General features: G+C 47.4%; 1 protein-coding gene across 1 annotated transcript; it reads right to left on the reverse strand.

The window, feature by feature from the left end:
* Window positions 1–51,619: 51,619 nt before the first annotated feature.
* Window positions 51,620–99,322, reverse strand: LOC147106025 (uncharacterized). The gene is given in 5 exon segments (XM_086009785.1): window positions 51,620–51,869; window positions 51,944–52,269; window positions 52,271–52,530; window positions 52,572–53,784; window positions 99,077–99,322. Coding segments are annotated over 5 exon segments (2,295 nt in total).
* Between the last annotated feature and the right edge of the window lie 44,857 nt (window positions 99,323–144,179).

Genomic DNA, 144,179 nt, shown 5'->3' on the forward strand with positions numbered 1-144,179 from the left:
ATCTGCCGAGGGACAGACCGCTGTGCTGCTGCAGCGTGCCGGGTGCCCTGGCGATGCCTAGCTGACACAGCGAGTGTGGCAGCAGTGAGTGCCCGTGTTGACCTGTTCACTGACCGCATCAGAGCAGCCATTGACTGGACGGCACCACTGATCACCTGGCCAGTCGCTGCCAGAGCTGCCCCGAATTCCGCCCGACTCGCTGCCTGATCTGCCCCGAATTCCGCCCGACTCGCTGCCTGATCTGCCCGAAATTCCGCCCGACTGATGGCCTCTGAGGGCCCGAACTCGGTCACACTCCGAGAGAGGGACTCGATGGCCTCAGGCAACCGTGCCACTGCCGCCATGAGCTCCGTGTGCCGGCGCTCCGAGTCCGCGGACAAGTCCTCGAGGCATTCCATCTCCTCGGCGAAGACCACCTCCGGACTGGGGGCCGGACTCTCCCTCTGGGGAGAAGGCCGCCGAGCTGGCCGACCCTTCCTGCGTTGCTGTTCGCCGCTGGGCCCAGCAATTGGACTCCCCTCCGACGCATCCCCCCTCTGGGGAGAAGGCCGCCGAGCTTCCACCCCCCTCCCGCGTTTCTGCAGGCCGCAGGTCCCATGAGCTCCCCTCCCCTTCGAAACTTCCGCCACGCTCCCCTCCAGGGAAGACGTGTCCCCTACATTGGCCTGGGTGGCCGCGGCTGAGGGTTCCCCTGATGGGCCGCCTTCCTCTTGCTCCTCCTCCTGCTCCTCTTCTGAGGGGCTGTCACTGGCAAGTTCAGGGACCTCCTCCTCACCATCTGAAAGCAGGAAGGCACAAGAGTAGCTTTAGACTGAGGAGAGGGCGTCAGCAAGGGATGCATGAGTGGTGGCATTCAGCGCATTGGTCGGACAGTGGCAAAGGATGTAGATCTGATGCGCAAGTGGGACGAGAGAGGTCCAAACGTGGATGTCCTTACCATTGGTGGCCAGAACAGGGTCGGCATCTCCACATGCAAGAGGGCCAATCACCCGGGCACCCATGATGCGCTCCACGCGATGTTGAAGCTCGGTGAGTGGCTGGATCTGGGGTCGGCCTCCCCCGGTCGCAGTCCGGCTCTTCCGATTATTTGCCAGCTTGGCCTGCAAGAGAAAGGACGGCCTCTAAGTACAGTGTGTCGCCCTGATCTTGTGTGCACTGCCTCCCATGGTGGAATAGCCTGGCCAGTGTGTCGCCCTGATCTTGTGTGCACTGCCTCCCATGGTGGAATAGCCTGGCCAGTGTGTTAAGTGCAGATTGTGCAATTGATGTTCATGCCTGTCCCATTGCTGCTAGATGAGGGCTGGCCATTAGGGCTTTCAGGTCCCTTTGCCCATAATGTGAGGTGCACATGCAAGGATGAGGAGGTCACTGGAAAGGGTACTCACCCTGACAATCCGCGTGAGGTCATTAAACTTTTTGCGGCATTGGACACCGCTCCTGGGGACCTCGCTGTTGGCTGACAGCTTGCTGGCGACATGCCTCCAGGCTCTCCTGTAGACGCGGAACGGCGCCCTCTTGCCATTGTGCGGGTACAAAACATGGCGCCTCTTCTCCACAGCACCAACCAGCACACTCAGATCACGCTCTGAGAAGCGCTGCGCACATTCACGGGCCTTCTCCATGGCTTCAGGCACTATTTGGGTCCAGCAGCAGTGTTCAGGCCTAGCTGCAGTGCTTCACTATCCAGGGCGTGGCAGCAGACACAGTCGACCCTTCCCCCTTAAGAGCTGGCCGGCGCCAGGGTGTCTGCTGTCAATCACGAGATGGCCGCACCTGCGCTGCGCCCGGCCTCGGCGCTATCGATCAGCACCTCCGGCTTAGCGCCCAAACAGAGACTTCCAACACCAGTTTTAGCGCTCGAGCGAACTCTTAGGGCGAAGCTAATGAATATCGGAGAAGTGGCCTCGATTTGGCGGCGGGCGCAAACTTTAGCGGCCGCCCCACTTTACCGCCCCAAAAGTGGCTACAATGAATTTCTAGGCCATCGAGTCCATAAATGGACCAGCAAAATCAATGTGTACCCTTTGCCATGGAGATGAGGGTCACTCCCATGGATGTGGAGGGGCTTGTGGTGGGGCGTTTTGGACCTTCTGGCATCCTGTACAGCTCTTGGTCACCTCTTCGATTTCTCTATCGATTCCCGGCCACCACACAAACGCTCTGGCTAAGTTCTTCATTTTTACTCCTCCCAGATGACCCTCATGAAGCTCATTGAGCACTCTATCCTTCAATTTGGGTGGAATTACTACTCTGGATCCACACATCAAGGTTCCTCTGCACACTGACAGCTGTTCTCTTCTCGGCGAGAATGCTGGCAACAGAGGTTCGCCATGTGCTGGCCATCCCTTCACCGTTAAATCATAGACCCTGGAGAGTGTCGGGTCATTTCGTGTTTCCTTTTCTATGTTTGCATTCATCACAGGTAGACATTCGACTATGGTCGAGTGGAATATCTCCACAGGATCCACTGCAGATGTTTCTTCCACTGTCGGCAACGGTAGGCGCGACAATTCATCAGCATTCCCATGCTGTTTAGTTCCTTTGTGCTCGATGTCATATTGGTGTGCCCCTAGGAAAAGGGACCACCTCTGTAGCCGTTGTGCTGTCATTATCGGGACACCCTTCTGAGGGTTGAAAATGGAGACAAGAGGTTGATGATCAGTTAGTAGAGTAAATTTCTGACCGTGCAGGTAATGATTGAACTTCTTCACCCCCCACACCAGGCTGAGGGCCTCTCTGTCAATCTGGGCGTAGTTACGCTCGGCTGAAGTTAACGAGCGTGACGCAAAAGCTATCGGCCTCTCTGAACCATCAAGGAATTTATGTGACAGTACCGCTCCAATGCCGTAGGGAGACGCATCACACGCCAGTCTTATCGGTAGTGATGGGTTGTAGTGAGCCAATACTTCTCTTGAAGTGATTAGGTCTTTACTCTTCTGAAAGGCCCGCTTACATTCATCGCTCCATTTCCATGCTACTCCAGTTTGTAGTAGGGCGTTCAGTGGGTGCAGAATTGTCGACAAATTCGGCAAAAACTTACGGTAGTAATTCACCAATCCGAGGAATGACCTCAGTTGTGACACATTTTCAGGCGCTGGAGCCTTAACTACCGCTTCAATTTTGTCAGGGGACTTATGTAACCCCTCTTCATCAATCACGTGGTCACAATACGATATCTGTTTCTTAAAAAACTCGCACTTGGGGCGATTGGCTCGTAGCCCATTTTCTCTTAGTCTAGTGAGCACCTGCTCTAGGTTGGCAAGGTGTTCACTGTCATTTTCACCTGTCACTAGGATGTCGTCCAAGTAACACTGAGTCCCCGGAATCCCTTGCAGGACTTGTTCCATCGCTCTTTGCCATATAGCCGGAGCTGATGCAACTCCGAATACCAGTCGATTATACTGGTAAAGACCTTTGTGAGTGTTTATCGTGTGATACTTCCTAGAGGATTCTTCAACCTCCATCTGCAAATATGCTTGTGCTCGGTCAATTTTTGTAAAACGCTTCCCTCCAGATAGTGAGGCGAAGATATCTTCTATCCTCGGGAGAGGATACTGTACTGTGTGAAGGACTGGGTTCACCGTCACCTTGAAGTCCCCACAGATGCGGACCTTCCTTGGCTCCTCAGGCTTATTATTTAACGTTTTCTTCATGACAGGAACGATGGGTGTCGCCCACTCGATCCAGTCTACCTTAAATAACACGCCTGCATTCTCCAGATTCTCCAGCTCTGCCTCGACGGCTGGGCGAATTGCATACGGTACCGGTCTTGCTTTGAAAAACTTGAGAATTGCATTCTCTTCTATTTTTATCGAGGCGGTTATGCCTTTAAGAGTTCCCAGTTCTTGTTGAAATACCTCTTTGGCGTTAGCTAAGATTTTTGCCAATCGACCAGGTGTGACGTCGTCATCCTTTTTACCAGCCACGGTCAGTGCCTGAATGGAGTGCCAGTCTAAACTTATCTTTCTGATCCATTCACGTCCCAATAACGGTGGTCCACCATCTTGCAGTATGTACAGATACAATTTCTGTATTTCCTTGCTGTTGTATTCGACAGGCACCCTTATTTTTCCTCTGGGGTATACTTTCTGCCCCGTATACGTCTTCAAGACAATGGATGTCTCTTTCAAGGGTATGTGTGAGAATAGCCGCTCGTAGTCTCGTTGATTCATGACGGTCAGGGCTGATCCTGTATCCAATTCCATTTTGACTTGGGACCCTGCTATCGTGAGGGTGACGCAAATGGTTCGGTGATCCTCTTTTGCAATTACGTTGTGAAGTTTGAGACAGCTTAGTCTCTTGTTCCCGGATTCACTATCGCTCTTCTGGTCTTCGGAACTACTGTCCGTCATCTTTTGTACTGTCCTGTACTGTTCCTTAGTAGCCTTTTTGTTGTCGTTAGTCTTCTTTCCAGACCTGCAAACTCGTGCAATGTGTCCCATCTTTCCACATTGCCTGCATATTTTGTCCTTGGACCAGCAGTCCTTCTGGTCATGGGTTGTTCTGCCGCAGTGATAACATTTTTCAAATCCCCGTGTCATTTCATGGGTGCCGTATTCTTGTGGCTTTTGCTGTATTTCTGCAGCTCCCCTTGCTGCTGCTTCGTACGATACTGCCACGCTGAAAGCCTTATCTAGCGTCAGCTCTTTCTCTGAGAGTAACCGCTTCTGGGTTCCTTCACTCAGGAGTCCACAGACAAATTTGTCCCGTAGGGTGTCTGCCAGTCCTGCTCCGAACTGGCAGTGCTTTGATAGCTTGAATAGTTCCATAAGGTAATCAGCATAGCTCTCCTCTTTATGCTGATTTCTCTTGTGGGATTTAAATCTTTCTGCTATCAGCAGCGGTGTAGGATTTAGGTGTTCCTGTAGGATATCAACAATTTCGTTAAAACTCTTCGCCATCGGTTTGGCTGGAGTGATCAGGTTCCGCAATAGGTCGTACGTTCTTGCGCCCATTAAGTTTAGTAGTACCGATGCCTTTTTCTCATCGGCTACTTCATTTGCCTTGCAATATACTTCGACTCTTTCCACATACGTGGTCCAGTCTTCTATTGCATTATCGAAGACAGTGATATTGCCAGTCTTCGGCATCTTGGAAATCTAAGATGGCGCCTCCCATGCTTTGCCTTCTTCCCCGATTGAACAAAATGGCGCCTCCCGCGCTTTGCCTTCTTCCCCGCTGGATTAAGATGGCGCCTCCCGCGCTTTCTGTCTTCTCCACTGCTGCTAGCGCTGTTACTGGCGTTTTTATGCCTTGATGGCGACGCCCTATGGTCTTCGCGCACTTCCCCCCCCGCGCTGCTGCTAACGCCGCTCTCCACGGTCCCCGTGGCAAACGGCAGCTCCTCGCGGCTTTCTGCGCTTCTAATTTCTTTTATTTTCCCGTCGTCAGAGCAAACCCTCCGGGACACTTTCCTCCCTCTTCTCGGGTCTGTACGCTGCCCGGCTTCATAGCACCGGCCGCGCCCTGTGTGCTCCACCCTCTCTCTCTCTCTCCTCTTCCCAACAACGCTGCTCGGCCCCGTTGAAAAGCCCCCCGATCAAGCTCTAGCCCGCCGCAGCCCAGGAAGGATCAGTGTACTACCTGCCACCAGCCCGATTAGCTGGAACACCATAGACTGAATAACCGAGCCCCGCTCTCGACAGCCTCTCCTGCAAATCTTCGAATTCGATGTATCAGAGGGCGGTTGCCCACGGTCGACGCCCGTTTCTTCTGTTTGTTTTTTTTTCTTTTTGGATTTCTTCCTTCTGGCCTCGACCTCTAACAACTTCGCTTCAGGGATGGATCCCCGTGAGGTGGTGCAGAACTGTAGGTAAGTTCGGATCTGTTCGTCGCCAATGTAACGTCCGTGTGCAATTGAGACACGGACTGCAGAAGTTGGTTATAACAGGTGTTTACTGAATGGGGACAAAACTGGAACTACTATACAAAGTTACTTCACAGGCTTATATACAGGGGTGGTCACTACTGGTACTGCAGTATACAGGGGCTGCAGAATATAGTTCCTTCTTCAAGGTACATACACTACAGACTGAGTCAGAGCGCAGTGCTTTTATAAAGCTTAGATTGAGTCAAACAGAGCGTGGTGTCATTATAAAACTGACAGAGTTCTCAGAGTCACTAATTCTGAGGCACCAGAAGACTTGCTTTTAGCTTGGAAAGTATTGTTATTCTTGATTATTTTTGCGATGTTTGATTCGGTGAAGAACACAAGTGCTGGGGAGTGAAATGTTTAATAGTTTTGGCACCAATGTCAGAATCAAGAAGCTAATTCATGCACAGAATTTAGAAATAAATTTTGGATCGTTATTTTATCTGCGGCTATAGATCATATCCTGGATATTACGGTCGGAGGCTTGCCGCCCGCGCACGCTCCGAACCGCAAGAAAACTCCGTACTTACCTGGTGTCTCCGGAGCTTCGGACTCTTGTGGTCCTGGGCCTGCAGGCGTGCGCCTGTGTAAAGGCCCACACATCCCAGGGCCCAGGCGGCTCGCAAGCGTCCCTAGGATCACGTGGGCCGGCCCAACCAATAACAAAGGGGGATTCCTATGATGCTTATGGGGATTCCATTTATGTACGGAATCCCCATGAGCGTAATAGAAATCACCTAATAAATAAAATGTCACTTAAATAAAAATAAATGATCAGAAGTTCAAAATTAATTAAAATACCCTTTAATTAAACATTTAAAATAAAAACTTAATTTTTTGAAAATTTACGGGACAAAATTTACCGAAAGTAATTTTAAATGTAAGTGAATATTTTCCCATTATTTTTACACTTACGCTGGTAAAAGAAGGCCTTATGCCTGCTTTTACCAGACGTAAGGGTTTTGTGGGTATTCACTGGGCAGTAGCCCAACTCTGCGCAGTGACAGTGAATTTTTAGCAGATACGGTGGATCTGTCCAAGTGAAACTTGCCAGATCGTACGTTCCAGGTTTTCGCACATGTGTCATCGCACGCGGAAACCCGGAACCTGCGGGGCCTTTCACAGCACTTACGACGGCGTACGCTGTGCATATGTCTTCATCGGCCCCGGAAATTCCGGGCCCATGTATATTTAGTGTGATTCTCAACCCGTCTCTTCATGCTAGCTGGTTTGAAATTCCTCTGAGCATGTGCAGAACAGAAGGACCAAAGTGTTGTTCTTTTCAGCAATGTATAGTAAGCAAGACAAAACATTCTTATTGTGCGTGTTAGAGATAGAGATAGAGAGAAGTGAGTGGGCAGTCTCCCTCCATTTCCTTAGATTGTTTCCAGGTGTGGACTCACTTTGGGAGGCCGCTGGTTCCCGGTGAGCATGCACCACTAAACAGAATGAGCTCTTTGATTCAGCTCCCAAAAGAATTGCCAGGGTGTGTGTTGGGGAGGGGGGGGGAATGGATTGGGAACTCCAGCCGGTTACAGCTTCAGACTGCTGCTGACCTGCCACTGCAGCCAGCATTCTTGTCTGTCATTGAGTCGGTGACCTGCTCTCCAGCTCCACTTTCCAGGTAAACTCATTGTCTGGTATGTCCGGAATGTTTGACAAGGGGTGACAGCATAAACACGTGCCACAAAATTTATGGGCCGTGAACGTTAGGTTTAAAAGTTCAAGCTTATTTTTGGTTTGGTATTTCTGTGCTGATCAAAGACACTTTGAATCTGCACAGATTTTTAAAAAATGAAATACAGACAACATGGTCTCCCTTCTCTGCAAGAGGAAAGGAATATATTTATTTAAAAAAACAGATTCAACGCTGACATAATCAATTTGGTCTTGATTTTGTTCTGAGAGTTTGTAAAAAAAAATATATAAATAACCTGTGGTACCAAATCTGTTTGTGATTTATTGCCACAGAACACACTTCTGTGGCCAGATTAAGTTTAGCTTACTTTAAAAAAAACCACAACATAGCCAGTGACACAGTCGATTATGTTTTCACATTCATTTCGTTTTGTTTATCAAAACTCTACATGTCTGTCATCTGGAGGAAATTTATTTAATTACAAGTTACTGAAAACTTCTAGAGCATTTAAGGTTAGCAAAATAACCAGTTAGTTATCTGGTGTGGCCTTAAGCAATTAGCTACTTGAGTTAAGCGGCTGACATCTCCGACTGGATTTGCCATGCTCACTGTACAAAGAAAAAAGGTTGGGCCATGATTTGTATGCCCTTTTTTAACTCACGGGCAAAGGGGGCAGTAACACTATGAGGGCAGCCCCACAACATAAACTACGGGCAGGGGCCCGCCAGAGGCAAGTGAGATGCTGCTCACAAGGTTCTTTGCTGGATCCAACCGATGGCCCTCATTGTGGGGCAAATGACTACCTCTGGCGGGCATTTGCCTCAGCTTTGCCATTTTAATTGTGATCTCGGCCCCGTGTTACCGCCATTTTAGCCATTGCTCATGTGTGGGTGTGAACCTTCTCTCATATCGGGGGAGGTCGTGGCCAGAATGACAACGTAGAAAATGCAGTTATTAATCAGCCGTGCCGTTCTCATGTATGTGATGCAGTATTAAAGAAAGAAAGTCTTGCATTTATGTAGCGCCTTTCACGACCACCGGATGTCTCAAAGTGCTTTACAGCCAATGAACTACTTTTGGATTGTAGTCACTGTTGTAATATGGGAAACGCAGCAGCCAATTTACACACAGCAAGCTCCCACAAACAGCAATGTGATAATGACCAGATAAACTGTTTTTGTTATGTTGATTGAGGGATAAATATTGGCCAGGACACCAGGGATAACTCCCCTGCTCTTGCTTCGAAATAGTGCCATGGGATCTTTGATAACCATCTGAGAGAGCAAACGGGGCCTCGGTTTAACATCTCATCTGAAAGACGGCTCCTCCAACAGTGCAGCACTCCCTCAGCACTGCACTGGAGCGTCAGCCTAGATTTATGTGCTCAAGTCCCTGGAGTGGGGCTTGAACCCACGACCTTCTGACTCAGAGACGAGTGTGCTACCCACTTTTTTTTTTAATATTATACTTTATTGAACATTAAGAACATTTACAACATCGTGATCATTACATTGTATGATACAAATCAATTCCACCGCTCTGCACAGCCATTCCGCCACCACATTTTAACATCAAAACCTGAAGTTTAATTTGTCACCTGTAACATATATTAATCGATTGTACTTTAAAAATTGGTTGTAAAATACTGTCCTTAAATTCCTTTCTGAATAAAACATCCACAGAGCCTTATAATGATCTTTTAGCTTATATTTAAAATACTCTTTTAGATTGATTCTCCTCCCCTTAAAAAACAGAGCATTCCTTCTTTGCACAATCACGAATCTAGCCAAACTGAACATTAAATTAGTTGCCGCTCCGCTTAGACTCTGGCAGATTCTCCTGCAATCCCCATCTCAAAATTGAGTCCCATGGGATCCCCATTCTCGCTCTTCGGTCACCACCCTGCAAAAAAGCTTCACACAACTGTCGAACATAGTACAAAGTCATTTAACTGCGGACATAACACCAGTAAATGGGACAGTCTCATCCCGTGTCCCACGCATTGGGCAAGTTGCCGCCGCCACTTGTCCAATCTTGCACAAGACCGTCATGGTAAAAATCCGGTTATGAGCCAATTTGAAATCCAGTTCAATCCATTCTGGGCATTTAAAATTCGCCCACACTCCCTTCCAAATCCTGTTGAAGGCCAGCTGTGGGTATATACTCTGCCAAAACGCCTGACCAGCAGGTGTCTTGAATCTCCATTCGCTGAATACCTCATAGAAATCTTGAGTATTACAGTTGTCAAATTGGACCAACTCTCCCCCTTTCTCCAGTACAAAGCTTGGAAAAGCAGGACGCATTTTACTTCCTTTGGAGATTTCCGCATTTATTTCTTCCATCCAATCCTATGGCATTGCCCTCACAATCTTCTCATACATGATTCCTATTGCTTTTCCTTCTACCTCCTGATCCTCCTCCCACACCATGTCCCTCACTATCGCTTCCGGCAACCAACCTGGAATTACCTCGTATAATACATCATTCACAGATATAATCCCAGCTTTTATAAAAGCTTGATTAAATAAAACCTCTCCTTCGATGTTGACCCACCTGTTCAAAAATAAGGGCTGTTCTAAAAATTCCTCAGCCCCCTTGGGCATAAACTGTGCACTCTTTAAAAATTGGGCCCAAGTCTCTACAACCCCCTTATAAAACCTAGGGAGAAGTTTAATCGATTTCAAAAACATATTATTGCATTCCATATACAATATCCCCTGCCCTCCTATCCCACTTCGTTTAAAAAAAATGCTCAAAACAACTCTTCCAAAAACTTGTATTTGACTTCTGAAGAAATCTCTTCACCCATTTGATTCTAAAGGATTCCTTCTTCAAATCAATATCTGGAAAATTGAGTCCTCCCTGATTTCTCCGTCCAATGATGGTATTGTATGCCACCAAGGCTGGTTTCCCTTCCCATAAAAACCTCACACAAGCCTCTCGGATGGACTTTTCCGCCCACTCAGGAATATCCTCCACCGTCAATAAGTACCATAGCTTAGAAAGCAGGAGAGCAGACACCACTGTCGCTCTTCCTTGCACTTTCAACCACCTTCTTTCCCATCTTCCCAAAATCTTTTTAATTTTCATAACCTTCGGTTCCCAATTTAATCGATCCACTTCATCCCTGTCTTTCTTGCACCCCATATGCACCCCCAGAACTTCCAAAACCTCCACCACCTTAAAGGGACATTCCCCCAACCATTCCCCCCTACCCCTCCCTGCAACCAGGCATTGGGACTTACTATAATTCACTCTGGCTCCTGAAGCTCTACAATATTCCTCCACTACATCCATAGCTTTCCTCACTGGCTCCCCATTTCTGAATGTTAAGGTGGTGTCATCTGCATATTGGTGTATCACCGACACCAGCCCAGAACTGGGGACCACAATCCCAACTACACCTTGTTTCTTTCGCATCATGTAACCTAATGGTTCTGCTACCAATGTGTACAACAATGGGGACAGGGACAACCCTGTCTCACTGATCTCTGTATCGGAAAATACTTGGATAAAAAACCATTACATTTAACGCAGCTAAATGTGTTTGAATAAAAAATCCTTATCCACTGAATGAAATTTTCCTTGAAACCAAATGCTTCTAAAACCTTCAATAAAAACTCATGAGAGACCCTATCAAAGGCTTTCTCTTGATCTATCTTTAATACATAAGCCTTCCTCCCACTCTCTTCCATGAGCTCTATCGCATCTCGGATTGAGACCACAGAGTCTGCGATGTCCCGGCCTATGACTCCATAGGACTGAGAGGGCCAAACTATCTCCGGTAACACCTCCTTCAAACGATTTGCCATAACCCTCGCCAAGATGTTATAATCCACATTTAATAATGTGATGGGCCTCCAATTCTTCAGATCCCGTCTATCCCCTTTATTATTTTTATATAAGCTAAGCTTATGATACCTCTCCTCATAGAGGGGGCCAGGCTTCCCTCAATTTTAATTTCCTTAAAAATTCCTAAGAGCAATGGACTTAAAATCTCCAAAAATTCTTTATAAAATTCTGCACTTAGTCCATCGGACCCTGGGCTTTCCCCCCCTTCAATCCACTTATTGCTACTTTTATTTCCGCTAATCCTACTTCTTTGTCACACATGCTTCTCTCATCCTCCTTTAAACTCTTTTCAATAAAAGCAGTAACCTTCTCCATCGCCAAATTGGAAATGTCTTCTTTTGTATATAACTCTTGATAAAAGCTGCTAGCCGCCTCAAAATCTCCCCACTTTCATGAATGATCTTCTCCCCAACCTTCAACTCTTCAATTAACGATAATCTCTGTCGCAGCTTCTCCTGCTCTAGAAAATATCTAGTGCATCTTTCGCCCTCCAATGCATCTCTAGCCTTTGCATGGAGAATGGCCCCCTTGCATTTTTCAGCTTGCAATAATTCCCACTCTTCCTTTAGCACCCGGAACTTAGTCTCAGCTCCCTTATCCCCTCCGTCAACTGCTTTACAGACATCCGTAAACCTTTTGTTTATATTCTCTTCTCGATGCCGGTTAGCTGCCGCCCTCTTTTTCCCATAACGTACCAAAAAACTTTTACTTCATATTTGAAATTGTCCCACCAAACTCTTCTTTCTTTCAAGAACAAAGGTACCTTCCGAGCATTCTTTATTATATTTATAATCCCTTCTTTATAAGCAATTTCTTTCAGGTATTGATTGTTTAAAATCCACACCCCTGAACCGATCTTAACTCTGCTGTTCCTAATTCTAAGAACCAAAGCCGAGTGATCACTAAAAAATACTTTTTTATAATAAATTTCCATCACCTCTGAACTTAACCCTTCCCGCATTAACACAAAATCTATTCGGCTCTGTTTTAAAACATCACCCACCCAACCTGCTCTGGAGAACTCCCTTTTTATGGGGTTCTGGTCCCTCCATAAGTCTCTCAAATTTAAATTTGCCATCATTTTTACAATCGTCCCTCTGGAGTTATCATCCTTAAAGGTCATCTGGGCTGAAATGTCCATCCGAGATAAAAAAATACATTAAAATCCCCCCCTATACAAGGATTTTCCACCTCTGCCGCTTCAGTGATTAACCCCTGAAAAAACTCGCGACGCTTGCAATGGTTGTTCGGTGCATAGATATTAAAGAGATCGCAATTAAATCCCTCCATTTTTACCCTTAGCTGTAAAAATCTCCCCTCAGTGTCCTTGTCCACCAAGGCAACGTTCTCTTTTATGGACGGACTCACCAAAACAGCCACCCCTCTACGGTTATTGTTTGCACAACTTGCAAACACCTCTCCCTTCCAAACCTTCTGAACTCTTTCTAGAATATCCTCATCCCAAAAGGTTTCTTGCAGACACAACAAGTCCGAACCTTTAAAACCCTGCAACAACTGCTGCAATTTCTTTTCACCCCTCAGTCCGTTCACATTAATCGAGACCAATGTAATCATGGCTCCAAAGAAGGGAAGTATGCTCGATAATCTCCCCATCATTTAATCTCTGGCTCTTCCCTCCTCTCGTGTTCCTTCTCAACTTTTCGGGCAGCTGTTGCTTTTTCCTGCAGCCTCCGGCTCTTTTTCACTTCCTGTTTGACCCCTCCCTGCTGTTTCAGCCTCTTCCTTGCATTAAGTTTGGGCCCAGGAGCTGCCCTTTCTCCCTCCTTCTGCCCCTCACTAACCTTTCCCTTTCCACATGATGCCACCCCACCCCCGACTTCCATGTCTCTGTCCCCCTCTAATTCCTCACACTCAAGCTCTTCTGCAACCCCCTGTGCCTGCTCCCCGTCAGATACATAATCCTGCTCCCCGTCAGATACTTCATCTCCCATAGAGAGTCTTCCTGCTATTGCAGTTTCTCCCACTGTGCCACTCCCTTCGACCACATCTCCACCTCTGACCCTTGCACCTTGTTTCCTCACTCCATGGGACAATGGCGCACCTAAATTGTTCCCTTCTGACGTCTCTATCTCGCCGATCCCATCCTGCTGTCCCTTTAAGGCTCCTGCCTCTTGCACCCTCTCCCCGTCCTGCCCTCTCCTGCTCACCAAGATGTCCGACTCCCCGCCTCTCCCCGGAGCACCCACATCCACCACACACCCCGCTCCCGCCTCCTCTCCCCCCGCAGACACCAGACTCCCCAGGGGGAGCCGAACTGCACTAAGGCTCGAGTCTGCACTCGACCCTCGCTGCCCGCTGCTGTCTTTGTTCCCCTCCACAGCACTCGGCGTGTTTTCCGCCACCTCCATCCCGTCCTCCACTCCGCCATCCTCTGCCTCTTCCTGTGCTCTTTTCTCCTTCATTTTACCGCTGTGTCCTCCGACTGCACCACTCCTCCGGCTGCTCCACACTCATCTCCTGCTCCTTCGCCCATCTCCTCATCACTCATGACACTTTATGACACACCCCACAGCTCTCCGCCTTGCAGCTCCGAGCAATGTGTCCTGACTCACCGCAATTGTAACAATACAGGTCTGGACAGTTTCTTACGTGATGGTCATGTCCAAGACAATAATAGCATACCTTTACTTGGTTATCATGCAGCACACAAAAGTACTGCACTCCTTCCAGTGTCTCGAACTTCATACTTTATGGCAATGACCTCACCCCCTCTGGGAACCGCACCTTTACATACCGGGTTCCGTCTGCTACCCGTGTTCCCGGTTAGTACCTCCTCTTTATTGCAGAACAGATTTTTATGTCCCACGACTCCAACTTCTTGCTTAGCACTTCGTCCTCAATGTAAACTGGCAAGTTTAAAAATGAAACCACCACCTCCTCTGAATATAGCAGAGTCACCTCCAAGAATTTCTCACCAACTTTCAGACTGAGTAACAGTCTTTCCATCTCCTCACGACCACTGACCGTCACCTCGAATCCCACATTTGGCTTTGGTCGGCAGGCAAAGCAGCTTCCCTCGCCACAGTCCTCATGAACCGCCTGGATAATATCCCAAGCTCGAATCTTCTTATCCTCACACTGCACCATCACCGTGTTTTCTTTACCAAACCTCCTGGGGTCCCGGCCCAAGTCTTTCGGCCTTTTTTTTCCTTTTCCACCACAGTTTCTTCCCTAATTAAATTCCTCTCGGGAACATTGTTCTCTGAGGGGCCTGGCACTCCGGATCCCTCAGCAGCCATCTGGCTGTTTTTGTGGGCCAAAAAGGCCCTAAAACACCTGAAAACAGAACCCCAAAACCCACCACCAACTTTTTACAAAACTCCCTCCAACTCCCAGCTGCAATCAGGCAACCAGTAACACCTGGCTCACTCCTAGCCCCTCCCACCTAGAGAGTGCTACCACTGAGCCACAGCTGACACTATTGCAGTAAGGGACCCAGCACAGACTGGAACAGTTGGAAGCAGTTCCATAATATTAAGGTGGTTAAGCTCACTGCCTCGTGGGAGTACTCTCTGTGTTGCAGTTTCACTGATGCGCACATCAAAGCGGCTCAGATTAAACCATGAAAGCAATCAGTTACTGGGTTTAGTATCTTGTTTAAAATAAGGATAGGGTTTTGCATGGATCTCACAGATGGCAAACAATGAAAGTCCTCTAGTGGGTGTGAAAGAAGTGGGTGTGCACAGTATCAGTAAGTTGTGGCAATCTTTCATATGACGGCCAGGTGCCCACAGTCGGCTTGTCCCACTGATGCTACTTCTGCAGTGTCTTCTGTATTTAGTGACTTGAGTGGTAATTAATTCCCTACAGTCAACGTGTTTCTTCCATTTAATAGGAAGATAGCAGTAGGCCATTGAGCCCCTCGAGCCTGTTCCGCAATTTGATTGCTTCGTGGCAGATCTGAACCTCATTTCCCATCTTTTGTGTAAGACGTTAAAACGAGGCCCCATCTGCTCTCAGGTAGATGTAAAAGATCCAATGGTACTATTTGAAGAAGAGCAGTGGAGTTTCTCCCCGGTGTCCTGGCCAATATTAATCCCACCAACACCACTAGAAAACAGATTATCCGGTAATGATCACACTGCTATTTGTGCACAAATTAGTTGCTGCGTTTCCTACATTACAACAGTGACTGCACTTCAAAAAAACGACTTAATTGACAGTAAAGCATGTTGGAACGTCCTGAGGTTCTGAAAAGGGCTACACAAATGGAAGTTATTTGGACGTGATCTTGCCAGCCCTGGGGAGGGGGGTATGGAGGCGGGACTGCCAGGAAAATGGCAGAATCTGGGGGTGGCAGAATCTGGGGGCGGGCGCCCATCCCGCCCCCAACCCGCCTCCGTGCCATCTTCCCAGGAGGCGGGTAGCCGACCCGCGCTGGGTCCCGTCTCCTGGAGGCGGGAAAGGGATTACAGCCACTTAACTGACTGTTAACAGATAGTTAACAGGCAGTTAAGAAGATTATCCCCATTTTTCCAACAGAGGCGCAGGCTTCCCGATGTCGGGAAACCCCGCCGGGGTCAGTGAGGTGAGCAGTGGGTCTGCGGGGTGCAAAAGTGCGCTGTGAAGGTAAGTGATGGGTGCAAGTGTGCAGAGGTAAGTATGTGAGGTGAGTGGAAAGTGATAACAAATGTTTACTTATTTGTTTCTTCCTGCAGGTTTCAACAGTTGGGGCTGCGGAGAGTCCCACATCTCATCGGCAGAGATGACAGATGGCTGTTGCATTCTCCGATACAACAGCCATGTAAAAGAGGTTTGATGAGTCTCGAATACAAGGACTCATCAAACAACAGAGAATGTCAGTGTTTGACAGCTTCACAGAGCTGTCAAATGATGACAATTCATCTGTCAAAAATTTTTGACAGATGAAATGTCATACGCTGACGTTCTCTGTAACCGGCTTCCTCTTCATTGGCCTGCTAAGCCCGCTGGGTGGGCTTTACAATGTCAATCAAGGGAAAATAGCGTGGGTTGGCCAGAAGTCAATGGAGGCGGGACTGAAACCCGACAAGCAGCAGTCACGACTCCAACGCGCCCCCATTGGCAAAATTGGTCCCTTTATCTCGATTTACCCGCCTTTACTCTGTATCCATTGATACCCTTAACTGAAAAAAATGACTGTGGTGAATTTCCTTAACTTATAAAAGGCCCTTGATTGGTGCACCAATGAGGCTGCACCAATGAGGCTGCACCAATGAGGCTGCATTATTTAAATGTGTGAAAGAGCCATCATTCACAAGCGTTGCTGGAACAAGTGAAACATGAAGGGCTTCTTACACTGTTGCTGCTGAAATATTCCATTTTATGCCTGGCACTTTTTTTAAGTTGGAAAAGAAAGAATTTTCAAAATGTGAAATTGAATTAAACTCTTTTACAGCTGTGATACAACACAATATTGAAAATTGCCAATGTAGTAAGCGAGTAATATTTTCACATGCATAATATCTCCCAATTCCATTGCATCGGTAGGCACTTTGGTCCTAACAGCAACAGGTATGTATTAAAAAATAAGGAATAGAAAATCAGACAGACCCGATCGGCAACGGCCCAGGCATCGTCTCAGGATAAGACTTAGACAGTCTCTGCCCAGTTGACCCTGCAAAATCCTCCGGGGTGAAATTGGATAAAGTCTAAAAACGGGCGCAGGAAGCACAAAACGCGATGTGCCCGCGCCCGTCCAAGTGGTGCAGGCAGCATGTAAAATTCATGCAGCCTGCGCTTTATAATGATTGGAGCGCTGATCTCAGTGCTACAATGTGCTGCTGGATGGCTTAGCGCTGAATGGGGGGGGGGTTGGGGGGCAATATCGGGAGTAGTCTACTGGCCAATAAAATTCGTTCTAGGCTCTCTACACTACTTAAAGGGGAGGTGCTTTGTTGCTGAAGCACCTCATTGTCAGTCTGGGTGAAGCCATAGCCCAACAGGGAAGAGAGAGGGTAAGGAGATTTTCTGATGTGGCACTGGAGGCCTTGCACCTGGGGGTTCACAGACGATGTGAGGCCCTCTACCTGCAGCGGGGCAGGAGGCCTTCCAGGCTGAACGTCAGAAGGCAGTGGGAGGAGATAGCACAAGCTGTCAGTGCCACATGTGTTGCCCCCAGGACCTGGATCCAGTGCTGCAAGAAGTTTAATGACCTCATGCGAGTGGTCAATGTAAAGTCTGTGGGTTATATGGTGAATTAATACACAGACTACAAGAGTAACTTTAACAGGACTTTACTATTCGAAGGTCAGGGCGAATCTGCCCAATAAATCCTTACACAGCACTTATATACCGGTGTGGTCACTCCCGGTATTACAGTATACAGCAGCCAAGATAAAGTAGTGCAACACCTAAAATAGTTCTCTTAAAGGTGGACGGTTACATACACTACAATCCTCCCTTTTTAGCTTACAACATACTTATTCCCCATTAAACATAACATATATCCAACTTCATGTAAAAACAGTTCACAGATGTAGTCTCTGCGGAAACAGTTCACAGATTCAGTCTCTGCGGGAAAACAGTTCACAGATTCAGTCTCGGTGTAGTCGGTTCACGTTGCTGGAGTGACTCATCCAATAGTCCTTCACTGGACTTAATAGCTTGAACTTCCGTCACTTCTGAACCAGCATTGTTGACTTCTAAAAGCTTGAGTACCTTGGGAAGTTTTTCTACTTCCAAACTGATTTGGCTCCGTACGGAGAGACCACGTGCGTGACCTGGTAGAGGTGATAATGGTTCAGATGGTCATCATCTTCTGCTTCGTCTTTTCCTTTTCTGCTTCTTGGAGACTCTCTGGGCTCCACTGTCAGCTGCCAGCTGCATGCACCGTTCCTCCTTCTCGTCCTCCTTTTTCCGTAGTAGCGCCACCATCTCCCGATGTTCCTTAGACTTTTTGTGATTCTTCATGGTTTCTGCACTTTGGGAGTTTTCATCACAAGCTGGGCAGAGCAGGTCATCGTAATATTCGGTGTCGTCCAACAGGTCATGGTAATATTCGGTGTCGTCCTGAGCTAGGCCAGCGAGAGGGTCTTCTATTTCCTCCATACCCAGCTGGACGTTAGCCAGCTTTTGTTCCAAATCCAGACATCTTTCCTGAAGAGACTTCTTCATGCGTTCAGTTTCATCCAGCTTTTTCTGGGCTTCCTGCAAGTCTTTTACTAATGACCTCATTCGTGATTTCAATACTTCAACTTCATTGGGAGATTGATTGATTGTATTATTCAATCCCTCTACTGGAGCAGCTGTTTCAGCATTCTGTTGTTCAACATTGACGTGAATCAGCGTACTTTTGGCATCCAAGGTTTGCTCTGCTGCCATCTTCTCAGTCTGTGTTGCAACCTCAGCTATTCCAATAACTTTTGGAAGCTCCAAACCCCTCTCCTTTGAAGATTTAGACTCCTGTCCAAATTGTTCCCATTTCAGATTCTTGTCCCTCAGCATATAAAGGAGTTGGCTGACCGTTGACTCTTCTGACCTCATCCGCTTCCCAGAAGCTGCAGGGCTGTTTATAACCTTGCCCTGGGGCTCCTTTGCTGTTTCTACTTCGCCATCATCCGCAGCCTCCACCATTCGAATTTCCACAAATGAATCGTCCGGTGATGCTGCACCCAACTTCAGTAGGAGCTCGGAATTCATGGCGACCAACTCAGCCTTTTCTGCCTGCAATCTGCTAACAAGCGCCTTCAGTTGCTGAACATCTTGCTCCACCAGATTAGAGCACGCACCTTCAGAAACCGAATCAGCTTTGATTCGTTTGGCCTCCTTGCGCAGACGGTTTGTGTGCTCCTGCTCCCTTTTCTCCCTCAGCTGTTTCTGTTGTCTTTCCAGATTCTCCCACTCTGTGTCAAAGAACGTTTTCATTGCTTTTATCTCTTTCTCGAGACGGCAACTCAATTGTTCTAATTGCTGTTGTAATTTGAAATGGAGTTGAGTTCGAGCCCGGTGTTCCTCAGACTTGTGCATGCCTGTAAACTGGACAGACTCAGAATTCTCTGCCAAACTATGTTGTTGTTGTTCAGTGGAATTCTGTTCTGAAACTTTGTTCTCCTTTGAAGCATCAGTATTTATGCACTCCTTCGTTTTTCCAACCTTAGTCAGCAAGTCCATTTTAGACTTGCCTTTCGCACCTGGGCTGGTCTTGTCGTCATCCGTTTCAGAGTCTGAGCTGATTGTCTTCACCGAGTTCTCACTCGTTATTGCTTTTAGGTAGTGCCATTCCATGTTTATTTCCCTGATCCACTCCCGTCCCAGAAGTGGTGGACCTCCCTCAGGTAGTACATATAAGTCCATTCCTTGGTGTTCTTTGCCCCTGTCTCTCACCTTGACTTGTATCTTTCCCATGGGGTATACTTTATGCCCCGTGTATGTCTGCAATACGATCTTGGTATCTCTCAAGGGTATATGTGAGAATAGCCGGTTGTAATCCCTTCGATTTATGACTGATAGGGCTGATCCTGTGTCCAATTCCATTTTCACTTGGACTCCGGCTACTTTTAGTGTGACCCAGATAGTTTGTAGGTCAGCTTCCTTACTCACATTGTAAATTCTCAGACTACCCAGTTCCTGGCCGTTCGGGTCTGAATCCGAATTCTGTTCATCTGAACTCTTCTCAGCCGCCTTGTGTACCTTGCTGTACTTTTCCTGCGGTGACTTTTTTCTGTTGTTGGTCTTCTTTCCTGACCGGCATACTTTAGTTATGTGACCAAGCTTGCCACATTTTCTACATTCCTGGTTTTTAAACCAGCATTGGTTCTGGTCGTGTGTTGTCTTCCCACAACGATAACATTTTGTTGTACCCGAAGTCATTTGATCCACGCTGAGTACCGCTGCCTTCAGCTGCATTTCCGCAGTGCCTCTCGCGGCTGCTTCGTGTGATGCTGCAATAAGGACAGCCTTGTCAAGTGTAAGATCGTTCTCTTCGAGCAGTCGCTTTTGTGTTCCTTCCTTCGACAACCCGCACACGAACTTGTCTCTCAATTCCTCTGTCAGATTTTCCCCAAACTGGCAGTATTTCGCTAGTCTACGCAGTTCGACCAAGTATTCCGCGTTGCTTTCCTCTTTCCGTTGCGTTCTCGCATAAAATTTGAATCGTTCCGCCAACATCAGCAGTGTGGGGTTCAAATGATCCTTCAGGACAGCAACAATATCAGCGAAAGTCTGATCCGCCGGTTTAGCTGGTGATAGAAGATGCTTCAATAGCCTGTATGTCTTCGCCCCCATTGCGTTTAATAAGGTGAGAGCTTTATCATCATCTGCTATTTTATTGGCCTCACAATATATCTCGATGCGTTCTACGTACGTGGCCCAATCTTCCACCTCGGAATCGAAGTTGTTGATGTTACCATGCTTAGGCATCTTCACTATCTTTTTGAGAAACCACAACGAATTTGTTCGTTACTTTTTTTTTCCAAAAATGGCGGTTTCCCGCGCTTGTCTTCTTCCTCGCCCACTTTCAAAATGGCGGTTTCCCGCTTCTGTCTTCTCCCCCGCCTACTGGCGGCTTCCCGCATTTCTTCCCCTGGCGGGAGGGGTAAGCTTTCCTTCGGGCGACGACCGCTGGCTTTCAGAGTTCGCAGCCTGCGCGCCGGCTTCAGTGCGTTCCTTGTTCCCTTTTCTCGGCCGGCAACCGGCGCTGGGGACAACCCGTTGGCGGCGAACAGTTCCAGCCGCTGGGCGGAATCTCGCTCGGTCTCCCTCGCTCGGTCCCGTTCCCCCTTCACTCGGGCTCTGTCTCTCCCTCAGCGGCTTCCAATCGCGCCTCCCAGCCCTCTCGCAGTCCGGTCCTTTCCTCCCCCGGCTGCGGCTGAGTTCTCCGCGGTTTTATTTATTTTTATATCTTCCCGCGCCTTACGATCCCGGTCGCAGCGCCTCGTGGCCTCAGTAGCTGCCCGGCCTTTTTCGCCGGTCGCGGTCTAGCTGTCTCACGACGCTGTTGCGTCTCCCAGCCCGCTTGTCTCTCACACCGGCTGCGTTCCCGCTTGTAGCCCGGTCTCTCACACCGGCTGCGTTCCCGCTTGTACCGCGGCTTCCGTGCCCTACGCTGCCCCAGTCTCAGCGCCTCTGGGCCCGACTTCTGTCTGGCTCCTTTCCCCCGACCGTGGTTGAGTTCACCGCCCTTATCCTCCGTTTCTTTTTATTTTCCCCCTACTCACAGTCAACGTGGCCGACTTGCTTCTCTTGGCTGATCGGCTCACTCACCGCCGTGGCAGAAGGGACAATAACAGCCTGTTGCTGATGGAAGGCTTCGTGTCTGAATCCTTCCTTCTTCCTTGCTCTGCAGACTCGAGTCTTCTCTCAGCAGAACGACAAGGGCGGGTGCCTCTTCTCGACGCTCGTTAACTGCTTCGGGTGTGTCGCTGCCGCAGGGTAAGATCGAACCCGTCGCCACTGTAAAGTCTGTGGGTTATATGGTGAATTAATACACAGACTACAAGAGTAACTTTAACAGGACTTTACTATTCGAAGGTCAGGGCGAATCTGCCCAATAAATCCTTACACAGCACTTATATACCGGTGTGGTCACTCCCGGTATTACAGTATACAGCAGCCAAGATAAAGTAGTGCAACACCTAAAATAGTTCTCTTAAAGGTGGACGGTTACATACAATAGTTCTCTTAAAGGTAGAACGGTTACATACACTACAGTCAAGGTCAGTGAATGCATCTTCAAATGCCATATCCCACCAACTGGACCACTAGCCTCACACACTTCTCAATGCATCACACCCCCATCACTCACCTACCAACAATCTCTAGCAATCACGACGCATACCTCACAATCATAGCTTCACCTTACCCTCACACACTTACCACTGCTTCAAGCCTCACACCCACATCTCACACCTTGCACACACTACCAGCTATTCAACCATGGCAGGTACATCATCCAAACACATTGTACCACACTCACTGACACTTCCTTTTCTCTTGCAGGCTAAGGTGGCCCATAACCACCATGAGCAGCAGCAGACAGTGGCGGGGATGCCCGACTTCACAACCTCATGGAGCTGGAGGACACTTTGCTGGAGATAATGGGAGGGGCCGTCACGGAGGCCGTGGCGAGCGGTGAGGCTGAAACTATTGCTGATGATGGTATGCTCATACCTAATCCTCCTTCTCACATCCCACTTCCCCCTCATCCCACAATCTCTTCTCACTTACAAGCTGCTGATGGGGTAAGCATGCACATCTTGCTTTCCCCCCGCCTCCCCTCACCACAACACGACCCTTGTGCCTTTCTCTTTTCAGATACCTAAGAAGTACCACCAGTCCAGCCCGTCCCCAGTGTTATGGAGGAGGAGAGTGAAGGAGAAGATGAGGCACCGTCACCTGATCTGGCAATCCCAGGCACCAGCTCGGAAAATGGTACTGCGCAGACTTTAGAGGGTAGTATAGAGGCAGTATCTGCACGTGGTGAGTCACACGAGTAGACTGCAGTCAGGCCAGGGAGAAAGGGTAGCTTGGGTGCCAGCTCCCCGGAGGGCGAGTTTGCACGCGAGTTCTGCTGCACAGGACTCAGATGATGACCTTGATGGGGCAGCCTTCAGAAGAAGGGTGATGGACATGCACACAGAAATGCTTGGTGCAATGGCAAGCCTGCCAGAGAGCCTATTGTCAGTGTCAAGGAGCATGGAGGAGTTCAGCTCCAACCTTGCACAAGGCTTTGCGCGGAGCTTGGAGCCCATGATTTCCAGAATAAAAATGAAGGCCAACTCCATTAGGACACTTGTGGACCCAACCATGATGCTGGGTGTGATGAGCGATGTTGCAGCTTCCATTGCAGCACAAGCAGAAGCGACCCAATGTCAGACTGCTGCCATTGTAATTGGGTTTATGAGTGTGGAAAGGTGCTCCAACAGATGGCTAGGAGTGCTGAGGTGCCTCCCTGGGGGAGTGGCAGTGGCTCCATGAAGCAAGAACCTGCTGTCCTCCCTCAGGATGACAGCATTGCTACACCCACCACTGCCACTCTGCCACTGCCCTTGATGTTGCCCGTCAGCCAGCCAGCCCAGACTGCTGGCACCCATGCTGAGGTGGTGCAGTCTACATCTGGGCCATCTAGGCCCAGAGTTGCTCGAGGTCGTCCTGCAAGGCCATCTGCAGTGTCACCCATGGAAAGTCAGCAGCCTTCCACCAGTCATGCTGCTGCCATTGGGGTAGCACTTCACAGGAGTACTAGATTAGCCAAAGGCACATGAAAGCCAGACACTAAAGGAATGCACAATGGGCATTAGTTGACGTCATTGTGTAGTATTGTAATTGATAAATTTATAAATTATATTTGGAATGTTTGTTTTGTAGTGGCTTTCAGTACAGCTTTCTTCCCAAGAGGATGCTGTGATGTTCCGTGACAGAGGGATCGTAAGGTGGGGAAGTGGTGTGCAACGGGGATCTAGGGTTTCATTCAGGGGAACCGGAGTCTGATGAGGCGCTCATGGACAGCCCGTCTGGAACGAGGATCTGCTGCCTGCCTCCTCCCTTTTTCCTGCTCCTCTTCTTCCTCCTCCTCCGCCTTCCTCCTCCTCCTGAGATAGTCCCGGAACCCCTGGTGGCAAGGGCTGTGCCCTCATGATGGCCAAGTTGTGGAGAATGCAATAGACCACCACGAAATGGGACACCCGCTCCGGCATGTACTGGAGGGCTCTTCCCGAGCGGTCAAGGCAGCGGAAGCATTGCTTCAAAATTCCAAAGGTCTGCTTGATGAGGTTCCTTGTGGCATCATGGCTCTCATTATATGAGTGCTGGCCACGAGTGGTGGGGTTGTGGAGTGGAGTCATCAGCCAGGTGTAGAGCGGAGAGCCCTTGCCTCCAAGCAATCACCCTCAGGTTTGACGTGGTGGCTGGAAGATTGCTGGCACACTGGACTGGCACAGGGTGAAGGCATCATGACAGCTGCCAGCAACCCAGGCATTTGCCATCATGATGTGCTGGCCGTGGTCGCACACCAACTGCACATTAATTGAGTGGTAGCCTTGCGGTACATCTCAGGATTGATATGCACGGCCCGCAAAGTCACGTGTATACAGTCGATGGTGCCCTGCACCAGGGGAAAGCCCGATATCCTGGCAAAGCCACATGCATGCACCTCCTGTTTCTCTCTGTTCAGAGAGAAGACAATGAAGTCCCTCCTCCTGGAGTACAGAGACCCTGTGACCTCCAGGATGCAGCGATGAACGGCGCACTGGGAGGTGTTAGCTATGTTTTTTTTTTAATTTGTTTATGGGATGTGGGCGTCGCTGGCAAGGCCAGCATTTATTGCCTATCCCTAATTGCCCTTGAGAAGGTGGTGGTGAGCCGCCTTCTTGAAACACTGCAGTCTGTGTGGTGAAGGTACTCCCACAGTGCTGTTAGGTAGGGAGTTCCAGGATTTTGACCCAGCGACGATGAAGGATCGGCGATATACTTGTAAGTCGGGATTGTGGTGTATGTAACCGTTCCACCTTTAAGAGAACTATTTTAAGAGTTGCACTACTTTATCTTGGCTGCTGTATACTGTAATACCGGTGGTGACCACACCGGTATATAAGTGCTGTGTAATGATTTATTGGGCAGTTCAGCCCGGACCTTCGACTAGTAAAGACCTGTTAAAAGTTACTCTTGTGGTCTGTGTAGTAATTCTCATTATAACACACAGACTTAACAGTGGCGACGAGTACGATCTTACCCTGCGGCAGAGATACATCCAAGGCAGTTTAACGGGCGTCGAGAGGAGGCATCCGCCCTCATCATTCTGCTGAGAAAAGACTCGGGTCTGCAGAGCGAAGGAAGAATTCTGACACGAAGCCTTCCATCAGCAACAGGCAGTGATCATCCCTTCTATCACGGTGGTGGGTAAGCCGATCAGCGACGAGCAGCAAGTCGGCCACGTTGGCGTGAAGTAGGGGAGGGAAAAACGGAGGATATAAGGGCAGAGAACTCGACCACGGCCGGGGAAAAGAGCCGGACAGAAGTCGGGGCCAGAGGCGCTGAGACTGGGGCAGCGTAAGGCACGGGAGCCGCGGTGAATGCAAACGCAGCCGGTGTAAAAGACCGGGCTGCAAGCGGGCTGGGAGACGCAACAGCGTCGAGAGAGAGCTCGACCGCGACCGGTGAAAAAGGCCGGGCAGCTACCGAGGCCACGAGGCGCAGCGACCGGGTCAGCGTAAGGCGCGGGAGAAAATAAAAAAAACGCGGAGAACTCAGCCGCAGCCGGGGGAAAGGACCGGACTGCAAGAGGGGCTGGGAGGCACGATTTGAAAACCGCTGGATGAGGGCGAACGCAGCAATACGGCAATCGCCATTACAGCCAGCGGGGGAGAAAGGCAAACGCGGGAAGCTGCCATTTTCGGAGGCGGGGGAAGAAGACAAGCGCGGGAAACCGCCATTTTGAAAAAAAAAGAAAAATTTCTTTTTTTTGTTTCTCAAGAAGATTGCGAGGATGCCTAAGCGTGGTAACATCAACGATTTCGATCCCGATGTTGAAGATTGGGCCACGTATGTAGAACACATAGAGATATATTGTAAGGCAAATAAAATATCAGAAGATAAAGCACTAACCTTACTAAACTCAATGGGTGCGAAGACATACGGGCTATTGAAGCATCTTCTATCACCAGCTAAACCGGCGGATCAGACTTTCGCTAATATTGTTGCTGTCCTGAAGAATCATTTGAACCCCACACCGCTGATGTTAGCGGAACGATTTAAATTTTATGCGAGAACGCAACTGAAAGAGGAAAGCAACACGGAGTATTTAATTGAACTGCGTAAGCTAGCGAAATACTGTCAGTTTGGGGAAAGCCTGACAGAGGCACTGAGAGACAAATTCGTGTGTGGATTGTCGAAAGAAGGAACACAAAAGCGGCTACTTGAAGAGAATGATTTTACACTTGATAAGGCTGTCACTATTGCAGCATCGCACGAAGCCGCAGCGAGAGGCACTGCGGAAATGCAGCTGAAGGCAGCGGTACTCAGCGTAGATCAAATGGCTTTGGGTACAACGAAATGTTATTGTTGTGGAAAGACAACACACGATCAGAACCAATGCTGGGTTAAAAACCAGGAATGTAGAAAATGTGGCAAGCTTGGTCACATAGCTAAAGTATGCCGGTCAAGAAAGAAGACCAGCAACAAAAAGTCACCACAGGAAAAGTGCAGAAAGGTACATAAGGTGGCTGAGAAGAGTTCGGATGAACAGAATTCGGAGTCAGACTTCAACAGCAAGGAACTGGGTAGTCTGAGAATTCACAATGTGAGTAAGGAAGCTGACCGACAAACTATCTGGGTCACACTGCAGATAGCAGGAGTCCAAGTGAAGATGGAATTGGACACCGGATCGGCGTTGACGGTCATGAATAAGCAAGATTACAAAAGGTTATTCACACATATTCCCCTACGGGATACGGAGATAGTATTGCAGACATATACGGGGCAAAAAGTATACCCCATCGGAAAGATAAAAGTCAAGGTGATACACAAGGGCAAAGAACACCAAGGAATGGACTTATATGTACTACCTGAGGGAGGTCCACCACTTCTGGGACGGGAGTGGATCAGGAAAATAAATATGGACTGGCACTCCCTAAAAGCAATGACGGTAGATTCCGGAAAAAGAAATGTCAAACCTGAACGATTGTCCAGAATATTGGATGAGGCTAAAGAGGTGTTCCAACAGGGACTGGGAACACTAAGAGGAATTAAGGCAAAAATCAAGATTGCAGAACATGCAAACCCCAAATTTTTCAAAGCCAGACCGGTACCTTATGCGATACGACCTGCTGTGGAAGCTGAGCTGGAAGGGCTAGAATGTTCAGGAGTACTGTCTAAGGTGGACTGGAGTGAGTGGGCCATGCCCATTGTTCCCGTCATGAAGCGTTCATCGAGTAACAAGCCAGGGGAACCAGGGAAGGTCCGCATCTGTGGAGACTTCAAGATCACAGTTAATCCGGTGCTTCACACGGTGCAATATCCGCTTCCGTGGATTGAGGATATCTTTGCTTCATTGTCTGGCGGGAAACACTTCACCAAGATAGACCTGGCGCAAGCATACTTACAGATGGAAGTTGAGGAAGAGTCGCGCCAGTATCTCACAATCAACACGCACAGAGGCTTGTATCGATATAATAGACTGGTTTTTGGAGTGGCTTCGGCTCCAGCAATTTGGCAGAGGGCCATGGAGCAGGTATTACAGGGAATTCCAAACACTCAATGTTACTTGGACGATATCCTGATTACAGGAGATGACGATGAGGAACACCTTGCAAATTTGAAACTGGTGCTCACCAGGTTGAAGGAATATGGACTTCGAGTTAATCGCCAGAAATGTGAGTTCTTTCAGAAACGGATCTCGTACTGTGGTCATGTCATTGACCAGGAGGGGCTGCACAAGTCACCTGACAAGATCGAAGCTGTTGTGAAGGCTCCCGCTCCGGAAAATGTATCCCAGTTGAGGTCATTCCTAGGGTTGATTAACTATTACCATAAGTTTCTGCCAAATCTATCCATGGTGCTGCACCCGCTGAATGCTCTTTTGCAGAAAGAAGTACCATGGAAGTGGAGTGAGGACTGTAAGAAGGCCTTTCGCAAAAGCAAGGCATTGATCACCTCAGAGGAAGTGTTGGCTCATTTCAACCCAACACTACCTATTCGTTTAGCTTGTGATGCTTCTCCTTATGGCATTGGAGCAATACTCTCACACAAGTTGCCAAATGGCTTGGAAAGGCCAGTCGCATTTGCATCCAGATCATTGACCTCCGCTGAGCGCAACTATGCTCAGATAGATAGGGAGGCTCTCAGCCTGGTGTGGGGAGTAAAGAAGTTTAATCATTACCTGCAGGGCCAGAAGTTTACACTGCTGACAGACCACCAGCCGCTGGTATCCATATTCAACCCTAAAAAGGGCGTTTCCATTATGACAGCGCAAAGGCTACAGAGGTGGTCCCTTTTCCTAGGGGCACACCAATATGACATAGAATACAAAGGATCAAAACAGCATGGGAATGCTGATGGTTTATCGCGCCTACCGTTGCCAACGGTAGAAGAGGCGCCTACAGTGGACCCAGTGGAGATGTTCCACTCAACCATAGTGGAATGTCTACCAGTAACAAATTCTACCATCGAAAAGGAAACGAGAAATGACCCGACTCTTTCACGAGTCTACGATTTAACGGTGAAGGGATGGCCAGCACATGGCGAACCACTGTTGCCAGCATTCTCGCAAAGAAGAGAACAGCTGTCAGTGTGCCGAGGAACTTTGATGTGTGGATCCAGAGCGGTGATTCCACCCAAACTCCAGCATAAAGTGCTAAAGGAGCTTCACGAGGGGCATCTGGGTGGAGTGAAAATGAAGAACCTAGCTAGAGCGTTTGTGTGGTGGCCAGGTATCGATGGAGACATCGAAGAAATGACCAAGAGCTGTCTAGGATGCCAGAAGGTCCAAAACGCCCCACCACAAGCTCCTCTACATCCATGGGAGTGGCCCTCATCTCCATGGCAAAGGGTACATATTGACTTTGCTGGTCCATTTATGGACTCAATGTTCTTAATCGCGGTGGATGCACACTCCAAGTGGCCGGAGGTAATAAAGATGTCCTCCACCACCACGGAAAAAACCATCACAGTATTAAGGACCATATTTGCCAGGAATGGGCTGCCGGAACAGATCTGTTCTGATAATGGACCGCAATTTGTGTCCGAAGAATTCAGGAAGTTCTTAAAAAACAATGGGGTTAAGCACTACACGTCCGCCCCATACCATCCCGCCACCAATGGATTAGCTGAAAGGTTTGTCCAGACCTTCCAGAAGGCCATAAAGGCCATGGGTAATGAAGACATAAATCTACAACATAAGGTAGATAACTTCTTGTTGGCGTACAGGAATGCAACACATGCGGTTACAAACCAAACTCCCGCCATGATGTTTTTCAATAGAAGACTAAGATGCCGGCTGGATTTGATCAAGCCAAACATCAGAAGGGACGTAGAGAACCGGCAATTTCAAGGCATGAATGAAAGGCCAACTAGAACCTTCCAGATAGGTCAACAAGCTTTGGCCCGGGACTACCGTACCGAGAAATGGCAGCCTGGAACTATTTGCACACAACTAGGACCGCTGATGTATACCGTGGACATTGGTGAAAGCATAATAAGGCGCCATGTTGACCAGATCATAGAGTCATCCGAAAAGGGACAACCTACTCCACAACTCTATACGCCTAATGATGAAGCAGAGATACCCATAGTATCTACCTCCGATCCAGTGATACTGGAATCAGATGAACCCGACACTGGCATTCAAGCCGAATCGACCTTGCCAAAAGAACCTACTACACCACCGAAAACTACTACACCACCAAGGCGTTATCCGGACCGAGTCAGGAAGCCTCCAGAGAGACTGAATCTGTGAACTGTTTTTACATGAAGTTGTGTATATATGTTATTATGTTATGTTAATGGGGAATATATACTGTTAAGCTAAAAAGGGAGAATTGTGGTGTATGTAACCGTTCCACCTTTAAGAGAACTATTTTAAGAGTTGCACTACTTTATCTTGGCTGCTGTATACTGTAATACCGGTGGTGACCACACCGGTATATAAGTGCTGTGTAATGATTTATTGGGCAGTTCAGCCCGGACCTTCGACTAGTAAAGACCTGTTAAAAGTTACTCTTGTGGTCTGTGTAGTAATTCTCATTATAACACACAGACTTAACAGGGATGGTGTGTGACTTGGAGGGGAAATTGGAGGTGGTGGTGTTCCCATGTGCCTGCTGCCCTTGTCCTTCTAGGTGGAAGAAGTTGTGGGTTTGGGAGGAGCTGCCGAAGAAGCCTTGGTGAGTTGATGTAATTCATCTTGTAGATGGTACACATTGCAGCCACAGTACGCCGGTGGTGGAGGGAATGAATGTTTAAGGTGGTGGATGGGGTGCCAATCAAGCGGGCTGCTTTGTCCTGGATAGTGTCGAGCTTCTTGAATGTTGGAGCTGCACTCATCCAGGTAAGTGGAGTGTATTTCATCACACTCCTGACTTGTGCCTTGTAGATGGTGGAATCAGAGGAAGAGCAGCTGCGGCAGCAGCAGAACCAGGCACAGCAGCAGCACCAACAACAGGAGCGCCAACCTTCTCCTCAGCCAGCTGGTGCTGCACAGGGCAGAGGCTGTCAGCGCAGGGCTGCACCACGCCGTAGGAGATACCCCCAACACAGGTTTTACAGGACAGGCAGAGGATGAGCTTCCTGAACATGAGTGAGCAGCAGTGCCAAAGGAGGCTGAGACTTCCGCGAGACGTAATTGCTGTCATCTGCGCAATGCTGCACCGAGACCTGGAGCCCAGAGGAGCGGGTGGACACTCCTTACCAGTGGCTGTCAAAGTCACCACCGCACTCAACTTCTTTACTTCAGGCTCCTTCTAGGGATCAGCAACAGACATCAGCGGCATCTCCCAGTCGGCCACACACGCCTGCATCACGCAGGTTACCGATGCCCTCTTTGCAGAGGCGCAGAATTACATCCACTTCTCCACGGATGAAGCAAGTGTAACTGCGCATGTGGTTGGCTTTGCAAATATGGCAGGCTTCCCAAGGGTGCAGGGCATCGTGGACTGCACACATCTGGCCATTAGAGCACCCCATCACAACCCAACTGTATTTGTGAACCGCAAGGGATTCCACTCCCTTAACGTCCAGCTGGTGTGTAACCACAGGAAGAACATTATGCATGTTTGCATCAAGTTCCCTGGCAGTTGCCATGACTCCTTCATCCTGTGGCAGTCTACTCTGCCTCAGCTCTTCAATCTGCCAATACAACATTCCGGTTGGCTACTTGGCGACTAGGGCTATCCCCTGAAAAAGTGGCTCAAGAAACCGATGAGGAGGCTATCAAACAAGGCTGAGGAGTGGTACAATGTGAGCCACATTTCCACCAGAAGCATCATAGAGCAAACCATCAGCTTGCTCAAAATGCGACTCCGATGCCTCGACAGATCTGGTGGAGCAGTGCAGTATGCACCAGTCAGGGTCTCCAGAATCATCATCATCAGCTGTGCCCTGCACAACATCGCACAGCAGCGTGGCTTAGCGCTGCCTGAGGAACAAGTGGCTCAGCGCAGAGCATCCTCGCAAGAATAGGGGAGGGCAAGGAGGAGGAGGAGGACGAGGACGAGGACGAGGCCGAGGAGGTGGAGGACAAGGACGAGGAGGCACACCTTGCGGGGCTAGATGTGGCCAATGCAGCAGCACTCAACCACATTGCTGGCCGTCACGTAAGGAATGCACTCATCCATGCCAGATTCGCGTAAGCTTACGCTTCAACCACAGGTGGCTGGCATATGGCTATGAATGTGTGGATGACCTTCTTAACACGACATACATCATCTCTCCAATAAATGGTGTTTTCCTATCACTCTCAGCACCATCATTACAAATGCAAGTCACCCTGAGCCCTCAATGTACAACTTCCATTTCCCAGAACACATAGGCCAGAACTTCAATTCTTTGCCATCACTTTTGTTTAATCACATCACAAAAGGATGACAATCAAAACTTTACAACAGAACAAAACACCCAAGTGGCTACCCTTGTGACTATTTGTGTGTTAACTTCCTCTTACATGTGCTTCTACGTGGTACTTCCCCTGTGGCTTCAGCAGATGTAGAGGCATCTTGCTCACTTTGATGCTGTGCCTGCTTAGACGCCTTTGGCTGGCATCCTCTGGGTTTGGGAGCCTGGGAGGACTCCTCCATAGTCTTGGAGATGTCCGGTGGTTGTGAAAGGTGCTATATAAATGTAAGTCTTTCTTTCTTTTAGGCATTCCTGAGGTACTGTGTACTAGTGAAAGCTGCAGAATTGTATACTACCACAATCTGTAACGTCATGGTTCAGCACATCCCTCACTTCTCTATCAGCATCAAGCTGGGAGACCAACCCTGGTTCAATGTGAAGTGTAGAAGGGTGTGTTAGAAGCAGAACAGGAATAACTTATAGAGGTACCAACCTAGTAAAACAACAAGCTACAGGCAGATACAAGTGGTTCCACAACCAATGGATCAGAGCAAGGGTCTGTAGCCCTACTACATTCATTCAAGAATGGTCATAGACAGCCAGGCGGCTAACAGGATGAGGAGGCTCCATGAACATTCCTTATCTATGATGGTGCTCATCACATGAGTACAAGACACAAGTGTCTTCAGCCAGAAGTGCCAGGTGGATAATCCTACTCGGCCTCTTTCTCCACCATAATAAATGTCAGTGTCCGCCAATTTGGTTCACTCCACACAACTTTAAGGAGGGGCTGAATGCATTGGACACAGGGAATGCTATAGGCCTTGACAATTTTTCAGCTGTAGTGTTGAGGACATACGCACCAGAACTAACTAGTTCACCAGTTGTTCCAGTGCAGCTATGACACTGTCATCTACCTGACAATGTGGAAGTTTGTTCAGGTATGTCCTATCCACAGAAATCAGAATAAATCAAACCCAGCCAATTAGTGCCCAATCAACCTCCTCCCAATCATTTTTAAAGTGATGGAAGGAGTCATCAATAGTGCCATGAAGCAACAGCTCACCACCAATAACCTGCTCATAATACTTGCTTGGGTTCCACCAGAACATAGAAACATAGAAAAATAGGAGCAGAAGTAGGCCGTTTGGCCCTTCGAGCCTGCTCCGCCATTGAATGTGATCATGGTGGATCCTCTATCTCAATACCATATTCCTGCTCTCTCCCCATACCCCTTGATGCCTTTTGTGTCTAGAAATCTATCTATCTCCTTCTTAAATATATTCAGTGACTTGGCCTCCAGAGCCTTCTGTGGTAGAGAATTCCACAGGTTCACCACCCCTGAGTGTCCTACCCCGTATCCTGAGACTGTGACCCCTCGTTCTAGACCCCCCAGTCAGGGGAAAACAGCTTCCCTGCATCCAGTCTGTCTAGCCCTGTCAGAGTTTTATACGTTCCAATGAGATCCCCTCTCATTCTTCTAAACTCTAGTGAATACAGGCCTAGTCGACCCAATCTCTCCTCATACGACAGTCCTGCCATCCCAGGAATCAGTCTGGTGAACCTTCGCTGCACTCCCTCTATGGCAAGTGTATGCTTTCTTAGGTAAGGAGACTAAAACTGCACACAGTACTCCAGGTGTGGTCTCACCAAGGCCCTGTATAACTGTAGTAAGACATCCTTCCTCCTGTACTCAAATCCTCTTGCAATGAAGGCCAACATACCATTTGCCTTCCTAACTGCTTGCTGCACCTGCATGCTTGCTTTTAGTGACTGGTGTATAAGGACACCCAGGTCCCTCTGTACATCAATATTTCCCAATCTATCACCATTTAAATAATACTCTGCCTTTCCGTTTTTCCTACCGAAGTGGATAACTTCACATTTATCCACGTTATACTGCATCTGCCATGTATTTGTCCACTCACTCAACTTGTCTAAATCGCCTTGAAGCCTCTTTGCATCCTCCTCACAACTCACAATCCCACCTAGTTTTGTGTCGTCAGCAAACTTGGAAATATTACATTTGGTTCCCTCATCCAAATCATTGATATATATTGTGAATAGCTGGGGCCCAAGCACTGATCCTTGCGGTACCCTACTAATCACCGCCTACCACCCCGAAAAAGACCCATTTATTCCTATTCTCTGTTTCCTGTCTGTTAACCAATTTTCAATCCATGCCAGTATATTACCCCCAATCCCATGTGCTTTAAATTTGCACACTAACCTCTTATAGAGTCATAGAGTTATACAGCACAGAAAGAGGCCCTTCGGCCCATCGTGTCTGCGCCGGCCATCAAGTCCCGTCTATTCTAATCCCATTTTCCAGCACTTGGTCCGCAGCCTTGTATGCTATGGCATTTCAAGTGCTCATCTAAATGCTTCTTGAATGTTGTGAGGGTTCCTGCCTCTACCACTCTTTCAGGCTGTGAGTCCCAGATTCCAACCACCCTCTGGGTCAAAAAGTTTTTTCTCAAATCCCCTCTAAACCTCCTGCCCCTTATCTTGAAACTATGCCCCCTGGTTATTGACCCTTCTACTAAGGGGAAAAGTTCCTTTCTATCTACCCTATCTATGCCCCTCATAATTTTGTACACCTCAATCAGGTCCCCCCTCAGCTTTCTCTGATCTAAGGAAAACAACCCCAGCCTGTCCAGTCTCTCTTCATAGCTGAAGCGCTCCAGCCCAGGTAACATCCTGGTGAATCTCCTCTGCATCCTCTCCAATGCAATTACATCCTTCCTATAGTGTGGCAACCAGAACTGCACACAGTATTCCAGCTGTGGCCTAACTAGCGTTTTGTACAGCTCCATCATAACCTCCCTGCTATTATATTCTATGCCTCGGCTAATGAAGGCAAGTATCCCATATGCCTTTTAACCACCTTATCTACCTGTCCTGCTGCCTTCAGGGATCTATGTACATGCACACCAAGGTCCCTCTGATCCTCTGTCCTTCCTAGGGTCCTACCATTCATTGTGTATTCCCTTGCCTTATTAGTCCTCATAAAATGCATCACCTCACACTTTTCAGGGTTAAATTCCATTTGCCACTGTTCTGCCCATCTAACCAACCCATCTATATTGTCCTGTAGCCTGAGGCTTCCCTCCTCGCTATTTACCACTCCACCAATTTTCGTGTCATATGCGAACTTACTGATCATACCTCCTACATTCATATCTAAATCATTAATGTACACTACAAACAGCAAAGGACCCAGCACCGATCCCTGTGGTACACCACTGGACACAGGCTTCCAGTCACAAAAACAACCTTCGACCATCACCCTCTGCCTCCTGCCACTAAGCCAATTTTGGATCCAATGTGCCAAATTGCCCTGGATCCCATGGGCTCTTACCTTCTTGACCAGTCTCCCATGTGAGACTTTGTCAAAAGCCTTACTGAAGTCCATGTAGACTACATCAACTGCACTACCCTCATCCACACACCTAGTCACCCCCTCGCAAAATTCAATCAAATTGGTTAGACATGATCTCCCCCTGACAAAGCCATGCTGACTATTCTTGATTAATCCTTGCCTCTCCAAGTGGAGACTAATTCTGTCCCTCAGAATTTTTTCCAATAATTTCCCTACCACTGATGTTAGGCTCACTGGCCTGTAATTCCCTGGCTTATCCCTACTACCCTTCTTGAATAATGGTACTATGTTAGCTGTCCTCCAGTCCTCTGGTACCTCCCCTGTGGCCAGAGAGGTTCTGAAAATTTGTGTCAGAGCCCCTGCAATCTCCTCCCTTGCCTCACACAGCAGCCTGGGATACATCTCGTCTGGGCCTGGGGATTTATCCATTTTTAAGCCCACTAAAACCGTTAGTACCTCCTCCCTCTCACTACTAATTTGTTCAAGTATATCACAATTCCCCTGCCTGATTTCTATGCCTACATCGTCCTTCTCCATAGTGAACAGAGATGCAAAATATTCATTTAAAACCTCACCTACATCTTCCGGCTCTACACAAAGATTGCCACTTTGGTCCCTAATAGGCCCTACTCTTTCCCTGGTTATCCTCTTGCCCTTAATATACTTATAAAACACCTTGGGATTTTCCTTTATTTTGCCTGCCAGTGTTTTTTCATGCCCCCTCTTCGCTCTCCTAATTTCTTTTTTAAGTACCCCACTGCACTTTCTATACTCCTCTAGGGCTTCCACTGTCTTTAGTGCTTTGTATCTGCCAAAAGACTCCCTTTTTTTCCTAATCCATTCTTGTATATCCCTTGACATCCAGCGTTCCCTGGGCTTATTGGTCCCACCCTTGACCTTTACAAGAACATGTTGGCGTTGTACTCTCTCTATTTCCTTTCTGAAAGACTCCCACTGCTCTGATGTGGATTTTCCTACAAGCATCTGATCCCAGTCCACTTTGGCCAGATCCTGCCTTATCATATTAAAATCGGCCTTCCCCCAATTTTGAACCTTTATTTCCGGTCCATCTTTGTCCTTTTCCATGACGACCTTAAATCTCACCGAATTATGGTCACTGTCACCAAAATGCTCTCCTACTGATACTTCTACCACTTGCCCGGCTACATTCCCTAGAATTAGGTCCAGTACCGCCCCCTCTCTTGTAGGACTTTCTACATGCTGGCTCAAAAAGCTCTCCTGGATGCACTTTAAGAATTCCGCACCCTCTAAACATTTCACACTCTGACTATCCCAGTTAATATTGGGGAAGTTGAAATCCCCTACTATTATTACCCTATTATTTCTACACTTCTGAGATTTGCCTACATACAGTATCTGTTCCTCTATCTCCTCCTGACTGTTTGGGGGCCTATAGTACACTCCCAGCAAAGTGCTTGCCCCCTTTTTGTTTTTAAGTTCTACCCATATGGCCTCATTAGAGGAACCTGCTATGATATAATTCCTCCTTACAGCAGTAATTGACTCCTTGATTAATATTACGACACCCCCTCGTCTTTTACAACCCCCTCTGTCTTGCCTGAAGATTCTATACCCCAGAATATTGAGCTGCCATTCCTGCCCCTCCCTCAACCATGTCTCTGTGATAGCAACAATATCATACTCCCATGTGTTCATCAACACCTTCAATTCATTCACCTTACTCGCAAGACTCCTTCAATTAAAATAAATGCCATCCAGCCTTGCCATACTCCCTTGTGCCGTTACATATTTGCTCTGCCTTCCAGGTTGACTTGTTTTTTCCTCTATATTTGGCTGTGGATCACCCCCTACTATAGCTCCATCCATATCCCATCCCCCTGCCAAGTTAGTTTAAATCCCCCCCAACAGTACTAGCAAACCTCCCCGCAAGGATGTTGGTCCCGTTCCGGTTCAGGTGCAACCTGTCTGACTTGTTCCACCTTCCCCAGAAGCAGACCCAGCGACCCAGGAAACTAAAACCCTCCCTCCTGCACCAACTCTTTAGCCACGCATTCATCTGCTCTATCTTCCTATTCCTATACTCACTAGCACGTGGCACCGGGAGTAATCCAGAGATTACAACCTTTGAGGTCCTGCTTTTTAATCTGCTACCTAGCTCCCTAAATTCTTGTTGCAGGACCTCATCCCTCTTTCTACCCATGTTGTTGGTACCAATGTGAACCACAACCTCTGACTGTTTGCCCTCCCCCTTCAGAATGCCCTGCAGCCGTTCAGTGACATCCTTGACCCTGGTACCAGGGAGGCAACATACCATCCTGGAGTCACGTCTGCAGCCACAGAAACGTCTATCTGTTTCCCTTACGATAGAATCCCCTATCACTATTGCTCTCCCACTCTTTTTCCTCCCCTCCTGTGCAGCTGAGCCACTTGTAGTGCCACGGACTTGGCTGTTGCTGCATTCCCCTGAGAAACCATCTCCCCCAGCAGTATCCAAAATGGAAGATCTGTCGGAGAGGGAGATGGACCCAGGGGACTCCTGCACTACTTTCCTAGTCCTTTTACTCTGTCTGGTGGTCACCCATTTCCTGTCTGCCTGTGCACTCTTTACCTGCGGTGTGACCACTTCATTAAACGTGCTATCCACAAAGATCTCAGCCTCGCGGATGCTCCACAGTGACTCCAGCCGCAGCTCCAGCTCCGAAACGCGGACTTCGAGTAGCTGCAGCTGGAGACACTTCCTACACATGTGTTTGCCCTGGACACTGAAAATGTCCCTGACTTCCCACATAGCACAGGAGGAGCACTCCATGGTGCCGAGCTGCCCTGCCATGTCCTACCCTTAATGTACTCCCTTTACTTCCTTTAAATTAAAGAATATTAAATACACTAGGGACCTTACTTCCCTTTAAACACTACTTACTATAAACTAGAGACCTTACTTTCACTTTAATGACTGGACTGTAGAAATACTCACCAGGTCTTACTTACCAGTCAGCTCCTTCCCTGGTTGTGACGTCACTTTAGCGGTTTCACAGTTGCTGTTGTTTGACTGCTCCCGCTCTCGGACTCTTTCCTTGGTGTAAAGTGAGAACCAATTCCTACAGGGTGAAAAGTTAGGAAAAACAAAGGCGAAGCAAGGGAGCTCCTCCTTCCACTCCTCACCTGACTCCCTGACTCACCCAACTCGCAGCACTCTGTTCAAACTGCACTCAGTGCAAAATCACACTTCAAAGCCTGTTTTATAGGCCCTGAAACAAAGGAGACTTGCTGAGCCCAGCTACAGGAGAACCAGTTTAATCTAGTTTCCCTAATTAACTGCCTTCAGCTGCTCTGAATTGTAGGCCTTGTATATCCCTTTATAACCCTGCTTAAAGCTGGGAAATTCAGATTTTAAACAGTAGACAGTCACAGTAAATGTGGAGAGAGACACACAGGCTGCGAGATTCTCAGCAGCTCAGCTCTGCTCGGTGCTATGTGAACGGGCTGCTCCACACCCCGGCTGCTCGTGGGGAATGCCAGTGCGGAGGGCCCAGTGCAGAAGGCCCAGGGTGGAAGACCCAGAGGAGAGTGTCCTAGGCGGGAGGCCCAACATGGAGGACCCTAGGCGGGGGGCCCAGGGCGGTGCAGCTGGTCGACAGAAGCGGAGTCGGGAGATGTTGTGGGTGAGTATGCTGCACGGTTTCTAAAGTTGAAGAATAGTCTCTGGCCTGAATGAGTTCTAGCGGACCCGTCTGTGCTCTGTTTGGTGGCAGCTGTGAGGCTTTTTCTCGGTGCCGGGTGCCGGTTTGTGCGCTGCCATTTTGGTGGAGGAAAAACAGACTCTTTCCATCTATAGTATGGTGCTTGAGCGGCCATATGATGGGAAAAGAGAACGGAATAAAAGTGAAAAAGGAAAATAAAAGGAAGATAAAAGGCAAAACAAAGTAATATCGGCACGGAATAATGAATGTCTTGATGGCTGGGTCCTGTGAGTGATAACAGCAAGAAGAAGGAAATTTGAGTAGTCGTTTTCTTCTTTTACGGAACTTGAGAAAGTGTTCGGCTTCTTTTCTGTGGAAAAGTTGAAGACTGTGGACAAGGATCATGACATTATATGGTTAGATAACATCAAGTGAAAACAAGGAGTTATTAGAGTGCCAATAGGACTGGTGTAGAACTGGTATTTACTTGTTTTGTTGAAGAAGTTTTGGGTTTCTGGTTAAAAGTAGTTTACTTGAAGTTTAAATTGATTTCTGATATGGTTATGGGACTTTGTGTATTGTGGTGTTATTTAGTGTTAAAGCCTTCCTCAATGTACGGACGAACGAACGAATGCTCAAGTGAACGCACGCATGCGGACACAAATAATATGCATGCACACACGCACACACAATGGAACTTACGTTCGACCGAATGAAGGGCCCTCGTTCCCCAGGATGGAAGCTGGCATCCTATTGGGTGCGCGTGAGGCCTGCCAGGACGGATGAACGAACGCACGCATGCACGCAGGTAGACAAATGACACGCACGCACGCAGACATGCACAATGGAATTTACGCTTGAGCAAACGAACGAACGAACGGATGAATGACTGAATGATTGAGCGATGCCAGTAGGACTGGCGTATACGGGTTCTTTCGTTTCTTGGTTTATTAAATAGTGGCAGTTTGTACTGTAAATATTATTGATTTACCTGTAAAAATTTATTATTGTATTTATATTGTTGACCATAAAGCTGTTTTTGAGGCTTTATTTTTTTTTGTGGTCAATGAATGTAATGGATTTACTATGTAATTGATGAGTTGTGTAAGTACTGTTGTACTTGAATGTTAAAATTAAAAAAAAAGGACAACAGGTAATACCAAGCAAAAATGAAGAGTCACTAGATTGCCAATAGGACTGGCGTAAAATTGTTTTTCACTATGGGTACCTGTACTGTTAATATTGTTGATTTGTCTGTAAAATTTACCACTGCATTTGTACTGTTAATCCTAAAGCTGTTTTTAAGGCTTTGTTTTATTGCGGCTAATGAATGTAATGGATTTATTATGTAATTGATGAGTTGTAACAAGTACTACCATATTTAAATAAATATGTTTGACTCAAAAAAAACAATAAATGTGGGAATTTATCAAAGGCCTTCTGAAAATCCAAATACACCACATCCACTGGTTCTTCCTTATCTATTCTATCAGTTACATCCTCAAAAAACTCCAGTAGGTTTGTCAAACACGATTTCCTTTTCATAAATCCATGTTGACTTTGTCTAATCCTGTTGATATTTTCTAAGTGTCCTGTTTTCACATCCTTTATAATAGACTCTAGCATTTTCCCTACTACTAATGTTAGGCTAACCGGTTTGTAGTTCCCTGTTTCCTCTCTCCCTCCTTTTTTAAATAGTGGGGTTACATTTGCCACCTTCCAATCTGTAGGAACTGTTCCATAATCTATAGAATTTTGGAAGATGACAACCAATGCATCCACTATTTCCATGGCTACCTCTTTTAGTGCTCTGGGATGCAGATTATCAGGCCCTGGGGATTTATCAGATTTCAGTCCCATTAATTTCTCCAGCACTATTTTATTACTAATACTAATTTCCTTTAACTCCTCCTTCTCACTAGACCCTTGGTTCCCTAGCATTTCTGGGAAGTTATTTGTGTCCTCTTCTGTGAAGTATTTGTTTAATTGCTCTGCCATTTCCTTGTTCCCCATTATAAATTCTCCCATTTCTGACTGTAAGGTACCTACATTTGTCTTCACTAATCTTTTTCTTTTTACATACTTGTAGAAGCTTTTACAATCCACTTTTATGTTCCTTGCAAGTTTATTCTCATACTCTATTTTCCCTTCTTAATCAATCTCTTGGCCCTTTTTTGCTGAACTCTAAACTCCCAATCCTCAGGCTTGCTACTTTTTCTGGCAACTTTATATGACTCCTATTTGGATTTAATACTATCCTTAATTTCTTTTGTTAGCAATGGTTGGGCCGCTTTTCCTTTTGTATTTTTGCGCCAGAAAGGAATGTATAACTGTTGCAATTCGTGTATTAATTCCTTAAATGTTAGCCATTGCCTATTCACCGTCATGCCTTTTGATGAAGTTCCCCAATCTATCACAGCCAACTCACTCCTCATACCTTCGTAGTTTCTTTTGTTTAGATTTAGGACCCTAGTTTCGAATAGTGCTATGAAGCAACAGCTCATCACCAGTAACCTGCTCACCAATGCTCAGTTTGAGTTCCACCAGAACCACTATGCTCTAGACCTCATCATAATCTTAAACCAGACATGGACACAAGCTGACCGCCAGAGGAGAGGTGAAATGCGTTGAATATCAAGACAGTATTTGACTGAGTATGGAACCAAGGAGCCCTAGCAAAACTGAGGTCACTGGATGTTAAAGGGAAAACCTCCAGTGGTTGGAGTTATACTAAACACATTGGAAGATGGTCATGGTTCTCAGAGGCCCAGGACATTATTTCAGAAGTTCTTCAGTGAAGTGTCCTTGACCCAACCATTTCTAGCTTCTCTATCAATGATTTTCTCTCTCAGGAGTGGAGCTGTTCAGTGTTCAGCTCCATTCACAACACTCCCGATAATAAGGCAGCTTATACCAGCCTGCAGCAGGATCCAGACTGACAAGTGGCAAGTAACATTTGCACCACATAATTGCTATGTAATAATCGTCATGAAGATGAGAAAGCCCAGCCATCACCCCCGACTTTCAATTGCATCGCCTTTGTTGAGACTCTCGGTATCAACATCTTGGGCGTCACCACTGACCAGAAACCCCACGAGATACCTGCGTTCCTCTAATTCTGCCCTCTTGAGCATCCCTGATTTTAATCGCTCAATCATTGGTGGCCGTGCCTTCTGTTGCCTAGGCCCTAAGCTCTGGAATTCCCTACCTAAACCTCTCCGCCTCGCTACCTCTCTTTCCTCCTTTAAGATGCTCCTTAAAACCTACCTCTTTGACCAAGCTTTTGGTCACCTGCCCTGATTTCTCCTTATGTGGCTCAGTGTCAAATTTTTTGTTTTATAATACTCCTGTGAAGCACCTTGGGACGTTTTAGTACGTTAATGGTGCTATATAAATACAAGTTGTTGTTGTTATTGGTTATTTTCAAATATCCTTAATAAACCTGAAGCCACAAGACTTCATGGGGCTCAAAGCCAATGTTAAGGATTTCCAGATCCAAGCCCAGCTGAGCTATACCACTGTGCCCCTACTTCTGGTGGGTCTATGCTGCCGGTGTGACAGGGCAGGACAGGATGGTAATGGAGGAGTCTGGGTTGTTGACTGGTAGATAGTATGACTATATCAGGCTGTTGCTTGACTAGTCTGTGGGACAGCTTGGGCACCAATCCCCAGTTGTTAGTGAGGAGGACTTTGTAGGGCCGACCGGGCAGAGAGGTCTAAGTCTTGTCCTTAGAAATTTATGTTCTTTCTTTGCCCACTTATGATTGGTATGCTCCCTGCCTGTTCAGATGTCACCTGTTATTGTTTTAACTACATGCCGGCACAGGCACGATGGGCCAAATGGCCTCCTTTTGTGCTGTATCATTCTGTAAATCTATGACATTTCAGTCAATGAAGTGTGAATGTGATACAGAACTTTGGATGAATTACAGTCTGACACAGAAGTGTGATGGATGAAATGCTCGCTAAATGCAAGATATGGAGATATATAAAAAGATGCATTTTGTACCTACCTCCCCATACGTCTCCCTTGGCATGCATGTTCCTTTCATTGAGTGGCTCCTAGGCCCCTGTCAATGCTGCTCTTAAGATCTTCACTAAGAGTAATCTAGGCTTTTGATTTTGTTTATTTTTGTCTCTCACTTTCTGGGAGGTAGCATCCAACCTTTTTGGCCTCCTCTCATGGCATGGCTCAGACCTATAATTCAGTGACTGGGTAATCTTCAAAGGCACATTTCATCATGCGACCTTACATGCTTGCCATCAGATATTATAACAAATTATTTTCCCTCGCTCGTTTATAATTGAATGCCCTGAAGTAGATTCAGAGAAATGTTCAAGGAGTCTTCTTCACTCATTACATTCTGTAAATGGAGTCTATACTGTAAATCGTCCAGATCTTAAAGGGACAATGCGTTAACCTAAATGTTGTCTTCAGGAAAAAAAATTGTATGCTGAAGCATGAAAATTTTTTTATGAAGTTAAGAAAACTATGAGGAAGTCAAGTGCTTAACCTCCCCCACAAAGTTGTTGAATGTTCAATTATTCTTGCTTGGGCCAGTGAAAGCAGTAAACGACCCCATGCAGAGTAATCTGCCATGCCGTCTCTCCCTCCAGGACTGCTGTCTTCTGTCACCTTGACCTTTACAAGCTTAGGCGTTCAGCTGCAAGAAAACAAGTACAAGAATTCTTAAGCTAAAGTTGAGAAAAAAAAAGGCATTTATCAGTGAGACAGTCATCTGGTTGTTAGTTAACATGCAATGCCAAAGAGGCAAACTCCTCCATTCAAAAGAAGAATGCAGTGTTTGCAGCAGTTCTGACTTTATTTTTGAATTTATTCAGTTTGGTTTTGGGTGACACAAATTTGTAATTTGACTCCTCCCCCCTCCTTTATCGACAGCAAAATGCAGGTCCTGCCAATGTGTCCAGGTCAGATATTTCAGTTTTACACCCGTCTGTTCCCCCACCCCAACCCCATGCCCCACACGAGCTAAGTGAAGTCACTCCATGTGGCTCTGTGTTTATCTAAAGTGTTTCCAGGAGCCTGTTTCCGTGGCGACAACCTGGATTCACTCCAGAGGCAGATCATCACCAGGGGTTCTGGGAATTTCTAAACAAGCCTCCTAGAAACCTTTGGACACATTTGTTTTCAGCCCATTTGAGATTGTTTATGTCATCCTTTTAAATGTTGGGCACTTACAAAATAGGTGGCTTTGATAATAGCCTCATAAACAAAGACCAGAACTACTAAACCAGTTTGTACATAAACCAAAAAAACTTAAAGAACAATTTTCAGAGTAAGGTTATAGTAAGAAAAACATAATCATTGTTGGAGGCTGGTCTAAATCATTTCAATAACAAAAAAAAATGATAGCAGATGTGTTTCTGAACCTATGCCCAGGAGATGATGGGAATTTTTATTCAAGTTGGGTCTGCACTTAATTCAGGTTTTTAAATACTGTTGGAAATCTGCTAGGTACCTCAGTTCTATGACTGTTACAGCAATAATTGGTGGAGCAGGAAGTGTTGAGCATTGATTCTGATTATAATGGTTATTAGTTTAATTTTTTTTCCAATTTCCTTCTTCCTAAAGTAATTGGGCCGATTTTCACTGCCTTCGTTAATGGGGCGAGTAACGGCCTCAAAATGGGGTCAGTAGCCTTACTGCCCCGTTAATACCGGCGATGCAGCTGGCACCATTTTGAAAGGGGCCTACCACCGGGTGTCCAAAGTGCCTGCCTGTTTCAGGCGATGGGCCCCTTGGAATATTGGAATCAGGGTCCTATGACATAAAGAGGACCCTAATTGCCATTTTAGGTAGGAACTGGTCATAGTCTGCACAGTGCAGGCTTCCACCAGTTCACAGGCAATGGAAGAGAAGGGGCCCAGCAAAGGTAAGTCTTAAATTATTTTTGTGGGCCTCGGAGAAGCAGGAGTGCACCCCGGGACCCACAAGAATAATTTGGGCTGCTGTCGCCTGGGACCCACATCCTCTGTGATCATGAACCTGCCCCGCAACTTACAGGGGGGTAGCTGAGGTTCATTTTGCTTTGCTGAATCTGGCGAGCTGCGTCAGGAAGCCTGTTTGGTGACACGCAGTTCGCCTGGCAAATCTAAATGAGGCCGGAGCCTCAAAGTCACGGTGGCCCACTTCACCGCCGGGATGGGCGGCCAACCAGCGCCTCTGCTGGTGCACTGCCTGAAGGTCAAAATAGACCCCATTGACTCTTCACGGGACTCATTTCCATGGGTGCAAGTAGACCTCATGTACCTGACAAACATGGCCATTCTTTGGGCTCGATTTTCCCAGCCCCGAGGAGGCAGGTTTGGAGGCGTGCGAGTTGTTAAAATCGCCAAAACTGGCAGGCGGGCCCATTCCCGCCTCCATCCCGCCTCCGAGCAATTTTCCCAAGTTCGTGTTTTCTGACCCACTTTCCCTTAAGGCCCTTAACAACCACTTAATTGCCTCTATAATCCCATTTTGAGAGGCCTTTCCGATTTTAACACATTTCCCCCATCCTACATGCCTCCTCTGGAACACGCCAGGTAATCCTGGCGGCCTCACTAGTGGATTGCTTACGAACAGCTGCAGCTCCGCCATTACAAAGGAGTTTTCACCGATGATCATTTGCAGATGGCAGAACTTTGTTGTGTCAGGTCTGGGGGAACTTTTAGCAGGCATACTTAGTGTTGTGGAAGTTTGGAGCCTGATACCCATCTCCAGAGTGACCTCCTTGGAAACCCCTCTCCCCAACTTGACTAAGCACTTCCTCAACTGAGGCATATACCAGAAGCATGCCAACCATTTAATTCCTTTCCTCCTGAACATCAGATTCGGATGAAGACCAGCCGCGGCAGCAGCAGAACCATGAGCAACAGCAGCACCAACGGCAGGAACATCAACAGGAGCGCCAAGCTGCTAGTCACCAGCCTGAAGATGCACAGGCCAGAAGGTGCCAGAGCACCACCATATTGCTGCCTGGGATGCGAAGGATGCACTCATGTTGGTCACATTTGCTTAGCCTGCACAATCAAACAGTTTAGCCTCGCACCTTCTTACCAGAGCATCGACAATGGACAAGAACATGCGGATTCCTCGCACTCTAACCACCATACTGACAATTGCAAGTTGCCCTAAGCCCTCAATGTGGAAGTCCCATTAGCGAAATGACACACGCCACAACTGCAACAGTTTGCCATCAGAAATTTTGATGACAATAAGCAACTGATGGCTTCTCAAAATTAAACACAACATTACACCCAAGTGACAACCCTTGTGACTACTTGTGCATTATCTTCCTTACTCGTGCTCCTTCGTGGTGTTTCCTCTGTGGCTTCAGCAGATTTGGAGGCCCCTTGCTCACTTTCTTGCTGCTCCTGTCTCGACACCTTTGGTGGGTGTCCTCTGGGGTGGCGAACCTGTGCGGGCTAGCCAACAGTCTGCTGCTCCTACGGCTGTGCAAGGGCTGAGACGCCCATCTGATTTGGGTGAGGACACTGGTGGGGCTCTGACCGAGGGCTTTGCTGTGGCATGGTCATGTGAGCGCTTGGAGAGGAGCCCCCACTTCCTTGTTGTCTGCCACCAACATCCCTCTCATGGGTCAGCCCCACTTCAAAGGTAGCAAGTTTCTTGACAGCACCTTGCTGCACTGCAGGGGGGCCATTTCTGCACTGGAAGTCCTACTCCAGAGGACTTGCATGAAGGTCTGCTTTGTTTGCTCAATAGCTGACCATCGCTCCTCAAGAGATGTCATTCTATTCTGAACAATGACCATGTTTTCAATACCCTTACGACTAAGCTCCTCCATGGACCATGGAAGGAGTGAGTGTAGTGAATGCATAACATAGATGCTTAGAAGGATACAAAGGACCCTCCCTGTGTGTTGTAAGTAGTTGTTGTCATGGCATCACAATGATATGAAGTGTGAGGGCTGCATGATTGAATAGTTAAGTGAATGTGACCATAGAGAGAGAGGGAATGGGTAAGGGTGCAGGGATGTAAGTGTCAAGTGGGATGTGGAGGAAGGGGTTGGCAAAGCAGAGTGCTGGTGAGGAGAGGCGATGGGGATCAGATTGGGGGTGATGGGAAAGCCATACTCACTTTTCCGGTGCGGAGAAGGTCATGAAACCTCTTCCAGGTTCTGCGGCTCATTGAAATTGAGTTGACAACCTGGGCCACTTGTAGCCACACAGCTTTCGTCTGCTAGGGTGGCTTTTTTCTCCCTGAGGAAGGGAACAGCACTTCCTTATTACAGCTGGCTCCGTACACCAGAGCTTGGAGGGAGGGCTCATCAAACCGAGGAGCACACTTTTGCTTGATCGTTGACATTTTCCACAATTCAACTCCTTCATATAAATTGCAGAGCCTTTGGCTTTGCAGTCTCCAGAAGAATCATTGCTGCTTGCAGGCCTTAAATCCAACAGCATTGATGACGTCATCGGAGGCAGCTTTCTGTATGAAAAGACTAATTGGGCCAGTGGTTCCCACATGCAGGAAATCAATTGGCCAATTAGGGGAAAATCGCACTTTTTCAACACTTCACTTAGGAATTGGGGTCCTGACACGATTTCCAGCTGACATGCCCCAGCCCGCCCACACTGACAAAATCCAGCCCCAAGTGTCTGAGCTAGGTCAGTCACAGCAAGTGTCACAAGCATTTCAACCGTGGATGGCATCGCTGCCCAACCCAATCCTGTGCTCTCATCTGCCATCTACCTGTGTATCTGTCCGAGCAGGGGCCACTCGATAGCGACCAGGAGAGGGGACCCAGGTTGACTTTCTTTCCCCTCACTCGCCTAGGGACACTGAGGTCAATTGCTTCCCCAGCTGAGATCAGCTAACCAGGCACAAACTGAAAATGAAACTGGGGTTGTTCAGCTCTTTATGGTTTACATCGGGCAGTGCCTTTATCTACTAGGCCATTAGGGGCGCTGATGTTGATTTATTAGTCCAAATAAGCCTTTTTTTAAATCTTGTTAAGGATATTCCAGTGTCCTGGGGTGTTTGCCAGACTTTTCAATGTTTTACTTTCTCTCTCACTCTCTTAATAACTTAACAAGGTGAGCAACATCAGTACTGGGGAATGGAACACTTTTTCCACTTTTGATACTTAGCATTATGCACTTTCAGGTCAGGTAAGAGCATGGACAGATGTTAAGTAAAACACCCTCTATTCTCCAACACTGTGTACCAGAAGATCACTCCCTACTGCATCAGTCTGACAACACCAATTCCCACACCAAACATTAGAATAACTTTGCTGAATAAAATTGTGTTTTTTTTTCCAAATTAAGGACAGTTGCGTGCTCTGTAACCATGCCGCCTTAGAAAAGGGTTGAAAGTTATTTAACCGTGGACATAACCAGCAAGGAGAGGAGACTTTCAACCTGGTTTGAATTTAAAACCAGATCCCACAGCTGAAAAGACAGCCACTAAATCCTTTTGATACTCGATCCCAATTATTCCGACATCTTGAAGAAATTCTTCAAATTCTGCTAAAATGCTCCACATTGTCTTCCTGTACATGAACGGGTAGCCAAGTAAAACACGCTAAAAAGCAACGATGCAATGATGTGTTGGAATGTATCCATAATGTCACTTGAATGTGACCTACCATCACATCTCACCTTCAGGCCATCGTCATTTTTCACTTGAATGAAAGATTGTGGAAACACTCTGGTGCTATATCTTGTGAAGATATTTTATTTTAAACTTGTATAGATCACCAAAATGAATAGCTAGTTAGAGGACCACATCAAAGCAATATTCCTGTCTTGCAAAATATCTTGAGGGATACATGATATTGGCCCAGAAATTCGGGTCTCCACGGGTGAGTACGCACGGGGTACTCACCCGTAGGCCCAATGGAAGTGCCGGTTTCGTGCATGCACTGCGCATGCGCGGGAAATCGGAACTTCCGTTCCCTTAAAGGAAGGGGTTCAGAGGTCGAACGCTTGCACCGGAGAGGCTGCGCGTGCGCATGGAACTTATGTTTTTTTCCAGGTTTCTCCGGGAGGGTAAGTCTCCAGGAGTTACACTTTTAAAAAGCAGGCGCAAGGCCTGCTTTTAACAAGGTAAGTGGTGAATTAATTAAAATTAAAACATTTTTTCCACAGGTTTATTATTTTTAAATACTTTAAAGAAAGGTAAGTTTATTTTTAGCCCCGTTAGAAAATGTAATTAATTTTTGAAAAAATTTAAATTATTGTTTAAAATAGTTATTTTATGTAATTATTAGTTATTTTAAAAATGTGATGTTTTCTAAAAAATGTATTTGAAGTTTTAGTGATGTTTTGGGGCTTATAGTATTTATAGTTTTGACAGCGCTTCCTGTCAATTTTATGAATGGGCATTTCCCTGCTACCATTGGCTCTCCATGGCCCACGTGATCCCAGGGGACGCATCGAACTAACTGCGCCCCTGGGATACGCAAGCACTGCGCACCGGCAGTTGGAGGAGGCCCAGGATCGGAATCCCACGCGGGCCCACAGCACAACGGCAGGCGCGCTAGGTAAGTGCAGGTCGGAGGCTTGCACCCGCGGGAAGTCTCCGACCCGAATTTCTGGGCCAATATTTATAAACCAGTGTGCACAATATGGATTGTTGATCAGTGACATGACATCATGATAATAATCATCGGGTGACCAATTGGAGTTGCCCAAAATTTTACGTGTGCATTCAAATGAAGAAGAGCACCCACCTGCCCTGATGGCTCATTAGACATGGTAAGTGCGCAGACATTAAAGTTCCAAGCTGAACCCTTGCTAGGATAGTGATAGGGGTCATTATGGCTGGGGAGGGGAACGGGGAATTGGCCAAGATTCCCACTCCTTGGATGAAATACTTGCTGATGTTCACCTTTCAGGTTCGCCATAAAGTATGGAGGGAGAGCTTTCTTCACCGTGAAACCACGCCCCAAACCCAAACCCCCGCCACCCCTCCCCCCACCCTCGATTGAGTCACCATCCCCTGGAAAGTAGCGTTTAGGGGACAACATTGGAGGAGGGGAGGAGGGGGAACAAATCAGGATGTAATGATTAACTGACACCAAGCTTGGGCTTAAAAGCCAGAGAGAGATTATAAGGACAAGCCAAAAGGGGAAGCGGAGGAAGAGAGAGAGAGAAAGTGAAGCAAAGAAAAATCTGGCAACCACCCCAGGACACTGGGATATCCTTGTGGGACTGTGCAGTGTGTATGAGGTATGAGAGATAGTGGTGGTATAATCTAAGGCATTTCAAGAGGATCTACTACCTATAATAAAATCATGAAGCAGTAACATACATCAAAAAGCTTGCATTGGGAACACACTTCCTTTCCACAAACTTGGTCACAATTTTTGGTCACATTTACATAGCAACATTTCCCATTATAAATTCCAAGTCAACTGTCACAATCCTGTTGTAGTCCTCCAATCACTAGTGGTGCTGTAATACTTCCATGTCCTCATGCAAGAAACACAGAAAACTAGCATGCAGGTACAGCAAGCTAAAGGAAGGAAGGCAAATGGCATGTTGGCCTTTATTGCAAGGGAGTGGAGTATAAGAGTAAGAAAGTCTTGCTACAATTGTACAGGGCCTTGGTGAGACCACACCTGGAGTACTGTGCACAGTTTTGGTCTCCTTATCTAAAGAAGGATATACTTGCCTTGGAGGCGGTGCAACGAAGGTTCACTAGATTGATTCCTGGGATGAGAGGGCTGTCCTATGATGAGAGATTGTGTAGAATGGGCCTTTACTCTCTGGAGTTCAGAAGAATGAGAGGTGATCTCATTGAAACATACAAGATTCTGAAGAGGATTGACAGGGTAGATGCTGAGAGGTTGTTTCCCCTGGCTGGAGAGTCTAGAACTAGGGGACATAGTCTCAGAATAAGGGGTCGGCCATTTAAGACCGAGATGAGGAGGAATTTCTTCACTCAGAAGGTTGTGAATCTTTGGAATTCTCTGCCCCAGAGAGTCGTGGATGCTGAGTCTTTGAGTATATTCAAGGCTGGGATAGATAGATTTTTGGACTCTAGGGGAATCAAGCGATATGGGGATCGGGCGGGAAAGTGGAGTTGAGGTCGATGATAAGCCATGATCTTATTGAATGGTGGAGCAGGCTCGAGGGGCCGTATGGCCGACTCCTGCTCCTATTTCTTATGTTCTTAAGTTCTTATGTCCCATCAGCCAGGTCCACCATCACTGATGGCACTGTAATGGTTGGTCTACCGTGTCCAAGGTGTGTAGTAGAAAGAACGAGGAAGTGGATGCACACTGCTGTGCTCCACTATTTTAGTTATAAGTTTTATATTTTAATATATATATAAATATCTTTAGTCTGTAATTAATCAGTGTCCAGAACTTTCAATTACTGCCATTGGAATTTTTGATGTGTTCCCTGATCCACCCTTTACATACCTGCTGAATCCTGGACTGGACCCGACGCTTAAATGGCTGCCACTTCCCTAACAACCCTTCAATGGGTGCCATGTCCCCACCTCAACCCAACCCTTGAATGACTGCCAATCCCACCATGAATCGACCCTTGAATTGCTGTAGAGCTACAGGACTCAACATTTAACTGGCCTTTGAATCTCTGACGAACTCTGACCTGAGCCTTGAATGGCAGCCAAATCCCCGACCCAACCTTTTCTTTCTGTTTGTTCACCTGCCAATCTGACACTTAATAAGCTGCTGAGCTAACCAGCCCCAGGCTTTAAATGGTGGCCGGCCCTGTTTCCTTTTTTTGTGTTATGCTGTCATCGCTGATCCCTTATTTCCTTTGGTGCCCTTCCCTTTATTACCAATGCTGCCCTTCCCTTTATTCCCATTTCTGCCTTTCCCTTTATTCCCAATGCTGCCCATCCCTTTATTCCCAATGCTGCCTTTCCCTTTATCCCCATTGCTGCCCTTCCCTTTATTCCCAATGCTGCCTTTCCCTTTATTCCCGATGCTGCCCTTTCCTTTATCCCCATTGCTGCCCTTTCCTTTATTCCCGATCCTGCCCTTTCCTTTATTCCCAATGCTGCCCTTTCCTTTATTCCCAATGCTGCCCTTTCCCTTTATTCCCAATGCTGCCCTTTCCCTTTATTCCCGATGCTGCCCTTTCCTTTATCCCCATTGCTGCCCTTTCCTTTATTCCCGATCCTGCCCTTTCCTTTATTCCCATTGCTGCCCTTCCCTTTATTCCCATTGCTGCCCTTCCCTTTATTCCCAATGCTGCCTTTCCCTTTATTCCCGATGCTGCCCTTTCCTTTATTCCCGATGCTGCCCTTTCCTTTATTCCCAATGCTGCCTTTCCCTTTATTCCCGATCCTGCCCTTTCCTTTATTCCCAATGCTGCCCTTTCCTTTATTCCCAATGCTGCCCTTCCCTTTATTCCCAATGCTGCCCTTTCCCTTTATCCCCATTGCTGCCCTTCCCTTTATTCCCAATGCTGCCTTTCCCTTTATTCCCGATGCTGCCCTTTCCTTTATCCCCATTGCTGCCCTTTCCTTTATTCCCGATCCTGCCCTTTCCTTTATCCCCAATGCTGCCCTTTCCTTTATTCCCGATGCTGCCCTTTCCTTTATTCCCGTTGCTGCCCTTTCCTTTATTCCCGATGCTGCCCTTTCCTTTATTCCCAATGCTGCCTTTCCCTTTATTCCCGATGCTGCCCTTTCCTTTATTCCCGATGCTGCCCTTTCCCTTTATTCCCCATTGCTGCCCTTTCCTTTATTCCCGATGCTGCCCTTTCCTTTATTCCCAATGCTGCCCTTTCCTTTATTCCCGATGCTGCCCTTTCCTTTATTCCCGATGCTGCCCTTTCCTTTATTCCCGATGCTGCCCTTTCCTTTATTCTCGATGCTGCCTTTCCCTTTATTCCTGATGCTGCCCTTTCCTTTATTCCTGATCCTGCCCTTTCCTTTATTCCCAATGCTGTCTTTCCCTTTATTCCCATTGCTGCCCTTCCCTTTATTCCCAATGCTGCCCTTTCCTTTATTCCCATTGCTGCCCTTCCCTTTATTCCCAATGCTGCCCTTTCCTTTATTCCTGATGCTGCCCTTTCCTTTATTCCCATTGCTGCCCTTCCCTTTATTCCCGATGCTGCCCTTTCCTTTATTCCCGATGCTGCCCTTTCCTTTATTCCTGATGCTGCCCTTTCCTTTATTCCCATTGCTGCCCTTCCCTTTATTCCCAATGCTGCCCTTTCCTTTATTCCCGATGCTGCCCTTTCCTTTATTCCCGATGCTGCCCTTTCCTTTATTCCCGATGCTGCCCTTTCCTTTATTCCCGATGCTGCCCTTTCCTTTATTCCCGATGCTGCCCTTTCCTTTATTCCCGATGCTGCCCTTTCCTTTATTCCCGATGCTGCCCTTCCCTTTATTCCCAATGCTGCCCTTTCCTTTATTCCCGATGCTGCCCTTTCCTTTATTCCCGATGCTGCCCTTTCCTTTATTCCCGATGCTGCCCTTTCCTTCATTCCCGATGCTGCCCTTTCCTTTATTCCCATTGCTGCCCTTCCCTTTATTCCCGATGCTGCCCTTCCCTTTATTCCCGATGCTGCCCTTCCCTTTATTCCCGATGCTGCCCTTTCCTTTATTCCCGATGCTGCCCTTTCCTTTATTCCCGATGCTGCCCTTCCCTTTATTCCCAATGCTGCCCTTCCCTTTATTCCCGATGCTGCCCTTTCCTTTATTCCCGATGCTGCCCTTTCCTTTATTCCCAATGCTGCCCTTCCCTTTGTTCCCAGTGTTGACCTTCCTTTTGCTGACCTTACCTGCGGTCCCATTGTTGACCTCTTTGTTCCCAATGCTGCCATTCCCTTTGTTCCCATTACTGACCTTCCCTTTATTCCCATTGTTGACCTTCCACTTGTTCCCCTTGCTCTCCTTCCCATTGTTCCTTTCTCTGATTTTGCCTTTGTTTCCCTTGCTCTACTCCCACTGTTAATGAAAAATACTTGCACTGTTCCCGCTTCAGGGCCGGGAACCTCGAGGACAGGCTGACTCGGTAGAAGATATAGCTGCCTAGTCTCCTCCTGCCCTCACCCTGATTTTTCCTGGACTTCTGCCAGTCCTCTACTGCCTTTGACACCCCAACTCTTCCTAACCCTTGGATGCATATGAGCAATGCCATGGAAAACGCACAATTTATTTTTCAATTTCACCTTGATATTTTAAATTTCAAACATGGCCTATTTTTCTCCAATGTGCGTTGACTGAGTAGGGACTCTGAGAGTCTTCTTCTCTTCCAATAAAAGCAGCAAAACTATGAGAGGATACTAACCAAACACAGGGTTAGATATAATATATATAATAATATAAAAACAGAAAATGCTGGAGAAACTCAGCCGGTCAGGCAGCATCTGTGAAGAGAGAAACAGAGTTAACGTTTCAGGTCGATGACCATTCATCAGAACTGGAAAAAAGCAGGAAATGGGACAGATTTTTAGGCAAGTGAAGAGGCTGGGAAATGTGGGTGGGGATGAAAGAACAAAAGGGAAGGTCTGTGATAGGATAGAAGGCAGGAGAGATTAAGAGACATTGAGAGACATTAAGAGATATTCAAGGCAAGAGGAGATGGTAACGGGACACGTAAAGAAACAAAGGATGGCTCTAGATGAAGTGTGAGTTGCGCTGGCAGAATGAAAGACAGCTGCCATGTGGGAGAGAAGAACAGAACAACACATGCCCTTATACCTCCCCCCTTCCCACTGTCCAGGGCCCCAAACACCCCTTCCAGGTGAAACAGCGATTTACTTGTACTTCTTGCAATTTAGTATACTTTATTCACTGCTCACGATGTGGTTTCCTCTACATTGGGGAGACCAAATGCAGATTGGGTGATCGCTTTGTGGAACACCTCCGTTCAGTCAATAAGGGGGACCCCGAGCTTCCGGTGGCCTGTCACTTTAATTCACCGCCTCATTCCCACTCAGACCTCACCGTCCTCGACCTCTTGCATTGTTCCACGGAAGCTCAGTGTAAGCTCGAGGAACAGCACCTCATCTTTTGATTAGGCACTCTACAGCCCTCTGGGCTCAACATAGAGTTCAACAATTTCAGATCAGAACCCCGGCCCCTATCATATATATTTTTTACCCACACTTTTTGTCTGTGTCTTTTTTTCTTCTCCCCCGCATGGCAGCTGTCTTTCATTCTGCCAGCGCAATTTACACTTCATCTAGAGCCATCCTTTGTTTCTTAACCTGTCCCATTACCATCTCCTTTTGCCTTGAATATCTCTCAATATCTCTTAATGTCTCTTAATCTCTTCTGCCTTCCATCCTATCACAGGCCTTCCCTTTTGTTCTTTCATCCCCTCCCCCATTTCCCAGCCCCTACACTTGCTTAAAAATCTGTTCCATTGCCTGCTTTTTTCCAGTTCTGACGAAAGGTCATCGACCTGAAACGTTAACTCTGTTTCTCTCTTCACAGATGCTGCCTGACCTGCTGAGTTTCTCCAGCATTTTCTGTTTTTATTTCAGATTTCCAGCATCCGCAGTATTTTGCTTACTTATTCATTACATTGCTTCCATGGTTGATCTCCAAGATAGGTGGCGCTATTGTTCACCTAGCTTGAAAACCAACCTCCAAGCTGCATCTCCAAGATAGATGGCACTGATGTCCACAGCACAAGCCACCTTGGAGCATCATAAATCCAGCGTACTGTGTGCTCGCTCTCCATTGCTGCCCCTTGTGGCTGCTGCTTGCCTCTCCTCCCACCTCATCCCTCTCCCAACAATAACATCATTAATTTTCCCTAAGAGGGTAATATTCACCTTCACTTCTAGAAAATGAAAATCGGGCAGGTTGTACAACAGGTGGGGATCTGCTCCACCAGTTTACTGCCCAAGAGGTGAAAATTACCCCCATAGAATTGTCTTTTGTATCTTTTACTATATTTATTAAAGAAAGGACTTCCATATATAGTGCTTTATCATGCGTCAGTAATGTACCAAAGCGCTTCACCAACAAAAGAATACTTTAAAGTGACTTCATATTATTATCTAGGCAAAGTGCTTACTTCAAGGTCTCAACTTGTCTCAATAGCCTAGGCTTCGATTGGATATGTTTTCCAATCTGAGCATGTGCAGTTTCCAGAATTTCCCAACATGCATCAGTAGTTTCCTGTCTGAATCCCCAAGGGATAATTGCTCCAAAAGTCCTGTTCCCTTCTGTTAGGCCCCGCACACCTATCTACAATCTGCTGCGTATTGTCTACCATCTTCCTGTGTGTCCTGAGCTTTAAAGAAGACGAAATAAAAAGGCGAATAAATGAGTAAGAACATAAAAACATAAGAACAAAGGAAATAGGAGCAGGAGTAGGCCATTCGGCGCCTCGAACCTGCTCCGCCATTCAATAAGATCATGGCTGATCTGATCTTGGCCTCAACTCCACTTTCCCACCCGCTCCCCATAACCCTTGACTCAAATATCTGTCTATCTCAGCCTTGAATATATTCAATGACTCCGCCTCCACAGCTCTCTGGGGTAGAGAATTCCAAAGATTCACAACCGTCTGAGAGAAGAAATTCCTCCTCACCTCCATCTTAAATAGGCGACCCCTTATCCTGAAACCATGCCCCCAGTTCTAGATTCCCCCACGAGGGGAAACATCCTCTCAGCATCAACCCTGTCAAGCCCCCTCAGAATCTTATGTATCAATAAGATCACCTCTCATTCTTCTAAACTCCAATGAATATTGGCCCAACTTGCTCAACCTTTCCTCATAAGACAACTCTTTCATCTCAGTAATCAACCTAATGAACCTTCGCTGAACTGCCTCCAATGCAAGTATATCCCTCCTTAAATAAGGAGACCAAAACTGTACGCAGTACTCCAGGTGCGGTTTCACCAACGTCCTGTACAGTTGTAGCAAGGCTTCCCTACTTTTATACTCCATCCCCCTAGTAAAGGAATATATAATAATAAAAAGGCCCCTCATTGATGGTTTTCTCAGAAAAATGGACAGAATCACAAAATTTGATTTTCCAAGCACTGGTAAAAATCTCAGCGTATCAATTCGATGTATTCAGTTAGTGACTCTAAGAATAGATTGTTGCTTACATGACAGTGCCAGCCCATTGTTATGGAACAGCGTGCTCTGTGACTCACTGTGAGCTGTGCCAAGGACGATCCGCTTTTTCATCTAAATGAATGCTGAGGCTCTACTCAACAAAAGCAGGATGATCAACAAACTTAATAATCAAATGTGGCAATTTGCACGAATCTGACATTTGTTTGAAAACATTCTTTTCAGGCCAGGTTTAATAATACCGCATGGCATTTTCATTGTGATTAGATGTGATTTTAAGAAGAGAGAGCAAGTGGAAAAAGAAATGTAGGTGATTCCACTTGACACTGCCAGTGTATGTGCTGAAAGTCTGGGTGTATAGCACAAAGACCAGTTACTCACAACAGTGTTGAACTGACTGGCAATGGACACGTGTTTTCAATTTACAGGTTTACAAGACAATCCTTTTTCACTGGTCCACATTGGGCTGTTTATACAGTGTGGAATGCTGTTTTTAGGGCACAGGGTAAATAACAATGCCTCGTCAGCAACATTTGCAAAGCCTCTGATAAACAGCGACAGTTCCTCATTCGTGAACTATGTTGGTTTTATTCCAAAACTAGTAAAATAGTGTCATTTGAACATTCGCCAGTTTTCACGAATGGCTCCCTGTGGACTTTTTGTTGTTGTTGAAAAAGTTTGTTTTGAGAGTATAAAATCCTTGGGTCAGAATCATCATGTCAGTGTGCGTTAAGACAATTTGGGTGGTAACTGCATGGCAATTCTGTGCTCCTAAAACAACTTGTATTTATATAGTGTAGGAATTAACGAATTCCTACGAATAACAGAGATCACACAAGAGAACAATTAAACAGGTCTTTACTCAACGGAGATGCCACGAGGACTGCCTGGGCAGCCCCGTGGTTTGCAACGTGACGTCATCGCGTTTGCCCACGTTTTCCTGCGCTCTTAAAGGGGCCATGCCCCGTACATGCAAACTCTATATACAAAACACAGTAATGCCTAACACAATGGTACAGGTTTAGGCTGGTGTTAGGACATCGTTAAAGAGAATTATATACAGTTAGCCAGAGTCATTCAGTGGTTCTGCCACAATAGTACCTTTAACATAGGAATACATCCCAAGGCACTTCACAGGAGCGTAATGGGACAAAAACAGAGCTAAAGAAGGAGATATTAGGAGCTTGGTCAATGAGCTAGTTTTTTAAGGAGAGCCATAAAGGTGGAGAGAGAATTCCAGAGCATAGGGCCTAGGTGATTGAAAGAAACTTGAATTGTACTTAAAAAAAAAGAGGTGCCTGCACTATAATGATTGAAATCAAGTAACTGTGCCGAAGTATTGCATTTGACATTGCTCTTGTTACCAGGGGAGGAGGAATGAAGAAGATTTACCCTGTCCTTCTCCCCCTCCCCTTGCAAGCTCATTGTCCTGAAGTCAGAGTCAGGCAGAGAGTTATTACTGAACCTGCTTTATTCATCCCCTGGTATGATTTGATTGCACAGTGGGATGGTGAATTCCCCATTATCCACTGAGATGACACCCCTGTCTTTGGACCCGTTCTACATCTTGTGCTTTAGCTGGGAAATGTTCAAACTCACCCAAGCAAATTTGAATGATGAGCAGCTTCAGCACTCGACCCTTAAAAGTCTTCCATTCAGTTTCCTGTAGATGATGGATTGGTTGAGGTAGAAATAGTGCAGTGATACTTGAGAGGCCTGAGCCTCCAGGCCTCAAATTTGTCACCACCCTTTTTATTGAAAATCACGTTCTCAACTACTTGAGGGGCTGACTCATCCTGATTTAACCAATCTACACTTAAGTTCCTGTCCATGTTTTTTTACATTGTGATTGCAGTAATGGTACACAATACTTGAGACAAACTTTACTCGGCCAAGACAAAGGTTTTAAAGGGTGCATGCAATATACAAATACCGACCGCATTTGAGGGCAACAGCAATTAACTATTGGTCATAGGAATTTAGACTTTAAATGGATTACACACACAGTTCTACGAGCTAAGGGGGAATTGTTTGGCACTTACAGGCCAAAGGTTGTAGTTAATATTTGTTTTATTGTATCCTTGGGCAAAATGAAATAAAACGGCGTCACAAAGGCAAGATGTTATTGCTCAGTGCCTGTGGAAGTGTAATTGCATCACAGTAAGATGTATTTGGTGACTACACAAATGGATTTTAAACGAACGCACGGAAGGTAAACTGCAGTTTCCACTTTGTAAAGTGAGCAGGCAGGCCGCAGTCTTTGTTCCATTGTCCATTGACGTTAATTGGCAGGCAATAGCAAGATGAATGTGGTTACAACTTCAGCCCGAGGGAACACTAAAATGTTTCATATTGACCTGGTGCAATGTCAAAAAGGGAGCGATTTAGAAAAAAACAAATAGAAAAACACTGGGAGCAGTGCTGGAGCTGAGCCCCTGTTCAAAGCATATCTATTTACTTGTAGGTATTTGCGCAGGGTAACCGAGTGAGGTTGCTCATCCTGTTTATGCTGGATTCCTGGGAGAGCTGGATAATGGGAGGGAGGGTTTTGTAACATGTATACTAAAGACTGTTACCCCAAATATCTGAGACTTCCTTTGCACAATTATTGCTATATACGATCTCCATCATTCAACATGGTAAACAGAGTGGACCAGGCTTTAAAGCTGCATTTCTCCACTGTTTTGTCAGGCGAAATAAAACCGTGGCAATCAGAAATGCATAGAATAAAATTGCAGTTGAAATAATCCTTACATTATTGTTATGGAGCGCATCGTCATGGAAAAGTGTTCATCTTTTTGCTTAAAAAGGGATAAAATACAGAAGAGCCTTATGCCATTTTCATCACAACATCACATACAAATCGCAGTGATTTGTGCCAGACAGGCATCAGATTTGGCTCTTGCGACTGAGTCAGAAGGTCATGGGTTCCAGCCCCACTCCAGAGATTGAGCATAGAACCCAGACTGGCACTTCAGTGCAGTACTGAGGCAGTGTGTCACTATTGGAGGTGCCATCTTTCAGATGAGAAAACAACAACAACTTTTATTTATATAGCGCCTTTAACGTAGTAAAACGTCCCAAGGCGCTTCACAGGAGTATTAAAAGACAAAATAATTTGACAACGAGCCACAAAAAGAGAAATTAGGGCAGATGACCAAAAGCTTGGTCAAAGAGGTAGGTTTTAAGGAGCTCCTTAAAGGAGGAAAGAGAGGTAGCGAGGCGGAGAGGTTTAGGCAGGGAATTCCAGAGCTTAGGGCCTAGGCAACAGAAGGCACGGCCACCAATGGTTGAGTGATTATAATCAGGGATGCTCAAGAGGACAGAATTAGAGGAGTGCCGATATCTCGGGGGGGATATGGAGCTGGAGGAGATTACAGAGATAGGGAGGGGCGAGGCCATGGGGGGATTTGAAAACAAGGACGAGAATTTTGAAATCGAGACATTAAATTGAGGCCCCATCTTCCCTCTCAGGTAGGCATATATACTAGTGACTTATCCTTTGACACTTTTTGAAGAAGATCAGGGGAGTTCTCCTAGTGTCTGGCTAATATTTATCTCTCAGTCAACACCACTAAAACAGATTATTAATCATTATCTCATTGCTGTTTGTGGACCTTGCTGTGCACAAGTTGGCTACATTTCCCTACAGTGACTGCACTTTAGAAATACTGCATTGACTGTAAAGCACTGTGGGATGTCCTGAGGTCGTGAAAGGTGGTGTATAAATGCAAGGTTTTTTCTTTTCTTCCAATCATTATATCTTAAATTTGGGAAACACTTTTCCATTGGTTTACTAGTTCTCTGATTAACATCCAGCCCTACAGGCATAATATAAACAGACAGTGAGGGGGGAATTTTAACGTGAGTGAGCTTGTGGGTTTGGGTGCAGGTGGGGGGTGAAATGCAGGAAAAATGCGAGTGAGTTGGGAAGCCGGCACAACCTGCCAACTTTTTTTTTTCACAGAAGATAGGAGCAGGAGTAGGCCATTTGGCCCCTCGAGCCTGCTCCGCCATTCAATGAGATCATGGCTGATCATCCAATTTCAGTACCCTGTCCCTGCTTTCTCCCCATATCCCTTGATCCCTTTAGCCTTAAGAAATATATCCAACTCCTTCTTGAATATATTTAATGAATTGGCCTCCACTGCCTTCTGTGGTAGAGAATTCCACAGGTTCACCACTCTCTGGGTGAAGAAATTCCTCCTCATCTCTGTCCTAAATGGCTTACTCCTTATCCTTAGACTGTGACCTCTGGTTCTGGACTCCCAGGCCATCGGGAACATCCTTCCTGCATCCAGTCTGTCCAGTCCTGTTAGAATTTTATAAGTTTCAATGAGATCCCCTCTCATTCTTCTAAACTCCAGCGAGTATAAGCCCAATCGACCCAATCTCTCCTCATACGTCATTCCTGCCATCCCAGGTATCAGTCTGGTGAATCTTTGCTGCACTCCCTCCATGGCAAGAACATCCTTCCTCAGATAAGGTGACCAAAACTGCACACAATACTCAAGGTGTGGTCTCACCAAGGCCCTGTACAACTGCAGCAAGACATCCTTGTTCTTGTACTCGAACCCTCTCGTTATGAAGGCCAACATACCATTTGCCTTCTTAACCGCCTGCTGCACCTGCATGCTTACCTTCAGCGACTGGTGCACAAGGACACCCAGGTCTCATTGCACTTCCCCTTCTCCCAATCTATTGCCATTCAGATAATAATCTGCCTTCCTGTTTTTGACACCAAAGTGGATAACCTTGCATTTATCCACATTATACTGCATCTGCCATGCATCTGCCCAATCACCCAACTGTTGTGTATGTACCTTTAAGGGAATAACTGGTCTTAGACTGCAGTACCGGCAGTGACCACCCCTGTATAAAAGGCCCTAGCAGGCTTCTGTAGTTTCAGTTTCAAGCTACCTCTTGTTCAGTAAAGTACCTGTTAAACTGTTCTCCCGAAGTCCGTGTATTATTGAGGCGCGGACTTTACAGTGGCGACGAGTAAGTTCGAACTCACCTGCAGTGTGGCATCATCTCACGGGGATCTCGCCTGAAAGGAAGGTCGTAGTCTGAGCAACGGGCGTCGACCGAGGGAACCTGCCCAAAGAATCCATCGGTGTTTGGAGAATTGCGGGAGAGACTGTGGTTCCAGCGAATCGTGCTGGTAGCAGGTAGCGCGCTGACCCTTCCGGACTGCGGCGGGCTCAAGCTCGATCAAGCGGCTCTACAAATCGGGCCGCGCAGCGTCGCCGGGAAAAGAAAACAAGAGAGAGAGGGTGGTGCGCACAGGGCGCGGTCGGTGCTCGAGAACAGGACAGCGGAGAGAAACTAAACGGGGGGGAAGGAAAGCGAGACGTGCCGAAACAGCGGGTCGCCGCCATTACCCCGTAGAACGCTAGGAGCAGCGTGGCAGTAAGGGGAAGGAGCCATTTTATCCCGTTGGGGAAGAAGCAAAAGCGCGGGAGGCGCCATTTTATTCCATTGGGGAAGAAGCAAAAGCGCGGGAGGCGCCATTTTAAATTGCCCAAGATGCCGAAAAGTGGCAGTATCACTGCTTTCGACAACGAGGTAGAAGACTGGACCACGTATGTGGAAAGAATTGAAGTGTACTGCAAGGCAAATGAGGTGGCTGATGGAAAGAGGGCGTCGGTATTATTAAATCTGATGGGTGCGAGTACGTACGGCCTATTGCGGAATTTAATTACCCCAGCTAAACCAATGGAGAAAAGTTTTGAGGAGATTGTTCATATCTTACAGGAACATCTAAGCCCTACACCACTGCTGATAGCAGAAAGATTCAAGTTCCATAAAAGAAACCAGCACAAAGATGAGAGCAATGCTGACTATCTTACGGAACTACGCAAGTTATCGAAGCACTGCCAGTTCGGAGCAGGACTGGCAGACACCTTACGGGATAAGTTTGTCTGCGGGCTCCAGAGTGAAGGAACCCAGAAACGACTACTTTCAAAAAAGGACCTGACGCTAGAACAGGCTTTCAGCGTGGCAGTATCCTACGAAGCAGCAGCACGGGGAGCTGCAGAAATACAACAGAAACCACAAGAATACAGCGCTAACGAAATGGCGTATAGAGCCGAAAAGTGCTATCGCTGCGGCAGAACAACCCATGAGCAGAAGGACTGCTGGTTTAAAGACAAAATATGCAGGCAATGCGGGAAAATGGGACATATAGCAAGAGTCTGCAGGTCGGGAAAGAAGACCAACACGACAAGAACTACTAAGGAACAGTACAGGAAAGTAAAGAAACTGACAGATAGTAGTTCAGAAGATCAGGAGAGTGATAAGGACTCCGGGAGCAGGCGACTAAGTTGTTTAAAGTTACACAATGTGATCGCAAAAGAAGATCACCGAACCATTTGGGTCACCCTCATGATAGCAGGGTCCCCAGTGAAGATGGAATTGGACACAGGATCAGCCCTAACTGTCATGAATCGATGAGACTATGAGCGGCTATTCTCACACATACCCTTAAAGGACACGTCCATTGTACTGAAGACATACATGGGGCAAAAGGTCTACCCCAGAGGAAAAATAAGGGTGCCAGTTGAAAATAACGGAAAGGAAACACAGAAACTATACATGTATATACTACGAGATGGAGGACCACCATTATTGGGACGCGAATGGATCCGAAGACTACAATTGGATTGGCATTCCATTCTGGCACTAACTGTGACTGACAAAAAAGATGATGACGTCGCACCTGGACGTCTGTCACAAATTCTATCTGACGCGGAAGAGGTGTTCCAACAAAGACTTGGGACTCTAAAAGGAGTAAAGGCAACCATAAAGATTGAGGATAACGCAACCCGAAAATTTTTCAAGGCCAGACCGGTGCCATACGCGATACGCCCAGCTGTGGAAGCTGAACTGGAGAGTCTGGAGTGTTCGGGGGTGCTGTCTAAGGTGGACTGGAGCGAGTGGGCCACACCCATCATTCCTGTAATGAAGAAAGCATTGAGCAGCACGCCTGGGGAGCCAAGGAAGGTTCGCATCTGTGGGGACTTCAAGGTGACTGTGAAACCAGTCCTGCACACAGTACAGTATCCGCTTCCGCGGATAGAAGATATTTTCGCCTCACTATCTGGAGGGAAACGTTTTACAAAGATTGACCTGGCTCAAGCGTATCTACAAATGGAGGTGGAAGAAGCATCTAGGAAATACCTCACGATAAACACTCACAAAGGCCTTTACCAGTACAATCGACTGCTATTTGGGGTAGCATCGGCCCCGGCTATGTGGCAGAGGGCAATGGAACAAGTCCTGCAAGGGATCCCGGGGACCCAGTGTTATTTGGACGACATCCTGGTTACGGGCGAAAATGACAATGAACACCTTGCCAACCTGGAACAGGTGCTCACGAGATTGCAGGAATATGGGCTACGAGCCAACCGTCCCAAATGTGAGTTCTTCAGGAGACAAATCTCGTATTGTGGCCACATGATTGATGAGGAAGGGTTGCATAAGTCGCCGGACAAGATTGAGGCTGTAGTCAAGGCTCCAGCACCAGAAAATGTGTCGCAACTGAGGTCGTTCCTCAGGTTGGTGAACTACTACCATAAGTTCTTGCCGAATTTATCTACAATTCTGCACCCACTGGACGCCCTCCTTCAAACTGGTGTAACATGGAAATGGAGTGATGAGTGTAAGCGTGCCTTTCAGGAATGTAAATGCCAAATCACTTCAAAAGAAGTATTGGCCCACTACAACCCAACACTACCGATTCTGTTGGCATGTGATGCGTCACCTTACGGCATTGGAGTGGTGCTGTCACACAAATTCCGTGACGGTTCAGAGAGGCCAATAGCCTTTGCATCACGCTCACTAACCTCAGCCGAGTGTAACTACGCCCAGATTGACAGGGAGGCCCTCAGCCTGGTGTGGGGGGTGAAGAAGTTCAATCACTATCTGCACGGGCAGAAATTCACCCTACTGACTGATCATCAACCCCTGGTCTCAATTTTTAACCCAAAGAAGGGCGTTCCGGTGATGACGGCGCAACGGCTGCAAAGATGGTCACTTTTTCTAGGGGCACATCAGTATGACATAGAGTACAAAGGTACGAAACAACATGGAAACGCTGATGGGCTGTCGCGCCTACCGTTGCCTATAGCGGAAGAAGCACCTGCAGTGGACCCTGTGGAGATATTCCATGCGACCATAGTCGAATGTTTGCCTGTTACAAACGCAAGTATTGAGAAGGAAACCCGAAATGACCCGACACTCTCTCGGGTCTATGATTTGACGGTGAAGGGATGGCCAGCATATGGCGACACACTGTTGCCAGCATTCTCGCCAAGGAGGGAATAGCTGTCAATGTGCCGGGGAACCTTGATGTGTGGATCCCGAGTGGTAATTCCACCCAAGTTGAGAGATAGATTACTCAATGAGCTTCACGAGGGTCATCTGGGAGGGGTACAAATGAAGAGCCTAGCCAGGGCGTTTGTGTGGTGGCCGGGAGTTGATAAAGAAATTGAGGATATGACCAAGAGATGCACCGGATGCCAGAAGGTCCAAAACGCTCCACCACAGGCCCCGCTACATCCATGGGAGTGGCCCTCATCTCCATGGCAACGGGTACACATTGATTTTGCTGGTCCGTTTATGGGCTCAATGTTTCTAATCGCTGTGGACGCCCATTCAAAATGGCCAGAGGTCATTAAAATGTCCTCCACCACCACGGAGAAAACTATTGCAGTCCTAAGGACCATCTTCGCCAGGAATGGGTTGCCAGAACAGATCTGTTCCGACAATGGTCCACAGTTTGTGTCTGAGGATTTCCGGAGGTTCCTGAAGAATAATGGGGTGAAACATTACACATCTGCCCCATATCATCCAGCCACAAATGGATTGGCTGAGAGGTTTGTTCAGACCTTTAAAAAGGCCATAAAGGCAATGTATAATGACGACATACCACTGCAACACAAGGTGGATAACTTCCGGTTTGCTTACCGGAATGCAACACATGCAGTAACCAACCAAACTCCAGCCGTACTGTTTTTTAACCGGAGACTAAGATGTCGCTTGGATTTGCTCAAACCAAACATAAGACGAGATGTTGAGGATAAGCAGTTCCAACACATAAATGAGAAGCCAACCAGGAGCTTCAAGATAGGGCAACCAGTCTTGGCCCGCGACTACTGAACAGAAAAATGGCAGCCAGGCACGATATGCACACAGAAGGGACCACTAATGTACACAGTGGATGTTGGAGAGAGCATCGTGAGATGCCATGCTGACCAGATTCTAGAGTCACAGGAACAAGCCAAACCTGTACCACAAGCATGTGCACCTGGTAATGAGCCTGAAGTACAGATTGCGTCTACCTCAGAAGCAGGGGTATTGGAAGCTGGCGAACCAACCAATGACAATGAGCCAGAATTGACTCCACCGCCAGAACAGGATACTCGAGAAAGGCGCTATCCAGTCCGGATCAGGAAGCTTCCTCAAAGACTGAACTTATAAATGACTATTTCAGTTGATGTATATATTACTGAGAAAATTGTAATTAGTTATTATTTAATTGTTAAATGAATGTTATGTGCTGTTTATCTAAAAGGGGAGGAATTGTTGTGTATGTACCTTTAAGGGAATAACTGGTCTTAGACTGCAGTACCGGCAGTGACCACCCCTGTATAAAAGGCCCTAGCAGGCTTCTGTAGTTTCAGTTTCAAGCTGCCTCTTGTTCAGTAAAGTACCTGTTAAACTGTTCTCCCGAAGTTCGTGTATTATTGAGGTGCGGACCAACCTGTCCAAATCATACTGGAGTTTCTCAGCCTCCTCCTCACAGCACACACGCCCACCCAGCTTTGTGTCACCTGCAAACTTGGAGATATTACATCTAGTTCCCTCGTCTAGATCATTTATATATATTGTGAATAGCTTGGGTCCTAGGAACGATCCCTGTGGTAGCCCACTAGTCACTGCCTGCCACTCGGAAAAAGACCGGTTTATTCCAACTCTTTGCTTCCTGTCTGCCAACCAGTTCTCTAGCCAAGTCAGTACCTTGCCCCCAATCCCATGTGCCTTAACTTTACACGCTAATCTCTTATGCGGGACCTTATCGAAAGCCTTCTGAAAGTCCAAATACACTACTTCCGCATTTAACTCGAACGCGTTAGGCTGCGTGCACGCAACCCCCTCGGGAGAGGCGGGTTGTCAATTTCCATATGTTAATCGCTCAATTAGAGCGATATTAACGTGGTTTTGCTGTTAACTTTGGCTCCACGGATTTCCTGGGCTTCCTAGAACTCGCCAATGAAGGCAAGGCGAGAAGACAGCGGCTATTGAGGGGGCTGAAGCCCTGACAGGGAAATTTGCCAATAAATACTCAGTACTCACAGCCGCATTCTTACCTGCTTGTATGTAAAGGTTTGTTCACATTACTTGTGCTGAGAGGCTACTCTACACACTTTGGCGGTGCCATCTGCATTTTAGAGGTTCGGAGGTCTGATCTGCACTTTGGAGCTCTGGGTGCCACTTACACTGTGTTACTTTGGACCTCAGATGAGGACCAAGATGACCACCAACAGCAACAGGAGCAGCAGGACCTGCACTAGCAGCAGCCTGCTGCACCCAGACCTGTAGCTCCACAGGAGAGTGGGGATCAGCAGAGAGGTGCAGCTCACAGGAGACCATACCCAGCACACAGGGTCTACAGGCAGAGGATAAGCTTCTTTGGCATGTTGGAGCACCAGTGTCTGAGGAGGCTCAGCGCGTCGCGAACTTAAAATCCAGCCCTGAGTTTCCGTTTCTGCAAACATTGGGAACACTGTATGGGCTAGTAGGTGTGGTTTCACACCTTTTGATTCTTTATATGAGGTGTTCCTGTTCTTTCCTGTGCCATTAGGGGAAGGAACCAAGTGGAGGTGAAGCACCTTCCCAGTGAGTGATGAAATATTAATGATTGAATCAATTCAGGCTCTGCTCCGCTTCGCTCCTGCTGGTGATGGCTGGAGGCCTGGGAGAATAATTCATTTTTAAAATGTCTTGATTTTGTTGCGCTCATCAAGATGAACTAGTCTAGTACTGAGGAAAAAAGCACTTTGGGCTAAAAATTGGATTAGACCCGAAAACAGGCGCGGGGATCGCGATGCACGATTGCTCAGTGCACACTGAAAAGAAGGCAGGCAGCATGCAACCTTCGTGCTGCCTGCTAATTATAATGATTGTGGTTTTCAGCCCAGTGCTGAATGCGCTGCCGAGTGGCTGAACGCACAGCAGGGGGCCCAAGTTTGTGGGAGGGTAGATCCAATTAAAGCTAGCCTGCACTTCTCAAAGGCAGTCTGCACCTCTAAAAGGGGTGGTGCATTCTGCCTGCAGCAGCTGCTGGAACTGATTGCGGAGGCAAGTGTGAGAAAGAAGAAGACTGAATAATGGCTCAACAGACCAGAGAAATGGCTCCAAGGTTCTTGATTGCAGCACTAGAGGCCTTAGTGCAGGAGGTGGAAAGGATGAGACAGGTCTGCTATCCACAGGGGGCCAGGAGGCCCTATAGGCACACGCTGTGAAGGCAGTGGAAGTAGACAGCTGACACTGTCAATGCCAGCAGTTTTGTTCGGAGCACATGAATCCAGTACCGAAAGAAGTTAAACGATCTCACATGAGTGGTCACGGTCAGGGAATGCATCTTCAAATGCCTTATTCTACCAACTGCACCACTAGCCTCACACACTGCTCAATGCACCACACCCCATCACTCACCTACCAACAATCTCTATCAATCATGACTCATACCTCACATTCATATCCTTCACCTCACCCTCACACACTTACCACTGCTGCAAGCCTCACAGCCACATCTCACACCATGCACATACTGCCAGTTATTCAACTATGACAGGCACATCATCCAAAGAAATTGCACCACACTCACTGACACACTTCCCTCTCTCGTGCAGGCCAAGTTGACTCATAACTGCAGGCAGCAGTAGCTAACTGTCAGGGGATGGGCGTGCCTGCTTATCTTTATCCCAGTGAAGGAGACAGTGCTCACCATTATTGGCGGGGCCGTCACTGAGGCCGTGGCGCGCGGCAAGGTTGAAAGCATTGCTGATGGTGACGGTATGCTCATATCTAATCCTCCTTCTCACATCCTACTTCCCCCTCATCCCACAATCTCTTCTCATTTACAAGCTGAAGATGGTGTAAACATGCACCTCTTACTCCCCCTTTTCCCCTCACCACAATCCTACCCTTGTGCCGTACTCATTTCACAGACCCAAGAAATCCAACCTGCCCAGCCAGAACAAGAGGGAGAGGGACAGGAGAGTGATGAAGAAGAAGGAACACCATCGCTCGATCTGACACTCGCAGGCACCAGCTCAGGTACCAGCACTGTGCAGAATTTAGAGGGTAGCTTAGAGGCTACCCTTGTGCCTTTCTCCATTCAGATACCCAAGAACTCCAACCTGGCCAACCAGTGCAGGAAAAGCAAGAGGAGAGTGATGGAGAAGAAAAGACGCTGTCACTTGATCTCACTCTTGCAGGCACCAGCTCAGATACTGGCACTGCAAGTACTTTAGAGGGCAGTGTCGGGGCAGGATCTGCACCTGGTGAGTCACCAGGCTCGAGTGACCTGCAGCCAGGCCAGAGAAAAAGGGTAGCTCGGGTGCCAGCTCCCCAGAGGGCAGGTCGCACACAAGTTCTGCTGCAGAGGACTCAGATGAGGACTTTGATGAGGCGGTCTACAGAAGAAAGGTGATGGGCAATGTTCCCTGTATGCTGTGTGGCCGTGCAGTGCTCCAGGGACCCCGCGCAGCTGGCTTGCCGCGTAGCGCCAAACAAAATTACAGGGAACATTGGTGATGGACATGCACACAGAAATGCTTGGTGCATTGGCAGGATTGCCAGAGAACCTGTTGTCAATGTCAAGGAACAAGGAGGAATCCGGCACCAACCTTTCACAGGGCTTAGCAGAGCTTGGAGCCAATGATTTCCAGGATGGAAGTGATGGCCAACTCCATTAGTGCACTTGTGGACACAACCATGGTGATTAGGGTCTGATGGCCTGATGGTCTGATGGCCGATGTCGCATCTTCCATTGCAGCACAAGCGGAAGTGACCCAACGTCTGAGTGCTGCAATGGAAGCTCAGAATTCTGTCATGCAAGCTCAGATTAGTCTCATGCAGGCTCAGCTTGCTGCCATGCAAGCTCAGACAGCTGCCACCGTGGCTGCGTTTACCAGTGTTGAAAGAGGGTTGCAGGGTGTCACAGCAGTCCAGCAATCTGTCCTCCAACAGATTACTAGGATTGCTGAAGTGCCGCCCCGGAGGAGTGGCAGTGGCTCCGTGGAGCATGAACCTGCTGTCCTCTCTCAGGATGATAGCATTCATCCTCCCACCAATGCTACTCCGTCATTGCCCTTGCTGGTGCCTGTCAGCAAAATAACCCAGACTGCTGCAGCCCATGCTGAGGTGGTGCAGCTTGAAGCTGGGCCTTCTAGGCCCAGAGCTGCTCGAGGCCATCAGGTCATCCTGCAAGACCATCTAAGTCTTGTCCACTGAAAATCAGCAGCCTTCCACCAGCCATGTTGCAGCCACTAGGGTAACGCTACGTAGGAGCACAAGGACAGGCAAAGGCACCTGCAAGACAGGTGCTAAAGTAATGCACAAGGGTGATTAGTTGAGAATTGTATGGGGTATTGGATGTGTTGTTGGATAAAGTTGTTATGGAATGGTTGTTTTGTGGTGTTAATTATTTCAAGATTTTGGCCAAGAGGACGCTGTGATGTTTCATGACAGAGGGATGGTAAGGTGGGGAAGTGTTGAGCAATGGGGATCTGGGGTTTAAGTTAGGGGAACCAAAGTCTGATGATGCGTTCACAGACAGCCCATCAGAACTTCCTCCATCCTCCTCCTCTTCCTCTTCCTCCTCCTTCTCCTCCTCCTGAGGTGGTCGCGGAATGCATGGCGGCAAGAGCTGCACCCTTATGTTGGCCAAGTTGTGGAGGATGCAGCAGACCATCACAAATTGGGACACCCGCTCCGGCGAGTACTAGAGGGCTCCTCCTGAGTGGTCAAGGCAGTGAAACCATTGCTTCAGCACCCCGATGGTCTGCTCAATGATGTTCCTCGTGGCAGCATGCTCACATCACATGAGTGCTGGCCACGAGTGGTGAGGTTGCGGAGGAGAGTCATCAGCCAGGTGTAGAGCGGATAGCCCTTGTTGCCTAGCAGCCATCCTCGGGTTCGACGTGGTGGCCGGAAGGTTGCTGGCACAGTGCACTGGCAGAGGATGAAAGCATCATGACTGTTGCCAGGATAAGGGGCATTAACCAGCATGAAATGCTGGGCGTGGTTGCACACTAACTGCACATTAAGTGAGTGGTAGCCTTGCGGTTGCAGTATATCTCACCATTGAGGTGCGGCGCCCGGAAAGCCACATGTATGCAGTCGATGGCACCCTGCACCATGGGGAAGCCCGCTATCCTCACAAAGCCACCTGCGTGCTCCTCCTGCTTCTCTCTGTTTAGAGAGAAGACAATGATGTCCCTTCTCCTAGCATACAGAGCCTCTGTGACCTCCTGGATGCATACAGCAAACTTCGAGATGTTTGCTATGTCGCCTGTTCCAGCCTGGAAGGATCTGCTGGCAAAAAAAAATTCAGGGCCACGGTGACCTTGAGGGCCACTGGCAGGGCTGCAGGTCTGGTTCCAAGAGGTGGCCGAGTTCTGTGACCACCTCCTTAGTGAAACAGAGCTGCCGAACACTCTGCTCCTGGCGTAGGTGCAGGTGGGATAAGTGCTCCCTGAAAACCCCAGGTGGGTAAGGCCTCCTGGCTGATAGATCTTCCTCCTCCTCCTCCCTCTGTGAGCAGCTTGTTTTCTTTGCTGCCTCCGCTCTATCTCCCTGAGATGCTGCAGCACGAGGGGGACTGCAACTAGAGCCCCCATGACTGGGAGCGAGTGGTGTATTCAGAGGCCTTCCAGTAGCAGCCAACGCCTGCCTAACATCCAGCTGCACTCCCTGCACGCTTTATCAACTTTTCAAAACTCTTCCAGCAACCCAGTACTCCTACAAACTCTGCATGAGCCAATAGATAGCAATAAGCAACTAACCTGCAAGTTGGATGGATCCCTTTAGCGCTGGTGGGGAGGTCATTTATGCAGCTGAATGCACGGTCAGCTGTGTGGGCGTGTGTGATGTGAGGAGGATGCCAAGAAACTCCAGTATGATTTGGACAGGTTGGGTGATTGGGCAGAAGCATGGCAGATGCAATATAACGTGGATAAATGCGAGGTTATCCACTTTGGTGTCAAAAACAGGAAGGCAGATTATTATCTGAATGGCAATAGATTGGAAGAAGGGGAAGTGCAACGAGACCTGGGTGTCCTTGTGCACCAGTCACTGAAGGTAAGCATGCAGGTGCAGCAGGCGGTTAAGAAGGCAAATGGTATGTTGGCCTTTGTAGCGAGAGGGTTCGAGTACAGGAACAAGGATGTCTTGCTGCAGTTGTACAGGGCCTTGGTGAGACCACACCTTGAGTATTGTGTGCAGTTTTGGTCGCCTTATCTGAGGAAGGATGTTCTTGCCATGGAGGGAGTGCAGCGAAGATTCACCAGGCTGATACCTGGGATGGCAGGAATGACGTATGAGGAGAGATTGGGTCGATTGGGCTTATACTCGCTGGAGTTTAGAAGAATGAGAGGGGATCTCATTGAAACTTACAAAATTCTAACAGGACTAGACAGACTAGATGTAGGAAGGATGTTCCCGATGGTCGGGGAGTCCAGAACCAGGGGTCACAGTCTAAGGATAAGGGGTAAGCCATTTAGGACAGAAATGAGGAGGAATTTCTTCACCCAGAGAGTGGTGAACCTGTGGAATTCTCTACCACAGAAGGCAGTGGAGGCCAATACATTAAATATATTCAAGAAGGAGTTGGATATGTTTCTTAAGGTTAAAGGGATCAAGGGATATGGGGAGAAGGCAGGGACAGGGTACTGAATTTGGATGATCAGCCATGATCTCGTTGAATGGCGGAGCAGGCTCGAGGGGCCGAATAGCCTACTCCTGCTCCTACCTTCTATGTATCTATGTATCTACGTGTGTTTAGGAGAGGGCGTTGAATAAATCTGACGTCACAATCTGCGTACTCTGCATACTTCAATGCACACACGTACCGCCGGCGCTATCGTCTGCACCAAGATGGCGGTTAGCGTGGGCCGTGCTGGAAGTGGATGGGAGCGAGGCGGACGCCGTTTTCTGAATGAAACCGGCCAAAACTACCAGTGCTATGGAGCTGAATTTCGCAGCCTTTCCATTTCAGGCACCTAGTGCCAGCATCAAGCACATTTTTCCATTTGCCGTATCAGCCATCCTTAGGCCTGTCTGATTGATGTGACTTTGTGCAGAATTAGGACCAGTTTTGTGTTGTGAGCACATGCCCACTAAGAACTGGATTGAGATTCCCCAAATTCATCTGATTTGGTAGAAAATGTCTAAATTTGACCCCATCACTCTGTTAATAACGCAGCTTGAGATACATTCAAATTAACAGGAGTACTTGTTTCTACTCCATTGCACACCTTGTAGAAAAGACTGGGGCAGCTTTTGAGCTCTCAGGAAAGACTAGGGTGACTTACTTTTCAGACAAGTGTCCATTCAAAAATAAAAACTGTGGAGCCCGAAAGATAAAAAGCAGAAAGTTTAAAAAAACACATCAGTGCATAAACTCTTGACCTGACCTTCATGATCCCCTTAATTTTAGTACTGAATAGTTATGAGGTCAGGTCGTTCATGTCTTTTATTTTTTAGATATGTTCTGCAGGCAGTATTTCAGTGGGAGGACCATCACATAGAGTTAAGAAGTCAACAAAGCAACACTGCTCCTCCTTGCTAAACCTAATACCCTGGAAATCTTGCTGATTTCACTGTTAATTTTAGTGTTAATTTTTTATTGTCCCACCATATGACATGCATGATATTTACTTTCAGACCCCCATGAAAATTGTTTGATGATGCAGTTAAAAAGGGGAAAGGTCAAGGAATTGTGATTGTCCTTATGCTGGTAAAGCATGCTTCTTACACACTGTATCACTCGTTGCACTTTGTGTTCTAATAATGTGAATTCCAAATCGGGTTTATTGGTAGGAGAAGTAATGATACGGTGAAGGTCGATATCGCCATTATCTGAATCTCACAATCGTTACTACAAGTAGTTACTTGATTAATGAAATGAGATTCATTTTTGTGGAGGTTATTAATATTTGTTCGATTATTTTCACTGTTGCCGCCACAGTAATTTAATCAAAATACTGTTGCGTGCTCGTCCAATGTATAGTCTTAAGAAAAAAAAGGGAAAGCGAACCCCAGATTTGCAATTGAATCCTCTTTTATTAAAACGTTTTTCAAAACTGGTTTGATTCAACAACAACTTGCATTTATATAGCGCCTTTAATATTAAAAATGTCCCAAGGAATTTCACAGAGAGTTGCAGAGATCCGCATAGGCCCTGGATATCTCACCCAATGTCCATATGAAACATTTGTACAACTGTCGATTCCAACCATGCCGATTGTGAGCAAAGTTTCTTATGCACATGGTATGGAATTTTAATATCGTGGAATGATGACAGAGCAAGCTAAATGCCAAGTCCTTTCACGTGTTTATGCTCATTATTGGGCAGTGATTAGAATTCTGTTAATGAATTTTAATAATTAGCAGCCCAATCCATACCAAGTCTGTGAATTTTTAATTGATGTTAAACTGAGGTAGTTGCACATTTCTGGCAATGTTTTCTCTCAGATACATGGAAAATGTCTGGTTGCACACTGAGTTAGTGGAATGTACTCAAAGCCAACTTAATGCTCAATAAAGGCAAATGATTTCAGCTTTACCAGAATTTATCATCTCTGATTATTAATAAGTCAGTGCGTGTATATGAAAATAACCTTGGGACATTCTGAGACAATTGAGCTGTAGCAGAAAGGTGAGCTAGCAATTGAATTGGAATTGATTTGAGTTTAAATCAAGGGGATGCATTTGGTCAGTTTGAATTCCTACAGTTTGAATTCTAATTTTGGATTTGACTGCATTTCCATACCTTGAGCACTGTGCCCATACTGGGCTCCAATCTAATTGATCATCTCAGCTTTAAATTTAAAGAGAAAAAAATTAAAAAATGCAAAAGGAGTTTATTGCCTAAAACAGCAGGAGAGAGATGAGCTTCAATGAGGCGAGTGGTCTTGTCTCAACCCTGAATATTCTTATGTTAAAGCAGAGATAACACTTTGGCCAGGAGTTTGTTCGAAGCTGCTTCTGCTCTGCTGCTGTGAGCAGAGTTTCTGCCACACTTGCGGCAAAGTTATGCCAGCGGAGTGGGCACAGATCTGTGGAAATTTCGGGCCTTCGCATCAGATTTCAGGACTTAGGTACCCAGATCCAACTCTGAATCAATATAGATTCCACTTTTCTTGCCGTTATGATTTACTGAAATGATGAACTGACAATGAATGTTAACTGAGAAAGAAGGATACATTTATATAGTGCCTTTCATGATCTCAAGATGTCCCGAAGTGCTCTACAGCCAATGAGGTACTTTTGAAGTGTAGTCACTGTGTAATCATAGAATCATAGAAAGTTACAGCACAGAAGGAGGCCATTTCGGCCCATCATGTCCGCGCTGACCAACAAAGAGCTATCCAGCCTAACCCCACTTCCCAGCTCTTGGTCTGTAGCCCTGCAGGTTAGAGCAACCCAAGTGTACATCCAAGTACTTTTTAAATGTGGTTAGGGTTCCTGCCTCTACCACCCTTTCAGGCAGTGAGTTCCAGACCCCCACAACCCTCTGGGTGAAGACATTTCCTCTCAAATCCCCGCTAAACCTTCCACCAATTACTTTAAATCTGTTCCCCCCTGGTTTTTGACCCCTCTGCTAAGGGAAATAGGTCCTTTCTATCCACTTTATCTATGCCGCTCATAATTTTATACAGCTCAATAAGGTCTCCCCTCAGCCTCCTCCGTTCCAAGGAAAACAGACCCAGCCTATCCAGTCTTTCCTCATAGCTAAGATTCTCTACTCCCGGCAACATCCTTGTAAATCTCCTCTGTACCCTCTCTAGTGCAATCACATCTTTCCTGTAATGTGGTGACCAGAACTGCACGCAGTACTCTAGCTGAGGCCTAACTAGTGTTTTATACAGTTGAAGCATAACCCCCCTGCTCTTGTATTCTATGCCACGGCTAATAAAGGCAAGCATTCCGTATGCCTTCTTAACCACCTTATCTACCTGGCCTGCTACCTTTAGGGATCTGTGGACATGCACTCCAAGGTTCCTTTGTTCCTCTACACTACTCCGTGTCCTACCATTTAATGTGTATTCCCTTTCCTTGTTAGCCCTCCCCAAATGCATTACCTCACACTTCTCCGGATTGAATTCCATTTGCCACTCTTCTGCCCACGTGACCAATTTATTGATATCTTCCTGCAGTCTACAGCTTCCTTCTTCAGTATCAACCACACAGCCGATTTTAGTATCATCTGCAAACTTCTTAATCATACCCCCTACATTCAAGTCTAGATCGTTGATATATACCACAAAAAGCAAGGGACCTAGTACTGAGCCCTGCAGAACCCCACTGGAAACAGCCTTCCAGTCACAAAAACACCCATCAACCATTACCATCTGCTTCCTGCCTCTGAGCCAGTTTTGAATCCAACTTGACACTTTGCCCTGGATCCCATGGGCTTTTAACTTCGTAACCAGTCTGCCATGTGGAACCTTATCAAAAGCCTTGCTAAAGTCCATATACACTACATCAAACGCACTACCCTCATCTACCCTCCTTGTTACCTCCTCAAAAAATTCAATCAAGTTTGTCAGACACGACCTTCCCTTAACAAATCCGTGCTGACTATCCTTGATTAATCCGTGTCTTTCTAAATGAAGAGTTAGCCTGTCCTTCAGAATTATTTCCAATAATTTTCCCACCACCGAGGTTAGGCTGACTGGCCTATAATTACTCGGTCTATCCTTTTCTCCCTTTTTAAACAAGGGTACCACATTAGCAGTCCTCCGGCACCACACCTGAAGCCAGAGAGGATTGAAAAATGATGGTCAGGGCCTCTGCTATTTCCTCTTTTGCTTCGCTTAACAGCTGGGATACATTTCATCCGGGCCTGGGGATTTCTCCACTTTTAAAGCTGCTAAACCCCTTAATACTTCCTCTCTCATTATGTTTATTTCATCTAATATTTCACACTCCTCCTCCCTGATAGCAATGTCTACTTCGCTCCTCTCCTTTGTGAAAACAGACGCAAAGTATTCATTAAGAACCCTACCGACGTCTCCTGCCTCCACACACAGATTATCCTCATGATCTCTAATAGGCCCTACCCTTTCTTTAGTTATCCTCTTACTCTTAATATATTTATAAAACATCTTTGGGTTTTCCTTGATTTTACTTGCCAAGAATTTTTCATGCTCTCTCTTTGCTTTCCTAATATCCTTTTTAATTGCACCCCTGCACTTTCTGTACTCCTCTAAAGATTCTGAAGTAATGTAGGAAACACAGCAGCCAATTTGCACACAGCAAGCTCCCACAAACAGCAATGTGATAATGACCAGATAAACTACTTTTAGTGATATTGGTTGAGGGATAAATGTTTGCCAGGACACTGGGAAGAATTCCCCATCTCTTCGTTGAATAGTGTCATGGGATCTTTTACATCCACCTTAGAGGCAGACGGGGTCTCACTTTGACGTCTCATCCGAAAACTAATTTTTAAATTCTGATCTTAGTTGATCGACAATAGATTCAGTGGTTATACGAGAACAGCTTGCATTTATATAGCTCCTTTAATGCAGAAAAACATCCCACACCATTTCACAGAGGCATAATTTTATAAAATGGACAGCGAGCCACAGAAAGAGAGAATAGGAGAGGGACAAAAACTTCATCAAAGAGGTGGACTTTATGGAGGGCACTAAAGGAGGAGAGCGAGATGAAGAGGCGGAGAGGTTTAGGGAAGAAATGATATTTGGAAAATGCTCCTATTTCTTTCAGTACTGACAAAGCAGTATATGCAAAACCAGTGACTGTGCACTATTTGCGTGTAAGCGTTTTAAGTAAAGAGGAAAACCTGCTCGTTAAAGGCAGCAAAATGTGTTATCAACACTGGTCCTGTGCGATGCTATTGTATATCGAGGAGGTGGTGCAACCTTTATATATGATTCCTCCAGACTGCACACATGGAAAAGGAGTTTGAAATGAAGAGGTTAATAATTTTAGATGATGGTGATTATCGGGTTTCATGATGTAATATAACCTGAAGTAGGTCATGACCTTGGGAGTCAAAGTGCTATAAACGTTAATGGTCAGTAACTAATACACTGGCGATATTCTCCTAATGAAAATAAATACAGCCTTTGATAACTGATTTATGGCAAGATTTTGTTTGTGTTTAGACTAAAGAAGGTTAAGAGCAATTATAGAGAGAATGAGGACAAAATAATACACTTACAACCTACATTTGCCTTTGTTTTACATTGTGCCTTTCACAATTCATTATTTCTGAATTACCCCCTTATCAATGAAATCCAGAAACACCATTGCCATTTAAGTGAGAGTACATCTCTATTTGCGAGCCAGTATTAAAATAAATATAATATAATCGTCCAAGAGGTCAAACTTCATTATCGGTGCTCCAGCTCCTGTATTAACTCAATGGTCCGGATTTTACGGGGCCTATGCACCCCCTGGGATGTGTGGGTCCTTTATACACAGGCGCACGCCCACAGGCCCAGGAACTGCAAGAGTCCGAAGCTCCGGAGCCGTCGGGTAAGTACAAAGTTTTCTTGCGGTTCGGAGGCGTACGCGGGCGGCAGGCATCCGACCGCAATTTGCAGGCCGATGCATTTTTCGATGGGTTGAAGGGAAGAGGTTCTATTGTAATTGTAACAATCCTGTTATAGACCTATTGTACAGGGGAGAATGGTTGGTAGTGAAGGCCACCTTCAGTCAGATGCTGACAGGTGGTGAATGAATTGGAAAGTTCTGCCTGACTTACTGCTGATTCCACTTCTCAGACAGGTGACTGCAGAGAAATCGGCTGAGGGGTGAGGCTGTGTGCAACAAAAGGGTTGTGCTGCGAAAGAAAAAGGAAAGACTTGCATTTCTATAGTGCCTTTCACGATCTCAGGATGTCTTAAAGCACTTTACAGCCAATGAAGTACTTTTTGAAGTGTAGTCACTGTTGTAATGTCGGAAACATGACAGCCAATCTGGGCACAGCAAGCCCCCGCCAACAGCAATGTGATAATGACGAGATAATCTGTTTTTGTTATGTTGGTTGAGGCATAGATGTTGACCAGGACACCGGGGAGAACTCCCCTGCTCTTCTTTGAAATAGTGCCATGGGATCTTTTATGCCCACATGAGAGGGAAGACAGGGCCTCGGTTTAACATCTCATCCAAATGACGGCACCTCCGACTGTGCAGCGGTCCCTCAGCACTGCACTGGAGCGTCAGCCTAGATTTTGTGCTCAAGTCTCTGAAGTGGGACTTCAATCCGAAACCTTTTGGCATAGAAAGCGAGTACTGAGCCACTAACAACAGGCGGCTCTGACTGTCAGGCAGTAGTAGGACAAAGGATTTGGTGACTTTTACATGTCATCTGCATTTAAAAAATCCTTGGCTTTGTAAATAGTTGCATAGAGTACTAAAGCAAGATGCTAAACTTTTATAAAACACTGGTTAGGCCTCAGCTGGAGTATTGTGTTCAATTCTGGGCACCGCACTTTAGGAACAACGTCAAGGCCTTAACGAGGTTACAGAAGAGATTTACTAGAATGGTACCAGGGATGAGAGACTAGAGAAACTGGGGTTGTTCTCCTTAGAGCAACGAAGATTAAGGGGAGATTTGATAGAGATGTTCCAAATCATGAATAGTTTTATTGAGTAAAAAAGGAGAAACTGTTTCCAGTGGCAGAAAGATTGGTAACCAGAGGGCACAGATTTAAGGTCATTGGCAGAGATGACATGAGGGACAAAAATTACGCAGTGAGTTGTCTTGATCTGGAATGCACTGCCTGAGGTGGAAGCAGATTCAATAGTAACATTCAAAAGGAAATTGGATAAATACTTGAAAAGGAAAAATTTGTAGGGCTATGGACAAAGAGCAGGGGAATAAGATTACTTGACTAGCTCTTTCAAAGCACTGGCACAAGCACGATGGCCTTCTTCTCTGCTATATCATTCTATGATTCCAGGAAGGGCTACTGTGAATAATTTGTGTACTAGGTATGAATACTCTAAATAAATTGTGCACTTGATATAAGTACTGTGAATAATTTGTGTACTAGGCATAAGTACTGTGAATAATTTGTGTACTAGGCATAAGTAATGTGAATAATTTGTGTACTAGGCATGAGTACTCTAAATAATTTGTACACTTGATATAAGTACTTTGAATAACTTGTGTACTGCGAATGAGTAACCTGTCGCCCAGCTGAATGCGGTAACAGCCGATTTTCCTCCCGACGATAATGATGAGCTGTAGTAGGCCCACAGCTCGAGGTGAAAATGTTAAGGAGGTCTGAACCTGAAAGCAGTTTAGGCCACCTGGTGAGCGCCACAGCAACACTGCCGATATCGCGCCCATTCAGAGCCCAACACCAAAGTTACCCTCATAATGTGTGGTTCCAAAACGGAGTGCCAGAGTGTGTCCCAACTGTGGCACTTGAAGCCAATACAGATGTTGCTGTTACTTCCATCATTTCAACTTGCTTTTAACCATGATGCACCATTGAGATGGGTGTGTGTTACAGACACTCCATTTTAGTTCAAGGTAGTAACATTATTAACTCACAGGCAACTGTAGTTTATTGCACAAGAGTAATGCAAAACTATGTTTGCCTCCTGTTGGTAGTAAAACCTCATATAATCCAGCGGACATGCGGAATTGAGGCCAGGTGGTGCTCAGAAGCCAAGTGCCGGGGTCTTACAGAGTAAACTAACGTGAAGAATGACTTTGCATGCACAGCAAGTTCCGTACATGTGGTCAGACACCACATAACGTGCCTCAGAAATACATTAAGTCTGAATTGTGGAATGCAAAATACATTGGCATGCAGGAGAGAAGAATGTTGCTATGACCCTCCAAGCATTAAAAAAACAAGGGAGGCAAAGATCCGCACTGACCTCCCCTCACGCACAAGTCTCACTAAACCAGTTGAAGCATAGCGAACTGCAGTTCAGACAGAACTGGTTAAGCAAGACATTAGTTCCTGTCTATTAGACATAGTTTCTGCTCATATGAGTACCAGCGGTGAGCATATTTTGAACCAAGTACAGCTTGGGACAATGTAAAATGTGGTACGGATAAGTAGTATCTAGCAACTGAGGCCTGAAATTATGCAGTGGTATATTACTGTACGATTGCTCAACATGTTCATCTGTAATTCCTCTTGCGCTACTTAGGCGCTACCCATTTATTTTATGTAAGTTAACTCTGCCACTACAATATCAGCTTCAGAGGACGGTTAAGCATTTGAATGCTAATATGCCACAATATAATTTCAGAACCTCTGCGTCTAATAGGGGGTTTTACCTATTGGCTAATAACTCAACTATTCAAAGACAGCAAGGCTGCTTATGTGTGCTCACACAAGCATTATAACAGCTGAATACCTAAAAAGACAGCTGGATTGGCCAAAGCTGGCTGAGCTGATGGGATCTCCTCAACCAGCAAGCCTCTTCCACACTTCTCTAGGACGTTGTCATCAGACCTCTTTAGAGATATTTGAGGGTCATTCCACAGAGGGCATGGGCCCAACATTCACTTCACTATAGCTGAGGTGACTCCTCCAGTCCCCAGAGAACCATTGTGTGGGACATCTTTTGATAGTGGGCCCAGTCTTTCTGAAATCTGAAAATTACCAGCGAGAAACCATCTGTTCATATCCAATAAGTTCATGCATCCTACGCTCATATGTGGTTATTTCTGTTCCAGTGGCACAATTTATCTTCTGCCAAATTTTAGCACAGATAAGCAGAGTGCAATGACAGATACTGCACCAACATGTATGTTGCCTTCATTGTATCTATTCAGCTGAACAAACTATGTTGTGTCACATTACAGGAGCACAGCTGACGGGGGATATATGGGTCTTCCTCTGTTGGCTGTACTCAGGCTTGAGGAACCTATTGACATTACAGACACGTAAAATGTGCATCTTTGAATGTGTGGGAAAGTTTCAGGAGAGTGAGCACGGGGAGCTGGTGTCCATTGATTTATTAGTTGGTTTTACTTTCCACAGCAGAGCTCAGCACAACTGGTTCTTGACTTAAAGTAAAAATGGAAAAGAAACGCATGGAAGTCACCCTCCCTAGGCGAGAGGGAAGCAAGTGGGCAAGATAAAGTATGGTTATATGTCAGCTTGGCTCAGTTGGTAACACTTTTGCCTCTGAGCTGGAAAGGTTATGGATTCACATTGGGTGATAACATCCAGATTGACAGTTCAGTGCAGTGGCTAGCAAGTATTGCATTGTCAGAAATGATCTCCTTTGGATGAAATGTTAAACCTTTCTGACCCGTGACACTATTTAAGGAAGAGCAGAGAGTCCTGGTATCTTGGACAATACTCTTTCTTCAACCAACAACACCAATTTAGGTTAACTGACCATTCACTTCATTGCTGTTTGTGGGACATTGCTCTGCAAAATGGCTGCAATGGTCACCTACAGAAAGATCAAACTTGCATTTATTGTGTCTGCACAACAAATACTCTTGTTAATGTTGTGTAAGCAAACATGACAGCCAATTGGGGACACCATGGCCCCACAAACAGCAAATGAGATGATTGACCCAGTTAATCTAGGGTTAGTTGAGGGAGGAATGTTGGTCAGGACACTGGGAGGACTCTGCTTTTCAAATAGTGCCAAGGGATCTTGTCTATCCACCCAAACAGGCAAATTGAGCTTTGATTTAACATCTCATGTGAAAGATAGCACCTCTGACAATGCAGCACTCCCCAATACTGCAGCGCAGCCTAGAATATGTGCTCAATTCTGGATGGGGCGAGTATCACAACCTTCCGACTCAGAGGAGGAGATGGTTACCAACTGAGCCAAGTGCTCACATAACGAGCATGACTGCACTTCGGAACAGTTCACTCTACGCAAAGCACATGGAGACATTTCGGAGAGATGTGATACGGTGCTATATAAATGCAAGTTAGCTTTTCCTACAACAATACCGGGAAATCGTAATAAGAATAACTACAGAATATTATTTAATATATCTGGAATATTTTTCTGGGTCTCAGTGAAAGGAGTTTACTCTTCTTGCCTATACCTTCAGATCATTCCCTGCTCATTCTGCGACTACCTTTTTTGGGATGTTCATGCTGATTTTACTCTCTCTTCTCTCCGACAATATTACATTATTTCTGTGGATGGTGTGACCTGCAAGTTGCTAAAGTGTACTTATGTCTTCGACACAAATGGTGTCCCCAAGGATTCAACCTCTTCTTGGGGAAAGAACTGCTCTGGTTACTCTGTGTAGTGCTGCAGTAAATTAATTCCTAAAGACTTCTTCTTGTTGGTATTTGTAGTGAAATGTACTCTTGTTGAACATGTTTGCGTTTTTTCGAGAAATAATAACCAGAGGAAATTATGAATACACGTATAGGCCTAGAAATTCAGTATAGCCACTTTTGGGGCGGTAAAGTCGGGCGGCCGCTAAAGTTTGCGCCCGGCGCAAAGTGAAGGCCACTTCGCCGATATTCAGTAGCTTTGGCCAAGGAGTTTGCTTGAGCGCTAAAACTGGCGATGCACGGCTATCTTTAGGCACTAAGCTGGCGGTGCAGACTGATACCGCCGAGGCCGGGCGCAGCGCAGGTGCGGTCATTTCTTGATTGACAGCAGACACCCTGGCGCCGGCCAGCTCTTAAAGGAGGAAGGGTCGACTTGGTTTGCTGCCACGCCCTGGATACTGCAGCCCTCCAGCTAGGCCTAAACACTGCTGCTGGAGAGAAATAGCGCCAGGAAGGATGCAGAGGGCCCGTGAGCGAGCGCAGCGCTTCTCTGCCCATGATTTAAAGGTGCTGGTTAGGGCTTTGGAGAGGAGACGCCATATCTTGTTCCCGGACAGTGGCAAGAAGCCTGCCACCAGGGTGTACAGGAGAGCCTGGAGGGATATCGCCCAGAGGGTCACAGCCACCTGCGATGTCCCCAGGACTGGTGTCCAATGCCGGAAAAAGTTTAACGACCTCACTCGGATTGTCAGGGTGAGTACCCTTTCCAGTGTCCTCCTCATCCTTGCATGTGCACCTCACATTATGGGCAAAGGGACCTCAAAGCCCTAATGGCCAGCCCTCATCCAGCAGCTATGGCACTGGCATGAACATCAATTGCACTTTCTGCACTTTACACACTGGCCAAGCTATTCGACCATGGGAGGCAGTGCATACAGCAACAGGGCACCACACTGGCCAAGCTATTCGACCATGGGAGGCAGTGCATACAGCAACAGGGCACCACACTGGCCAAGCTATTCTACCATGGGAGGCAGTGCATACAGCAACAGGGCACCACACTGGCCAAGCTATTCGACCATGGGAGGCAGTGCACACAACAACAGGGCACCACACTGTACTTAGAGGCCGTCCTTTCTCTTGCAGGCCAAGCTGGCCCAGAATCTGAGGAGCCGGACTGTCACCGGGGGAGGCCGTCCCCAGTTCCAGCAGCTCAGTGACCTGGAGGAGCGCGTGGGTCGACTCATGGGTGGCCGGCTGATTGGCCCCGTTGCATGTGGAGATGCCGACCCTGTGCTGGGCCCCAATGGTAAGGACATGACCTTTTGGACCTCTCTCGTTCCCCTTGCGCTTCAGATCTACATCCTTTGCCACTGTCCGACCAATGCGCTGAATGCCACCACTCATGCCTCCCTTGCTGACGCCCTGTCCTCACTCTAAAGCTACTCTTGTGCCTTCCTGCTTTCAGCTGGTGAGGAGGAGGTCCCTGAAGCTGCCAGTGACAGTCCCTCGGAAGAGGAGGACGAGGAGGAGCAAGAGGAAGGCGGCCCATCGGGGGAACCCTCATCCACGCCAGGGGATGGCAATGGAGGGGACACGTCTTCCCTGGAGGAGAGCCAGGAGGAAGTGTTGCAGGGGGGTGTAGCTCCTGTGCCCAGTGGCGTCGAGCCACGCGGGAAGGGTCGGGCAGCTCGGCAGCCTTCTCCCCAGAGGGGGGAAGTGTTGCAGGGGAGTGTAGCTCCTGTGCCCAGTGGCGTCCAGCCACGCGGGAAGGGTCGGCCAGCTCGGCTGCCTTCTCCCCAGAGGGGGGAAGTGTTGCAGGGGAGTGTAGCTCCTGTGCCCAGTGGCGTCCAGCCACGCGGGAAGGGTCGGCCAGCTCGGCGGCCTTCTCCCCAGAGGGAGAGTCCGGCCTCCAGTCCGGAGACGGTCCTCGCCCAGGAGGTGCGCCTCCTCGATCAAATGTCCGCGGACTCGGATCGCCGGCACACCGAGTTCATGGGGGTTGTGGCACGGTTGCCTGAGGCCATCGAGTCCCTGGCTCATAGTGTGTCCGATTTCGGGGCCTCACAGGCCAGGGGTTTCGAACAACTCGGGGCAGCACAGGCCAGGGGTCTCGAACAATTCGGGGCAGCACAGGACGCGAGTCGGGCCGAATTGAGGGCAGCACAGGACGCGAGTCGGGCCGAATTCAGGGCAGCACAGGACGCGAGTCGGGACGACTTCAGGGCAGCACAGGCAGCGAGTGGCCAGTTGATCAGTGGTGCCGTGCAGTCACTGGCTGGTCTGATGCGGGCACAGACCAGGGCAGTACGGGCACTCACTGCTGCCACACTCGCTGTGTCAGGCAGGCATCGCCAGGGCACCCGCCGCGCTGCAGCAGCACAGCGGTCTGGCCTTCAGCAGATTGCTGCGCTTGCTGCAGTGCCAGCCCGGCCGAGTGCCAGTGTCTCAGGCGAGCAGCGAGCGCCTGGCATCAGCCAGCTTGCCCCCATTGCTGCAGCCGCCACTGCCACTCCCCCAGCGAAGCTGCCACGAGCTGCTGGAGAGACTGATGCTGCCCAGCCACAGCTGCAGCAGTCAGCAGCCGGCCCCTCGAGGGCCAGAGCTCGTCTAGGCCGACCCCCAAGGGCATCTGCCGTCACGCAATGTGCCCCTCAGGAGCCTTCCCCCAGCCTTGCAGCACCCACAGGGCCCAGGTTGAGGCGGAGCAGCAGGTCGGCCAGGGGCCGGAAAAGGCTGGACAAGGACTCGCCCTCTCGGCACACAAAGTAGAGTGTGTTGCCAAATGTTTTTTTATATGGGGGTGGTTGTGTTGTCTATGGGGGGGGTTGTTTTGGTAAGGCCGAGGATGAAGGCCATTTGGATGGAAAAGTTTTGTTATTCCTCCCCAGGTTGTGGGAGTGAGTCATGTGTTTGACTGTTTTTTGGGGGTGTTGTCTGTTTTTGGGTTTCATGTGGGAAGGGCCCTGAGTTTGTTCAATAAAGCTTTTTCTTTATTCAGCTTGTCCATGTTTGATGTTTGAAGTGGTTGTTGCGTTAACCGGCTGAGGGCTTGCGGAGCGGCTGCATTCATGTCCCTTCATTGCCACAAGCCATTCCCTGACAGGGGGCCTAGAAGTGTCGTTCAATAAGCCGCCGACAGACGGCCCTTGGACCTTGTGGCTCCCTCCTGGGCTGGTACTCCTCCTCCTCCTCCTCCTCCTCCTCATGGTCCTCCTGCTCCTCCTCCTGAGGTGGTGGTCCAACATGAGGTGGCAGTGCCTGAGTCCTGCGGATAGCCAGGTTGTGCAGCATGCAGCAAACGACGACGAACTGGGAGACTCTATCCGGCGAATACTGCAGAGATCTGCCGGAGCGATCCAGGCAGCGGAACCGTTGCTTGAGGATGCCAATCGTTTGCTCTATGATGTTCCTTGTGGCTTGATGGCTTTCGTTGTATGCCTCCTCAGCAGGGGTCCTGGGCATGCGGAGCGGGGTCATGAGCCATGTACACAAAGGATAGCCTTTGTCCCCGATAAGCCATCCTCTTGGGGGAGGCTGTGCCTGGAACATGTCAGCCACAGTAGTCTGGCGCAGGATAAATGCATCGTGGCTGCTGCCTGGAAAGCGGGCATTGACAGCTAGGATGCGCTGCCTGTTGTCACACACCAGCTGTACATTGAGGGAATGGTAGCCCTTCCGGTTGTGGTAATCCTCGGCATTGTCGATAGGTGCCCGCAAAGCCACATGCGTGCAGTCAATGGCGCCCTGCACCATGGGGAAGTCCGCGATCCTCGCAAATCCGACTGCACGCTGCTCCTGCCTCTCCAGGGTCATGGGGAAGGAGGTGAATTGGTGTCTCCTTGTGAAAAGGGCATCGGTGACCTGCCGGATGCAGTGATGCACGGCGAACTGGGATATGTTAGCTATGTCCCCAGCAGTGGCTTGGAAGGAGCCGCTTGCATAAAAGTTCAGAGCCACCGTGACCTTCACTTCCACCGACAGAGACGTCCTGCACATCAGCTGTGGATGCAGATCTCTGTGAAGCAGCTGGCAGATCTCTGCAAACACCTCCCTTCTGAAGCGCAGCCTCTTAACACACTGCGCGGCAGTCATGGTGAGATAGGACACCTGCTGGCGGTATTCTCTGAGTGGGTAAGGCCTACGTTGCCGACGCCTGATGCCCCCTCTGCGTCTAGGCATGGCTGCCCCTCTCACACAGCGTCTGCGAGCCCTTCGCACATAATGCTGGAACTGAGGGTTGGAACCCCATGCAGCCCCCATAATATACTTGCAAACAATGAAATCACAACGAGGCAAATTTCCAAGCTCTGGCCAGAAGCCAAAAATACCTCTCCTATGTTGGGCCAAATCAGTAAGGTCTCTTCCTTGGTCTCTGTCCAGAAATCCGTTGCACAAAAGTCATTGCAGCAAAATGGCTGGCCTTTATAGTTCAGTGTAAGTGCCCTTTAATTAACGCTCCCCGAGGCCCGCAGGGCCTCTGCTGCGTTCCACTTCACAGTTCTTAGCACCGCCACGCCCACATTGGGCGGGCGCGACTGAAGTTCCGGTTTGGGGCGCACAAAGGGCGTTGCACGACGAAATGACGTCATAAGCTGCGCGCGCAGCTGAGCGCGCGCAAACACTTTGCGCCGGCGCTAAATGTCTACTGAAGTTGGGCGTAGGCGCAGATCGCCCTGCGCCCGGCCGCTAAGTGCCTAGCGCTCGAGATCTACTCCTCCTAAGGCGCTAACGGCTGGCGCACGCAACTGAATTTCTAGGCCATAGTGTCAAAACACATACCACTAGAGTGATATCCCTCCCCACCCCCCCAACCCCCGCCCCCCCCCGCGCCACCCCCCCGCACCCCCCCAGCCATGGCTTAATCCTCCGAGAAAGAGAATTCATCAAGCACCAGTGATTCCCAGTATTTATGTCAGTGAGAAAGAGAGAAAATGAATGCTGTTAAAATCAAATTAACATTTTTGGCAGAACTATTTTAGCAGGCGTGTAAAACGAGCGATATTGGATCGTCTGCCCGTTGTGCAGCCCCCTGATTTTCCTTTCCATTGACTTCAATGGAGAGGAAGATTGGGCAGAGCACATAATGGGTGGCTGATCTGATATCGCCTGTTTCACACCCTCACCAAAGTTGAAGGTTACCATGTAGTGCACCGTAATTCTATGGGAATATTCGACACGGCCAAAGTACATGTAGTCAGATATTAGAGGGAGGCCAAATTAAGAAAGAACCATCTTAATCCTTTAAGACTGTAGTTATACTACCACTGCTGTGCTGCAGTGACACAAACTCACACTTGAATTAGGTCTGGCGTTCACTCTGGAGTGGAGCAGAGCAAGATCCTTTTGAGGAGGCTGTTTCACATTCCTTGGGTTGACACTGAAATGCACAGGAGGTCCCTAAGATTTCCTGAATATTACCCCAGTTTGGAAGGACAAGAGTTTCTATTTATGACTTTATAGAGTTGTTTTAAGTGAATCGGGAGTGTGGACACTCCTGCCTGTGCTATCTAAACACTTAAATGTTAACAACCTGGAGTGTATCTCTGTGCATCAGCAGACACGTGCTGAACTGTCTTCTGGTCCTGAGGGTTTGATTCATTGCCAGGTTTAAATCGGGCGCCGCCACAGAATCGATTCTACTGGTCTCAGAACAATAGTCACAGTAAAAATGACACTTAGAGGGGCTTCACCATTCGTGTGATGGATTGGTTTACAGCGCATAAAAAAAGTGTAATAATGCTGAATATTAGCTCAGTTTGGAAGGACGAGAGTTTTGATTTATGACCACCCGAATTTTACTGAGGCTGATGGCTAATTCCAAAGGTGGTTCAAAAATAGAATAAGAATTCTGAATCCTTGCTTCTCGGCCATTCCATGCCAGACCTCAGGAAGTGTAATCATGGTGTTGTAAATCAATTATATAAGTTGTAATGTTTGTGCTTTTTTTGCTCCTTTTGCCAATCTACATTGAAGTCAGTGACCTCTCCCTGAATAAGCACCATTATGAAGGCAAACATTTAAATTCACCATTTAAATATTTGTGTTATAATGAACTGGACCTTAAAGTTCTTCTAAGTTTAAACAATTGTCTAAATGCACATATTGAAATAAAGTGACAATAATTAGGCTTTGTTTAAACACAACTTAATCTTTAATCTAGATAAATGTAGAAATTGCAAATTTTTCATAAATACTGTCAGGGAAGTCCAAATAATTAAACTAGTACTGAAGATGAAACATAAACAAATTTCCCTGAGTGCCAGCAGTGTACTAGTTAGAATGTTTCTGTTAAACAATTGATTTATCTTGTAAAATCAAATAGCACTTTTTTCTCTTAATCTCTCTCACTTTAGAATCATAGAATCACGGCACAGAAGGAGACCATTCGGCCCATCGTGTCTGTGCCGGTTGAAAAAGAGCTATCCCGCCTAATCCCACTTTCCAGCGCTTGGATGGTAGCCTTGCAGGTTACGGCTCTTCAAGTGCATATCAAAGTACTTTTTAAATGTGATGAGGGTTTCTGCCTCTACCACCCTTTCAGGCAGTGAGTTCCAGACCCCCACCACCCTCTGGGTTAAAAAATTTCTCCTCAACTCCCCTCTAAACCTCCGACCAATTACTTTAAATCTATACCCCCTGGTCATTGACCTCTCTGCTCAGGGAAGTAGGTCATTCCTATCCACTCTATCTAGGCCCCTCATAATTTTATACACCTCATTTGAGTCTCCTCTCAACCTCCTCTGTTCCAAAGAAAACAATCCCAGCCTATCCAATCTTTCCTCATAGCTAAAATTCTCTAGTCCTGGCAACACCCTCGTAAATCTCCTCTATACCCTCTCTAGTGCAATCACATCTTTCCTGTAATGTGGTGACCAGAACTGTACGCAGTACAGTTCTCTCTGTTTCTCTCTGTTGAAGAACGTAAGAACATAAGAAATAGGTGCAGGAGTAGGCCATACGACCCCTCGAGCCTGCTCCGCCATTCAATAAGGTCATGGCTGATCTTCAACCTCTTTCTGTCCCCTTTCTGTCTTCAATGCATTGAATGAGCTAGTGATTTTAACATGTCAGTTGTGACATTTCCAAACATTCTTTAAAAAGCAATATTAATTTTCATGAATGTTTTCCAGGATCAATAATACCACAGTTGGCTGACACCTTCAGTTGCAGAAATGAATGGAGCTCTGAAGTACATCGCTAAACTGGTGTAAATCAGATGGAATACCTGGTGAGTTACTGAACCTTTGTAACTACACGATTCTGACTGACTGCTGCAGTTTTTCATCCACTGCCGTGTAATTTATTTTTGGTACCTACAGGCAAGATCACCCAACAGTCCATTGCTCATTGAAGCTTAGGAGTGTTCCGGAGTCCACATGTTCCCCTCCTGCAGTTAATTGAAACTTCATGCTTCCACTTTGCTAACTTCAATGCAGATGGGACTAGGATACCTGTTATAGTGTTCAGCAGGCTTACTGTAAGGATTTATCAGTGGACATTTTATTTTATGAACGATACAAGATATTTAGCCAATTCAAATGTTATACACTCTCTTCTTTTTCCCCTCCCCCAGAAAAATTCTCCACACCTCTCCTGAAGGCAGTGACTCATATTGGGGTACAATTCCATGGGTGTTGGCAATCCTCACGTACCTGCCATATGATTTAAGCCAGGTCAACAGTTGCAACAGAACAATCAGCATAAATGCCCCTTGGCCCAGGGAGGGAAGCCTGGGTTCCCACTCTCTCTTGCTATCCACTGACTCTGGATAGTGCGGATGTGTGAACATTGGGTGAAAGAGAACGAGAACTGCGCTTGGTGTAATGCCATCGATGCCCAAATAGCCTGCCAACACTCAGTGGCTCACAAATGAAGGAGAGGCACTTGGGCGAGAGAATAGAGGCCTGTTGTCACTTGTGAAACCATACCCCAGCAAGTGTTGGCGGTTCCAGGAAAGAAAGTGAGAAAACGGGTAGAAAGATGTGTGCAAAATCATACCCCAAAAATCCAATGGGGCCGATTGTAAGCACCACTGCCTGGGGCATATGGGTCGAAAGCAGCCGGAAAGTGGCGCCGGGTCACTTCCTGCCCCATCTACATTCCAGCCTCCGCCATCTTGGGTGGGGCCCTGAGATGGGCACCTGGAGCACCCACCTGTTTCAGCCAGGAGGCCACTTGTAATATGCGGATTGGGTACTACGACATACACAGGACCTCGATTGCAATTTTGCAGCACCAATGGGCGCCGCACACCCGCTGCACATCTGTAGCGGCATTGAGCGGCCTAACCAGCGATCCTTAAAGAGACTGCTGGAGGCCGCACAGAAAACAGACAACTTTTTTTTTTAATTGCTAAGACTGCTCCTCCTGGACCCACAAAAAATATCTGTGGGCCCAGGAGGAGCAGTCTTAACAATTTAAAAAAAAAAGTTGTCTGTTTTCTGTGCGGCCTCCAGCAGTCCCTTTAAGGATCGCTGGTTAGGCCGCTCAATGCCGCTACAGATGTGCAGCAGGTGTGCGGCGCCCATTTGTGCTGCAAAATGGCAATCAGTCCAGTTGTCAACCCGAGCAAGGCTTACCCCCCCCAGCAATTGCCTCCATCCTCCGCCAGGCTCTGACTGTCCGCCAGCCCGTGTAGGAGCCGACTGATTTCCTGCCCTCCCCAACTGGCGAGCTGCCTTGAGCACCAGTTTTGTGCCTGCAGCTCACCGGCTGCATGTAAGTGAGGCCTGGGCCTAATGGCGGTAACAATGGGTGGGTGGCAGGAGTGCTCTGCCCACTGGCTGCCCATAGTGTGCCTAAAATTAGCCTCAACAAAGTGGTTTATGTGTATGTGACAGATAAAAAATATATAGAAAGCATTGCATTTATGTAGTACCTCATCACAGCTCTGAGAAATCACTTCACACACATTAGTTTTGAAGTGTTATTACGTAAGTAAAGGGATCATCAGAAAAATATAAATCTCAGCAGCTTTCTACAGACAAGCTTAATTTATCTTTTAAATTATAACCTCGCTGGAGGTAGGAAATGAGAGCAAGTCGCTTTAGCCGTACACATTTGGGCGGTATCTTCGCAGGAAAGAATATTTACTAAGGCTTAAAAGGCTTTTAATTCTCTTCTTATGAATTTAATATTGCTTTAATAGGGGGAGGAGAAGGGTGTATGGAAAGTACTTGTGATAACCCACAGTCAGAATCTCCACACAGCAGCTGTGACTAGTGACTGTTCACCTGATTACTCACCACTACTCATCGCCACTTAGCAACCTCAACAGACGGAGCGTTATCCTGCTCCACAGAAGGTCATGGTATGAGCCGGACTGTGAAGCGGATGTGGTTTTGGCAGAAGCACCTGAGGTTCATTTCATAGGAAGGATAATTGAGATTTTCACGCACCATCGTCTATCTGTTAAAGGAGTCTGGAAATCAGGCAAATCCGACCCAGCTGTTTGACTATGGGGAAGGGACAGAACCCCAGGCTGCAGATCTTAGAAGCCAAGACACAACAGCAGCAAGAGTCCTCGTGTGCTTTTTTGTACGGTCGTGAATTTTTTTTAACTGTGATGTGTCAGTGGTGGTGGCATTGAGTTGAGGGGGTGGGGGGAGGGATACAATCGGAGGAGTCGGCCTCTTAACTGCTTCTCGCTTGGACGTGCACAGAGCGCCATTTTGTCGCCAGGTCCTCACGCACGACTATTGTGAGACCTTCAAAAATGATGCAAACCGGTTTGAAGCCATTTCCCACTTTCAGCAGTAAAGTCATTCAGTACCCGTTTAAAACGGATGCTGCCCTGAGGGCCCTTTTGCCCATTTTGAAGACTGTACTCTTAAAAGCGAGCGCCATTGTTAGCTGTAGAATCTTGTTTTGCTGCAGTATCAATCAATCAATCGATCAATCAATCAATCAACTTTATTGTCATTGTTAGTGCACAAGTGCAGTACAACGAAATGTAGGCTTGCGGCTCCCGAGAGTGTACATTTAGATTAAGACAATTAAACATTCAACATACATTTGGCTTGTAATACATTAACATAAACATAACCATAATAAAGTGCATTGGCAGATGTGCAGGCTTTAGAGTTTATTTGTGGAGTTCAGTAGGATGGCAGCCCTGGGAAAGAAGCTGTTCCTAAATCTGGTCGTATGGGTGCGAATGCATCTGTAGCGTCTCCCAGATGGCAGGAGGGCGAACAGACTGTGGCTGGGGTGGGTAGGGTCTTTGATGATGGACTGTGACCTCCGTAGACAGCGTTTCTGGTATATGTGCTCTATGGTCGGTAGCCGGGTGCCGGTAATGCGTTGGGCAGTTTTGACTACCCGCTGCAGGGCTTTCCGGTCATAGTAGCTACAGCTGCCATACCATACTGTGATACAGTTTGTCAGGATGCTCTCTATAGTGCAGCAGTAAAAGTTAGAGAGGATCAGGGGTGACAGGTTACATCCCTTCAGCCTCCTTAGGAAATATAGGCGCTGCTGGGCCTTCTTCACCAGAGAGGAGGTATTGAGTGACCAGGAGAGGTCTTCCGTGATGTGGACTCCGAGGAACTTAAAGCTGTCCACCCTTTCCACCACAGCCCCATTGATGTGGATGGGGGTGTGACTTCCGCCTTTAGACTTCCTGAAGTCCACAATGATTTCTTTGGTTTTCTTGATGTTAAGGGCCAGGTTGTTATCGGCGCACCACTTCACGAGATGCTGGGCCTCCTCCCTGTAGGCTGACTCATCGTTGTTGGTGATCTGGCCTACTACCGTGGTATCATCCGCAAACTTGATGATGGTGTTGGAACCATGAACAGCCACACAGTCGTTCATTAAGATTTTTTCCCCCCATTGTTTTTGTTGTATTTTTCAGTGGCTCCCTATTTTCCATGAGTGACTTTTGGCAGCTCAAATTAAAGTTGCTGCAACCATAATTCTGAGGATTCTGGTCTCAGGTCCATAGCGACAGTACAAATGAAGCCTGAGAATGAGCTATTTGGTGGTTTTGGAAGAAGAACAGGAGGCATAAAGGGAAGTGCACTGACATCTGAGAGGGACTTGCCATATCTATCCTTACACGGCTATACTTGACTAAAGCCAAGATGATCCCCTCGACATGTCTGAGGAGATCTGGCTTCGAACATTTGGCTTCAATCGAGTCAGACCTTCAGACAAGCTACGTGACAATGAGGCCCGCGGCCCAATATCTCGGGAGCCTCGGGCCTCACCATTCTATTGCAAGGGTACTTACCTTTCCTTCCCCCACCCAAAGCGCCCAAAAATGGGCGCTCCCGAATTGTGCATTCTGTCAAGGACCAGTGTATGCTTGTGTGCCAGTCAATGAATGAATAAATGGGTGGAGAATGAATAACAAGAAAAGTATGGTTCTAGCCCTAAGCTTGAGAGAGGCCTTCTCCACTCACCCTCTGGCCTCCCACCTCAGAATTTGAAGGGCCCTCTCCTCAGAGAGTCAATAGTGTTCATTGCAAGGTCTCCCGTCATTCTGCATTGTGACCGGCCTGTTAGGTGTTTAATTTTTCTGTAAGCAGATACAAAATGTTACATTGGAATTTGGAAGAGCGTGTACCATGTTATCCAAGAGCCCAGCCTAGTTGCTATCTTGTGCGAGTCCCTGAGAATCTAGCGTGCAAAATAGCTCGTGTTGGCAGCATGCCTGGTAGACCTCACTTGCAAGATTTATGTGGGACGTTAGAAGCATATTTCTGTGCTAGCGATGAAGTGTGCCCTACAGCAACATGGACATGCATATGTAAGCTAGCTGAAAGGATGCTTGAGAGTTTGCCCTACTGCCTCAGTAAGACAGCAGCAAGGTGCAAGTGAACTATTGCCGGCATCCGTCATCAGGAAGACTATACACTAAAAAGAGGCAAGGTGTTGGCGCTCTTATCTTGGTAATCCCCATGCGTTCAAAAAATTCCGTACACATCTGCAGCTATGAACTATGGATGTGGGAGAGTGGCTTGAAATGGCCACTCAGGTATTTTGAACTGCGCTTCCGATGAGGAGGTGCCCCGCAGCTCCAAAGAACACAGCCCTCCCTTGCAACACTTGCTGGAGTAACTCAGTGGTAACATTCTGGGTAGGAAGTATCTAGCCATGCTGCTCCAGGCATCATGAGTGTGGGACAAGCTTGATGGACCAGCTGATCTTTTCCTGCCTGCCATTTTTGTATGTTTGTATGTAAGATCTGTGATGAAGGCCCTACTGATTGCTCAGTGGATAAATGGCTATCAGACCAGGAAAGTCCCAGGCTTGATCCTTGGCCTGTATTGAATTGGCTCCTCTCGGGTGAGGCAGGGGTAGGCCGGTGCTACAATTGGTTTTGGTGTTCCTGAGCTTAGGTAGGGGGCAGGTCAGGCAGAGTCCCTACTCCTGTTATCTGCCCAATGACCTATGCTGCAAACTGCAGGTTTGGATGTTCATTGAGGACATGGTTGGACACATCTGTGATTTCCCCATCCCAGTCTTCGCCTCCCCCCTTGCAGTCAATTAACTTTTTGCTGCCCACTGTCTAGGCTCACATATAACACATGAAATACTGAATCTGCATAGTATTTTAATGCATTTCAGACTATGATTTAGCACTAAATCATCTTAATATGTATATTTGAGTTTTCTTTTATCACGCAGTCATTTAGACAAGGTAACAGAGGACTGCTCCAGCGGAGCAGGACTAAGGCAAGAGGAGAAAACTGCGTGATAAAAGAAAACTCAAATATACATATTAAGATGATTTAGTGCTAAATCATAGTCTGAAATGCATTAAAATATTATGCAGATTCAGTATTTCATGTCTGTATATATGTCAAAATTCATCAGCCATTGAATGAGTGTAGGTAATAACTTCTTACCTTTTTATATATATTTTTACCAGAGGGGTGAATAATTAGACAGACGAAAAACAAATGGAATTGGTCGCCAATGCACAGCACCACAAGGGACATGAGTTGTCATTAGGATGGGCATCGTAGAGTATGACAGTTGTGGAATGAAGGAATGCAGAGAGAAGTAGCAGTTATAACTGACTTGGATTCCTTTCTCCTCTAGATGGGTAAATATGTATTTAAAAAAAAAATCATTTATGGGATGTGGGCATCGCTGGCAAGGCCAGCATTTATTGCCCACCGCTAGTTGCCCTTGAGAAGGTGGTGGTGAGCCGCCTTCTTGAACCGCTGCAGTCCATGTGGTGAAGGTACTCTCTCAGTGCTGTTAGGGAGGGAGTTCCAGGATTTTGACCCAGCGACGGTGAAGGATCGGCGATATACTTCTAAGTCAGGATGGTGTTTGACTTGGAGGGGAACTTGCCGGTGGTGGTGTTCCCATGCGCCTGCTGCCCTTGTCCTTCTAGGTGGAAGAGGTCGCGGGTTTGGGAGGTGCTGCCGAAGAAGCCTTGGCAAGTTGCTGAAGTGCAACATGTATGCCAAACATTGCGAAATAATCCCGGTTTCAATCAGTGAAACGTTTTAATTAAAGCAGAAAGTTCGGGAAAAACATACAGCAGGCCAATCAGCATCTGAAAGCGAGGTACGAGTTAATGGCTGGGAATTTCCCTGCAGCTGCTCCCGATCCAGTGCCTTAAGTTGATCAGAGGTGTGGCGGGAAGTCCGTTTAGCCACACGCCTGGGCGCAGTTATTGCAACAGAAGCTCAGAGGAATTTCTGGCCAGGTGAGGCTCTTCATCCACAATTGATAATGTTGATTGTGGACTAAATAAATTTACATTTTAAAACCAATTGATAGTTGGAAACTAACATCGTATCTTGTGCCTTTTGAAAAATGCAAGTTATATTTAGGTGGAATATTTTTTACAAGTTGGCTTCGCCTCACCTCACCTCCTCAGAAAGATCTTCCTTTTTAAAAGGCTCATTGGAGCCCTCTCACTGCATGTTGCCCTCTTCAATCTCTAGGTTAAACTAAAAGGTATGTCACATATATAATTTAACAGGAATTTACTAAGTATAGTGCACCTCCTAAAGTGACCTAAAATGTACGATCAGATTGCCAAAGGTCATCTTAATTACCAACCAAATCTGGTTACCCATCCATCAGGTAAATACATGACCTTCAGTCACTCACAGGTCTGTTTTTTCGCCCCTTGTAGAAGAGAATGCAAACCGCAAGGGAGAGGAGAGGACTGGAGGTGGGCCGCCACAAATACTACAGCTCACAGATACAGAGGAGGATGCCATGGAGCTAGTGGCACATCTGTGTCCCTCTGAATCGGAGATGGCGTGACAGGGAACTTGCAGATAGCCGGTGAGTGAATTACAAATATCTTTGACACACATGCTGACTTTATTTCATCAATGACTGAACTATGAGAAGATTGAGTATGGTGGTTGTGAAAATTGTTACTTTTCCACGACTAATTTATATTCCTGTCTATCATCTTCCAGGGCCTTCACATGTACAGCAAGTGTCGCAGAACATGCATGAGAGCGGTTCCTCAGATGACCTCATTCCTTCTAAGGGTGCACCGTCACAGGACGTACAGCCATGTGTCAGATACACACACTTCGGTGGGTCAACTTAGACAGTTAATTGGGTTTTCACCTGGCAATTCACACCTCACAAGTGAACACGAGCAGACACTGGTGGCAGGAACAGCTGTGGAAAGTCCGTGTTGGGAGGTGCAATGCTCCCCAAGCTCCAAGCTTTACTCAGCTGGGCACAGATGCTGAACCCCAGGGGCTATAGTTGAGAAAGACAATGCTAGGGGTGCATCAGCAACTTGTCGAGGTACTGACAGGTGTACCATGCATACTCTCTACAATAGCGGAGAGGATGGAGGAGGCCAACTCGATCTCCCTAATGGACTGGTGGTGCAGGTAATTGTGAGAATGTAGCCATGGAGAGAGAGGTCACCTCCATGGAGCTTCAAGCATGGCTCTCAAATGAGTCCATGCAGGCCATTAGCATGGCACTGCAGACTTTAGATGCCAACATGTCCGCCACCTTCAACAGGATGACAGATACATTATCCGTGACCACAGCCGGCCTGCAGCACAGTGGTAGGAGTGATGTGGCGCTGACCAAGGGGAGGGATGATGGCGAACGGGGACATGGTAGTGGGAACACCACTCAAAGCACTCCCACTTCTCACCCATTGCTCCCCCCTCAGCCAGTACTGACATGCTGCCTTGCCTTCCGATGGCTGAGTCTGCTCCTGCACAGGTGGAGCAGTCTTTGGTGGGGCCTTAGGGGCTCCAAACCCCAGAGGGCGTAGGCCAAGTGTGTCTCAGCAGTCATGGCAGGGCTCTGAGCAGCCTGCCTCTACTTCTGCTGAAGCCACAGGGGATGCACCACGTAGAAGCGGCAGGAAGCGTAAGAGAAAGGTTTGTAATCCACCAAGGGTTTGCACATGGGTGTTTGACAAAATGTTATGTTGTTAAGTTTCCTTTTCTTATAACACATAAAATGTGATGTGCACCACTCCACGTCTTGTCCATTCTTGTGTCCAGAGTGTCAACTCGCCCTTTTACTTGTTTCATGATGACTGTCAATACATGACGGGACCCATTGGGCAGTTGTGCATTGGGTGGATGTGTAGTTGAAGGACTGTTTGGTGCAAAGGTCGGGTGGGGTTGGTGCTGGAGGCGGGAGCGGGCTGGAGGATTTCACTTGTGCTTTTTTCCTGTGTGAGTCACTGGTTGCTAAACTTTTGAGCTAATAGGGCACCCCTGACAGCAATGCACTCGGCTGTTCTGGCAATGGGCACCCCATCCTTATGTTCTGCTTCCTCCTCCTCTTCAATGTTCTCCTCATCTAAAGATGTCTGATGAGCGCCTTTGTCGTCCTTCACCTGCAGTCCTCTCTGCTGCACAATGTTGTGCAGGATGCAGCACACCACTATTATTCTGGACACCCTCACTGGCGAGTCCTGAAGGATGCCTCCAGACCCATATAGACACAAGAAGCGCATCTTCAACATTCCGATGGCTTGCTCTATGGACACACCTGGTGGTCAGGCGTTTCTCGTTGTAGCGCTCCTGCGCCTCATTGGTGGGGTTCCTCATGGGTGTCATGAGCCAAGTTTGAAGTGAGTATCCCTTGTCTCCTACAAGCCAGCCCTTAGGTCTGCTTCCTGGAAGGAAAGGGACTGGAATGTTGGACTGCCGCAGAATGAAAGCATCAGGACAGCTCCCAGGGAATCTGGCGCAGACCTGCATCAACCTTCGCTTGTTGTTGCACACCAGCTGAACATTGATGGATGAATATCCCTTGCGGTTGATCAAAACTTTTGCTTGCTGTGGTGCTTGGATTGCTATGTTTGTGCAATCAATAGCATCCTGTGCCTGTGGGAATCCAGCCAGAGAGGCTCATTCTGGTTATTGTCATCTAAGGGGAAATTTACATAACTCCCAGCCCTGGCAAACAATCCATCCCTCACCTGCCTTATGTATTTATATGCAGTGGACTACTAGACCCTCTGTGTGGAAGGAACCAGGGGCAAAAATATTGAGGGCAGTGGTGACTTTCACAGCCACTGGTAATGAAAGGCCACCAGGTCTTGCAGGGAGCAGGTCTTCTTCTAGGAGGCTGCAGATGTCTGCATGACAACCTCAGCCTATGGAAGCACTGCTCTTCCGAGAATTCAACGAAGCTGAGCCTCTGTCTGTACACCCTGTTACGCGGGTAGAGCCTCCTGCGACCTCGACCCCTCTGTTGGTCTCCTGTACACATGCTGATCCCACCACAGCACGTCGTCGCTGCCATGGATGGTGATGGTCTTTTTCTTCTGATGTAACTGTCAAAAGCATCCAAGGGGTCTGCCATCCTGCTGGTGTCTGTTTGATAGCCTCCAAACTTCTCCAAAACCTGTATGATAACAAGAACTCTCTGCTAAACATCTTGCCAGAGAGAACTGACAAAGCAGCTGTAAGAACTGAGCCTTTATTGAGTTTGGGCAATCTGAAGTTGATAAACCCCCATGAAGCACACCTAAAACTTGCCTCCTTTTTACTGGTCCGTTTCCAGGGCCCTGGGAAACCCACACTGGAGGCGATAAATCCGAAGGAAAGTTAAAATTCCTGTCAAAAAGCCCTAATTTGCATGCAATTATCACCTTAAATGATGTCTTTGTTACCCACCTGCCTGCTTTAATGATTGCACTGACTCCAGTGAGCAGATTACTTGCACGCAGCCAAATGCACCTCAGTGAAACCCGGAAGTTGGCACGTTGGAGCCGGGTTGCGGTCATGATTCTTTTTCTACAAATATTGGGCCAGTAATTCCGGTCCCAACGCGTGAGTACGGACGGGGTACTCACGTGTGGGCCCGTTGGAAGTGCCAGATTTCAGCATGCAGAGCGCATGCGCGGGAAACCGGCATTTCCTCCAAGGGGTTCAGAGGTCCAACGCATGCGCGCAGGACTCTGCGCACACGCGTTGAACTTCCTTCTTTTTGACAGGTTTGCCCGTGTGTAAGGGCCTGAACTTTTTAGACATATAAAAAGGAGGCGTAAGGACTTGATTCTTTAAGGTAAGTGGTCTATTATTTAAAATTATAACATTTTTTCCACAGCTTTATTGTTTTTAAGGACTTTACAGTAAGGTAAGTTTATTTTTAGACCCGATTTCTTAAAAAATTATTTTTTTCAAAAATTTGATTAATTGTTTAAAATAGTTTTTTTAAGTTATTTATAGTTTATTTAATTATTGGGATGTTTTAAAAATTTTTATTTAAAGTTAAACTAGTCTTTTGGGCGCCCGTACTTTTCATGAGTTTGCCAGTTCTTACTATCAAACTCATGAATGAAGTTTCCCCTCCCCTGATTGGCTGCACAGTGCTCACCTGATCCCAGCCGGCACATCGCACTAACTACACCGCTGGATCAGGCAAGCACAGCGCGCCGACATCTGAACCGGGCCAGTGACAGGAATTCCAAGCAGTCCCAGGCTTCAGATGTCGGCGCGCCGGGTGAGTGCACATCGGAGGCTTGCACGCGCGGCAAGCCCCCGAACCTAATTTCTGGGCCATTACTACGCACCCGATCCCAACCCACCCGCTCTTGCCTGTTAAAATCCCCCCCCCGCCACCTCAGTGTGTCTCATTATTGCCTAGAAGTGTTTTAGATATTAACATGTTGATATATTTCTTTGTCCACTTTTTTAACAGAAGTATTAAACCATTTAAAATACGTTCAGCCTTTGCACACAGTCATTTCTCAGCCGTCCGTCATGTCTGTCTGTTTTGCAGGAAATTGGCCTGCCCAGCGGAGGTCAGGAGCACTTTTCATCCTGAGTGGCAAAAAAACCCGCTATACAAAGCAGTGTAAGCCAACCAAACTCAGCAGATCGATTCAAACTATTTGCTAACTACCAAAATCCCTCCTGCTATCCTGCGTGTGCCAAACACACGATTTATATCCATTTGCAAAACTCGATACATTCGGCATTTTTGGAAATGAATATGTGAGAAGTTATTTTAGTGCCAGTGCTTGAAATTGTATGGAGATAGTGACCTTGGCAAACTGGAAGAGACAATGAAACAAGAGTTTGGAATACACTGACTTCTTCAATACTGTTATGCAGATAATACACAATTAATTGACAGTCATAGGACTAGACAGGAATTGCTAGCAGATAACATTGCACGGCATTATTTAAATCTAACCGCGCAGTTGAGAACAACTTGGACAGAATGGAAACATGAGAATAAAATGGATGCAGATAAGAATAAGATACTAGAAATACTAATCCATCTGAGCAACTTGAACAATTGTGCGTGTGGAACATTTGCTGCGTCTGCCCATTGTTACTAATTTTTGGGCACAGCAGCAAAGTATATGTCCTTGTGTGATGTCTTTTCCATGTTCTTCTCCAAGTTTCCTTTTAGTGAACTGGTGCTTGTGGAGCTGTTGATTTCAGCTTTACCGTGGCATATAATCATCTGCCCTCTCAGGTGGATCCCATGACACTATTTCGAAGAAGAGCAGGGGAGTTCTCCCTGGTGTTCTGGCCAATATTTATCCCTCAACCAGCATCACTTGCATTCAGTCCACAAGCGTGACTCTGAGCTTCTGGTCGCTTGCCTTTTTAATTCTCCGTCCCACTCCCATTCTGACCTCGACCTCCTACACTGTTCCAATGAAGCGCAATGGAAGCTCAAAGAACAGCACCTCATCTTTCAAATAGGCACTTAACGTTCCGGACTCAACATCGAGTTCAACAATTTCAGATCATATCCACTGCTCCCATTTTTTTGGACAGCAGATGCTGGTAATGATTCTGCTGTTCTTTTAATCTCTCCTGCCTTCCAGCCTATCACAGACCTTCCCTTTTGTTCTTTCCTCCCCCCGCCCCCCACCATCTCTGCCACTGCACTTGCTTGAAACCTGTTACATCTGTAACATTTTCCAGTTCTGACGAAAGGTCACTGTCCTGTAACGTTAACTCTGTTTCTCACTCCACAGAGGCTGCCTGGCCTGCTGAGTATTTCCTGCATTTTCCATTTATATTTCGCTAAAAAACAGATTATCTGGTCATTGTCACATTGCTGTTTGTGGGAGCTTGCTGTGCATAGAATTGGCTGCCGCATTTCCTACATTACAACGGTGACTACACTTCAAAAAAGTATATAGTTGGCTGTAAAGCGCTTTGGGACATCCTGAGGTCGTGAAAGGCGCTATATACATGCAAGTTTTTCCTTCTTTTCTTTAAGAGAAATAGAAACAGAGAAAGAATAGACCATGACAAATAGTGAAAGAAGGTCAGGATAGAGATGAAGTCAGCTGGACAAACACAAATAGATGGAGGGAAAGAAAGTGAAGGAAGGATTTAAATTCAAAAAGAAAAAAATGCCCATTGCAAAGGTTTACACCCCAAGTTTAGGGAGTTAGGTGGTTACTGTGTGGTTAGAGAGTAGAAGCAAAAGAATGAGACTGAGAAAAAGCAAGACAGAGGGCACAGAGAGAAAATCCAGAAACAAACAATGCAAAGAGCGATAAAATAAAAAGCAACAAGTTAATGGGTGCACAGAAAAAATATCAAAGATAGCGAGAATATAGCCAAGTCATTATTGTAGGAGTCGCTGGAAATAAACAGACTGCGAGACTTTCATAGCAGCAAAGAAAAACGCGTGTTAGCTTTATTAACTCTCCGCATGGACTGAGGGACCCGGCCTCGTCGCAGGGCTATGACGTCATCACACAATCGACAACTCTTAAAGGGACCCTGCCCTGATAACCCAACCAAGTTCCGTACATAACGTGGAGCGATAACAACATTGGCTATACATAGTGAATTGTGTTACTGTCCCTATGTGGTCTCCGCCACATACGTCCCCCCAGAATTCACTAGAACTGGCAATGTCAGTCATTGAGGGGCCCGGATCACACGACCGAAACGGCTCCTTAAGTCCAGGGCGGGGACCGGGGGGGGGTCGCAGGAGGGTCCCCGGGCGCTCGGTGGTGGACTGAGGGTGCAGAAGCTGGAGGGCGACCCCGCCGCGGGGGCTGAGCCAACCCAACGGGTCGGTCCAGATCCAGGTGGGCCGGCTTAAGACGGTCCACGGAAATGTAGTCCGGCTTACCACCGACATCCACCTCGAAGGCCTTGTCCCCGGCTTCCAGGACACGGAATGGTCCGTCGTAGGGTGGGTGAAGAGGTCCCCGGTGGGCGCTGTGGCGAACGAAAACATACTCCGCCGCACGAAGGTCGGGCAGAACGTGGGACTGAGGGAGACCGCGCTGCGACGTGGGCACCGGCGCGAAAACCTTGGTGTTGTCCAGGAGGGCGGACCGCTGACGGGCTGCGGACCAAGGGTCCGTGGCATTGGGGACGAAATCCCCGGGAACCCGCAGCGGCTGCCCGTAGATGAGCTCGGCGGACGAGGACTGGAGGTCCTCCTTGGGGGCGGCCCTGAGTTCCAGCATGACCCACGGGAGTCTGTCGATCCAACTGTCATCCCGGAGGCTGGCTCGGAGCGTGGCCTTCATGGAGCGATGAAACCGTTCGCACAGCCCGTTAGCCTGAGGGTGATATGCGGTGGTGTGGTGGAGTCTCAACCCGAGGCCTTGGGCGACTGCGTTCCAGAGCTCCGACGTGAACTGGGGCCCCCGGTCGGAGGAGATGTCAGATGGGGCGCCGAACCGGGCGACCCAAGTGTTGATGAACGCCCGAGCCACATCGGCGGATGTTGTTAACGACAGCGGGATGGCTTCCGGCCATCGGGTGGTTCTGTCGACCATCGTGAGGAGGTGGGTGAACCCGCGGGAGGGCGGCAGTGGCCCCACCAGGTCCACGTTAACATGGTCGAACCGCCTCTCGGGCACCGCGAAAGGCGCCAACGGGGCCTTAGTATGGCGATGCACTTTCGAGCGTTGGCATACCACGCAGGTATTGGCCCAGTCGCGAACGCCCTTCTTGAGCCCATGCCAGACGAACTTAGCCACCACCAGTTTCTGTGACGGCTTCCTGCCCGGGTGGGAAAGGCTATGGACGGCATCGAAAACCTGCCGTCTCCACCCGTCGGGTACGACGGGGCGTGGCTGCCCAGCGGAGACGCCGCACAGGAGCGTGGTGCCGGCATCGTCAAATGCGACGTCCACTAACTGAAGGCCCGTGACAGCCGTCCTGTAGGCCCGGACGTACGGGTCGGAGGCCTGGTCGGCCGCCATGCGGGTGTAGTCGATGCCGAGGTGTACGGCGCTGGCGATGGCCCGGGAGAGACAGTCGGCGACAGGGTTGTTTTTCCCAGCCACATGCTGGATGTCCGTCGTGAACTCGGAGACGAAGGAAAGCTGGCGCTGCTGAGGGGCCGACCACGGCTCGGAAACTTTGGCCATGGCGAAGGTCAACGGCTTCTGGTCCACGAACGCCGTGAACGGGCGGGCCTCCAGCAGGAAATGGAAGTGTCGGACGGCGAGGTAGAGGCCGAGAAGCTCGCGATCGAAGGTGCTGTACTTCCGCTCGTTGGGGCGGAGCTGCCGGCTGAAGAAGGCGAACGGCTGCCAGGTGCCGTTGACCCACTGTTCGTGGACGGCGCCGACGGCATAGTCCGAAGCGTCAGTGGTGTGAGTGATCAGCGCATCGGGCAACGGATGCGCCAGCATGGTCGCGTTAGCCAGGGCCCTTTTCGTGTCCGTGAAAAAATTGGCCATCTCCTCGGACCAGTCGACGGCGAGCTTGGCGGGCTTGCCTTTGAGGGCCTCATAAAGGGGCAGCATAAGCTGGGCTGCCCGGGGAACGAAGCGATAATAAAAGTTCACCATGCCCAAAAACTCCTGCAGGGCCCTCACGGTGAGGGGTCGCAGAAAATCCTTCACGGCCTCCACTTTCGATGGCAGTGGCACCGCCCCGTCCTTCGTGATGCGGTGCCCGAGAAAGTCGATCGAGGACAGCCCGAACTGGCACTTCACTGGATTGACGATTAGGCCGTGCTGGCTGAGGCGTTCGAAGAGAGTCCGGAGGTGGGACATATGCTCCGTCCTGGAGGCGCTGGCGATGAGAATGTCATCCAGGTAGACGAACAGGAATGGCAGGTCCCGTAACACGGTGTCCATTAGGCGTTGAAAAGCCTGAGCGGCGTTTTTGAGACCGAATGGCATGCGGAGGAATTCGAATAGCCCGAACGGGGTGATCACCGCGGTTTTCGGGACGTCCTGCAGCCGAATGGGGACCCGGTGGTAACCCCGGACGAGGCCCACTTTAGAGAAAACAACTTTCCCGGCCAGGCAGGCGGAAAAGTCCTGGATGTGTGGAATCGGGTAGCGGTCGGGGGTCGTAGCGTCGTTGTGGCGCCGGTAATTGCCGCACGGGCGCCAACCGCCGCCTGGTTTCGGTGCGATGTGGACGGGCGAGGCCCACGGACTGTTCGACCGGCGAATGATGCCGAGGCGCACCATCGTGTCGAACTCGGCTTTAGCGATGGCGAGTTTCCCCGAGTCGAGGCGCCGAGTGCGGGTGTAGACAGGCGAACCGGTGGTCGGGATGTGGTGTTCTACCCCGTGCTTGGTGGCGGCGGACGAGAAAGTGGGCTTCGTGAGGTCCGGGAACTGTAACAAAGTCCCAAGCGAAACGCTGCCCGCCAAAACACAGCGCCACGTTCCGTTTCCCGAAAGTACGGATGGAACTGCCGTTGGCGGCTTCGAGGGCGGGGCCATGGTTCTCCCCCTGTATGCCTACGGTTGACGTGGGCAGGACGCTCACCTGGGCACCCGTGTCGCAGAGGAAACAACGTCCAGAGTCAGTGTCCGTAATGAATAACAGACTACCTGAACGGCCGACAGCCATGGTAGCTAATGAGTGGGCCTTCGCGTTTCCCGACGCGGTAGAGCTGCACGGGGGCCGGCACTTCTTAGCGTTGGGGCCGAACTGCGCGTGGTAGACGCACATGCTTGCCGGCTGCCGCCGTTGGGCTGTGGCGGTGGGGGCAGGGCCCCGCATGGCCGCACAGTACTGTTGCCCGGTGGAGAAAAATTTGTCGGCCTCCTTGGCCAGGTCGCGGAAATCACTAATATGAGAATTGTCTAAAGCCGACCGTACCTGCCCTGGCAGCTGTTGTAGGAACAGTTCTCTGACGAGGAAGCACGGCTTGTGCTTGCCCAGGAGGGTTAACATGTGGTCCATCAGTTCTGAGGGCTTGGAGTCGCCAAGCCTGGGTAGAGAGAGAAGCTGGCGTGCGCGCTCGGGTTCAGTTAGTCCAAAAGCCTCTAGGAGGTGCGTTCTCAACGTTGCAAATTTGTGGTGCTCCGGGGGGTCCTCGAGCTGGCTCACGACTCTGGCCATGGTGGAGCTGCCGAGAGCAGAGACGACATAATAATACTTCGTGTCATCCGCGGTGATGTCCCGGAGTGCAAACTGAGCCTCGGCCTGGGCGAACCAAGCGGCAGCCTGCCGTTCCCAAAACTCCAGTAATTTGAGAGAAACGGCGCTCGTCGGCATCTCGGATAAAGTCTTTGGAAACGTCCAAAAGAGAAACGGGGTCACCAATGTAGGAGTCGCTGGAAATAAACAGACTGCGAGACTTTCGTAGCAGCAAAAAAAAATGCGTGTTAGCTTTATTAACTCTCCGCATGGACTGAGGGACCCGGCCTCGTCGCAGGGCTATGACGTCATCACACAATCGACGACTCTTAAAGGGACCCTGCCCCGATAACCCAACCAAGTTCCGTACATAACGTGGAGCGATAACAACATTGGCTATACATAGTGAATTGTGTTACTGTCCCTATGTGGTCTCCGCCACATTATAATATTTCCTATATAGTCCAGAATTGTGAGCAGTTCTGGGCACCACACCGTAGGAAGGATATATTGGCCTTGGAGGGAGTGCAGCATAGGTTTACCAGAATGATACCCGGACTCCAAGGGTTAAGTTACGAGGAGAGATTACACAAATTAGGGTTGTATTCCCTAGAATTTAGAAGGTTAAGGGGTGATCTGATCGAAGTTTTCAAGATATTAAGGGGAACAGATCGGGTAGATAGAGAGAAACTATTTCCGCTGGTTGGGGTTTCTAGGAATGGGGACATAGTCTAAAAATTAGAGCCAGACCTTTCGGGAGTAAAATTAGGAAACACTTCTACACACAGAGGGTGATAGAAGTTTGGAACTCTCTTCCACAAACAGCAGTGAATGCTCGATCAATTGTTAATTTTAAATTTGAGATTGATAGATTTTTGTTAACCAAAGGTATTAAGGGACATGGGGCAAAGGCGGGTATATGGAGTTAGGTCACAGATCAGCCATGATCTCATTGAATGGCGGAGCAGGCTCGAGGGGCTGAATGGCCTCCTCCTGCCCCTATGTTCCTAATTTTGCTGCACTTAAGTTGTATCCCACTTCAGAAATTTCTAACTCTGTCAGTGATCCAGATTATTTGAGAAGTCTCTCACAGGGATTCATCTCCATCCTTTTTTTCCCCCTGATATTTAAAAAAAAATTAAATTGATCATAGTCAGCAAGAGCCTCTGATCGGGATTTGGCACACAGGCCACATGCTGTATGTGTTTGCCCCAGAGCAGATAACAACTAACTGTATAATACACACTGGGTATTTGGGGAATTGGTTGAATGAAAGGTCACATGACATATATAGGGAAGATATTACAAATGTACATTCCATTGCTTCTGCTTTGATCATTAAAAAAACAGCCATTAGATCTAGTTTTGCAATGGCTGGGCATGATTAAATGTAAATTATACAATACGGAATACATTTTATTGCCTCATGCTTGTTCCACTCACCACTAGCTTTAAGTTAGAAAGTATTTGCTACAGTATGATACATGTTTAATTTATGTATACACAATCATAAAGTGTTCATCAGTATAAATCCTCAGCCCATATCAATGCTGTTTACAAATGCCTGTATATCCATCATCTTGTGTTTATTCCCAAGTTATGAATATAATTTAGCTTCTAGACATCATTGATAAAAATCACAGAGATGCTTTTAACTCATGTGTAATTAATCAACAAGCGTGACAAGACAGCAGATACATAAATTATGTTTTTTTTAAAATGGCTCTCCCCCCCTCCCCGCCATTGTGACTTTGATAAAGGGTTTTGCTGCACCACAAGGTTTAAGGTTTAGCTACACAATGGCACTGTGTGGGCCCAAGGAGCATAACCATCATTAGTGGCTAATTAAAAAAAATGAAATGGAGTTGACACATGTGGCCTAACTAATTATCAATATTTTGGCACTCATGATTTTAGGCTATATTCTTTTGAATCTTCTTTTACTCTGGCCAAAGTAAAGTCTACCATCTGCAGGAATGAATAAAACATCAGACACAGAGCTCTCACACAATTTGTTCGCTGATGAAAAATGCTCCGGGGAGAGACTAAACGGTTGAGGTCCATTATTTCCACTCTATCTCGCCACTAATTAGGTTTTCCATCTAAAGCCCTTGCCATGGTTTTGCTAACAGTAAGTTACAGTACTTTGCTTCTGGGGCTTTGTAGTTTCACATTATCATTTGAGATCTAAAAAAAGGCCTTCTCCTTCTCCTTTTCCTTTCTGCCCTAGCTGGAACGCTTTTCAAAGACTAAATACATGGTTCCAGGAGTGGCTGTGCCCCTGTTAGGATTTTCTCATCGCTGTGCCATTTTGGTGGACTTGGCAGTCTCTTGAAACTGGCTCCCAGTATGGTTGAGATTTTATGTGTGAGGCATTACCAATTGTAATGCTTTACATCATTGCTACAAGGACATTCACCTTTTCTCCACACTCAGTTGTATCACCACCATCTCAGGGCAACTGGAACCTTGCCAGCAATGGTGATATCCCAAGAATGAAAAAAAAGGAATCTAATCCAGCACTAAATTACAACCTCCGATAACAAAATGGATCTTCATGAGTTTCTGTGTATATTTTTGGCAGCAATTTTAGAAAGGAAATGTACTTGGACTCTGTCTTGTCTTTGCCCTCTCATGCTTTGATTTGCACAAAGGTAAACTTTCTCACTAAGAGCCGCACCTTGTTTGAAATCTACATGTGGACTAGTCAATCTCCTGTGTCATTGCACGTGGAGAGTAAAGGGGTAGGAATTGGTATGTGTTGCGCCCATTTTTGTATATCATTTAGCATTTGGATTGCCTGCGCCCAATCTGCGCATGAGTTGGCCCCACCGCTAAATTTGTGGGGCCCTTTTTTTAGGAGTCGCAGTCAGGCGCCCCAAACAGGGATTAGGCCCGATAAATATGTAAATTAGAAGCCTGTTATGGAACACCTTTTCAAAACCTGTGGACAACGATTGGGGCAGGCGTTGGGCCTGCTCTGCTCAAGATTCTTCAGCGGCTAGGTGGGAATTTATTTTCGAATTCCTGTGGAGCCGGAGGAACAGGAGTGCTCCCCCCAACGCCACATGAATCGTGATCGCCACCGCCCCCTCCCCCCGTGGGGCCCATTCCAATCCCCTCCTGGGATTTACCTGAGAGCCGCTGCTAGTGAGGAAGGTGGCCCAACGTTGGCATCTTCGCTCGGGAGAGCTGCCTGCGGAGGCATGACCAGCAGCGGCAGCTCAGGCCAAGTATGCCTTTGAGGCCCGAGGACCAATTTCCATCGATCCTCAAGCCTCTTGCTTCGGACATGCGCTGTTGTTGGGTCTTGGCCCGAAAATGGGCACAGGCCAATATCTACCCCAAAGAGTCTTCAGGTGAAGCACGAGTAAAGGCTGGGGATAATTGAACCAAGGCACACAGACACGCCGTCCCTATTTTAAAGTCATACATTATGTCCTGGGATAGATGGGAATGTATTAAAATGGATTGGCAAATGGTTGGTTAGTTGATAGATAACAATGGCAAATAGTGCATGGGCAGGTATCTGGTTGGCAGCCTAAAGAGTTGGGGCCACTGTTGTTTATAATTTTTATAAACAATTTAGAGGAATTATGTTCGAAGTGTCAAAATTTGCAGACAATACCAAATTGGAAGAAGTGGCAACTGATGAATATCAATGCACACAAATTCAAAAGGATCCAACAGAAGAAAATAGGAAATACGGAAAGAACCTTTTTTACTAAAAGGGTGGTAAATATGTGGAACAGATTACCAGGGAGAACAAGAAGCATTTAATGGGTTTCAAGAAGGAAGGAGAAAGATTCTTATCAACAAATGGGATTCAGGGGTATTAGAAATGAACCACGGGAATGCTGTTGATAAACACCCTAGATAGACCGAAGGTTTTCTCCTGCCTGAAACTATTACTATTTTCATATCTCCATTATAAATTTCCATGTCTGCCTTTGTAATGGAAGCTATGTAAACGTGTCATGTTGTAATTTCATCCTCCTGCTCGTGGTGGAGCTGCAGCGCCTCCAATGCTTGGAGACTGTAATTACAGCATTATAAATTTACATAGGCAGTTTTCATTATATATTTGGACACAGGAATTCATAATTGAAATATAAAAATAAGGACACATTGTAAGTCTTTAAAATGGGGACTGATTTCCATCTGCATGCCCTGGTCCAATTATCCCTCGCCCTCCAGTATACAATTTGCTCAGATTCAAGAAGTTAAAAGAAAACTGAAAAGACCAGTTTTGAATTAAAAACAGGTTCGGCTCATTCAATAGAATGCTATGCTTGGGGGGTTTACCACCGCAGATTTGTTCCCCCCAAACTGCCCGACAAAGTTAAATAAGCAGTCTGTGAGCCAAATGTTTTTTAAAAAAGGGCTGGTCTAACGATTCTTAAGTGGGTGGCTGAATAAATGATTCTACCTTTTAGATGGAAGGATAAAAAGTGTTTATCAGATCCTATCAGTTTATTAAGGTTGCGACTTTAGTGTCAGAGGTGAGGGGAGAGTTCGTGAGGCCTTTGCCTGCTGTCCCAGGGAGAGTTGGGGCTTGTGTCAAATTAGCACCATACCTGCAAGAAGTCACTAATACCTTTCCATGGGTCGAGCTTAAGCGAGCAGATCACTGATACTTTGCTCACATTTCTGGTCTGCATGGTTACCTTCGGACCACAGATTGGTGATATAATTATAGGTGATTGGTACAATTTGTTCTTGCTTTAATTTCCTGTAGTCGGGCAGCCCTTTAAATTTAATATGAACGCCCCCATCTGGTTAATTTGACACCTCACCTCTGATGGCGAGATGTCCTGCCACAGTTAATAGGTGCACACATTTTGAACGGGGCAGCTTAGGATTAGGTCTACGAGCCTTGTGAGAAATATGCTATGCTGCAGATAAGAACTGTTTAAAGGTGGCTATTTTTATCATATTTCCAACTCTTGATTTTTTTTTGCAGAATTTGCCAACTGTGCAAGTATTTTTTTGCATGCACCATCATAAAAGAAATATCCAAACTTTCAAAGCCCTGCTGCCAGTTTAAACACAAAACATCCCTTGAAAGGGGCCCCTCTAATACTAGCTTTAAAGCAACACATCGCCAGGAAGGTCACATGCAAATATTTGTGTGAATATTCAGACCGCAGTTACTCAATTTAAGCAAGGTTGTAAATAATGTTCCAATAGTGGAATAGGACTATCACGTTTCCTTTTGGGCATTTATGAAAAGCCTCAGCTTTCTTTGCTCACCCTACCCGATGCTCGACGTTTTCAATGCCTGGCTGGATATGGAACAGCAGAGAGGAAAGGAATTACAGGAAGGCCTGGATGCCGGTCACACACTGGATCTTGTACACTACACAAGAGCCATTTGGCAGAGTCGAGTAAATGCATAGTTGTGTACAGCTGTAGAGGCAGGAGACATGAAAAATTACGGCCATTCTGCATTGATTACAGTGTTTCCTGCAGTCCTTTTCAAGGGTTGAAATTACTAATCAAAAAGAGCAGGTGTTCCAAATGATGAGCCAAGATGCAATCAAGATTTTCTAAAGATCCTGATGGGTCGCTGTTGATAAATAAGAGCTGTTTTGACATTCATGCAACGCCACTGATGAAAGTATTGCTGACAACTGTCAACTGACTTAAGCAAATATCTCCAGAGTATTCCTTTCTTCCAACAGCAGAGTGGACAAGGACCAAAATACTATTCTGAGGTTAAAAGCTATCAAAGTATGGCTTTTGATGCACAACGATAATTTATTGTTCCAATCTGAAGAGGGCCTATCTGCACTGAATGTTAAACAGGTGACAGAGCTCCTGAAGGCATTCGGAAAAAAAAGGTGATTCAGAGCTTCCTTATGTCACCTTCCTGTTGCTGTGTATGGTTCATAGTTGGTACTTGCAGAAACCCATTAATCATTTGCTTCTACCTCTGCTCTTCTGGATAGCTACAGAACACAAACCCTTCTAATATTTCACAGCTTTAATCACAAATGCCCCTGTAATACTAAACCCCTGAAAGGGCAACATTGCTCAGAGTAGAATTTATTCATGAGAATCATGCTTGCCATTTTTTTGCATTTCTCCTCCCTCTCAGTTTTCATATTAATGTTTAGGAAAATATTTGTAATTTAAAATATATTTCTTCCCCCCCCTCCCCCCCACTCCATGCATCCTACGAGCTATCTCTTCCCTCAGAGAAGAGGGTGGGCACTGGCTTGTAATTATGTGAGCAAAGTCTTGAACATCACTTGATTGGATCGGTACTTATCCAGTGCAAGGGGTTTGTGACATCATCAGGTTGCTGTTCATGTGGGGCCAAGGGTCCCAAGAAAGAGTCAATTCTATATTTTGCTGAATTTTTTGGCCTACTAGATATTATTTCTGTCGCTATGTCTTATGCCAAGTCAGCACTGTTTTCCTTTGGGAAACAAAGCTGGCAATTTAGCAGTTTGTACACTGTTTGACAACTCGTCACCTGAAGGCCGACAGTGTCTCTGGGATATCAGGGTTCCCCAGGAGTGCGCCAATGTTTGCAGAGGGTGTCTGGAGGAAGGGCGGTGCCAGTATTTGCAGGGGGTGTCTGGGAGTATGTTAGTATTTGCAGGGGTGTCTGGGAGTATGTTAGTATTTGCAGGGAGTGTCTGGGAGTATGTTAGTATTTGCAGGGGGTGTCTGGGAGTATGTTAGTATTTGCAGGGGGTGTCTGGGAGTATGTTAGTATTTGCAGGGCGTGTCTGGGAGTAGGTTAGTATTTACAGGGAGTGTCTGGGAGTATGTTAGTATTTGCAGGGAGTGTCTGGGAGTATGTTAGTATTTGCGGGGGGGTGTCTGGGAGTAAGTTAGTATTTGCAGGGAGTGTCTGGGAGTATGTTAGTATTTGCAGGGAGTGTCTGGGAGTATGTTAGTATTTGCGGGGGGTGTCTGGGAGTATGTTAGTATTTGCAGGGGGTGTCTGGGAGTATGTTAGTATTTGCGGGGGGTGTCTGGGAGTATGTTAGTATTTGCAGGGGGTGTCTGGGAGTATGTTAGTATTTGCAGGGAGTGTCTGGGAGTATGTTAGTATTTGCAGGGAGTGTCTGGGAGTATTAGTATTTGCAGGGAGTGTCTGGGAGTATGTTAGTATTTGCAGGGAGTGTCTGGGAGTATTAGTATTTGCAGGGGGTGTCTGGGAGTATGTTAGTATTTGCAGGGAGTGTCTGGGAGTATGTTAGTATTTGCAGGGGGTGTCTGGGAGTATGTTAGTATTTGCAGGGGGTGTCTGGGAGTATGTTAGTATTTGCAGGGAGTGTCTGGGAGTATGTTAGTATTTGCAGGGAGTGTCTGGGAGTATGTTTGTATTTGCGGGGGGGTGTCTGGGAGTATGTTAGTATTTGCAGGGGGTGTCTGGGAGTATGTTAGTATTTGCAGGGAGTGTCTGGGAGTATGTTAGTATTTGCGGGGGGTGTCTGGGAGTATGTTAGTATTTGCAGGGAGTGTCTGGGAGTATGTTAGTATTTGCGGGGGGTGTCTGGGAGTATGTTAGTATTTGCAGGGAGTGTCTGGGAGTATGTTAGTATTTGCAGGGGTGTCTGGGAGTATGTTAGTATTTGCAGGGAGTGCCTGGGAGTATGTTAGTATTTGCAGGGAGTGTCTGGGAGTATGTTAGTATTTGCAGGGGGTGTCTGGGAGTATGTTAGTATTTGCAGGGGGTGTCTGGGAGTATGTTAGTATTTGCAGGGGGTGTCTGGGAGTTGGTTAGTATTTGCAGGGAGTGTCTGGGAGTATGTTAGTATTTGCATGGAGTGTCTGGGAGTATGTTAGTATTTGCAGGGAGTGTCTGGGAGTATGTTAGTATTTGCAGGGGGTGTCTGGGAGTATGTTAGTATTTGCAGGGAGTGTCTGGGAGTATGTTAGTATTTGCAGGGAGTGTCTGGGAGTATGTTAGTATTTGCAGGGGGTGTCTGGGAGTATGTTAGTATTTGCAGGGAGTGTCTGGGAGTATGTTAGTATTTGCAGGGAGTGTCTGGGAGTATGTTAGTATTTGCAGGGAGTGTCTGGGAGTATGTTAGTATTTGCAGGGCGTGTCAGGGAGCATGGGGAATTTATAATGGGGAACAAAGAAATGGCTGACCAATTAACTACATATTTTGGTTCTGTCTTCACAAAGGAGGACACAAATAACCTCCCAGAGATGTCGGGGAACATAGGGTCTGATGAAAGGGAGGAACTGAAACAAATCAGTATTTGTAGGGAAATGGTGTTAAGGAAATTGATGGGATTGAAGGTCGATAAATCCCCAGGGCCTGATAATCTACATCCTAGGGTATTTAAGTAAGTGGCCCGAGAAATAGTAGATGCATTGCTGATCATCTTCCAACATTCGATGGAATCTGGAACAGTACCCATGGATTGGAGGGTAGCTAATGTTACCCCACTATTCAAAAAAGGTGGTAGAGAGAAAACGGGGAATTACAGACCGGTAAGCCTGACATCGGTAGTGGGGAAAATGCTAGAGTCCATCATAAAAGTTGTAATGGCAGAGCACTTGGAAAACTGTGACAGGATCAGACAAAGTCAACATGGATTTACAAAGGGTAAATCGTGCTTGACTAATCTGCTGGAATTTTTTGAGGATTTAACTGGTAAAATAGATAAGGGAGAACCAGTGGATGTGGTGTATTTGGACTTTCAGAAGGCTTTCGATAAGGTCCCGCATCAGAGATTAGCGTGTAAAGTTAAGGCACATGGGATTGGGGGCAAGGTACTGACTTGGATAGAGAACTGGTTGGCAGACAGGAAGCAAAGAGTTGGAATAAATGGATCTTTTTCCAAGTGGCAGGCAGTGACTAGTGGGGTACCGCAGGGATCGGTCCTTGGGCCTCAGCTATTCACAATATATATTAATGATCTAGACAAGGGAACTAGATGTAATATCTCCAAATTTGCAGACGACACAAAGCTGGGTGGGCGTGTGTGCTGTGAGGAGGATGCCGAGAAACTCCAGGATGATTTGGACAGGTTGGGTGATTGGGCAGAAGCATGGCAGATGCAATATAACATCGATAAATGTGAGGTTATCCACTTTGGTAGCAAAAACAGGAAGGCAGATTATTATCTGAATAGCAATAGATTGGGAGAAGGGGAAGTGCAACAAGACTTGGGTGTCCTTGTGCACCAGTCGCTGAAGGTAAGCATACAGGTGCAGCAGGCGGTTAAGAAGGCAAATGGTATCTTGGCCTTCGTAGCGAGAGGGTTTGAGTACAAGAACAAGAATGTCTTGCTGCAGTTGTACAGGGCCTTGGTGAGACCACACCTTGAGTATTGTGTGCAGTTTTGGTTGCCTTATCTGAGGAAGGATGTTCTTGCCATGGAAGGAGTTCAACGAAGATTCACCAGGCTGATACCTGGGATGGCAGGAATGACGTATGAGGAGAGATTGGGTCGATTGGGCTTGTACTCGCTGGAGTTTAGAAGAATGAGAGGGGATCTCATTGAAACTTATAAAATTCTGACAGGACTGGACAGACTAGATGCAGGAAGAATGTTCCCGATGGCAGGGGAGTCCAGAACCAGGGGTCACAGTCTAAGGATAAGGGGTAGGCCATTTAGGACAGAAATGAGGAGGAATTTCTTCACCCAGAGAGTGGTGAACCTATGGAATTCTCTACCACAGAAGGCAGTAGAGGCCAATTCATTAAATATATTCAAGAAGGTGTTGGATATATTTCTCAAGGCTAAAGGGATCAAGGGATATGGGGAGAAAGCAGGGACCGGGTACTGAATTTGGATGATCAGCCATGATCGCATTGAATGGCAGAGCAGGCTCGAGGGGCCGAATGGCCTACTCCTGCTCCTATCTTCTTTGTTTCTATGTTTCTATGTTAGCATTTTCAGGGAGTGTCTGGGAGTATGTTAGTATTTGCAGGGGGTGTCTGGAGGTCAGTCATTTGCAGAGGTCACAGAGAATGTGTCGGGGTCCTTGGGAGTGTTTGCAGGGGAGTCTGGGAATTAGTATTAGTGAGTTAGTATTTGCAGTGGTGCCTGGAGTATGCTAGTACTTGCAGGGAGTGTCTGGGAATGTGCCAGTATTTTGCCAGGGTCACTCACACAGCAAAATTTGGAAACCACTGATGGTGTGATATCCGTCAAATTCCAGAGCTTCATTCGCTGAAATCGGGAGCATTACACCTGAGAATCTGGAACATTTATTAGAGAGATCCAGAAATCAGGAAAGTTTATATGGGGCAATCATGGAATAGTGACTGAGAACTCCAAAACATCAAAGGAGAATTTGAGATTTCGTATGGGAATCTGAGGTGTTCTTTGCCTGCAAATCGATCCAAAATCCTAGAGGTAGATCTCATTGGAGAATACTAGAGTGGGAAGCCATTTTAAAAAACTTATAACGTATCCAATCCAATGTCTGAAATGGTGGCAAATGGCAAATAGGAATCAAGTGAAACATGTCCAAAATAAGTGATTTTCCCACAGCAGGAATGCAAAGCAGCTTGCTGTTGGAGATGGCCATGTACTATCACTGCCGGTAGGATTAGTGTCTCAAGGGTTTCATTCCACCTCTAGACAAGCTAGCAAAGTGTGCACAGATGTTCCTGCAGTTTCCCACCGGGCTTACAGCTGGAGTCGATTTTGGGGCCATAGTCTCCCAAGTTTCCCATCTCGCAGTGTCTTGCTTCCCCTCTCTCCCAAGCTCCCGGACTCCCAACTTCTTGTCTTTGCACCAGCAGTGGCAGTACGGGTCACAAGTCAGCATCAATGTGCCATTCTTTGAAGAGCTGTGATGGCTTATACACGGGAGTTAGATGTCTTTCAGGTTCTTTGGGGTGAAAAGTGGAAGGGCCACTTCCTAGATGGGCTGCCTTATGTGAGATTGGTCTGTTACTGAGGGGACATTCAGGCGCACTAGTTCTACCATGGCATTCAGATGACTTACAAAATTTATGGCTTTTGACATGACCTTAGCATTCGTCGATAGTCCAGATTTTATAATTAATTTCCCAGCAGGAAAGGGAGTGCACGTCAGAGATTCTCCAATCCGTATTCTCCGCGAGCCCGGCTCCCTGCTAAGAGCATGGGATTGTAGAATTATACCTCACACTTAGGCCGCGATTTTGCTGGAGTTCAGAGGGCGGGTCCGGAGATAAAATCTAAATGATTGACGGCGGGTTGCGAATCTGCCACCATCAACCTGCCTCCAGCGACTTTGCAAAGTGTCGGGTCTGCGAGTCCCGATCAGACCCAACACCAAGCGGCGGGAGAGCCACTTAAGGTAGTTAACAGCTTGTTAACTGCCTGCTTAATCCTATTTTGAGAGGCTTTTTCCATTTTGCCACATTTTCAGCGTGTTCCACGTCATTCGACAAACACGCCAGCTAATTGTGCCAGGTATAGCAACTAGCTGAATAGTTGACAGCTGCAACTGCAGCATAAAAGCTGACATGTAATATCAGTTCACTTTCAGATGCCAGGACTTTCTGTTTTGAGGATTTGCAACACATTTTTCAGGTGTATTGAGGTTGTAAGTGTTTGTTCTGAGATCCATATGCACTGTGACCTCGTTGGAATAACCTCTCCCCACATTGACTGAGCACTTATAACATCTCTTCCTCAACTGAGATATCTACCAGTGGGATGGGAACCATTTGTACCCTCTCATCCTGGTCCTCAGATTCGGAGGAAGAGCAGCCGCGGCAGCAGCAGAACCAGGCACAACAGCAGCACCAACAACAGGAGCGCCAACCTCCTCCTCAGCCACCTGATGCTGCACAGGGCAGAGGGCATCAGCGCAGGGCTGCACCTCACCGCAGGAGATACCCCCAACACAGGGTTTACAAGCCAAGGATGAGCTTCCTCAACATGAGTGAACAGCAGTGCCAAAGGAGGCTGAGACTTTCGCGAGAGGTATTCGCTTACATCAGCACAATGCTGCACCAACACCTGGAGCCCAGAGGAGCAGGTGGACACTCCTTACCAGTGGCTGTCAAAGTGACCACTGCACTCAACTTCTTTGCTTCAGGGTCCTTCCAGGGATCAGCAGCAGACATCAGCGGCATCTCCCAGTCGGCCGCACACACTTGCATCACACAGGTCAGCGATGCCCTATTTGCCAAGTCACACAATTACATCCACTTCTCAATGGATGAAGCAAGTGTTACTGCATGGTTGGTTGGGTTTGCCAATCTGGTGGGCTTCCCACGGGTGCAGGGCGTCATCGACTGCACACATGTGGCCATTAGGGCACCCCATCACAACCCAGCTGTATTTGTGAACCGCAAGGACTTCCAATCCCTTAACGTCCAGCTGATGTGTAACCACAGGAAGAACATTATGCATGTTTGTGCAAAGTTCCCCGGCAGTTGCCATGACTTGTTCATCCTGCGGCAGTCTACGGTGCCTCAGCTTTTCAATCCGCCAACCCGACTTTCCGGATGGTTCCTTGGAGACAAGGGCTACCCCTGAAGACGTGGCTAATGACACTGATGAGGAGGCCATCAAACGAAGCTGAGGATGCCTGGGCAGATCTGGTGGAGCCCTACAGTACTCACCAGCCAGAGTCTCCAGAATCATCGTGGTCTGCTGTGCCCTGCACAACATTGCACGGCAGTGTGGCTTAGTGCTGCCTGAGGAACAAGTGGTTCAGCGCACAGCCTCCTCAGAGGAGGAGGAGGAAGAGGAGGAGGAGCTGAATGAGGCTGCTGATGAGGAAGACCTTGCGGAAGCGGCTGTCCCAGTGCCACCAGCACGCGAGCACATTGCTGGCTGTGAGGCAAGGGATGCACTAATCCGTGTCAGATTTGTGTAACTTTACGCAGCAAAGACGTGTGGCTGGCAAATGGATATGAGTGTTTGCATGACCTTCATTACACACCATACAACATCTGTACAATTAACTGCATTCCTCTCACTCTCCCCACCACTGCAGATGAAAAGCGCCCTCACCCCTCACTATGCCATTTCCAATCCTGAGCACACATAGGCCAACTCTTTGAATCTTTGACATCGCATTTGTTTAATACAATAGAAATAAAGATGACAAATGTAACTTTGTACTATATCAAAACACCCAAGTGTCTACCCTTGTGACTATTTGTGTGTTAACTTTCTCTTATGCGTGCTTCTACGTGGTGCTTCCCCTGTGGCTTCAGCAGATGTAGAGGCAGCTTTCTCACTTCCCTGCTGCACCTGCTTAGATGCCTTTGGCAGGTGCCCACTGGGTTTGGGAGTCTGGGAGGGCTCCGCAATAGTCTGCTCCTCCTGCGGCAGTGCAGGGGCAGAGACAGCCATTTCAGTTGGGTGAGGAATCTGGGGCTCTGACAGAGGGCTCCGTAGAGGCATGGGAGTGTGCATCACTCACATTTCACTGCTAGCAAGTAGCTGGAGAGCACCTTGCTGCACCTCCATGGGGCCATGAGGACCCATTTCTGTGCTGAAATTCCTCATAACAAGGACGTCCCTGAACCTCTGGTTTCTCTCCTCAATAGATGCCCATCTATCCTCCATAGATGACCGTCTATTTAGAAGTGTTACCATATTCTCCTGAGTCTGGCGATTTATGTCCTCCATGGAGGTTGCCATCCTTTCCATGGTGGCACCTACATTCGCCATTGCATGCACCATGGCATTGCTCATGTTTGAGATGGACTCCTCCATTCTCTGCACACTCGCAGTTACTGTGGTTGCAAACCCTGTCAGAGCCTCCTGCACTTGTTCCTGAAGCTCCAGCATTGCTCTCTTTCTGGATGGCCCCAGAGAAACAGCATCTACATGCAGCTGAACAGAGCTGGGAGTGCCCTGCGCCCTCTGACGAGGACTCTCCTCTGCTGTCCCTGTCTCCACCATCTGCTGATGCTCACTTGTGAGCTGTGATACACCAGGTGACAACACTATTCTATCTCGCGAAGGACCCACCGAGGTGTGCGTCTCTGCGCTGGTGCTGGGTGCGCTCATTTCTGCTGACGCTGCTCCCTCAGAAGCTGCAGGTTCCTCTGAGGAGTCATCCGGCTCTTCCTCCTGGACAGTGGGGAGGGGGGCTCTCGATGGTCCTGTGGGGGAGTAAAGGCATGAGTTAGACATCTGATATTTAGGTAGCAGACACATCCCATTGTGCTGATATCAGAACTCCATTTCTATGAACATCAGATGCCATATCAGTCACTCATGAAATCTAAATGAGAGGGTTGCAAGTCTATTCTGTCACCAGCTTGCTGTACTGCGCCCGTCCCTCCATCCCCCACTTCCAGCTCTTCTGCACCTCCGATGATCTCGATAGCAGCCTCCTCAGCTGCACCATGGAAGGTGGAACTCCTCCTGTCCTCCCCCTCTCCCTCTTATTGTGGGCTCTCTTTTCCTGCAATGAGGGACACAAGTGGAGTTTCAGTGAGAATGTTGGAGTAAAGAATCCATAACATAGATGCTTAGAGGGAGTGAGGTGCCAATACCAAGGTCCCTCCCTGTGCGTTGTTAGTTGTAGTCATTGCATAATAGTGAGAGCGTGTTTGAGGGTTGCATAGTAGGATGGTGAAGTGATTCTGTACATAGAGAGGGATGGTTAAGGGTGCAAGGGATGTAAGGGTAAGTTGGGATGTGAAGGAGTAGATTGACAATGCAGAGTGCTGGTGATGAAAAGAGATGGGGAGCAGATTGAAGGTAAGTGTGATGTTATACTCACTTTTGCTGAGCGTAGCAGATCATTGAACCTTTTGCGGCACTGAACCCAGGTGCGTGAGCACAATGACCTGGCGCTGACCTCCTCAGCAATTTGCAGCCAGGCTGCCTTTGTCTGCTGAGGAGGCTTCCTCCGTCCATTGGAAGAGAGCAGAACCTCCTTGTGCGCCTCTTACTCCCTCCACAAGAGCATGGAGGGAGTCATCATCAAAGCGGGGAGCAGCCTTTGTTCTTGGAGCAGTCATCTCGCAAAGTCTAGCACTCCAGAGCATCAGAAAGTAAATGAAACCCAAACGCTACATGGGCCCCTTAAATGCAGCTGAGTCAAAGATGTCAGCAGAGGCGAGCAGCAGACCCACACCCACTGATTGGGCTGGGTAATGCGCACAGCCCAACCTAATGAAAATCGTTATCTCAGTGTGGTTGGAACTGGCAACGGGACTGGAACCCACCGAACACCGAACCCGACACGAACCCGCCTCCACTGGGAAAATCCAGCCCTTAATGTGGTGCTCCTCATAAAAGCACTACAAATATTAAATACAGTGTCCACCCCATTGATAGGAGCACTATTGCTAAAGATGACAATCCTACCGCCGATAACTTGTAACAAAAACAATCGAGCAAATAAATTTGCCCAGCAAGAACCATCATTTTTAATTTTTATGTTTGTTAAAAATAAAATGCAATGTTTTCATTCCTTGCCCTGCTGAAAGCCTGTTGCACTGAGCATGCCCATTCTGGCCTGGTGCCCGACACTTTCCGTGAGATTCTGCTGGGACCAAGGCAGCAGGCATGTTACTGCTCTGTACCTGAGAATGGAGACTGGGGAATGTGATCCCGAGGGTGCACAAAACCAACTACAACTTCCTTTTTTTAAAAAAGAGACTTGCAGGTAGTGGTGCGACCATGCCGAAAGAGCCGAGGGGCAATTCTGGTATTTTAGTAAGGAGGAGAGCGGTATAAAAACAACAGAGGGAAATCCAGTCCTCCCTCAATCCCCATAGCTGTTGCACTGCTTGCCTTGGCCTAGTGGAGCACTCTCTCCCCTGAGTCAGAAGGTTGTGGGTACAAGTTCCACTTAGGAAATTGAGCACAAAATTTAGGCTGACACTTGAGTATAGTACTGAGGGAATGCTACACTGTCAGAGGTGCTACATAGAAACATAGAAACATAGAAGATAGGAGCAGGAGTAGGCCATTCGGCCCTTCGAGCCTGCTCTGCCATTCAATGGCTGATCATCCAATTTCAGTACCCTGTCAGATGTGGCATTAAACCTCTCAGGTGGATGTAAAAGATCCCATGGCACTATTTCGAAGAAGAGTAGGGGAGTTCTCCCCATAGTCCCGGCCCTTATTTATCCCTCAACCAACCATTATTTGGCCATTATCACATTTCTACTTGTGGGGCTTTGCTATGCGCAAAATTGGCTGCTGCATTTCCTGCATTGCTGTAGTGACTACACTTCCAAGGTACTTCATTAGCGTTGGGACGTCCTGAGGCCGTGAAAGGTGCTACATAAACGCAAGTTCTTTTTTTCTTTAATAGGTTCAGGGTGAAGAGTGACAAAAGGAGAGCGTAATACTGGGCTCTGGTCCAAGGGGATAGTTACTCGATCTGGGTTCTAGTTACTAACCAGTCTCCAGGTCAGGTGTTTTAGTCTTTTCACGTTGCCCCACTGCGTAACCGAACTTCATAGGACCGAGCTGTGTCACATGTCTCTTGGGGCATGGGCCATCACTTGAGTCAGGGTTTTTTTTTTCTGAATGAGAAACTAGCAGCTCAACTCTGCTGCGATTTATTCCCTGTGCTTTTGCTAGTGGTGTGAACTACAGAGACACTGACAGATTATTTTGTTGCAATTTAGTACAGAACTTGGTGATATTACAAGCTCCAGCTGCCGAGTTTACTGGACGGATACCGAAACTACATTTCAAAAGAAATGGTGCAATAAAATCTGAAGTTATTAAAATATGATAGAATACCATTTGCTGTTACTGTGATGAATAATTGACCTAATTAAATTTAGGTTTTATGAAACTTGCAGCACATTAACTAGTCACAACAATTATATTATATGATATTCTTAATGTCTGTTGGGATTGAATATTTTTCTTCATTAACACTGACTTGTTCACTTCAGTTGTCAGCGATTTTCTCCTTCCTCTAATTTTTGAGGGGTTTGACTGAGGCTGTGGTGCAGTTCCACAAGTGCTGGTAGACCTCTGGCTTGGTTTATTTTTGTATGCCTGAGCTTGGACAGTGAGGTTTCGCAGGCAGCTTAACTGTGGGGGAATCTCATCTAATCCGATCTTGTCTGCACACACCCTTCTCAGCAAAGTTCTTCAGCTTAACAAATTCAAAAATCAACTTTTTTGTCTATTACATATAATGATATTGATGTCTTTATTTCTGTCACATTACACATGGGGTTAAAAACTGGGTTCAATCACGGAAAATGGCCCCACTTATTTTGATGTGACCGTCCCAGAACTTAGATATGCCTGGCCAGGTGTTTGATGGTGGGTCCAAGTATTCAGTTCAAATACAAGCATATTGTGGGCTTAATTTATGTATGAATATATGTTTAATTAGAAATTGAAGTATGTCTCTTTCAAACTCAAGAAGAGAAACATACTTCAATTTTGTTTGTCTCATCATTTTTTGAAAAGTATTTTTCAGCCTGCCTTATTCAAACGGAATCGTTTCTTTGAAGCTATCAGAGATGGATCGTTCAGCGAGACTGAGCTGTTAGTTTCTATCAAATAAAGGTTGATATTCAGGGATCTTGTGTTCAGTCCAGTTTACATTGTCATCCAGTGCAACAAATGCTTTCGGGCATGGTAGTTAATCCCTGTACTGTAAACCTACAGCGTGTCATTGCTTTGGTTATCTATTTATTGGTTAAATACATCTGTTTGTCAGTTTGTACCCCAAGCAATAACCTAGTGAATTGTTTATTGTACCACCTTCATAAGTCAAGGAAGATCGTGCAAGACCATGTGATCTCATCCAGAGATGAACTTCCTGCTGCCTCAACGGCAACTTCCTGGCACCGATACCAGCTGTCATTATAAATCGTTCGCTCTCTTTAGCCACTGCCCCATCTTCAAAGCCACCTTTTTTAATTTGCTCCCAGGATGTGGATGATGCTGCAAGGCTACATTTAATGCCCACCCCTAGCTGCCCTGAGAAGGTGATGGGGGCATTATTACCTGTCTCCTGAAAATCTCACCCTCAACCCCTCTGTCCTCACTAACCCATCTCCAACCTCCCTTTCCTCTCTGAGGTCCTAGAATGTGTTGTTGACTCTCAGCCCCATGCCCATCTCTCCCATAACTCTCCGTTTGCATCTCTCTAATGCAGTTTCCACCCCTCCCATAGAACTGAAATGGCCCTAACCAAAGCTGTGAGTAGCATTCTTGGTGATTGTGACTATGGTACATTATCCCTCCTTGCCCTCCTTGACCTCTCTTGCAGCCTTTGACATGGTCAACCACACAATCTTCCTCCAAAAGCTCTCCTCTATTGTCCAGCTCAGCGTGACTACCCTTGCCTGGTTCCACTTTTTACATAGAGATTGTAGCCAGAGCATCTTCAGCAATGACTTCTCTTCCTGCCCCTGCACAGTCACCTCAGGAGTCTGCAAAGAGTTTATGGCTCCCTCCTCTTCATCATCTACAAGTTGCACTTTGGTGACATCATCCGCAGACATGAGGTCAGTTTTCACATCATAGTTGGGTCTACAAGTGCTCGAATGGAGTTGCCCATCATTTCCATCCTGGAAATCATGAGCTCCAAGCTCTGCACAAAGCCCCGTGCAAGGTTGGAGCCGGACTCCTCCATGCTCCTTGACACTGACAAGAGGCTCTTTGGCAGATTTGCCACTGCACCAAGCATTTCTGTGTGCATGCCCATCACCCTTCTTCTGAAGTCTGATCCATCGGAGTCCTCATCTGAGTCCTCTGCAGCAGAACTCGTGTGACCTTGCCCTCCAGGGGGCTGGCACCAGCACTACCCTTTCCCCATGCCCTGGTTGCAGGCCACTTGTGCCCGGTGACTCACCATGTGCAGATCCCACCTCTATACTACCTTCTAAAGTCTGCGCAGTGCCAGTTTCTGAGCTGGTGCCTGGGAGTGTCAGATCGAGTGATGGTGTCTCTTCTCAATTACTCTCTTGTTCTTCCTGCGCTGGCTGGGCTGGCTGGAGTTCTTGTGTATCTGAAAGGGGAAAGGCACAAGGGTCGGGCTGTGGTGAAGGTCAATGCAAGATGTGTATGCTTGCACCATCAGCAGCTTGTAAGTAAGAACAGATTGTGGGATGAGGGGGAAGTGGGATGTGAGAAGGAGGATTAGGTATGAGCATACCATCATCAGCAATAGTTTCAGCCTCGCCGATCACCACGCCCTCAGTGACAGCCCCTCCAATGATGCCTAGCACTGTCTTCTCCATCTGGGTCAGGATATGCAGCCGTGCCTGCCCCCTGCCTGTTAGATGCCGGTTATGCGCTACCTTGGCCTGCAAGAGAAAGGGAAGCGTGGTGCAATATGTTTGGGTGATGTGCCTGTCATGGTTGAATAGCTGCCAGTGTGTGTAAGGTGTGAGATGTGGGTGTGAGGCTTGCAACAGTGGTAAGTGTGTGAGGGTGAGGTGAAGCTGTGATTGTGAGGTATGAGTCATGGTTGATAGAGATTGTTGGGAGGTGAGTGATGGAGGCGTGGTGCATTGAGCAGTGTGTGAGGCTAGTGGTGCAGTTGGTGGGAGATGGTGTTTGAAGATGCATTCACTCACCTTGACCACTTGTGTGAGGTTATTAAACTTCTTTTGGCACTGAGTCCAGGTCCTGGGGGGCAAGACTGGTGGCACTGACTGCTTCAGCAATCTGCTCCCACTCCCTCCTTATAGTCAGTCTGGAGGGCCCCTGGCCCCCTGCGGGTAAAGGACTCCTTTCAGCCCCCTGTACCAAGGCCTCCAGTACTGCGTCTGAGAACCTAGGTACCATTTCTCTGCCCCGTTGAGCCATAGCTACCTTCTACTTTCCTTTGTAACAATTACAATGAGGTGCTTATGCCAGAAAGCACCTCCCCTTTAAGAAGTGCAGACTACGTTTCAAACTGCAGGCTAGCTTTAAATAGCAATCACTTCTCACGGAATTGGGCATTTGCTGAGCGCTCAGCCAACCAGCAGCGTGTCCAGTGCTGGGCTCAGCACTTCAATCACATTAATTAGCAGGTAGCACGAATATCACGTGCTGCCTGCATTACTTTCAACGGGCACGGGCAGATCGCGCATCGCAATCCCTGCGCCCGTTTTCGGGCCTTATCGAATTTAGCCCCCGACATGTTTTTTTAATAGCCTTCTCAACTTGTCCTGCCACCTTCAAAGATTTGTGTACATACACCCCAAGTTCCTGCAACCCCTTTAAAATGGTACCATTTTGTTTATATTGCCTTTCCTCGTTCTTCCTACCAAAATATATCACTTCACACTTCACTGCATTAAATTTTATCTGCCATGTGTCTGCCCAAGTCCAGATCATTAAAATATATTGAAAAGAGCAGCGGTCCTAATACCAACCCCTGGGGAACACCACTGCACACTTCCCTCCAGTCTGAAAAACAACCACTCACCACTATTCTCTATTTTCTATCCCGTAGCCAATTTTGTATCCATGGTGCCACTGTCCCTTTAATCCCATGGGCTTTAATTTTAATCAAATTCTATTGGGTTGAACTTGCACTGTATGTCATTAGTATTGAAATGCATTGATGGATTTGTATGAAATGCCTCTCTCTGTTATTTTACCAAAAGTACTAAATGAGTTTGCTAAATATAACATTCAATCATATTGTCTAGATTTTTGCCATTTGGTTTCATCATTATTAGGTTCCTTAATATATACTGTACCTCCAAACCCAATGTTCTTCAGCATCTCCCCTTCCCCACGCACTTGGTGTCTGGATGGTGAAGATGAATTTATTGAGCTGACTATAAGGTCTTCAGAAACAGGATATTCTCTCTTCAGGATCAATTTCTTTTGTTTGGCAATAATGCTCAGACATTAATGGTCTAGATTCAAGCACAGGATCTTTGTGCTTTTGTTTTGCTTTCGCGCTGTGGATAATCCTCAGTCCCACAGGTGACTGCAGGTGTGATTAAAATTACACATTATATCGATCCAGCTTTTTTCCTCCCCACTAGTGGCAACTGCAAACGCCAAGGTAGATTTTTGTTTCACTGTTTTCCAACATGCTGTGGTATCCCTACACAACCCTTTGTTACACAGTTGGGAACCGTGATTAAATCATTACCCTTTAGGGTTTGCTTGGCGATGTATGTATTTGGGCCTTTATTATTCCCCCTCAATGTCTCACAACAACAGATAAGAAAGAAAGAACACATGTTGCGAAAGCATTTACCGCATTCTTCACCATGCGGCAGCAGCGACAGGTTGATGTTTGCTCAGTGTGTCATTAAGTTGGTGCCTGGCTACAGTAAGAGTGGGATTGAAGTGGAAATCTGTCAGCAATGAGTGTCTCTCACCCTCATTTTTCTTTTGGACCTGTTGAATGGCCAATATGATGGCGGTCTGTGGTTTGATTGGCCTCCGACTGCAGGTCTCAGGAAACGCTTAGGGGGAAAAATTCAATTGGTTAGAGCCTCCCGTTAGCACCTCCGGACCGCTAACGGCTTACCGCCCGAGCGCAGCGATTTTAGCGCCGCCCATGAAATTGACCTGATGGTTTGCGGTAGCGCTAAACACTACCGCCATGATCTCCTGCGCCCAGAGATCGTGACGTTATCGAAGCGCGCAACACCCCGGTAGCGCCCCAGACCGGAAATTGATTCTCGCCCCCTGCCTTAGCGTCTGTCGCTAGGAGCGACAGGTAGAGGGGGACGTTTTGCAGTCGGCTGGGAGCTGGGGGAGCGCTGTTTAAAGGCTTGCGCTTCCTGCCTTTTCCTGTCGGCAAAATATTCTGCATATGCAGGTGAAGAGAGGGAGAGAGGCATCTGGAGATATTTAATGCTGTCCTACAAGGAGTTTTGTTCCTCGGCAAGACTTTTCAGGTTCCCATTTCTGTCAGCTTTATTACTACCATATTTAGAAGATTAAATGGGGGCTGTACTAACATGGGGCATCGTCCTCCAGTTTCACGTTTGGAGGAAGCGGAGGCGGCGAGAGAGAGAGTGGCAAATGTGGCCAGAGGGAGGAGGGCCAACAGGCCTCTGCACAGGAGACCGTACCCTCCCAGGGTATTCTGGGAGCAATTCTCATACATTCATTTGTCTGAGGAGCAGTGTTTGCACAGGCTTTGCTTCAGCAAGGAGGTGGTCACTAAGCTCTGCCACCTCCTGCAACCAGATCTGCAGCCTCAGCTCAGGACCAGGACATCTCTGTCGGTGGCAGTGAAGGTGACGGTGGCTCTCAATTTCTATGCCAGCAGCTCCTCCCAGGCTTCAACTGGGGATATTGCGAACATCTCCCAGTTTGCCGTCCATTGTTGCATCCAGATGGTCACAAATGCTCTATACCATAGGAGAAGGGAGTACATCTCTTACCCCATGACCCCAGCCAAACATGTGGCTTCGATAGGCTAGCGGGCTTCCCCATGGTTCAGGGCAACATTGATTGCACGCACGTGGCATTGCGGGGACCGCATGAAAATGCAACGGTTTTCCGCAACCGCAAGGGCTTCCACTCTCTCAACGTCCAATTGGTTTACGACCACAGACAGTGCATCCTTGCCGTCAATACCCGCTATCCTGGCAGCAGCCACGATGCATTCATCCTGCACCAGACTGCTGTCCCAAACACCGCATCAACCTTATGGCTGGCTCCTCGGGGACAAGGGTTATCCACTCTGCACCTGGCTGATGACACCGCTCCATAACCCCAACACTTCTGTTGAGCTCGCCTACAATGAGAGGCATAGCGCCACCAGGAACCTCATTGAACAGACGATCAGCACATTGAAGCAACGGTTCCGGTGTCTTGACCAATCTGGAGGAGCCTGGCAGTACTCCCCCGATTGCGTATCGGTTTTCATTGTCGTGTGCTGCATGCTTCACAACCTCGCAATTATGAGGACCCAGCCATTGCCACCAGGGATTGGAGCACCACCTCAGGAGGAAGAAGTGGGAGAGGAGGAGGAGGAGGAGGCAGAGGAGGAGGATGAGCAGCAACAACGTGGGAGGGAGGCGCTCAATATTGCCTCTGCAAGGGCCGTTCGTGAATGCCTCATAAGACAGCGCTTTTGATGAATGACAGAGAAGATGGCTTTTGGGATGAACAAGCACATCATTACCCCTATTACCGGGCAAAGTTCCAATGAGTAAAATGAGCAAAGTTGTCAAGTTTCAATAAAAATAATTATTTTTCTGACCAACTGTGTCTTATTAAGCACAACCAATAACAAACACAACAATTCATTAACAAACAAAACTGATTCTTACCACATCGAGATAAGGCTTAACAGAGTGAACAATATATTAACATAGACATCCAACTTTGGGACAAACATTCCCCACATTTGTTTGAGAATTTTTAGTTATTCGCCCTTCGAGAATGATCTCCCTCCCCTGCGCACTTCCCCGCTTCCCACCCTACTGCTCCTCCGTCATGTGGCCCCAGTGGCTGCAGCAAGGCTGGCGGAAGGCTGCTGAATCTTGGATCCAGAGACGGGAGATGGCCTTGAAGGACGCCCTCGACCAGCTCTGGGCCTGGAGGGCCCGGCTGCAGACTGCACCAACTCTGCATGGGTGGCAGCAGTCTGGGCTGGCTGTGTTGCAGGCCGTGGCAAGTGCAGTGGTTGAGTGGCAGTGATGGGAGAAGGAATGCTGTTATCCTGAGAGAGGACAGCACCTTCCTGCTCGACCGATATACTGCCACTCCCACGGGGCAGTACCTCAGCATCCGGAGCAATCTGCTCGAGCACAGATTGCTGGCCTGCTGCGGCACCGTGAGATCCCCAGTGGTCTGTGGGCAACCCAGTGAGGATGGCAGCAGTCAGCGCTTGCGTGGCATCAATCTGAGGCTGCATGAGAGTAGTCTGAGACTGGATGGCACCAGCCGATGACTCAATTCCAGCACTAAGCCGTTGCGTTGCCTCGGCCTATGCTGCAATGGATCCTGCCACCTGACCCATTACACGCGGCATGGGGTCTGGGTCCCCACGGTCTCCCTGCAATTCCACCATCCTCAGCAACGAGGCAAGGATGGGTTCAAGGGTTTGCACACAGATGACAGCTGTGCTGGCGGCGGACTCCTCCACGCTCCTAGCCAGTGCACCCATGCTCTTGGGCACCCTTGCCATTGCACCCATGAGCTCAGTATGCATGCTCATCACCTGAGTATTCATCGCCGCGATATCGAGGTCCTCATCTGAGTCCTGTGTAGCAGAACTCGTGCGCACACTCACCCTCCGGGGAGATGGCAGCTGAGCTTCCCTCTCCCCATGGTGCTGCTGCAGCCCGCTGGGTCCCGGAGCTTCACCCACATCAGATCCAAATCCCCTGCTCCCCTCCAGTGACAGTATGGCCCCAGTATCGGATGTCTCGCCCTCGGGAGACGCAGACAGTGAGACGGTGAGGCTCCGGCTTCATGTTCCTCCTCCTCTCCCATGTCATGCCACTGGGAGGCTGAGGGACAGGCTGGTCAGCTGGTGGCTCACTATCTGAAAGCAGGAAGGTACGAGAGTGGCTTTAACGTGAGAGCAGGGGGGCAGGAAGGGAGCAGGGAATAGAGACAGTATAGTTTGATGGAAAGAGTGAAAGGTTGGTTTTGTGAGGGGCAAGTGGTATGAGAGAGGAGATAAAGCTGATGAACATATCATTGCTGTCCCCAAGGGGGTCAATCTCTCCAACTGCCACAGCGCCAATGACATGACTGGCGATGAGTCTGTGAACTCACTCCTCCAGCTGTGTGAGGGGGTGCAGCTATGCCTGTCCTCCTCCCGTGCGTTGTTGCTCCCTCTGGTTATGTGAAAGCTTGGCCTGCAAGAAAAAGGACAGCGTGTGAGTGAGTGTGCAGCCATGTGTTTGGCAGCTGTGCCTACCATAGTTGAATAGTCGTTAATGCCTGCAAGGTGTGGGATGTGGATGTGACTTTTATTAGATGGGCATAGTTGTTGGGTGAGTGTTGGGGATTTGGGACTTTACACCGTCTGTGCACAGAGTGAGGTTGAGATGGTGGGATGTAGAGGTATTTCAAGCATGTACTCACCCTGACTACCCGAGTGAGGTCGTTGAACTTCTTGCTCCTGGATGAAACGTATTGAGCCACCTCCCTCCACACCCTTGTGAACTCCCAGGGCAATGACCTCCTGCCAGTCTCTGGAAACAGCACTGCCTGTCGGTGTTCCACAGCGCCAACCAGAGCCATCAACTCCTGGTCACTGAACCGGCGAGCTCTCTCCCTGGGCCTCTGAGTAGCCATGATAATCTTTGGTGAAGATTTGCATCTCCTTGCAGGCCCAGGTCAAAGGCTGCAATGATCAGGGTGTGGCTGTGCAGCATGATGGACCCTCCCCTTTAAGAACTGGAAGGCGCCAGTCTGTCTGAGTACAAGGTGATTGACATCGCCTGAGCTTGAGTAGTGCTCTGAGGTAGCGCCCCATTCCCCGATGTTAGCATCCTACGAGAGGTGTGTAGCGTTTGATTCAGTGCTCCAATCACCTCCAGGGGCGCTGGAGACGAATTTCGCGGTCGCCGGCGATAATTTGCACTGGGTGCTAAAATTTGCGCCCAGCCGATATTAGCGCCCCAAAATCGGCAATACCGAATTTTTCCCCCTAAGTGTCAAATCCCAGTCAGCGTTGAAAGCTCTGAGTTTGCAACTTTCATATTGATAATGTGCCCACGATGATAGAAGTATCAGACGCCTGGGATCAATGGCACACTGGCATTGAAAAAGCGCCAAAAGGCCTATGCGACACTTAGTGGAGGTTGCACAGGATGCTGACTAGTTACTAACACACTTCCTCAAGGGTTACTGCTGGCAGAAGATATCATTGAGTGTTATCCCTTTCCCCTTTGCATTGCCAAACTCCATCCATTCCAACTGCCCAATGGACATTAATGTGGTGAGGATTTCAAAAGAAAAATAAATAAAAAAATGTCAACCACATTTTAAGTGTATTTTTTTTAATTTTAGATATACTATTAATTATCAAATTTCATTAAAATAATTGCTGCGCTTTACTTTTTGGGGGGAAATAAACAGCCACGGTCTTGTTCTATGCATGTGAGTCAAGGGCAGGAGCAATTAATAGAGATTGCACACTGCAGCACAGAAAAGCTTCTCTTGGTCCACGGGCTGCAAGTACAATTCCAGCTTTGTTACATCGACAAGGAAGGCCTGTGATATTTGTGCCAGTGTGAAATCCAATCCAGCGTCTGCTCATATTTTGGCTCCGGCATTGTTTTTCTGTTTGTTTTCTTTTTAGTTAGGAATCAATCTCAATATCTTAATTCTTTCGATGACAATAATTAGGCGGCTTTTGGGGGGCGGGGGGCGGGGGGGAGCGGGACTGGAAGGAGAATGCTACTTGTGTGTTCTCTCAGCCACTGGCTAGTGCCAACATTCTTGAAATTCATCTACCTTAGCGGTGGAGGGTGGAAAGGAAATAGCATTCCTGGTACCAGAGCCTCCAAATCAAGGACATGTGAACTGGCAGCTTCTCCACTGGGATATAAAGAATGAAGCCGCACACTGAATTCAGGGCAGTTGGAAAATTACCTTGTAGCTGCCTCACTTCCTCCGACCTCTGGAGGGAATGCTGCAGTGCTCACTTAATGCCCCTTTCCTCCCGAAACACATTCTTTCAGACTTCGAAGATAGAAAAGGACATGAAAACAAGGGCTCCTGTGTCAATTGAATCGACATCTTACGGAATTGTGAAAGGTGATCTAGCAGAGAGGAGCACCCAGATCAATTATTGCTAATCCCGAAATTTCACTGTGAAATAATCCTATTACACCTTCACATCTAGAACATTATACTTTTTAGAACTCCTGACAATGCGGAATCCTTTTTTTTCAGGTTCGATATTGTTGGACTGCATTCAGTCTGTCCGTAACTGAAACCAGCAACGTCTGAATCGGCGGGAGTGACATTCACCCAACGATTGTGTTCTATGAGCTTGATTGACAGCTTCACTGCCGACAGGATTGACGTTCAATGCTTGTGGAAATTCAGAATGATAATGCAGTTCGTTAAAAATACCCTCCCCCCCCCCAAAAAAAGCAACACTGAATAGTCGGCAGCAGTATAGTGCACTTCAAAATGAATCAAAATCATGCTCAAAGCATTGGGCTCAACTGTGAGGCCACTCATGGTTGAGTAGCCTGTCAGTGCACACTGTCGAGGGCACACATGTGAATAAAGGCCACCTTGGCAAAGATACTAAAGGGCAAATGGCACCTCTGGAACCATACTCCAGTCCGGAGCGATGACAACAAATAGAATTGTGCCCAGGGACCTGTCTTGATGGCTTGGTATATAACATGATACTAACTACACTGTGATATAGTGTTAGCCTTGGGTCTCTCAGCTCTGAGATGAAGGTCGTGGGTTCAAGGCCCACTAAAATCCTCCGGACAGCAGTTGAACCTCCGGACAGGCGGCAGGATTGCAACTGCTGGTGCCCCCCAGCATGAACCTTGCTGGAGCTCGGGGAGGGGAGGGGTCAGTGAGGAGGGGACTCTAATTTGCGTGGAGCCACTGGGCACATCCTCTCTGGTGCCTCCCTACCCCATGCAGTCAGAAAATTGGTCGTCTGACTGGCCTGTTCATTTTTGAAAGTCACTTTCAAGCTACATAAACAAACAGTAGGGTAGAAATTCATCTTGGGCAACAGTGCAAAGCAGGCGTTATCGAATCGACCACCGTTATTCGGCCCGCCCAATATTCAGTTAGACTGGGCGTATAAAGGGCGTCCGATTCGATACCACTCACTTTGCGCAACTGCCTAAAATAAATTTCTACCCCTGTCTGTCTACTTCATTCTACTGGCCTTGATAGAAATGTCCTCTCTTACAAGTCTAACTGTATTAAAATTGCCACCACCCCACCCCCCTCGCCCCCGACTCCATGCAGACTACTATCACCTCTCTGTGTAAGGGAGCAGGTGTCAATTTTTTTTTAAAGAAAAATTCTGGACATTCTTTGGAATCCAATCACATCTCTGGCCTGGAGCCCTATGGCCCCCTCAAAGGGGCCCCACTACCGCTCATCTGATGGCCATAATGGCCTGCAATGCCATGTTGGGTCCCAAATAAGCTAAGGAAGCAGGAAATCCTGACGACAGCTGTCTTGTAAGAGGCAGGCATACATTCGGGAAACCTAAAACTCCCGGAAACAGCAGAGACCCGACACAACCAGAACCCTGCCATTTATTGGTGAGTTCCAGTGGTCTCCTGTTCAAGATATGATGGGACACTAGCTGAACCCCCTGCTCCTTATTACTTTACCCAAAGAGGAAGAGTTTGGAGGTTCAAGAGGCTTTTTTGGTTGTATTGTGGTATTTTGGTAGTATTTATTTGAATACAGCTAGTCTTCTATGAGAGGACATCTTTATCAAGGTCAGAGGCATGAGGTAGTCAGACAATGTTTGTTTATGCAGCTTGCAAACGACTTTCAAAATGTAACATTCCTTCATGCAAAAAAAAATTCTAAAGCTTGCACTTTGACTTCTTCTAAACATCCGACTGATACAGAATAATGTCATAATGGGTGACTATTTAGCCTTTCTAAGATAAAGAACACTCGACTGCCTCATCTGGGAATGATATGCATTGTCAGAGATTCATTCTTAAGGAATTGCAAGGCTGGAGCATTGTGCAATGCGTTCAGTGATTGGTATGTCTGGGACAACTAGCTATGACGAGGAATGTTTCCCTGTTCTAGATAGGGTGGGATTTTTCTTCCCTATGTGAAATGCACAATTCGGATTTTTTGGGGGACTTAAATGGGTGCCCGTCCTCTTTTTACAACTGTGTTGCCCGGCAACTTGTGTTGCTGAAACCAGGGCTCGTCAGTGGCTCCAGTAACAAATTCAGATATGTTTTCTTTCAGAGATGTTGTGAGAGAAACCTTGCTGAATTTAATCGAGGGATTGATTGCTGTTTATTTCTGTGCTGTTCTTGCTGGGGTCGGTAATCCTGTGATCGTTGAATGTAGTGAAATTGGAAAGCCAAACCATTGTATTTGTTTAATTAATTTATGGGGATGTGGTCATCGCTGGCAAGGCCAGCATTTATTACCCGGTAGGACAGACCCACTAGGGGTGGCGGCACAGTGGTATACAGTCAGTGGGAGTGGCCCTGGGAGTCCTCAACATTGACTCCAGACCCCATGAAGTCTCATGGCTTCAGGTCAAGCATGGACAAGGAAACCTCCTGCTGATTACCACCTACTGCCCTCCCTCAGCTGATGAATCAGTACTCCGCGAAGTGGAACACCACTTGGAAGAAGCACTGAGAGTAGCAAGGGCACAGAATGAATGTACTCTGTGTTTGGGACTTCAATGTCCATCACCAAGAGTGGCTCAGTAGCACCACTACTGACTGAGCTGGCCGAGTCCTGAAGGACATAGCTGCCAGACTAGGCCTGCGACAGGTGGTGAGAGAACCAGCACGAAGGAAAAACCTACTTGACCTCGTCCTCACCAAATCTACCTGTCGTAGATGCATCTGTCCATGACAGCATTGGTAGCAGTGACCACTGCACAGTCATTGTGGAGACAAAGTCCCGTCATCACACTGAGGACACCCTCCATCGTGTTGTGTGGCGCTACCACCGTGCTAAATGGGATAGATTCAGATAAGATCTAGCAGCTCAAAACTAGGCATCCATGAGGCGCTGTGGGCCATCAGCAGCAGCAGAATTGTATTCCACCACAATCTGTAACTTCATGGCCCAGCATATCCCTCACTCTACCATTACCATCAAGCCAGGGGACCAACCCTGTTTCAATAAGGAGTGTAGAAGAGTATGCCAGGAGCAGCACCAGGTGTACCTAACAATGAGGTGCCAACCTGGGGAAGCTGCAACACAGGACTACATGCATGCTTCCACACAGCATAAGCAGCATGCTATAGACAGGGCTAAGTGATCCCACAATCAACAGATCAGATCAAAGCTCCGCAACCTGCCACATCCAGTTGTGAATGGTGGTGAACAATTAAACAACTAACGGGAGGAGGAGACTCCATGAATATCCCCATCCTCAATGATGGCGGAGCCCAACACGTGAGTGCAAAAGACAAGGCTGAAGCATTTGCAACCATCTTCAGCCAGAAGTGCCAAGTGGATGATTCATATCGGCCTCCTCCTAAGGACCCCACCATCACAGAAGCCAGTTTTCAGCCAATTCGATTCACTCCACGTGATATCAAGAAACGGCTTAGCGCACTGGATACAGCAAAGGCTATGGGCCCCAACAACATCCCGGCTGTCGTGCTGAGGACTTGTGCTCCAGAACTAGCTGCACCTCTAGCCAAGCTATTCCAGTACAGCTACAACACTGACATCTGCCCAACAATGTGAAAACTGCCCAGGTATGCCCTGTCCACAAAAAACAGGACAAATTCATCCATCAAATTACTGCCCCATCAGTCTACTCTCAATCATCAGCAAAGTGATGGAAGGTGTTGTCGACAGTGCTATTAAGTGGCACTTACTCACCAATAACCTACTCATCGTTGCTCAGTTTGGGTTCCGCCAAGACCACTTGGCTCCAGATCTCAGTACAGCCTTGGTCCAAACATGGAGAAAAGAGATGAATTCCAGAGGTGAGGTGAGAGTGACTGCCCTTGACATCAAGGCAGCATTTGACCGAGTGTGGCATCAAGGAGCCCTAATAAAACTGAAGTCAATGGGAATCAGGGGGAAAACTCTCCACTGGCTGGAGTCATATCTAGCACAAAGGAAGATGGTTGTGGTTGTTGGAGGTCAATCATCAGAGCCCCAGGACATCGCTGCAGGAGCTCCTCAGGGTAGTGTCCTAGGCCCAACCATCTTCAGCTGCTTCATCAATGACCTTCCCTCCAACATAAGGTTAGAAGTGGGTATGCTCGTTGATGACTGCACAGTGTTCAGCTCCATTCACAACTCCTCAGTTAATGAAGCAGTCCATGCCCGCATGCAACAAGACCTGGACGACACTCAGGCTTGAGCTGATAAGTGACAGGTAACATTCGCGCCACACAAGTGCCAGGCAATGACTATCTCCAACAAGCGAGAGTGTAACCACTGCCCCTTGATATTCAACGGCTAGTTCCGGAGCACAAATCCCCCATCATCAACAACCTGGGGGTCACCTTTGACCAGAGACTTAACTGGACCAGCCACATAAATACTGTGGCAACAAGAGCAGGTCAGAGGCTGGGTATTCTGCAGTAAGTGCCTCACCTTTTGACTCCCCAAAGCCTTTCCACCATCAAGGCACAAGTCAAGAGTGTGATGGAATACTCTCCACTTGCGTGGATTAGTGCAGCTCCAACAACACTCAAGAAGCTCAACACCATCCAGGACAAAGCAGCCCACTTGATTGGCACCCCATCCACCACCTTAAACATTCACTCCCTCCACCACCAGCGTACCGTGGCTGCAGTGTGTACCATCTACAAGATGCACTGCAGCAACTCGCCAAGGCTTCTTCGGCAGCACCTCCCAAACCCGCGACCTCTTCCACCTAGAAGGACAAGGGCAGCAGCAGCATGGGAACACCATCACCTCCAAATTCCCCTCCAAGTCACACACCATCCTGACTTAGAAGTATATCGCCATTCCTTCAACGTCGCTGGGTCAAAATCCTGGAACTCCCTCCCTAACAGCACTGTGGGAGTACCTTCACCACACAGACTGCAACAGTTCAAGAAGGCAGCTCACCACCACCACCTTCGCAAGGGCAATTAGGGATGGACAATAAATGCTGGCCTTGCCAGCGATGCCCACATCCCATGAATGAATAAAAGAAAAAAAAGATCTCTAGTTGCCCTTGAGAAGGTAATGATGAGTCTTCTTGAAGTGCTGCAGTCCGTGTGAGGAAGGTACTCCCACAGTGCTGTTAGGGAGTTCCAAGATTTTGACCCAACAGCGATGAAGGAACGGTAAAATTGTACTTTGAATTAGAATGTTAATTTTATAACTTTTAAACTATTTTTCTTTCCAATATCCCCACCCCCCCCCCCATTCACTGCTTTGCTGATTGCTTGCTGGGACATGGTTTCATTCACATCGGCTGCCCTCTCGTTCCTCATCCAAGTGACTGCAAGCCTTGACACTGGGCAGTTCCACAATGGGGTGCAATGCAGTCAAGCCCCAACCCTGTCTTCACCTATAAAGCCATACACACACCTGTACCAGGGTTGCTGGATAGTGATTAGGAGTGAATTTCTCCTTCCTAACCCGAGGGAATTGAGAAAAATTGTAGCACAAACATTGCTGCCCCACCTTAGATTAACTAACTCTATGCAGATTGGGTATCGAATCTGGGGCCATCCTGGTCTGTATGGCTTAGCACTGGGTAGATCTGCTGGTGCATCTTGGCAGCCCATTTTTAATAAGTTTCCCCACTGCCCCTCTGGTGAGCTTTATCACCCATGCACCAGTCCCGAACACACCATTCAGGAAAATCAAGCCCATTGTGTGGGGAATTACAGGAACAAGCCTGTGTTCTAGATTTCCTTGGCCCAGCCCAGGGGATTGCTACCATGCTCTCCTCTGGGATGGACCAAGTCATAGAATATAGTAATAAAAACAGAAGATGCTGGAAAAACTCAGCAGGCCAGGCAACATCCGTGGAGAGAGAAATAGAGTCAACGTTTCAGGTCGAAACCCTTCTCCAGATCTGAGAAAAAAAGGCAGGAAATAAAACAGATTAAAAGGCAGTTTGGGGGCTGGGAAATGGGGGAGGGGATGAAAGAAGAGACATTAAGAGATATTCAAGGTGAGACAAGATGGTAATAGGACAGGTAAAGAAACAAACAATGGCTCTAGATGAAGTGTGAATTGTGCTGGCAGAGTGAAAGACAGCTGCCATGTGGGAGAGAGAAAAAAAAGGAAAAGGCACAAACCAAAAGTGTGAATAAAAAATATGAAAATATAATAGGGGCCGAGGTTATGGTCTAAAATTGTGTATCATAGAATATAGTGTTCAGCTAGGGGAAAATAAAATGGACTTCCAATAATGGGGGTGAAATTCGTCTTGAGCAGTTCCGCAAAATGGGCAATAGCACGACAGCAGCCCATGTTACACTCTGCCTAATTTTCTTCTCTATTGACTTCAACGGGCTGCCGATTTGCTCTCGCCCATTTTCCGCTCCTGCCCAAGATGAATTTCACCCCCAATGTGTTTTTTTTTAATTGTCTGTTTTGGGGTATATGGAAGTGGCCATTGTAGTGAAACTTTTCAAAAACAAAATGTCAATTAAAGAATCATGCATGTTTAATACAGTTATTTTAAATTTTTCAGGTAGCTGGACTTGTCATGACAAATAATACTACAGGGTGAATTTTGTGAGGATCCACCTGGAGCATGCAGCCTTGCTGCTGTTGTGGCCAACTGTGTGAGCTTCATTTGATAGGGTGATGGTCTGGCACTAATCGGTGGCTATGCCTTGACTATTGAGTGTTTCGCTTCACCGTTCACAGGCCCCTCCCCAATCCACCGCAGCCGATGGCCTGCGCAACTGTTAAAATATTTTCCCTCGCAAGTGGGTGTGCCTCCGAGGAATAATTTACTGGGAATGTCGTTCCTATTGCAGTTACCTCTTGGATACCTTTCTGAAACTCTTAACAGTCCGTGTAAAAATTAATGTGATGCACATGTATCCAGTATGCCACAGTTTTCTTTTAAATGTTACCACAATGTCCTATAAAGCTTATGATGAATCGTGACCGCAACCTTTTCATTAACTAGATGTGTTCACTCTTACACAGTGGTATTTTCTGGTCAGATCTGACAATTGCAGGGACAAAAAAAAACAACTGAATCTGACCTTCAGTAAGCAGCCTCTTACTACAATGGAATTTTTGTTTATTTGTTTTTTTTTATTCATTGATGGGATGTGGGCGTCACTGGCTAGGCCTGCATTTTGTGCCCATCCCGAATTGCCCTTGAGAAGATGGTGGTGAGCCGCCTTCTTGAACCGCTGCAGTCCATATGGTGTAGGTACACCCACAATGCTGTTAGGAAGGGAGTTCCAGGATTTTGGCCCAGCGACAGTGAAGGAACGGCGATACAGGTCTAAGTCAGGATGGTGTGTGGTTTGGAGGGGAACTTGTAGGTGGTGATGTTCCCATGCGTCTGCTGCCCTTGTCCTTCTAAGTGGTAGAGGTTGCGGGTTTGGAAGGTGCTGTTGAAGGAGCTTTGGCGAGTTGCTGCAGTGCATCTTGTAGATGGTACACACTGCAGCCACAGTGCGCCGGTGTTGGAGGGAGTGAATGTTCAAGGTGGTGGATGGAGTGCCAATCAAGCGGGCTACTTTATCCTGAATGGTGTCGAGCTTCTTGAGTGTTGTTGGAGCTGCACTCATCCAGGCAAGTGGAGAGTATTCCATCACACTCCTGACTTGTGCCTTGTAGATGGTGGAAAGGCTTTGGGGAGTCAGGAGGTGAGACACTCGCCGCAGAATTCCCAGCCTCTGGCCTGCTCTTGCAGCCACAGTATTTATATGGCTGGTCCAGTTCTTAGCATATGGGCGACACTGGCAAGACAGTATTTATTGCCCATCCCGAGGTAGTCAGAGAGTATTAAGAGTCATCCACTTAAGTGTGGAACTGGAGTCACATGTAGGCCAGACCAGGTTCCCTTCACTGAAGAACATTAACAAGCCAGTTGGGTTTAAACCACAATCCAGCAGCTTTCATAATTATTTTCTGGTGCCAGTTCACAAATGATCAGATTTTTAAAATTCAGCTTCACAACTTGCTATGATGGGATTCGAACCCATAACCTCTGGGTTACTCCTCCACTGCTGAAGCGTGCTGCAGAAGCTCAGCTTTTACATAAAGGACAAGATGATAAAATATTTGAGAACTTGAATTCTACATTTTTTTTTAATGCCTTGTCCAATCTTTTTTTGTGTATGGGGTTCTTGGTTTAGATGGTGAGCCATAGAAACATAGAAGATAGGAGCAGGAGTAGGCCATTCGGCCCCTCGAGCCTGCTCCACCATTCAATGCGATCATGGCTGATCATCCAAATTCAGTACCCGGTCCCTGCTTTCTCCCCATACCCCTTGATCCCTTTAGCCTTAAGAAATATGTCCAACTCCTTCTTGAATATATCTAATGTATTGGCCTCTACTGCCTTCTGTGGTAGAGAATTTCACAGGTTCACCACTCTCTGGGTGAAGAAATTCCTCCTCATTTCTGTCCTAAATGGCCTACCCCTTATCCTTAGACTGTGACCCCTGGTTCTGAACTCCCCGACCATCGGGAACATCCTTCCTGCATCTAGTCTGTCCAGTCCTGTCAGAATTTAATAAGTTTCAATGAGATCCCCTCTCATTCTTCTAAACTCCAGCGAGTACAAGCCCAATCGACCCAATCTCTCCGCATACGTCATTCCTGCCATCCCAGGTATCAGCCTGGTGAATCTTCGCTGAACTCCTTCCATGGCAAGAACATCTTTCCTCAGATAAGGCGACCAAAGCTGCACACAATACTCAAGATGTGGTCTCACCAAGGCCCTGTACAACTGCAGCAAGACATCCTTGTTCCTGTACTCAAACCCTCTCGCTACGAAGGCCAACATGCCATTTGCCTTCTTAACCGCCTGCTGCACCTGCATGCTTACCTTCAGCGACTGGTGCACAAGGACACCCAGGTCTCGTTGCACTTCCCCTTCTCCCAATCTATTGCCATTCAGATAATAATCTGCCTTCCTGTTTTTGCCACCAAAGTGGATAACCTCGCATTTATCCACGTTATATTGCATCTGCCATGCTTTTTCCCAATCACCCAACCTGTCCAAATCACCCTGGAGTTTCTCGGCATCCTCCTCACAGCACACACGCCCACCCAGCTTTGTGTTGTCTGCAAATTTGGAGATATTACATCTAGTTCCCTTGTCTAGATCATTAATATATATTGTGAATAGCTGAGGCCCAAGGACTGATCCCTGCGGTACCCCACTAGTCACTGCCTGCCATTCGGAAAAAGACCCGTTTATTCCAACTCTTTGCTTTCTGTCTGCCAACCAGTTCTCTATCCAAGTCAAAACCTTGCCCCCAATCCCATGTGCCTTAACTTTACACGCTAATCTCTTATGTGGGACCTTATCGAAAGCCTTCTGAAAGTCCAAATACACCACATCCACTGGTTCTCCCTTATCTATTTTACCAGTTACATCCTCAAAAAATTCCAGTAGATTAGTCAAGCACGATTTACCTTTTGTAAATCCATGTTGACTTTGTCCGATCCTGTCACTGTTTTCCACGTGCTCTGCTATTACACCTTGTATAATGGACTCTAGCATTTTCCCCAGTACCGATGTCAGGCTTACCGGTCTGTAATTCCCCGTTTTCTCTCTACCACCTTTTTTGAATAGTGGGGTAACATTAGCTACCCTGCAATCCATGGGTACTGTTCCAGATTCCATCGAATGCTGGAAAATGATCAGCAAAGCATCAACTATTTCTAGGACCACTTCCTTAAGTACCCTAGGATGTAGATTATCAGGCCCTGGGGATTTATTGGCCTTCAATCCCATCAATTTCCCTAACACCATTTCCCTACAAATACTGATTTCTTTCAGTTCCTCCCTTTCATCAGACCCTATGTTCCCTGACATCTCTGGGAGGTTATTTGTGTCCTCCTTTGTGAAGACAGAACCAAAATATGTATTTAATTGGTCTTCCATTTCTTTGTTCCCCATTATAAATTCCCCCGATTCTGACTGCAAGGGACCTACGCTTGACTTCACCAATCTTTTTCTCTTCACATATCTATAAAAGCTTTTACAGTCAGTTTTTATGTTCCCTGCAAGCTTACTCTCATATTCTATTTTCCATTTCTTAATTAATCCCTTTGTCCTCCTTTGTTGAATCCTAAACTGCTCCCAATCCTCAGGTTTACTGCTTTTTCTGGCCAATTTATATGTCCTCTCCTTGGATCTTATGTTTTCCCAAATTTCCCTTGTTAGCCACGGTTGAGTCACCTTTTTTGTTTTATTTTTATGCCGAACTGGGATGAATAAATTCTGTAGTTCATCCATGCAGTCTTTGAATGTTTGCCATTGCCTATCCACCGTCAACCCTTTGAGTGACATTCCCCAATCAATCCTACCCAACTCGCACCTCAGACCATCGTAGTTTCCTTTATTTAAATTTAGGACCCTAGTCTCTGATTCGACTACTTCATTCT

This window comes from Somniosus microcephalus, chromosome 16 (assembly GCF_052327205.1).
Source record: "Somniosus microcephalus isolate GS21.2 chromosome 16, FLI_Smic_1.0, whole genome shotgun sequence".
Lineage (NCBI taxonomy): Eukaryota > Metazoa > Chordata > Chondrichthyes > Squaliformes > Somniosidae > Somniosus > Somniosus microcephalus.